We start from the raw sequence: 144,179 nt of genomic DNA on the forward strand, positions 1-144,179 counted from the left end.
GTTGTCTGGATAAAGAAAGCCTCATACCATGGGCACTTCATCTGTGACATGGGACCATGGTTTTTCAAAAATGTTAGGATTTAATTTTGCATTGTTCTTGCAGCAGAGCTTTTAAATGTGCAGCTCAAATCCTGTAACTATAAACATAAACAGTAAGAAGACAGACATTATCTTCTGAAGGAAAAACTTCCATAGTAATGGGAGTGGTGACACAAATATCCAGCTTTGCATTAGGTCTGGTGCTCAGACTTCAACTATATAGCTCTTACTTGTCAGAAAAGACAACTTCGGTATGAAAGTGTATGAAAATGGACACATTTGGTCTCTTAGCAAGCAAGGTGATCTTGCAAGCAAGGCAGGCATCTCTCCATTTTGGGTGGCAGAGTGTTTGGGCTGATGGGGTTTCTTTAACAGGTTTCCTCTCTTATCACACATACCTATATTTGAAAATTAAAACCAGCTTAGAGCAGCATCACATAAACCCATTTTCTTGCTCTTTATGGAAGACGAGTGCTTTCTTAACCCAGGACTACTGGACCTTTTCATAACTGAAACCTTTAAAGTTTATGAACTGTGAAATTGGGTGACTAATAGACAGGTGAATCATTAGGCAGAATGCCACAAAGGCTGCATTCAGAGATCTCCTTGTTCCCCTTTCTTGCATCTCCCTGTAGACAAACACATTTATTTCAGCAAAGAAAAATAGCATCAAAAACTCCGCATGGCACTGAGATCCCACCTAATTGCAAGGGAATGAGATTTTTCCCACATGGTGGATACCTACTGCACCTATCTATCCATTTACCTTCTCAGAGGGTCATGCCTTATGTCACGTTGAGGCTTGAAGGAGTTTTTACTGTTTTCTTCTTTTCTTTTTTTTTTTTTTAGTGGGAGAAAACCATTTTAGTCTCTGTCTTTATTCGCTGGTGATCTTTTTTGCTGTTCCAGGCTGTGTGCTGTACAAATGGGTCGAAAGAAGCAGGGGGCAAAGGAGCTGATTTATTGCACGTCCTTCTGCCACAGGACTATTCTGATAATAAAATCCTCCCAGATGTTTTGAACAGCTTCAGCATTCCCTTTGAGGAAGAAAAGTCTGACACAGTCCCAGGAACAAAATAAAACTCAAACCAGCCCAATCAATAGCACTTCATTTGCTTACTGGAATGAAAACTCCAAAAGTGATTTTTGAACACTCGGGAGAATTTACATTGCAATTTTGCATGTGTCCTCATTTTTATATTTTATTTAGCATGTGATTCAGGAGCATTGTAGTGGTCCTTATCTTAATCAGAACTCCCTTCCAACTTAGTTTCTCCAGTTATTTTTTGTCACATGTGGCACAGGAGCTATGGCCAGGCTATATATCTTGATTAATTAAAAGGAACATCTGCTTAATATATGCATAGTATAAATGGTATTTCCTTTGTATATCAGGCTGAATGAAATAATATATTAGCTATTGACCTAAGTTCCTGAGTGCCTATTGAATAACCATCAAAGAGCAGACTTCTTGACATCATGCACATCCCCTTGAGCAACATAAAAAATAAATATTTTAAGCTTACATGGAAACAGGTGAGTCCAAAAGAGCAGAAAGGGATCTATGCTTCCCAGAGTACAAACTCCAAGCATTAACAGATGAATCCAGACAGTGATTATAAAGCCCAGAGCTGGTTCATATACTCAGGCTGCAAACATTAGAGTCTGAGTGTAAAATTGTCTGATAGGATTGTTTTCTATCTTTATAACAAGAATAGTTTCAGTTCTTCGTATACTTAGGGAAGATGGATGAACAGATACTGATGTTGTCAAGTTGTCTAAATGCCTAATGGGAGTGAAATCAAAATAGAACGCTTGAATGCTGCAACTGTAAATTAATTAGGTAAATTTTCCTAGCTTCATGCAGCCAGAGCATTCTCATCAGACCTGTCATATTCTGTTAATCTTCTTTGCATAACAAATATTTTAGTGCTTGTTTTTTTTTCTTTACAGAACCTAAATTTCATGTGGGAATTGCAGGAGGAAAGGTTGGATCCATGGTCACTAACCTAAGGTATTCTTGGCTGTTCACTTGCCTGTTCTTGCCTGAGGTTACTGCTGGAGATACTGTATCGTTGGGTAGATAGCAGCAGGAGGTCTGTTGGATGTTTTCTGCTGTACCTTGGTACCTTTGTGCATAGCTTGCAAGCTGAGAAAAGGGCCCTCTGCGGTGCTCTGGCACCTCAATACCTGACTCCTGTGGTTTACGAGTGGAAACAGTGGTGGATACCACCTTGCTGATTCCTAATCCATCTTCACCGTGTCCCTTCCCTGTATTTTCCCAGTGGTTTGGCTGCCAAGATGTGCTAGGGAAAGGCATGGCTAGGGGCAGGGCATCAAGCAAGATTTGTTGACAGCATGGGAGCTTTTGGACTGAACAAGGGAGGTTGGGACTATAGAGGAGTTTATTTGCATGCCTCTCTGTCTAGATGGTTCATATAGTTATTTTCTGTTCTTATCTTGCTTTAGTTAACATGCAACTGAGAAGAATATCTGAGCTATTTTAGATGATTCGTTGCCTGAGATGTAGGAGTGCAGTGTTTGCTGTTCTGATGCTGGAAACAATCATCTCTGCTCTCGAAATAAAACATTTCCAACTGCCTGGCTTTGGGGTTCCACTTTAATTCTATGTGCTAATGTGCTGGTTTTCTGTATTAATGCAGATTAGCTGAAAATAACCTGGCACATTAGGATTTTCTGTTCTTCTTATGCATTATAATCTCTTTGCTTTGGATGATGTTTATTACATAGTGAGATAATAGGTTTAGTGCTTCTATGGCCTCTGTAACATGTTCTTTTTGTGCTCCCACTCAGAACTACTCTTGCTTAGCTAACCTTTCAAGCCAGTAATCAGTCCGGCACAATTACCCTGGGCACACTGGCAGCCATTTGGAGGACTCTCTTGGGTTGAGTCCCAATGCAGATCTGCTGCAAACAGAACAGGCATATGAGCTTATTAATTTTGGCTTATTAATTTCTTTCATTGCAGCTGCAACCAACTCAAGGGCCTTCTCCAGCCCTTACCCCTGGGCTCCTTCCCAGCTGCTTTGTTTAGGATGACATTTGGGAGCTCAGTAGACAAGATTAACAGAGACCCTTCTTGGCTACCAATGCATTTAAGGCCACCTTGAAGCGCTGTTGAAGGGATTCTACCAGCATGGGTGATGTGGGGAGGATGGCCTATATTCATCTTGGTTGCAAACAGACTAGTTCTGCTGCATCTATATGTGTTGCTGCTGAGTTTTGCGTAGCTCAGTAATGTCTCTAATCCTCTGGCCAGATGTCTGAGTGTGTTGTAAGGTCAGACGTGTTAAACTTCAGAAGTCCACATAGAGTCCGCTTGTTTAAATGCTGCATGTTCACAGATTCCTGGGGCCTACATAGCTTCAGATCCCCTGTGCTATAGTCTTCCAGCTCTTTGAATGTGTTCATTCTGCGGTGTGCATACGTATTTGTTTTTCCTCCTTTCTGTATCTTCCCAAGTATGTTTCTTACAGCCTGCCTTATCTCCTCCTCTTCTGCACAGGGGATCTGAAGTTACACAGTCACAGCCAGCACTTCTGTTATTTTTTGGCAGAGCTTTGCCTACCGTACTTTTTGGGTAGCAGATGCTCAGTAGGAGCCTTGCTAAGCAGTTGGGTGTGGTGAGTGGTGCTGTTGTGCCCTGCATTATGCCTGGCTGTGCTTTAGGCCCCTTTTCCTTAAAGACCTGCTGCTTGTGCTGGCCTAGCTAAGAGCAATTCCCTCATCTCTTTGCAAAAGCGCTTTCAGAGAAGAAAGCTTGAGATGTGTCTTTGATACAGAGCAGGAGCAAAGAGAAGGGAGTCAGTCTTACTAAGGCAATTAATTCTGCTGCTGACAGTGAGTTTATGTGCTCATTGTTCTAACTTTCTTTTCTCTGAAGACGACTTTTGCAAATGGATGGAGATTGTCAAAGTCTGTAGCTTCAGATAGTATGCCATCTTTAACATTGCAGTGAGAGGAGGCTCCACCATCTGTCATCGCTGGGAAAATGGCAACATTACCATTGCCTTTGTCTTCACAGGATTAAAACATGACATCAGAGGCAGTCTACATCTTCTCTCTGGTTTTTGTGCAAGGATTTTTTCTTTTCCCCTTTTTGCAGTTTGCTTCTATTTGGGAGATAATGAGGACTACTGTCTTCCATATGCCTTTTATCAGGGAACAGTGCTCTTCAGCAGACTCATTAAAATAGTGGATGGCCTCAGACAGTTAATAATGTCTTAAACCTTCTTGCTGTCCAGCAGCAGGAAAGCTTTCCAACATGGGATGTAACTAGAAGTATAGCCTCACAAATGACAGTCCTTCTACCATATCCTTTAAGACATCAGACAGAAAAATCTTGTATTGATACCACCAAACCAACATGAATGATTTGCTTCATTCAGGTGGGTGGCATAATCAGTTTGGCCATTGGAAATGGATGGCTTTTGGACTGGGGGGCAACAGCAACTCTTTGGGTGCACAGGATTTGTAGTGGAGTTAGCGAGGCGTGTTGTAAATGTGGCTGAGGGGAGAAAAACGAAATCTCCCATGGAGGCTATCATGATTGAGGGGAAAAGAACTTGGGCTCACCAAGTCCTTCAAGCTATGCTGTCAAAGAAATGCATGTCCTGGTTAATCCACCACTTCTGATGACAGGTTGCATATGGTGGACTGCTTGAAACGTGCTTTCTTTGTCCAAATTCTCATTCCTTAAAACCTGGCTTTGGAAACTGTATTAGTAATAAAAGAGGTGGCTTCTGCTGTAGAAAAAAATGTGTAAAGCACAAGTCTATGAAATACATGTGTTTAGCTTAATGGAGTTCAGCTTTCCTCATATAATCCGGGTCAGAATTCAAGATAAATTTGGTGGTCCTAACAGGGTCTGGCCATCTGGGAGCCCAGCTCTCATTTAGACACAGATCAGATCTTAGAAGCTGCTGCATTTTCAGTCCTTTGTTCTTCCCTGGAGGTAGTGGTACTACTGAGCAATTGCAAAAACTCAGCTATTTTGTTGCCTTACTGAATGAGTACTCATTCAGTCATGAAGCACACAGTGACTGGCACCCAGGTCTGTTATGTGATACCCAGTTTAATTGAAATCAGGAATTGTTTTCAAATAGTCATTAGTAATAGAGTACCACAGCCGGATGACACAGTAGGATGTGTGTGAACCAGGTTCTTTGGGAAATCATATACAGGGTCTCAAAGGTATTTTTAAGGCCTTTCAGTTTACTTGACTATTTCAAGTAACATTGGAGATGAGGTCCTCGGAACTTGTTTAGGGTGGGTGAGCCTGTGACGTATGAGACAAAGTCCATTTTGCTATGGGAACTGAAGGAAAAAACCTCTAGCTCAGATTTCTTGGAAGTCAGTCTGTTTTCCTGTGAGCATGCAAGTGCCTTATATGTACTTTAGCAGAGCTGAGCTCCAGTCCCTACCTGGCATCTCTATACGTTGATCTCATTCAAATAACAACAGGTGGTTGTTTATAGGTTGCATTATAAGTAACTGAGATTACTCACATGGGTAACATTAGAGATCAAAGCTGTAAGGAAGTGTATGTATGACCAGGGCCTTAGCGTTTGATGGGTGCTTATGAACTGTAAGGAACATCTGCTCTTGGTGGGTAGCAATTTCTTTTCTATATTGGATACTGAAGTGGGTTATCATACTGTGGAATGGGTTTTCTTCTTCCTTTCATCTCCATGGCATTTCTCCCTTCCTGTTCTGATTTCATATGGATTGAACAGTCATGATGAAAGAGAGGTAAGCAAATACGTACAGAAACAATTTAGCTTTGTACGGTGTCAGATGCTGTTATGAGAAATGAGGTTTTGCATAACTGAAGAATTTTGATGTGCCAAGTCTGGGGAGAGCTGCATAAGGTCTTCTGTCAGAAATGTCAATCAGCTGTCCTCCCAGATGCACATGGTCTGCTTGATGTGCTGATGTGGCCAGTGTGAAAAATTCCGATTTCTCAGAAATTAACCTTCAATGTTTGTTTATTCTGAAGAACAACAAGTTTCTGGGCCTTATGGATGCAAGGAGTGGCTTTCAGATATGGACCAAGAGTAAAGGATGTCTTTCAAAGCAAGGCTTCCCCTTTCCTACCCAAAGCCCCTGCCCCAGCTCCTTGGAGGGCCCAAAGCTGATGATTATACTTTAAGCTGAATTTTAAAAAACATCAAGATTTGTATGCCTGTCTCATTGCAGCATTAGTATTAATTCTGTATTTGTCGGTTGAGGAGCTTAGGAAGGCTGTGTGGGTGCTTTTGGGGCTTGCAGCCATGAATATGCAGTGGAGAGAGTTTATTGAGCCGTTTTCTCCTCTTTGTCTTTCATTTCTACATAGCTTCTTTGATTGAGCTGGAATTATTCTGGTGCATCACCATGGGGTGGTGAGAGGATCTGAGTCCATCTTCAGCCACGCATTTGGTAGCTGAAGGCAGCAATTCCCAATGAGGCTTCTTGGCCTCAGAGTGCATAAAATGTACCTCAAGGTCCCCAATGCCCTTGGTGGCCCTGGGACAGGCTTGTGCTCTCATTCCCATGCAATAGCCCCAGGGAAGCCAGACCCCCTCCTCCCCTCAGGACCTGCTAGACAATGCCTGTGCAGAAGACTAACCACCTCTGGAGACTTCAGGGCTAGGGATGGGGACAGTGTAGGTTTGGGAAGAATGACTCAAGTAACACTCGAAACTCCACTGTTCTTTTATTGATGTCTGGGGACATGTGCAGGCCTGCTGTGCACCTCCCTTGTGTGCCCTGGCACATTTGTTGGAGGTCAGTCAATCTCCATAGGTTCAAACTCTTCTTCAGGGTCAACCTCCAGCAGCTTCTTGTCATTTTTCACATGACAACTGCCACATCATTTAGCCCATTCTTCAGGCTTTGTGGCACACCACCTGATGTTTGAACACACCTGATGCACTATCCCTGCCTATGTTTACCTGCACCACGCCTGCTCCTGGTCTTCTTGGCACTCCAGGAGCAAGAGACTTGATGATCTGTAGGCCAGCCCGCAAAAAGAATTTCAAGGGAGTGAGGCAGAAAACATTGCTTTGGGTCAGTAGATTACATGCTCCTGTGTTTTGTGCAGCTAATTATTTCAGCATCTAGTAAATAAGAATTGAATATAGACAAAATCTGCCTTTGGTGTCCTGATGTTACCTCCAGCAAAACTAACTACAAGGCAGGAAATTATCTAGGTAGTTGCTGGAAGGATTTGGTGGGAAATACCCAACTGTTCTTCCACAAGAGAGGGCACATGGGGGACTGAGTAAAGCAAGGAGAATGAAGCACTTAGCTTGACAACTGCATTTAGTTCCCATCCTGCATGGTCCCAAGTGCAAAGATAAGAATCAACTATTTTTTAAGATACTGCAGACAGCTTTTGCCAGGAAGGGATAGATTGACTTTTTACTGGCTCCTTACCATTTTTGATCAATAGCTTCACAAATGGGAAGGAGTTAATACTCTGCCATCTTATTTCTTTTTAAGTGCTTTATTTTAATCTTTCTTTTTTTATTTTCTTCTTCTGTATTAAAAAAAAAAAAAAAAAGGTAGTATAAAATGCTCAAGGATTAAAGTAACTTTCCCAGCCCAACAATTTGGATTTCTGTCACTTCAAAAGCAGTTTCTTTTGAGGAACATGAACACTGGATTAAAGCTTTATTCCAGACTGGTAATTAAAAGGCTAAATCCCATATACAACATTACAACTTTAATGTGACTGGAAGAGGATTGTTCATTAGACCCTGTGGGGATTTCTATTATGGCTTTGGGGACTGATAGCCACGTATCTCACTGACAATCCTGTTATGGAAGACACCAAGCCACACAGCTCTCATGTTACCGCTCTCCATTGGTGTTATTTTGAGCAGCTGCCACCTTGCACAGAGGAGCTGTGGATTCACATTTTATCCCTGCCAGACAAATGCTTGTGCGGATGCACCTGTGTAAGCCCCAAAGACATCCCCATCTGCCACAGAGCCATTATTCCTGCCTGTAGATCAGGTTCATCACATACTTTTAGTGGAGGAAATCCACACTATGGTTCATGACAGCCCCTAGAGTGGGCTTGAATTACCCGACTCATTTCCTGGCACAGGCCACCAAGGAAAGCTAACTACAAATGGGCTTTTGCTGATGGCTAGTGCCTAGTGCCTAGGCGGTAAGGAAATGCTGCTCCTCTTCAATTGGCTTGCTTAAACACCTCAGGAGTTCACTGGGTGTGATTTAGGAGGCTAGGTCTCCTGCAGTTTGCAGAAATACAGTAGAAGAGACTCATCCATCTCTAGTTTGTAATATGCATATTAAAGCAATAGAAGCTTTAAGTATGTATTGAGCTAGCCTAGTTACTGATAATAGTCTACCAGCAATCACTCTTATGTCACACCAGGTCCAGTTTTGGGGCACAAATACCACTTGGCCCCAAAAGCTGGGGCCAGTTGGTATGCTTACTGTACCTTCACCTAAAGTAGTAGTGCTGTAGTTCTGAAAAGGTTTTTCTGGTGTATATTTCTCTGGTATAAGCCTGGATTTGTCAGCTTCATTGTTGAGAATTTTATGGTTTTGTCTGTCTGTAGGCTTTGGATTTTCAAGGCAGCTTGACTTTGGTGTTTATAGTTGACTGTATTTTCGAAGAATGTAAATAATTTTTTTTTTTTTCCCTTTTTTTTTCTTCTCCCCCCGAACAAGTACAGTTACGTTGCTGGAAAATCTGATTTGGAAACAATAAAAATGATAATTTGAGAAAATGTCACCATTTTCCTTATTTTCCACTTTTCTTAGAGCAATAAGGCACCCAGGCATTTCTGTAAGAGTTTTAGTCCCTCTTAAGCCAGGGTTTATCTCCCTGAAAGCTGCTCTGATTCAACTTGAACTGATTCAGATTAAACTCTTCCTTGCAAAAAGACACAGGGCTCTAGCCTGACAAGGCTGGGACAGGATGGCTGTCGCGATGGCACTCTGTGCTAGTATATCTGAAATAGATTTGTGCATGTTTTGGGGGCCAGGGGATGCAGCTATTTGGGACTATTGCTGCCCTTTACTTTTTGTGGTTTTACTGTGGCTAATCAGTGAGCTTGTAATAGATGTCAAATCTGAGAACTCTCAAGTTCTGTTCTCAATATAGAAATTCATTGTATATAAAAAAAAAAATCAAACAAAAGGCCCAGTCCCCTCTCTGTGTCTTAGTTATTGCTTCTTATGCCCTCAATTCCCTGAGATACCAAACATATCTCATACACAAAATGATAGCCTTCTGTGAACTTACCGAAATGGAAACGGATTGTGTTGTGAGCAGGTACGTTGCTGTGGCAGCTGAAGAGAAAGCTTAAGGAATGATGTCTTGGGGCATTGCTGTATTACCATACTGAGCTATTTGCTAATTTGAGATTTTAATGGAGTAAATTGCTGAAATTTTAAAGTCATAATGTTATAAAGAGTTTGAAATATTTGGAGCCATCAAAACTGCTTCTGTCCTGAAGAATTACAACAGAAAGTTCTAGTTATTGTGTCTGGCATCTATTGTGCAAAGTGGATGTCATAGGCACTAGGTCTGCATTTCAGCACACATGTTGCAGGGCAAAGGAGCTGTATTGCCTCCACTCAAGCCAGTAGGAGCCCTGCATCCCCCCATTTGGCTCTTGAACACAGAAAGTGATTTTTCAGTGCTGGTCATCTTGGGTCTAAAAAGTCCTTGAGAACTTGCCATGTTAAATGACTGTAGGAAAAGGTCATGTCAGACTGACCGAGTGACTCTCTTCCTCTTGTCTTCCTCCTGTATTTCTCATATAATTTGAAGCCATCCATCAATTTCATTGTCATTGCATTGACTCTTTGCTATTATGAGCCATTAATATTGTAAGAACCGTATACTGCCTATGTAGCCTGGCTAATTATAAAGGACAAAACAGGTACCTTGCAAAAGTCATGCACGTTTTGGGGAGTAAGCCCAAAAGTTCTCTGTCAATGCTGTAATTTAAAGTCAAGCAGTGGAAGCTGCAGTAGCAAAGCATTAATGTGACTGATGTGGGCATGATCTGCTAAATCACCCCAAAAAAGGCCTTTTAAAGTCAAAAGCAAAAATTCTGCACAGCCAGATTTGACTTAATTTCCCTAAAGCCTTTTTTGTACCCTTCTGGAAATATAGACGGCCCTGAAAATGAGGTCTGATTGCAGTTTTATACTCCTTTTTTCTGCTTCCTAAGAATTATGAAAGACTGGAGCCTTTTGAGTCTGGTGGGACCTGCTGGGCACCAGCTACTGCATGCTCCTGTTGGATAGGTATCCTGAGCCTGGCAGGCTGCTCTGATGCTCTCAGGGATGAAGAAGCTCTGCACTGTTCCAAAGGTGGGTGGCAGAGGTTGTCACCATCCATATGGCTTCCAAGAAGCCAGCTCTGCCCTTCAGGCGGGAAGTCAAGCACTGCAGGAAGTGTTGACTGTTTGGTCTGTAATTAAAAGAAAGGTACTTACAAGGACCTATTCATATCCTTTATGATCTCCCCCAGGATCGTTTAACTGACTAATTTGGACAGCCCAGACAACAAATGAGGACTTGGTCTCCTCTCTTTCTACAACTCTGTAAACATAATCCTTGATTGATTGGCCTCTAATACATCAGACCTAAATGAAAAATTAATTAGATTGGCTACAACCCTGAACTGAGCACTTTGCCGCTTTGTTGTTTTGTCCATTTGATCCTTTCTTCTTTGATTTATGGGCAAAGGAGAAAGGGGAGAGAAAAAAGAGGAGGAAAAAGAAGTTTGTACTGGATGTCATTTGAAGTCAGATGGGTTTATTGAAAACTGAGCTCTGCTCAGCCAAGAAACAAAATGAGCAGCAACCGCATCCCCCCAGCATATGCTGTAGAGGTGGGAAGGTCCAGAGGGAGCAGCTCCTTCCCCAAAACTTATGGCTTAAGCAAAGCTCCCCAGTTTTGGCAATCTGGATTTCCCCTGGTGGTATCTATGGCTCCAGTTTCCCGACTCGCATGCCCCTTCCCTTTGAATATTCTTTTTCTCCCTGAAATTACAGGGCTGGTGCTATGGATCTGCCTTTGAAAAGGTCAGTAAAAATATGTTATGTTGGAGGCGGCAAGGATCACCATTGCTGATAGTCACAAGAAATGCTGGAGGCTGTGAGAACTGGCCAATAGGATTTCAGTTTGTCTTGGAAGAATCTTCTGACTTTGTTGCATACTGCATCATCTAAACACATGACAGCCACCATGCTTTAATAATCTCAAAGGATAAAGTGTTCCTTGTGGTGAAAAATAAACCAACTGCTTCCTAGGTTTGTAAAGTCATGTATCATTTGGAGCAGAGTTAGATAACTTGCTAAATACATTAAAAAACCCCAAACAACCCCAAACAAAAAACAAACCAAACCAAAACCACAGTGAAGAGTGGAAAAAAAATATCTGAGCTTGACACATCTAAGTGTGGAGGGCAAGTGAACAGCATATTGTTAATCACAGCCAAATTTTGCCAAAGCCCAAGGCCCAGAAAGGCAGCTGAAAAGTAGCAGCATATTAAAAACAAACGAGTCGTATGGCCAGGAGGAAATAATGCGACTCTACTGTGAGGCACATTTGAAATGAGAAACTTCTGTTGTCTAAAGAGTTATTAAAAGTGAGGGCAGAAATTAATTTGAATTTCAGAGAGCAGTTATATGGGAAGATACATATGAATGGTTGCCTTAGCGTGGCTTTATTCTGAAACAGAAAACGTCTGAGCCAGGTTTGAAAAAAAAACTGTTGTTTTTTTTTTTTTTTTTGTAAAAAGCATAGGAAATCCAGAAGAAAAATCTCATTTGAAAGAAATTACTTTGATATAAGCTATGATGGCCTATTTCAAGAAAGCTTTTAAATGCAAAATTAAAGTTTTGCATGCATATGATGTCAAAGCTCTGCTGCTTCCAGAAAGCTTTTCAGCAGCTGCCCGGACACAGGAGACCAATAAACAACACATCCAGGCTGGAGTCTTGATTTCCTGCTCAGAAGACGCTTTCTTTACAAGCCATTCCTCCTCCCACTTTCTTCCTCTCCCTCTCATTCCTTGCTTAGTTTTACAGGATTCAGCCTCAAAGCACTATCCTGAAAACCAGTCTGTGTGGTTTTGAGGTAGAAACTACAGCGAGTGTGTGTGCACATGGTTTGTGTGCCACATTTATAAATAGACTTTTAAGAAGGCTTAGTTGTTCTGAGTTCACCTGACTGGAGGGGGAACCACAAAATTTAGATTTTTTCCATTTCCAGGTCAAAACCTCCTGTGGTAAGCCAGGCAGAGTGGATATTTCTGCCAGGATTTCTACAGTCCTTACACAGATTAATTAGGAGGCTGGTGCCAGCTCAGAGGGCTCTACCTCACATCTTGTAATGAAAGCTTTCAAAAGGACTCCTCTTTTTCTTTTTCCTACCATAAAAGCAAATTTCACAGCATGATATTTTTTCACTAAATGAAGGCACAGGTTTTTCTCCAGCTGGAGTGCAGTGCAAGCCAGCCTCACTCACAAGACAAGCTGGAAAATGCTCAAACTTCAAGCAGTGGTGACATGTATGAGGCAGGTCTGCACCTGCAGGAAGGGGGGCTACTTTAATGTTCACAGGTTGAGCGTGTGTAGTACCCAGCAGTTTGTTTCAAATATTTTTTCCTGATTTCCCAGTTTGATTGCTGAATATGAATTCAAAGGGCCCATGGTGTGTTTTGGAGGGTAAAGCCTGGGATTTCAGTCCTAAAAGGAATTTTCCTGACTTCAGGGCAGGCATGCGGTGCCGTGTTTCATGTGTAACATGTAGCCTTACCTATACTTCAGCCAGTTTAGTTGTCTTTGAAAAGGGTAATTTCTGTTCCCGTTACCCTGGTGAGATTCTGCCTTCCAATTCTGCTGAAAATTATATAGCACGTTCAGGCTCCTGGTCCGATTTTAGTGCACTTTTTTACTGGGGAATCTTTTCCCCTGCAATGCTGTGGTGAATTATACTGGGACTATTTCCAGGTTTTCTGTGGGCTTCCCCACTTTATTATCCTAATGGTTATCTTTGAGAGTTATAAATGAGACTAGAGTGGGACGAGAGGGCTGTTTTACCCAAAGCCATTTTCATGTTTGATGAAGATGGTGCCTTACCTAAAATGGTACTATATGAATGTATTTCATCTAGTAAAAGGAGAACAGGCATGGGCATTACCATATTTTTCTCATTACAGATTTCAGACTCACATCCCCTTGAATTTTCTCAAAAATTCTGCTATCTCCAGGGAAGAAGTGTCTGAACACCTCTGTGAAATAAATGATAGCAGCCCCTTCTTTGGACAGGAAAGGCCTGCCTTTGGTTAAGGATAAGAAATCCATACCACAGCTGGATCAGGGAGGCAAAATCTGTGCAGGGCATTGGGCACTGAAGGTTTGGTAGCAGTGTGCCTGCACTTACAGCCACTGTTCTGTCAGTTGGGATTTTCAAAGGAGTTTAGGAGTTGTATGTCTATGACATCTGGCTACTAAATGCAGTTAAGTTACACAGAAGAGCCCTCCATCCTCTCTATGGTTGCAGTAACACTTCAGAAATTTGGCTGTATCACAAGCAAGCATGGGCAACAACACTTCTTTCTGCTAAAGAGAGTGCACATAAACCGTTACATTTTCCTCCCTTTGCATTTCTAGTCAGCTTTCCTCCAAAGATCCTCGTTGGTTGCTGGTTCAACTATTCGAACATAATTTTATGTTTAATTCGCTATTTTGGGGGATTTTTTCCTTAGAAAATAGCATGGGAAATACTCTCAGGAGCAGTGTAGAGAGCTCAACTAGCAGTGGCTGTGATTCCTGCTCCCCTGTTGCAGACTGTTTTCACTTCATTGCTGGTGACACAGGCAAAGCTACTACTAAAAACTTGCTTAGTGACTAGTTTAACACTTTCAATTTTCAGTGAAAACCACCAACCTTTAATTTTTCTGCAAATTCTTATTTTCTATAAGCTTTTGTTTTCTGCAGATTGTCTCAGGGGAAAAATATTTCTTTTTCTGCTTTTTGGCTGCTTGGCCCTGTGTCTGGAGCCAAGTACAGGTAGAGAGGAGAAATTGTGATGTAACTTTTAAATAAATACATTTAAGAATCTACCACCGAGAGTTCTTTTATAACTTTTTGGACATTATCAGATGAAGCCATTAGTTTCTGAAAAGGATTAACATGAAAATCTTTGGAGTTAGAAAATTGTCTTTGCCAGTTAGCTCTGTGAGAATGGAATGGCTTGGGGTTTTTTTCTTTTACAATCAGGAAAATGACATGTTGAAACTTTAACCTGATCAGATCAGTGTCTGAGAACTCAGGGTGAAATATTATCCCTCTTAAAGGCAGTGTCAAAGTCCCCACTGATTTTAGTAGAGTTACAATAAATCCTTGTGGAAAATGACACATCGCATGGAAGTATTCTCAAGTTTTTCCTTTTTTTAGTAATATATCTCTTGAGCCATCTATCCTGTACTTCATCTCTTCTCAAAAAATACAGCTTTCCTAGAGAAAACTAGATCTGGTGATCCATTACGTGTTACATAGCTGTAAGCTTTTGCATTATTGCGAGAGCAATAGGCTGAATCAGATACTCTGAATGAAGTACATCCTTAACTTTTGGGGTGACTGGGATCACATACGCAGTTCTATGAACCCTCTGTCTTGTAAGTACTTCTATCATTTTTAGAATGACACTCAGTAGTGTGAGGTGTGGGAACAATTTCTTCACTGCCATCTCAGAAATATGTTAGTATCAGGAGTGTGTGTTCAAGCAATAATAATTAAATGGCTGGTTCTTCAGCTGGTGTTTCTGTTAGTGTTATTAAACCCATTTATGAGCTGGTTGCTTATTGCTTGCTGAATGGAGCAAATGAAGTTGCCGCTTCAGCCTTAGAAAGGGCAGATGGAATAGTCCATAGATTTGTGTTAGGGGCACAAATGAAGACAGGGTCGCATTAGTAGAGACAACCTCAATGGGAACATTATTCTTTCCTATTAGCTCCAACACAGGCAAATATGACTGCCTGCCTGCCATGCAGGGAGATACTGTGCTGGAAGGATGGAGGGGAAAAGATTAGTAGACTGCTATTTCAGACTCCTTTGGGTCGTCAGAAGTGCTCAGCCTTGAGTAGTTGCCCTGCTGAGCACCAGGAACTGTGATGACCCAGTATCAAGCTACATGAGGTTCAAATGAGAACTGAGCTTGTTTAGGAACTTCTCTCCAACTCCTGTGTTGAGCTGGTTTAGAAATCTGTGTCTTTAACTGCAAAACTTTGACTTGCACGTTGATCTCATTATTTCAAGCCTGTAAATAGTTTCTATGATACAGCTCAGTTACATTATGTATTCAAGGTTTCCATTTGCTTCTATCTTAGTTTATTTTATTACAGGCAATGATACAGCCCAGAGGATTTTTCTTCATATCAAAGCTGCCAATACTTTCCTCATAAAATGTAGTCTCTATGTGATGGAAATGGGCTCAGCCTACAAGGCAAATATTCTGAAGTCAATATCAACATTACAAATATCTCACTGGTCTGGAATTGGGTAGGACCCAATCCTGCAAACATCCTCATGAATAGTTTACCTCAAGTTACAGAATTCCTCTCAATTTCAATTAAGTTGCTTTAACGTAACATGCCTGAGTTTGTAGGATGGCATTTTAGGCTTTTATTCAGCACAGCACTTCAGTGGGCTTAAAATTAGGAATAGGCTTGTGTTCAAAGTGAAGCACATGCTTTGTGTTGCCAAATGAGGATGCTTTTCAGTCCCTTTGCTGAATCAGAGGCCTCATCCTTGTTTCAGCTGAGCTCTTCTGCTGCCCTAGACCCTGCCTAAATTTAATGAAGCTGTTGGTACATGGGGCTTTAAGCTCAAATTGTAAAAATCAGAATTGCAGCTCATCATTTGCAATTAACAACTGGTGACAGTTATGACAATGAAGCAAATAATAAGTGCATTAACTTATTAATAGTTCATTTCATGAGTTTCAGGTCACTTTGTGTGACAGTGCTGAAGGCTGGCTTTGGCAAGCTATGTTTCTGGTCAGTGCCCAATGTGCTGCTTAAAATGGATTAGATTTCTGTCCTGAATTTCCTCATCCTGTTAGCAGAGGAGGGCTGTTTGGGGCCTTATTGTTGAGGATAATTTATTGAAAGCTGAAGGAAAGGAAAAGTTGAAGTAGCAGCCTGACCTAGTCAGCCAGTCGGATGCCCTTGCAGACTGTGCTTCTTGCAGACTAGTCGTGCATATGTAGGCTTAATTCTCTTTGCCTTTACTTGCAAATAAGAAGTTGGAGGTGCCAGTTTAGCAAAATGAAGTAATTTTACCTTCTAAAGAAGCCAGTAATGAGGGGAGGGAAAGTAACCACTGAGGGTCTCCGAAGCCTTAATCTACAAAACATTCTGCTTCATTTTGATGCCTAACCAGTTTTTAAAATGCTTAAATAATACCCCAAGTCATTTTCACACAGAATTTTTTACGTTATAAAGTCAATTGCTTTGACCTACCATTGCTGTTGTTCATTGCCTGCAATTCTTACCAGAATCTCACCTGAAATTGTTGTGGAGATGCCAAGAAATTATTATGTTGCTGAGTTATTTCATACCCTGATCGCTTGCCCTGTTCCAGTAACTTCTATTCCTGGTTCAGAGCGACTATCCCATGTTACATTTGAAGAAATTTAACTTTCATTTCTAGGCAGGAAATGTTTTTTTGGTGTGTAAAATCTGTTGTCTAGCATTTGCAGTAGGAGGGGCACAGAAATGGGGAGTGCTTCCTTTTGAAGGATGGATAGCAGATGGTTTCTCTCTAGCAAGCTGCTTTGTGGCCTTTATGTTGGAAAATGATGCCATCAGTAAAACCAGCCTCGTCCTGTCACCTGTTCTGATTACAACATGTTGCAGGCTGTCATCAGGTAACACTTGGTGTCCCCCCACTCTTGATCCTGGTTTTTTTGAGCTTGGATTAAGTGTAGCCATTTAACTGGGTTTGGTTGTGGATCCTTGTCCCATGTGACAGCCAGAGACGATCTGGTGCATCTGGGAGAGGGGATGGAAATGCTGGGCTTGCCCCACACCCTGCTTGCTGCTTTTCTGTGGGTCTTTGCTGAAACCTGCTCTCAGACATGCTCAGCTCATGTGTGTGAGAAGACAGGGTGGGAGCACATGGCACCTAGCACTGACACAAGCCTGCTCAGATTAAGGCAGGAGCAGTGCCAGCAGGTTGGGGTGCCCAAAAATATGGGCAAGGGGAAAGCAGCCAGTGCAAGCTGGGTGCCAGCTTACTGATGGATGTAGAAGGACTAACAGATCGAAATAAATGCAAATCCTGAGTGTAATCACTGACCCAATAAGTCATGCTTGTTTAGTGGATAGGAAGAAGAGAATATAGCACTAAAGACAACTGTGATACAGTCATTGAGTACTTTAGCTTGAGATATTTTTCCAGGGGTAATTAACATATTTAACTTATTTCTGAAGATTTACAAACATTAAATGCCACTAAGTATTCCACGCCATGAATGTCAAAGAAGCTGATATAACTTTGGAAGCATATATTTCATCCATCATAACACTCTTGTCACTTAAATGGCACTCAATCCACTTAAAATTACAGCGATTATGGAAGAACATCAAATTTCATCAGCAGTGATTACACTGTGATTATCACACACGCACTTCTCAGGGCTCCTTTTGCTCTTATGCGACTGCCAGTTTGCAAATACATGTTGAGGAAGAGTGTTTGGGGCTTGGGAGATAAACCTGGTGTTTCCATCTATCAGTCAGTCTTTTCAGCATGTTAATTTGTGCTTTGGGGAGAGAAATTTAACTGTTAAGGGTGATTTGAAGCAGGAAGAAAGTTAAAGTCTCAGTGAAGACCTTCTCCATCTGCAGAGGACCACACTAGTAAACTGGTTAACTGTAGGGGATTTTGGTCAGCCGCTTTAGTGTCTTTTCCTGACCTTCCTTCATCAATGCACTGACACCTGTTCGAGCCTGGAATCACCTTTTCCAGGCAAGGGGATGGACATCTACGTAATCTTCTCTTAGTAGAAAAGTTGGGAGGAAGTCTTTTCATTCTCTTGTTTACATCCTTGCTTATATGCCTGCTTATATGTGGGTTTTCTGAGCAGGCTTTGCCACTCGGTCCAGCCTTGTGGACAGGACAGGAGTCCGTGTCAGCTATCAAATAAGAGAAGTTATAAGGCGGCAATCCATGTGCGATAAGCACTGACTGCTCTGCCCTGCTTTGATTGTTCTTGCTATCTGGTATCTCCAGCTGCTTGCAAACAATCTCTGCACCCAAACCAAACTAGCAAAACCTTTCAAAATTTAAATATATGTACATTTGCGTAATAAACTTAAGAAAAGTGGGCTAAATTTTCTAGAAAAGGTATTTTCTGGGAAAATATTTACTTGAAATAACACTTGATAATTTGGAGGAAGACAAAAATAGTTGTTTATTCTATAGTTTACGAATTCTACCTATCTTGAAAATATCCACTGGTTGTATTCACTCCTGTTTATGTTCACATGAAGATGCTGTGGTTCACATATGTTCACATCTAGGCTGTACCCTTGAAATGGATGCATTTCCTTTCCTTAATGGAAAGAAGAAAAACTCCGCTCAAAGTGCCAGATTTTCCAATACGAGCTTTGATCGTTGCAGATGTATGCACTGAGGCAGGTAGTAAATCCCTCTTAGTATTGATCCCAGGCTTAACTAGTGGGTGACTGAGCAGTTTTAACCTTGTGAAACAGCATACATGTAAATGATGTGTCACTATGACATGGAGAAAAGCAGATTTCTTCCAGCCATCTCCAGGACTTAGCAGCAGTAGGTACCTCTGCCCTGTATATACCAATGTAGTATATGTATGAGCCTTCAAGTGACCATGCTGAGTCACAGTGTTTCGAATTAAGCCAGGACAGGGGGAATGTGGTGTAGCTTAACATCCACATCTACTGCTGTGCTCGTAGATGAATCTTATTTAAATGTGTAGGAGTGTGTGTGCAGGAAGGGAACGAGAATTGTAGGGACTGGAGTTTTCCCTCTCTCCAGACATCATGTTCCTGTTATATTCTGTGTCTTTGCATTTTAGAGTTGGTCACCCTCTTCTTTTTCGCTGTTATTGAAATGAATGGGCATCCCTAAGTGTCTTTTGTTTTGCTGCTTACTTTTGTACATACCTTTTCAATACTTGGAAAATGGACAGCGTAATAAGTGAGATCTATTTAAATCTGTGCCTTCATAGTTTTAATGGAAATTTCAGAGCTGATAAGTCACTGAAAATTAATTTTCCTCCTCTAACTCCTGTCAAGAACAGCTTGAAACACAGTGTGAAAGAGGGAGAGTGTTGGTCTGTACTTCCCCTTCTCCTCTTGGCCTTCCTCGATCCTGTCCAGATATAAATGTGTAAAAGGGAAACAGCCCCAGTTTATATTGTTCAGGGCATGGTTTTAAAGACAGAAAATCTCAAGAATTTTTGTAAAGGTATTTTTTCATTAAACAACAGAAAATATGACTATCCCATCAAAAGTGACATTTTCTTGGGTGGCATTAGATTTATTTCTTTTAAAACTCCATTTTTCATGAGGATGATTTCTTGAGTCAGAACATTTTTACCAGCTCCTCTGGAGACTTGGTCATGAGGAAACCGTCAAAATGTATGGGGGGAAATTTCATAAATAACAAGAAATGAAGCAACTCCTCTGCGATGAAGCAGGAAATGAGTGCTGGCATCCGAAGCTTCTGCTGTGCCTTACATCTCCTAGGAGGATTATTACTGTGTTTTATTCCTGTAAGTTGGAAAACAACCCAAACCTCTCCCAAGAGATGAAGTTAAAAACACTAGATTTGAATTTTGGTGTTAGCTGTCTAACTTGTTATAGGTTTATTTTAAATTCTGTTTATGCAGGCAGCATTAGAGGTGATACTATGCTCTGTAATGACAAGAAGCAATTTTTTGCTATGAAAGCCTGCCCAATCTACTGGAAAACTGATTATTAGAACTTCAAAACTTCTTCACTGAGTAGTTGTGGGTTTTTTTGAGAAATGAGGAACTCCAATCATATTCTGCATCTTTGTCTGGTGAACTTACAACTTTTTCAATTTGCATACCCTAAGAGATCACCCTCTGCAGCCTGAAAGTCATCTTGGTGGTCCTGTCTGATGGTCAAAAGATGCTGGCAACAGAAGTACCATCTTTTGTTAAAACAGCTAATATAGTTGAAAAATAGTAGTATGTTTCTGGGTGCAAAAGCCCTTTGAAAAGTTGGATATAAGCTAAAAGCATTTGCTGAAATTTCACGTAGGTGTCTACCAGTTAAAGTATCTTTGAAAGAAAATATTATACTATAGGCTGGCAAAGGGATAGACAGGTGATAAACACCCCCTGGAGGAAAGCAAGGGGTTCTTTTCTTTTTAGCTTGTGAAATACAACAAGGTTAGAGAGGGCAGAGATTATATTGTTACATAAGATCTGTAGTGAGTTTTCCAGTTCTTTGTACACCTATCTGTCCTGTTATCATGTTTGTGGTTGGACAGTGTTTTGCAGGGCTCCCAAGTGGCTCAGGGCTGAGGCGTCAGTAAGAAAGCTGCTGTTGTGAGATGCTCTTGTGAGGATTTTCGTCTGTTAGCAGCAGGTACCTTGTCTTTGAGTGGTTGTTTAAAGCTATTCTTAGTGCAGGTTGCCTCAGACTTAATTGTATCAAAATGTAATTTTTTTTATAGAAGCATAAGAGAGTGTCTTCACACTGATACTTTTTTTCCTTGGCTTAAACATCCAAGTTTAGTTGTAGGAGAAAAGCTTTCTCAGTCTTCAAGAGCATGAGTTTTAAACAGGCAGTAATTTCTGTGTTTAAAAATATTTGGAGAAAATCATGTCACAATTTCACTGTATTTGAGAAATCTGAAGCAGTACTGCTGGTTCCACAGCTTAAGGAAAATTAGGTACTGCAGTGGGGATAAGAAGATGTAATTCTTGCTTTACTAATCTGCATCTGTTGTGTCCACGTTTATTTCTACTTCAAGGGTCTGCTACCTCTCTTGTTAGGAGCCATTACTCCTACAGGATAAATTTCTTTACAGTGGAGACAGATTTAGCCATGCTTATGTTAACATTGGTTTAAATTGCCACCTTTGGATTTTTCTGAGAGATGAGGAGAGGCTATGTGCCCTCTCAGCTTTCGTTTTGCAAAACACAGCAAGTTATTTTAGTTTCTAGGCTGGCCACTAGCCTTATTCAAGTAGCCCTAGTCCATAAACTTTTCTGTTTTGACCACAGGAGTCTGTGGTGGCACTTGAGCTCTCTTCTGCTTTCTAGTCTGTGGCCATCCCATGGGAGTCCTGTCCATCATTCACTGTCATCTCTGCAGGCTTGTCTTTTGCACAGCACCTTCACACAGGTGGTTCAAAACCATTTTATGGTCAGCCTGTCCTCCCAAGACATTTCCTGCCATCATTTCAAGCAGGGAACTCACAGAAAGTTTTTTCATCACTGATCCCAGCTTATGACCCAGGACCCTGCTCAGCTCCAGCCCTCAGGCCTCCCCCAGCTAATTTGGCTGCAAAATGTGCCAACTTTTCCATGGGATAGCAGTTCATTCCAATATCATAGCATCAGCAAATCACATCGCTACGCTCCAGAAGTCATGCAGAAGTTATTAATTTAAATAATACAGAAAATTATTCCCCAAACCAATTTTTACCTTCCAGACTAGTTCATCCCTCCCCAGTGCAATCTGTTGCCTCTTAGTTGGTTTGATAGCTGCTTTCAATCTGTCTGATAATCCCCATTTTCTCCATTTTGAGTATTTCCCGTGACATTATAACAAAAGCTTTATTGAAGTTTGAATAGTCTCCATTCTTGCATGTCCTTTATCTAGTAAATGAGTTACCTTTTTAGAGAAAGCCAACAGCAAAGTCTTGTATGATCTCTCTTTGGCAAGCTTATGCTACGCTTTTTCTTCTTTTTCTGTTTATCTGCCTTATATTGTTCTTTCCTTCAAAAATTGCACCTTTGCTGTCAAATTAACATTTTGTAATTGTCTCCAACTCATACTTCTTCCTCACTTCCATGCTCAGGAGATTGATACTTTTCACTCTTCTGACACTACTATAAGTTGCCAGATTTAATAAAAATCCTTTCTATTAGCTTAATGATCTCATGAAATTTGTTAAAGAAAAAGAAAAAGGCACTGAAGGTAGAGGCCAAGCTCGTAGCAGCAAAGGAGATGATAGAGCCAAAAGAGGTCAAGGAAGTGGATTTACACTCCTTGAGCTTAGAAACAAATCCCTCCTCCTGCACCTACTACTTGAAGATAACTTTTTTTCTCTTTAGCATTTGCAAGTCCTCAGGTGAGGCTCTTTTCCTTTTTGGGGATGGAGGAACATAAATTCACGCCAAGAATAGATGTAAAGTAAGATATAAGACCCAGTATGTCTCTCGGCAAAGACCAAGGTGTCTTTGCACTGTGGTGGGTGGGTTCTGCTCCACATCTGGGCAAAGCCAGCAGCCAGCCTGCCTCCAAGCCATCCCTGTGTTGCAGCTGGCCACATGCTGTGTTTCGCACATGGGCAAATACGTCCTTGCAGTGGGATTGGTAAGGCTTAAAGGGGGTGCAGACTTCTAAACTCTATGTATTTCCTGCCCTTAAGGAGTACTTTGTGCTGTAAATTATGTTTTTGCAAACAGTCCTTATGTCTTTTCCTTTGTGTTTTTGATGCTTTTGGGAGGAGCTGCAGGACATCACGTTGGGTTTTTTACCACTGTTTATAATTACATTTAGCTGTTGTCTAGACAGAGCGGGATGCTGTTGTGCTTGGTGCTCTACAGGCATGCCGAGATGATTGCTGCTCTGAGAGATTTTTAGTCTAAGGAGAGGTAGTGGGAGAAAGCATTTATGGATAGTGCTCAGAAATGGGAGCAGAAAGTATCTTGTCAAAGGTGGCCCTGCAACCCTGCATGGGGCACAAGTGGAAATAGAGCCCAGTAACCACGACTTCCAGTTTGGCACCTTGATTTATCTATAGTGAAGCTTGTACTTTAATTCTGCATCCCTATATCCCTTTTCCTTTTCAGATTCATGACTGAAAATCTCCATAAATTAACATATGTCAGGAAAAATTAATGTGACTTAATTTTCTTCCCTGCTTTTGCAAATTGAGTTTGGCCCCTGTGAGCATCTTTAAATGATCTCATATCGCCTTTCTGACTTGCTCTGTGAGGAAGTAAAGTCCAGTGGTGTTAAGTCACATCCAAAAATGATAATAGACTTCTAATACGGCGACAGGTTTTGAAAATTCATCCTACAGAAAATTAATGCTTGGGAAGCTGCAACATTCAAGTGTGTCTTGGTTAATGGCTTGCCTATTGCAGTATTGGTATGAAAGAGAAGAAAGTGTCAGAAGGTGAATTTGAGAAGAGATTGGGAAGACATTCCCAAACTGGATAGTATTTCTAGGGGGATCCTAGTGCCTGATTTCCTTGCAGGTTTTAGGAAACCTCAGTATTAGTATGTGCAAATACAGAAAAATTGCAGTAGTGCTGTTTATACTTGCTGCGAATAGGAAACAACATTTGCTTAAGATGTTGTGTGGCTGAGACCCTGAGAGCACACAGGGTATGGATGAGAGAGGACTGTGACAGATGATAATGCACAGAAGTGTCAGGTTTAGTGGCAGAGTCACTCATCAGCTCAATGTGATTTTTAAAAATTACTGTTTTCTTTAATTTCTATAGGATTACCAGAATGTGATTTGGATTTTATGGCCAACATCTGAAGAGCAGGTGAGTACCACTAAGCTTTCAAATCCATGTTTGGGCACCTAGATAGATGGCATCCTTCACCACCCTAAAATGTTTGACAACAATTGTAGACACCACTGCCCACTTGTTAAAGCCTTTGAGACAGGCAACTGCAGACTGAAAAGCACAGAAGTGCTTATTTCTCCAGGCTTTTTAATGTATTTGGTTTCTTTTCTCCTGGACTATGCATAGCACTCTCCGTCAGCTTTGTGGTGATCACTGGAAAACCACATTGCATCTCCCCTATCAGCTAATCAGCCATGCCTCTGAGACAACCCTGGAGTCAGCCTTATTTCAGAAACAAATACTTTCAGGATTATATTTTGCATTTTCTTCACCCTTCTCTCAAAAAGAACAGAACATTTTTTTGCCCTGACAAGTGTGGATTCTGTGCTAATATATGTAAAGGCATGTTTTAGCCAGCTTGGTTGGAAGAGAAAAAGTGTAACAGCAAACATTTTTTTTATCATTTTCAAGTCTTGAGCAGCAAGCTTTTGCTAACCATGCTTCAATCAGAGCTGTTCGGGAAACCTTTCTGAATGTTGGCATTTTTCCACTGTAAAGTAGTGATTTGTTGAAACAACTTTTTTTGCTAAAATGTATTGGTTTGATATAATGTTCTCTGCAATAGTACCTTCAGACATCAGATGAAATGAAAGCATGTGACCCTCATTACACACTAGAGCAGTCACCAGCTGTGCATTTGAGGCACGCAGTGTTCAGACTGCCTGGCTGCTTGTGCTAAATAACCAGTCTTTCCTAGATTTAGTTATGCCTCTCTATCTCCTCTCTACACTGCCACTTTCTGATTTTCTCTGTTGGGTTCTTTTTTCCCTTCCCCTAACTGTGTCTCCCACAGCCCATAGCTCAGGGTGGCCTAGGACTTTGGCCCAGACTGTACTCCCAAAAAATCCTTTTCCCAAATCCTCCAGTGACATCTTATCTATTAAGCAGAAACAAGACTTTGAGACAGGCCATCTCTCCTGGTGGAGAAAGAAGATAGCTAGTTTCGAGTAATTTTTACTGAGAAGTCCTACTCTTTGTGGAAGTCAGTAGGGCTCTTCATGAATACCCTTGGCTAAGGGACTCTGGGAGTTCTGGGAATTTAAACCAGTAAAAGGAAGGTAAAAGGCAGCATGATATCGGTGTGTATCTACTTAAGATCTACTTAAGTGACTTCACTGGAGGAGAAGTGACCCAATACTAAAAGGTTTTTTTAGTTGCCAGGAACTGTATAACAAGAGCCAGGAGCTGGAAACTGAAATTAGAAGAGTTCGTCCTGAACACAGAGTATACTAATTTATCTATTTTTAACACAGGCACATATTAATCATCAGAACAGTTTCCCAGAAAATGTAGTGGATCTTTATGGACTGCAAGTCTTCAAATTGAGACAACTTGTTACTTTGAAACTAACTAGTCCAGGTCTATACAGGTTTTATGGCAAGATGGGAGAACTGCTGTGTGACGTCTTCTGCTCATGATAGAGATGAAATGAAGAGTTCATTCCTAAGTACCGCTTTAGCCCCAAATTTGAGTTCCTCAATCTCCTCTAAGTGCTTTAGTACTACTAATGAAATTTCATTGATGCCTTTTATATTTGATCAAGTACATGTTTATTCTGTGTGCTGTGCTGAAGAGTCTAAACCTTTCTTAAAGTCTTTTGATATGTGTAAAAACCACAAAATGCAGTCCTGTGACTAAACATGTTTTGCATGGTCAGTTCGCCTTAATTTGTTTGATTTGTTTTTTGTTTGTTTTCTGCTTGGATCTGATTTAAATGCTTGGTGTTAGCCATGTAATTGAAACATTTTGTTCTCATGTTTTAGACAGTTGTATGCTTCAACACAGCCCATCTCTGCTGCTTTCTGCATCTCCTTGCTCACACAGACTTAGTGCTGCTTTCTCCTGTCATGCTGTGCAACACAAAACACACCTGTGCTGCGATAGCCCCCTGCTTTGGCTGCGGTCTGTGGAGGGGAGCACCCACAGGCTCTTCCAAAAATCAAGGAAAACAGGTGCCCCTGTCCTTGGGAATCAAGGCCATTGAGTCTCACCATAGCATCGGTGTCCTGATAGAAAATGCTGAGCTGGATGTGAGCAGGCGGGACAGGAGCCCTTGCCACCCAGTCAGAGGGTGCACAAATGAGCTTCCCTTGCTGTTTATGGAGCTGTGACTTGGCACAGTGATGCCACCAATGCACTCTCCTTGCTGTATGAAATGTGGCCCATCCGAAAATGTAGAAATCGGATCCCAAGCTCTCTTAAAGGGTGCCTTTATTTATTTTAATGTCCTGGAGATCGACTTCCGACAAAACATCTTTCCCGTGTGTCTACTGTTCCCTGTGAAACTACCTACCCCTGTTATCCACCCGAATTGGACAAGGGGGCTTTTTTTGATCAGTCTCTGCCTGGTCTCCCACCCTGCACATCCATCCTGACTGCTTAGTGTTTCTCACCAAAACTTTGCTTGGTTCATGATTAGTATTCTTGTTTCCATGCAGCTATCTGCAGCACATGAACCATCACACTAGGTCTCTGTTCATCCAGATGAAAGGCAGGCTTTAAAGATGAAGCTAAGCAGTAATAAGCTGTGTAATTACATAAAGGGGATGATGGCTTGCGAAGGGAGGAGTTGCATTTATCCTCCTTAAATGGGAGCTTTGTGTTAGCAGCAGGAGAAAAGAACTTACAGATCTACTTTGTTTGGGTCCTCTTTGTATCTAGCAAGGAGCCGTCCCTGCCACAACTGAGAAAAAGTAACTTGAAAAGATTGAATTAAAAATTGCATCTGTGAGCTGCTGCTTAAGGGAAAGCAAATTCGTGTGTCATGTATTTTTGTTATCTTCCTGTCGAAAATGCAAAGTGAAGTTAGCATAGTGATGCAGTCAGCTTCATAGAGGACTTGGAAGTTTCCCCCTCCACCTCCAGGGTTTGAAAGAGACTTTTATTGCCATCTGTGCTTAATGAGAAAAATAGCACCAAGGAGATGCAAAAAAACCCCAGCACTTCACCCATAAGTTACGCCATAACAGAAAGTAACATGATGTGCGCCTGGGCTTTTCCCCCTGAGTTTGGACTTTGTGCCTCATTAACTTGCAACATGCCTCCTAATCACTCTGGGCAACGTAGTCACTCAGGACAATGAGCTCCTTGGCCTGTTCATGGTTTGTGGATTGTAAATCTCAGAAGAAGAAGACACAGCTTGACTCAACCCCAGTGATGTTACAAAAGCCAGCCATGAATATCCCTCTCTTGTAGGATAATAAGCACCTTTGCTTCTTGGCACTTGTTCAGCCTCCCTCTCCATCTCCCTCCCACTTGCTCTCCTGGCATTTTACTGAATCCAACACAGGAACATTCCAAACTGCTCTTTAAGCTCCCATGACAGTTGTCCAGCAGGATGGGCCTGCAGGGAACCACCTTTGCTGGGGTGTTTCAGATGCACGGCTGAATTATGAGCCAGGTTGCTTTCCCACCTAGCAGCCACACAAGAAAAGGAGGACAGGAGCAGGCTCAGCACAAGCCCAGACCTAGCAGTAGTTGTAATGGGTGAGGAGATACGTTGGTGTGCAGTTTGCAGCTCTCTTGGTGCTCTGGAGACCCTCATGGGCATAGAAAATCTCAGCCGCAGGGCTTGGTTTTAATAGTGAAGGGCAGAGAATTGGAGCAGTAAGAGGAAGGGAATTCATACGTCTAAACAAGGAGGATCGGTGATGACTACGGAACAGGTTGCCCAAGGAAGCTGTGAATGCTCCATTCCTGGAAGTGTTCCAAGGCCAGGTTGGACAGAGCCTTGGGCAACATGGTCTACTGTGAGGAGTCCCTGCCCATGGCAGCGGTTTGGAACTAGACGATCTTAAGGTCCTTTCCAACCCAAACCATTCTATGATTCCATGAATTTGTGCGCAGCATTTTTTCATGAGTTTCTTGAAAGGTAGTATCTTTGAAAAAAAGGAGTTTTAACTAATTACTTTGTGATAGTTAAAGCCACCAACCACATAAGTTCCCTTCTACAGAGAGAAAATACTAGGTATTGTTTGTTTTTTCATTATTTCAATTTTTAGAGTTATCCAAAACTAGCTTAACACTCTACTGTGAGGATTACTAACAAATTCAATGAGAGCAAGCTGATAATCGGTGCCTTTAAATGTTAAATCAAACCACTGGGACAAGAGAAATTGGGGATTGCGTGTGTATATCAGTAAACTGACTTTGAAAAGTTTGTCCTGTCCATGTGATATATGGTTTGTTGTTTATTTTAATCAAGCAATTTATAAGAATTTATTATATGGTGCTACAGCATGACTTGATAACACAGTTCAGACGAAGTGTTTGGCTAAGCTATGTTAAATATGTAAGATACAGTAGAAACTAGGTTTTTCCTAGTGCATTTTTATTAATAACTTCTGATGGAAGGATAAATTCAGTTAAAAGGAGAAACAAAAGCAAGAACAGCATTATTTACACCAGCTGTTGCAATGGCAAGCCAGGATAGTGAAGAAGAGGTTGGAGAGAGGTTCAGTGGTACACTGGAGGGAGCTTTTCTCCATTGTGCTGAGCTAATGTTCCTTTGCTTTTACTTGTATGGATATTGGAAGTCTTTATTAGTTAAATATGAATAGAAGTTAAATTTCCTGTAGCTTGAACAAGCTTTTTGTATTGGTTTTGATGATATTGACAGTGTGCTGCTTTGAATAGAGTTAATATTTTTATTTATGTTTCATTTTGGTCTAAAAATACCCCACATTCTGAAGATGAGCCTACCTCTAGTGTTGCGAGGAACCCAGACTGCGAACTTCCCATTTATCCATTTTCTGCACTTTGTGTTTTTGCCATGCCACATATCCACATAGGTCTCAGTCAGCACTAGTCTGTGCTCAGCTCTGCTGAAGCCAAGCTTTGTTTCAGCCTGTCTGCTTACTATTGGCTTCCTTGAATTTTCTTCAGGATTTCTTTCAGAAGAAACCAAGTGTTTGGATGAGAGATTGCTTGGGGGTTACTGAATAGGCAGAAACATTAACTGGTTCTGATCTTTGGCTGAAAATTGAGGATCGGAAAGTACCTGGGAAAAGATTCTGAAATACGCATCATGTTCTTACAGTTTGCTGGGTTTTTGCTACTGTTGGAGACAGGCTGCAGAGTCAGAGGGACCCTTGATCTGTTTTATGTTCCTACAATAATATTTAAGCTTGAGTGCCGCAATGTTCAAGTTTACATAGGACTGTGCAGTAGGTTTATCTGGACTCCACTAGTCATAGCTGTTTGCTGCAGAAGAGTGATGTAGAGCTAAGTAAACTTGACCCGAGAAGGCTGCTGGATGCTGCTATTGGTGCCACTATGAAAACCTGGTTCCTCTGCCAGAGCATTGCTCAGGTCGGCCTGGCCCCAAGCTGCAGCACCAAGAGCAGCTTGTGCAGTGCTGGTGCTGTATGGGAAGGAGATGGATAGCCCCTGACTGTGAGGCATGTCATCCTCTGGGACCTCAGGGTAGCTCTGTGTGCTAGGTTGGAGTGGGACACGATTTGAGAGAGCAGCCATCAGATTAGACACTGGTGACTGGAAGTGCTGTTTTAATGAGCATCTCTTGGTTTCTGCTCAGAATGTTTTGGTCTGGAATTTTATTTTCTGCATACAGAGAAAAACAGGGATATTGAATATTCACATGGCTCGATTTGCTGTAGAAGACAGTTGGCAAGTGTACATGCCAAGCACATTTGGATTTGATTTTCCTTTTGATTTTAAAATGTCTGTTAAGTCACCGCTATTGTACATAAAAAGAGGACAGTTTTTTCTAACTATAAACCCTTCCTGTATTTTCTGTGCCTAGAGAGAGAGAAACAGTTACTATTTTCTCCAGAAAATCTGGATTTAGAGAATGCATTTGTCACTTCTGTGCTGCTAGATGTTACTATACTATTGCATTCTTTCCAATTATTCAAGAAGCCCTCAGGTCTTTTTAAAATAAATAAGACCTCAAAATTTGCTGACTCTATCGGGAAAATTTGGCCATATTTAGTTTTAACTGTCAAGCACTTTAAATAACGTTTAAGGTATCATCATCGTATTGGAGTCAATAGTAACGTCAAAATAATCTTTCCAGTAAGAAAATAGCTTAATTTTTCTCCTTGTTGTTTTGGTCTATACAGGCAGTCACACAAGTATGAGAAAACATCCTCCCTTGAGAAACATTTTCAATGTGCAGTAGAGCTAAAATGTTGGATGTTTATGGGAGCTCAGCCCCCACTAACAACACTTATCTCATTAAACACCTTGATGTAGTAAGAAACACTGTTCCATTTGATATTACAAATGTCTAGATGGCTGAAATCAGAAGAAATGATCCGCAATTTCACTATCTAGATTATAGTATTGCATTGTTCTAGTATTTATACTTGCATGTCTGGTGTGCACACCAGTTACCTAAGTTAACTTCTGCACAGGCTTCCACTGTGCTAATCCTGAAATCTTCCCAGTTAGAGCTATTTTGTTTCTTTCTTCTGAAATGTACTTGTTTTTTCTGTCTGTCTTTTCTTGTTATGTAAAAACGAACACGTTGTGAGGAGGTTTTAAATTAGGACTAGCCAATCCTAATTTTACCAGGAAATAGGAGAGAAATTAAATCAGAATGTCTGCCCATCGTGAACAGGTCCTGGACAGAAATGGCGTTGGCACATCTGCGCTAGTAGCATTGCTGAGGTGCTCTATGGGGGCTCTAAAATCAGCTGCACTTTTTCATGGTTATTCATTACAATTTTTTTTCCTGTGTCTGTATAATATCATCATTACTTTCCTCACTATAAATCTTAGACGGACTTTTGGATTTTGAGAGAGAGTGATATTTTCACAAGGTACCTGATTTCTTCCGATTATGAGAGCCCAGTGTCATACCATAAATTATCCTTCCCGATCTATCAATGGCAAACACTGATTCCAACTGCGAGGGCATGTGCTGCTTATACAAATGTCTGACACTGGATGCAAGCCACCTTTTTACCATGTTAATTGAAGATGGATAGTGAGGACTTGAGATCAACAAATGGGCCTGTTTGTCATGTTGTTAAAACTCAATCTGTCTGACACTGGAAATGTTTTTCAGCTCCTTAAAATGAAAGGGAAACTGTCAGCTTGAAAATCACATGTCTAACAGAGCTGTCATCTTTTCCTTTTCGCAGTCCTCCTCAAATTAAAGCTCAAACACTGTAGCTGAAAAAAACCCTAGAAAATGCAATCTTGCTTTTTATGGAGATGTAGAAAACATTGTCCAGGCCGGAGCTGCTGTGGGACAGATGCATAATGGCTGACCCTGCTCCAGAGTGCCGCTACGCAAAGGGTAGTTAAGTCCTGATGTCGTGGCAAGGGTAGTTAAGTCCTGATGTCGTGGCACTGCCAGCCACTGCAGTACCTTTGGGAAGGGCAAAGGCTGGATTTTGGTGAATCTTTGGACAAGAGAGACAAGTGTTGACAGAGCTGCTTTTCCCAGGTGTGAGCATTATCCCTCCAGAAGTCTCTGAAAAATGCCTCAATTTTCATTAGTGCTGATGGCGCAGCATCATTTCATGTGGGTCTTTTGTTAGCAATGGTCCCAGACACTGCCACTTCTCAACCTGAAAATTTTATTGTGTTACATGCTATGTAACTGTCTACGAACTGTGAATAGCTCCTTTCCTCCAAAGGGCATATGAAGCATTCAGTGCTGAATTAAGACTTGGTGTTCAGGTTGTTGGGCTCTTGTTTGTCAGCTACAGCAAATAGCCCACTTATTTGTGTGGCTGTGATTGTTAATAAGTCGTCCCTGGGTTGCTTTTCCTTGCAATGCTACAGAGAAAACTTTTGTTTTCAATTTATAAGGCCAGGAATGAAGTAGAAAAATCTCTACAATGAGTAGCTCAAGGGGATGCAAGCTAGTTGTTCACTAGTAGCTGCTGGTGAGCTACGAAAAGTCAGCAATTATTTAGAAAATAATATGTAAAACACTGACTTTTCCTCCCCACATCTCCATGGGTGCCCAAGATGAAAAATCCCCTGTGCTATAAATGCTAAGGAACAGATCTGTGCACAGTGTCTGTCCTCTCTTAGCTACATTTGCTTGGCTGTGCCTTCCTTGAGAGGGTATATAGCCCTTCACAGGCATGACTGTGTATGTTCTCTCTGCTTTCTTGAAGTATGGGTTTGTTTTTATCTAGATATGCAAAAATAGGATTATTTATCCTAAGCTTATTTATCCCTCTCCAGCAGAGTGTTTCTTTAAATCAAGTGAACACATTTAGGAGTATCTTAAACTGTGACATATTAATGTATGTATTCATTAATTTTAATGCCGTTCAGTAAAAGTTTCCAATTCACACCAGTACTACCCCTCATGCTGAGACATGAAGTGGAGGAAAAGATGCCAAGGGGTGTGTATGAGCCCTGTATATGTTGCTGTAGGTCTGGTGACTTTGAGAAGGTACACTGATTTACGCTGGTCACAGGTCTGCCCTCACTTCCCATTTACGTTAATGGGATTTGTGCATCCTGCTTCCCCAATGTACCAGGAGGAAAATTGGTCTCAAGAAGATTAACACTAGTGCGATCATAATATCCACTGGTTGTTACAATAGATCTGTTTACCAATACACTCTAGACACATTCAATATTGTTGCGTTTCATAAGGAATTACTGTAAGTTGTCATTCTGTTTTATTCCCTTATTGCATTTTCACAGCACATTATAGGAATGATAAAATTCCATGAGCCATAACTCCTAATGGCAGAGATGATCAATTTGACTTCTAATTTGGAAGAAAAAGCACACAGACAGTATACACTTTGCCCTAGTGCAGAATAATAGTCATGCTCATCTTTGTGGCAACATTGGGACATTAGTGGTAATCATTAGCAGTAATGGCTTTTAACAGTAATTTATTTCTAGGTATGTAAATGTATCTGATTTATTGGTCTCAGAGCTAATGCCAAAAATATCATATAAGCATGTAAGAATGTGCATCTTTCAACATGTCTTTAATTCAGAGCATCCTGACATCTTTATAAGGCATAGGAAGTAAGTTGTGCCCAAAGAGGTGAACTTGCCCACGATCTGGTGCAAGTGCCATATGAACCACAGCAGTCTGCTCTATGGCTACCTGCAAATCTCCTGCAGAAAAATGTAATGAATTACTGTTCAAAGTTGAGCCTCCCTTTTAGTGGGGCTGCTCGCACTGCTCATAGCATTGTCACAGTTCTGGATTGATAGGAGGGATTTTTTTCTTTTTATTCTTTCTTAAAATTTTCATTGAGAAGCTGTTTGAAGGCTGATTGGCCACTAGTTACCTGGAATCTCTCAGAAGCAAAGGTAGGAGGGGTTTGAATGGTTTCCTTTTTGCCAACACAGCAAGGCAGAGGCAGATGCTATGCTGAAGCCTTCCAGTGACTCCTTGATAGCACTTAAATCTACCATTTGCCATCTATTGTCTATTTAAACCTATTTAATTTACAATTAACAAGACACCTCTTACTCTCTCAACTTAATTAAAGAGCTACTGACTCTTAGAAGGATTGAAATGCAATAAAGAAGTTAACCTAGTTAGGGTATAATTAAGAGAATTTACGTAAGTAATAAACATGGTATTGCTGACTTCCAAAAAAAATACTGTGTCAATTTAAAAAAAAGTCTTATATTAAAGTGTTCAGACATTTAATTAGCATAAAGGAAGATATCTATTGCAAATTAATTATATGTAATTTCCTTTAAGTAACCATTGAAAGCGTGACATACCAAATGGCCTTTGTGTGATCTGTCAGCAAGCCAAGTTTTAACTTCTGCATCTTGGATTAACCCTGTCTGGGCTGCTGCTGATATCAACTAAATCCTATAGGTGCCTACATTAGGTCCTCCAGAGAGGCAAGTTGAAAGCTGATTAGAAGTATGAAATAAAATATTATCTCCTTCTTTAAACATACACTTGACCATGGGTTAAAAACAAAATGTTAATTTTCCAGGATTTTGGCTGCAGCAGGAAATAAGGGAAAAAGCATCATTGCTACACGCTGATGGCAGGTACTTATTTTGTCCTGAATGTTATAAGCCCAGTAACTGCTTGGGCTTATAATAAAACAGAAATATAGAAAATATTCCTATTCAATAACATGATTTTGATGCCAGTCCTAGCAGTGAACCTGTCATGTGTTTTAAGATGCAATTTACAGTTAACTTTGAAATAGTTTTGTTTTTTTTTTTTTGAGGGGAAAAAGAGTCCAAGCATTGACAAGGAAATACTTGGTGCAAAGGTGAGCTTGAAAAGTGCTTTTTCATGCCACAGGAGAGTGTGATGGCTCCTTATGGGCTTTTGGTCGAGGCTTGTGCTGCACAAATCCCTAAAGCACCACAACTGGGTTTCCTGTAGCTCAGCTTCTCTTCATGCCAGTGGATTTCCAGCTGGCTGCTTGGTCAGTGGTGTATGAAAGTGTGGTCCTGTAGTTGCTTCACCACCACAAATGGTAATTCACTCCTCAGTCATACATGTGCTTTGCTCGATGAAGAGTATGCACCATTTATTGTGCATAGGAACGACTGAGAGAAAGATATTTCAGAGTGAAGTAACAAGTGCTGCTGAAGGGCAAACTTTCCAGGTACATGGTTGGTGTGAAGGACAGGATCATATTGTCTGAGTGGAAAATGTGTCCTCCTTTCATGTACCCAAAAGAGATACCTTAGAGATGTTTTCTTTCCTGAAAGAAGAAATGAAATCACTGTTCATAAAAGTATTCCAAAGCTGTTTATACACAACATGAATGTCTAACTGTATTTTAGGTATGTTCAGTGCCCCATTAGCATACCAAAGTTTTTTGGGGCATGTGGGACTTGATATCGCCCAACTTGCAGTACTCTGACTGAATTTGTCAGGGCTTTCTCTTCAGATTTCTGTCTCCAACAAGAAACTTGTCCTTTCACATATTATTTTTCAAAGGGATGAGTTTCTACCTGCCTAGCTTAAGGTGAAGAGTTTGAAACAGCAGCAAGTACATCCAAACCCCAGTCTTTTGGTTCCCACACCATTAGATTGGGGATGAAGGTAGCACAGCTACATATTTAAATGACATAACCACAGCAGCTAGGGCCATTAGCACTGGTGACTGAATGGCAGATGCTTTCTGCTGAAAAACAAAAAACCTCCCCACAAATTACATTAAGCCTTTCTTTGCATTTTGAAAGGCAATATGTGCTTTTTCACCTGCCATGGCTGTCAGCTGGTGTGTGCTGTCTCTAACCAAGCTGACATGTGCAAATTCATGATCTGTGCTGCCGCTTCCACACAAAGTCACTGTTTTCCCTTCTCCAAAAATCCCTTGCCTTACTTGCTGGCCATGGTACATGTGGGTTCAGCCTACAGGGGAAATTAAGACATTCCCAGGAAGGTTCATACTCTGCATCTGCTATTAGGGACTGAAGAGGTGCCTGGTTTTAATTTTGAGGTTATTTCATTTTTTAAGGGATCTGTTATAGCTACTTACTTTTGAACTAAGTGCGTAATGTTTCTACTCTAAACTACAGTCAGATGGTAATTCATCTGTTTCTCTGCATCATCACCTAAAAAACCTGAAGAACAAAAACTGCATTGCAGTATTCAAACTAGCAATCTTGGCTGGCCGTCCCATTTTAATTGTAGGCTGAAGTGCCTTTGAACTGAAATGGATATTTAGAGACCATCAGGACCAAACCACCAAGGCTTCTGTCGGGGCGGTGACATTGTTTCATTAGATGTGGGACTTGGAATATATTTACATGCCTTGTAGCGATGTAACAAAAGATGACAGATTAATTAACTATTGGAGTTGGGCCAAGCATAGGACATGGTGGCCTAGCAAGTGCCCCGTTCCCCATGCGATAAATGATGTTTGTTCATGCACTCACAAACTCATTAGGCTCAACCTGAGTTACTGGGTATGAAGCATTATTTGGGTAATTGCCGTTGCATTGTTTGGGTGAGCTTGTGTGTAGAAGACATTTGCAGGGGTGCCACTGGGGTCTGGCAGGCTGGGGGGTGCTGCAAAAGTTGTTTGGTTGAAGAAGGTTAATCCAACCTGGAACATAATAGTGACAAAACCCAACGCGAGGATCCTTGGCTTGCGTTTCTCTTCACAGACATGCCTGTTCGGTACAAAGGTGCCTCTGGCAAGAAGACATGGGGACTTTTCTTCCATGCCACAGAATGGAGTGCAAATCTTTTTTTCAGTGGGATAAAAGGGTGGGAGGTGCTGCTTGGACCCTCTTCCCCTCTGCTGTGCTCTTGAAGGATTTCAGTATTTCTTACGTGGGCTTAGGTGTTTGGTCTGCTTTTCTACCTGCCCCAACTTTGTTATGGAGACTGTCCACTGCAATGGAAAGTGTCAATGGTTGGAAATATTTATGGAGAGCAGGAGAATATTTTATTTTATTTTTTATTTTTCAAAGAGAGAACATCATTGTTCTTCTAGTCAGATGTTTATTTAGTGGCTGCATATCAACTATCTGTTTGAACAGGTTTCATTACAGAAAGTGCAAAAGCCCTGAGCACGTTTTAAAATATGCTAATCCTTACTTAGGCAGGAAATGGAAAAGGCTCATTTACAGTTTAATTTCTAATCCATGTGGGTTGCCATGTTGTACACTGGGACATAAATAGAAAAGCTGAAGTGGAGAGGACAGCTTGCTCACAATAAACAGGTGCTGCTGCTTTGCTTTTTCTGCTTACCCACTCTGATCATATGTCAAAGCACAAGCCACAAAATGTTGAGCACAAACTCTGCCAAAACCATTTATTCTGTGCTTTTCCTTTTGAGGGAGAACATGCGGGCAAGAGCTTGTAAATCAACACTGATGAGGAGAGAATGAACAGGTTCTTTTCTGATGTGGCAAGCACCCACACAAAGAGCTATTACAGCCCTTTTCTTTGGCTGGCAATGTTAATCAAATAGGATCAGCATGCAGCCCCACAAAACACCCAAAAAAAGCAAAACCACATTCCCCACTTGGGTCTCTTCTGCTGCTGCAAATGCGCTGGCACAAAAACAGTTCTTCCTTTCTCTTTTTTCTTGGTTTTCTTTTTCCTTCTCTAAAAAAGTTGAGTTGCACAAATGAGCTCCCCCTCAAACTTTTCCCCATTAACGGAACCAACTAATCCCTCTGATTAAGTATTTATTTGGGCAAGACTACCAATTCTGCTGTCAGGCCTCCCATATCAGTGTTTAATCAGTTGCCTGATGCTGTTGTTTTCTGGATGAAACAAATACTATCCCCTACAGTTTCAGACATGGGTGCAGGCTTCTCCCATTTGTGATTGCTGGAAAGAAGGGTGGTAAAATACGGGAACGGGCTGCTCAGAGAGGTGGTGGATGCGCCATACCTGGAGACATTCAGCGCCAGGCTGGATGTGGTTCTGAGCACCCTGGTCTAGTTGAAGATGTCCCTGCTCATTGCAGGGGGGTTGGACTAGGTAACTTTTGAAGGTTCCTTACAACCCACGCTATTCTATGATTCTATGAAACTTTCAGTGCAAATCCTTCTTGAAATACTTCGCTCTGCATGTATTTGAAAATCAGGAGGGGAGGATGTGCTGGGAGCTTGGGAGGGAAAATCCAGCTATGGTAGGAGCTGGAGTGGCAGCCCTGGGCCCAAAGGGTGCCCAAAAAGGAGCATCCTTTTTGCACGACTGTTGCCAACACAACCCTAGCAGGGTGGTGACAGATACTCAAAGCGATGGGACAGGGTGTATTTGATATAGAGCAGCAGAGTGTAATTATGGACAAGAATCAAATTGATATTCATAGGGTGATAAATAAATAATGTGTATGCACTCACAGAGAAGGATAAGAACATTTTTTGTGAAGTGAAAGAAATAAAATCAGCAAAACAGAAATTAAAAATGTATCCATTTAGCAGAGCTTCTGGTTACATGACGAATGCATCAGTACATGGGCTTGATCCTTCTGCTTCTTGAGGAGTCATTCATGCCTGGACTAAAAGGCTATGAAATGAGCCAGGGTCACATTTCTCATGCTTCGTTCTCTGTTCTGGGAATTCCAGCTAACATTTTCTCTCCTCAGGAGGTGAACTGAGCATTGGGAGGCTCAGCAGCAGCCAAGAGCTAAGAGGACGAGAGGGAAACTGAGGAGTTGATTTGATGGTGAAGGAAATAGAAAGGAAAGTGGGGCAGTATTTTCCCTGGTGGGCTGAGCCAGGGGTACAAGCCAGCACACACCTATTCAGCAGGAGGCTCTTTAATTTTTAATTTAAATTTAATTTTAAAATTTTTTTTAGCTTTAGTTTGACCTTCTCAAAAAAAGCTGGGCATTTCAAGTCAGATCAATCCATCAGTACAATAGCTGCTTTTTTATTCTCCTAATTTCTTCAAATGTCTCCTTATTAGTTGGTGCTTCTGACAAACCTTGTCCCCAAAATGCGCATGTTTCTTCAAGATAAGTCTCAACTTGACATGTAACCTGATGTTTCCTGTACATGCAGCTACAGACATAAGCTTGAAAATGGGAAAGAAATTATCTGAAATGAGAAAATGAATGAGAAAACCAGCATGTTATGCTTTCAGTGAAATGCTTGCAGTTTTACTCTTGGATCTGGGGAGTAGATTTGGGGGCACGCCTTATGTATTTTTTAATACGTGGTCCTATCAATATTGTGTTAAAAACCTGAGAGAACTGGCAAAGGCTGGCAAAAAATGTAAGCTTAGATATATCGGGGACTTGGATGACTCCTGTTTGTTCACTGAGCACCTTTGCATGTCTCAAAATGGATTATTCTCAGCTGTGCTTGAGACAGTGCTTTGTAACGGACTGAGCAGCATGTATTTCTGAAGATAAGACAGAAGGGAGACACCCCCCCCCTCCAAAATGTGTGTGTGTGTATATGTATGTGTGTGTATATATATATATGTATATACGCATAAAACCCCCCAAACAGATACAAAGGGGGCCTTAGGTCATGCTTGGCGTAGCCTCAGCCCATTTTCTTCTGCTTTCCTTTGCCCCTGCGCTCAGCAGCCGGATGCCCAGCGTCTGGAAGGAGTCCTGAAAAATGCTGGCTTGGCAGAGGAGAGTTTGACAAGCATGGAAAAAATAATTTTTAATTAACTTTCTTCTTGTCTAAAGGAAACATGGAGAATGTAGCGTGGAAGAACAAGATTTGAAACAAATTGCTAACTGTAGTAATAATAATTTTTCTCTTAGTTGTATGCTTTTTTTAACCTTGGCTGCTGTACCTACAAAATGTCCTTCAGCAAGATTTAGAAGAACGGGCAAAAGTGTGACAGAGGCATCATTTTAGTTTCAAGTGATCTAGGAGATTTTTCAAAGTTTTCCAGGAGGTGTCAGCAGTACTTTAAAACTTTCATTCTCTGTGATGGAGATTTCTGCAGAAGTTATTCTTCTAAAATAAACAGAGCCCCATGCTAAGGAAATAGCAAATATCATCATCCAACAGTACCCCGAAGGAGCTGGGTCCTTGCGGCTGGCTCAGGCTGGGTTTGCAAGCCTTTGAGCACTGCACATTTTGTCAGGGTTTCTCACCACTGGACTCTTGGCTAGCAGGCTGTGTTGGTGGTGTTTCCTCTTCTGTGTTGTTGGTGTCAACCCTGCAGACTCTCAAGATCTTCTTGTAAGTTGAGCTACTTGGCAACTTCAAAATCCTGCAGAAACCCAGCTTTCATGACCATAACGCAGACTTTTGCCTGGATCCTCTGAGAAAAGCCTTGAAAATATGACTTAGTGTGAATAAATCAGAAGGCAATTTAAATAATTTGAAATACTTTCTTTTTTTTCTTTTTTTTCGCCTTTTTTTTTTTTAAAGAACCTCATGGTGATGTATTTTCAGGATTGAAAGTACTGCTTTATGGCTGAGGCGAGAAACAGCTCTGTTTATACTTCTCTTTCATTGTTCGTAGTTGGCTTTCATAGGACCTGTAAATATAATCTGGTCCAGGTCCTCAGCTGGTGTAAGCTGGCAGAGCTCAGCAGGCTTCATAAAGGCTGCGCCAAGTTGCACTGCTTTAGAAGCCAGGAAAATAATCATAATGACATAGAGAGCACTTTCCACCTGAGGATCAGAAAGCAGACAGAGAAGCCATGGAATCATCATGGCAGGTGTCTGTAAGAGAGAACATTACTGGACGTGGCAGTTAGTTCAGTGTAGTGCATCTTTTTGTGATAATAAAAAGAAGGCGGGAGGATGTGCAGCCCTAATAAGGCACAATTACAAACATAAAATGCTGTCCTTTAAATCCCGCTGTTGGTGAATGCAGCAATGTTAGGGGAAGACAAAGGCGGTAATATAGGTGATGTTGCCAGTCTCAGTGTTTTCAGTCTGTTTTTACATGGCTAATTAGTAGAGAAAAAGGATAATCAGTGGAATAAAAGCTTGGAAACATTTCATTTCATAGCTCACTGTGAGGAGGCCATAAAAGCAAGCATAGGCATTGCAAGGAGATGGGGTTTTTCTCTTTCAAAATCCAGCAGAGTCCAATAAAATCAAGTAGATTGACAGGCACAAAGAATTACAGTCAATTTACTTTTGAAAATGAGTACCATTGAGTGGATAGTGGGCGGATTCACTCACTAAGGTCTGCTTTAGGGCTATATGATCCAAGTCTTCTGTGTGTTCATAGATATCAACTTAAAGTATCATCATACTGTTGCATGATTTTTCACATTGCAATAATTAACTGCTGCAACACTCAGTAAGTGCTAGGCAGAGCTTGGGCTGATGCGCAGCTAGTACTGAGTTAAGAAAGCCACGCTGCTTTAATGTATGTTTTCTTAACCTCTTGTACCTGGTTCTGGCAGGGTACTTTATTAAATGATCTTTTAGAATAGGTCTGTTGGATGAATATAATCAAGAAGTCTGCTCATAAGTTAGATCGGCTTGAAAAGAAAGCACTGCACTGTTCAAACCATTAGTGGCTGGCAGGATTAGAGACGAAAAAGAAGATAAATCTGTTGTGTAGGATTGTGTGGGACGGAAAGACCTCTGCAGAGTCTCTGCCTGAGTCTTAGCCCATGCTAGCAGGTTATTCACCTATGGTTTAGAAGTCTGATCTTACTCTTTTCCCCCCCTTTTAATTTTAACCACTGTAGCACAGATGTTAATTGGATTGTATCTACTTAGACAGGAAGTTCCTCTGGTGAGGAAGTTGATCTCCTTGCTTGCCTGTGTTAACATCAGGCACCATCATTTGCTACACCATGTTGTACTACTACACTAAGAAACCTAGTGTTGGAGACCAAGTTGCGTGCTTAAAAATGGTAGAACTGGGGAAATAAGCACCAGGTTTGGAAAACCAAGTTGCATTAGCCCAGAACTAGTGGAGCCTGGTGAAGTCCAGCCCACTCTTAAGTGGATTTTGTCATGTCTAAGTAGGGGTGAGCACTTTTGACAGCTTTCCCTCAGTAGAAACAGTGATAAGGTGTTTCTTTCCTCTCAACACCAGTTTGCAGAAAACTTGCAGGAAGCCCGTAACAGAAAGGACAAACTGGTAGAAACTGGAAAGTAGGCTCAATACACCATCACTGCACATGCGTAAACTCTCTTTTCCTAAAGACTCAAATTCATTAGATGTCAACCTCTCAACTGAGGAAGAAAAGAAGAAAGTGAAGAAGGATAAAATCCAATGTTAAAATGTACATGAACAGGTTCATAAATGTTAACAGAGTAACTATGTGAGAGTAGGGGGTACCAGTGAGACTGGGGAGGTCTCAGGAAGGAGCTGGTCCAGGCTCCTTATAGGGGCTGATACCCATCCCTCATCCCTGGCCATGCTTCAGTCCTACTTCGCAACAGCACTCTGCCCCTTGGCTAGGGGATCAGAGAGGAGGGGGTTTTTTTTCTTCTTCTTTTTTTCTTTTTTTTCCCTTGCTGGATATCCTTTCTGGAGCATCTCCTCCCTGCCTGCCTCAGCCCCGCTCGGCTCCAATGCGCCTGCGTGCTGCAATGCCCTGAGCCGTGCTTAATGCGTCCCCAGGAAACCTGCCCCCCCATCCGCTGGGACCAAATTTCAAGGCATATCCCTATTAGCTTATTTTGATGTTTTTATCTTTCCGTGATCAGGAACCATTCTCTGCAGCCAAAACAGACACTTTCCCGGTGGCGTTGAGTGAATTTTTAGCTCTCCTCTGAGGAGAGGACTTCAATAAAAGATGAGGCCGCTCGTCATGCTGACTGGCTTGAGCACTGTAACGTCTCCGGCGACTCCTGCCTTTTGCTGTAAGTTTACACTTGTATGAACATTGGCTGAGCTGCCCTGTGTTGCTGTAAGTGAAGGTTTGCACGCAATCATGGCCTCCACAAAAGCTACTTCCCACACCAGTAAAATGCAGCGTTATGCGAGGTCTCTGGTGGGTAACTCTGCCAGTGGTTTGGCAGTGCCTCATGTTTTAGTCATGAGAGATGGGAGTCCCTTCACTCCCACCTCCCCACTGGCTAGGGAGTGTGGCAGGATTGCTCAAAGGCACTGAGATCAGATCACCTGTGATTTCTGGTGAGAAAAACAAAGTTTTACTCAGGTATGGGAGCATTTGTTGAAGGTTTGATACACAGAAGCCTTGCTCTCTGCTGGAACACAGTGGAGGTCCTGTTTCCCTCCTTTAACTTCCTGAGCTCCTACCTTCACTTGCTCCAGCTATGAAGAAATAAAATGCAAATAAAACTTACAGTTTTTCTTTTGGATTCTGGGAGGTGCAGATGGTTTGTGGGTCATTCAATCCCCTCTTTTCCCTCTGAAGCTGAAATGATTGAAAATCCATAGGAAATACTGAAATGGTGGGGTGAATAATAAATCAGGTTAGTTTTGGCACCTGCTGAAACCTCCTGGTTTTCTTTTATTCATGATGTTAATGCTTCCATCTTGCTGCCCTTAATTGCAGGTAGGGAAAATCCTTGTTGCTTCAGAGCTACCCCTGCTCTGTGGTAGCACACAGATTAAGTGCTGGAAATGTCCGTAGGGTGCTGCAGTTCCCACCAGCATATGGATCTTTGCCCAGAGTGAAATGATGGGGATCCTGCATACCATGAAAACACACCTTCTGGCTTCACCTAGGTTGTATGCTTTACAGAGCAAGTGTTTGCAGAGGTGAGAAAGCTCCACAACAGGCCTGGAGAAGAGATGTACATGAAAAGGGCATAGCAGAGAAAAAAAACCACTCTCATGGCAAAATCCTGTGAAATTAGTGGAAATACCTGCTAAGGTATTTCAGTACTGATGGATCTAAAACGGGGAGTGATTATATCTATGCGCCTCTTAGTAGTTCTTAGACTTTCTACACATGCTTTCTGGGAATTTAAAAAACCAGGCTGAGATTGTCCCACAAACCCAGGCAGACGTGAGCGTGGCTGGATAATCATTTCCATGGGCTGTCCTGCCTGTTTCCCCATGCCATGCAGCCATCTTCAGAGGAAAGCCTGGGGGAGGCAAATCTGGGAGACACATTTGAAGCTGATGCTGAAGCAGGTCACCAAAGGAGAAATGCTGGAAACTGTCAGGAGCTGAGACCTGGGTAGTTTTAGGAAGCTGCAGGGCAAGGAAGCCACAGGAAGGGAGAGGGACATTCATAGCAACGAGGCTGCAGCTATTTAGCTAAAGGGAAGGTGATTAGTTTTGCAATATGTTTGCAGGAGGACTGAATTTTACAGCATATTCTTGGCCAAATATTTAATTTTTCTTTATCCTTCTGCAGCTGTCTGCACTATAGCAAAGCACTTGGGAAAATGCTGTTGCTGGAAAGGGGAGTTGATAGAGGGGAAACTTTTCAAAAGCAGGTGGCTCCTTGGACACATTGAGTTTCAGGCAAGTTTATTCAGTCACTCAGAAGCTTTTGAAATATTATTGAAAGTCTCTCCTCTCTCATTATCGTGGACTCCCCAGCAGGTAGCTCAGGCTCCTGTAATCCTTAAATCAAAAATGACAGCTTCTCTTCTGTATTCGTTTTAATTTCCACACAGAGTTCAGGCTGGATATTTCTCTTCCTCCTTGTTAACAGGGGACTGACAACAACCATTTTAAAATAAATAGTAAATATTATCTGGGTTTGTATTTAGGCATGCCAGCTAATGCCATTTGCTGTGGCTTTGGGTAATACTGTAAATTAAAAAAACAGTGCTTTGAAAGGGAAAACCAGAGCTGTGCTAAATGCAGTAGTATTATTTATGGCTGTGTTTCCTTTCTGTTTTCCAAAATCTCCTTCATAAAGTCAACACTTGGCATTAAAAGCTATGTTAAGATATCAGACTGAAGTGTATAAGGAAAAACCCAATAACTTTCAGCAGCACATTTTCATTAACCTGGAACTAAAAAGTCCACTGCAAAATAGTGGAATGTTTCCTTAAAGCTTTTTTTTTTTCACCTTTCATGCACATTTTCTCAAGCAATTTAATCAGGCAAAAGCTTCCTTTATCATTTGACTTTTTTTTTGATTCCTACTGTGGTTCCTGACGTTTTGGGAAATCGTTCATTTAAAGTGTTGCAAAGAAAGTGCTGTCAGTTATTTATCAGGTTTTATGTCATGATTTGCAAAAACTGACCTTGATTTACTTGTGCCATTAGAGATTTCATCAAAGGAATGAGTGAGCATTTTTCTATAGCACCGTTAAGTAAAACCAGCAAAGTCTCTCAGTCACTTTTTCCAGTTAGCATACTTGAAAAAGTAGGCAAAAATATTAATTGGATTGTTGATTATATTGGTAGATCCAGAGCGATTTGAAATGCCTTGCCCTGGTTAGTTAATATTTACTCATTACTCCAGTATTTAAAAAGAGCTCCGTTGCACTACTTCTTTCCCATAAAGGACTGTCCAAACCGCATACCAGCAACAGGAACGGAGAGATACTCAGAGCCTGGTGCTGTGAGAAGAGGCATGGTGGCGGAACAAAATGAGAAGGCAATTATTTCGTTTTCAAACCTTTCTTTAAATAGACTATCCCAATGGGAAGCTCTGCAGGATGCGGTGAGAATCAACATTTGCGGTCTGGGAGGGCGAGCAATGCCGCCAAATATTTCTTTGCCCTGTTAATCCCTTTGGGAATTCTCATGTGTTTAAAATTAGGTGCCTGCTTGAGCACCTTCCCCAGGCAGAGCCACAGCCGACAAATAATAATGTTGATAGCAAATGCAGCGGGAAATAAGCTAAAGATCAGGAGTGTTCGGCACCCTGTGTCTACCTGCATTACTGGGCATTTGCACATAATTTTTAAGACTTTCTCCTGCTCCCCACGTCCCACCTTCACATTACAGCGTTGGGCAGAATCCTCCTTTCCTTTCCCCTAAATAAGCATTCCAACATAGGGGTGATTTTGAAAGGCACAAAAAAGAAAAACACATCTAGCATCCACTTCTCCATCGCGCTCACTGATTAGGAATTGGAGAGGCTCAAGCTTTGCTCACAAAGGGCTGATTACAAAGTCAGGGAAAACGAGAGATTCTCCAAATGGGGCTTCTTGTCTGCTGCTGTTTGTGCTGCTGTGCTTTTCCTGCAACTCTGGAGCATGCCCATAATAGCTTTGCACATTTTTTGTCTGAAGAACTCACTGAACTGGCTGCTTATTCTAGGAAGCTCCTTTGAGGGGCTGGAGGTATTTTTTAAGAGTCATTCCCTACATGCTTAACACGAGCAAATATTTTAGAGCTCCGTTTTCACAGCTGTGAGTAAATATAACTCTGGTGTCACAGCACAGAAAGAATCTGGATGTTTCACCAGTAGAATAAAAGGAGTGGGTTTCTTCTAGACATTTATAGCCACTATCCTCTGTAAGCAAAGCCTCTTTGCATTTTGTATTTTAAAAAGAGTTTACAAAAAGCATTTACATCTTACTGCATGCAGACTGAGGTAGAATGTGTGCTGACTGTATTTTATGGGCATGTTGTATGTAGCTTTTGACTAGAGTCTCAGCTGAAGACATTAAGTGAAGCAGAACAATAACAGCAAAAACTTCAAACTTACTTTCAACTTTCCTCTAACTTTTCACTTGAGAATGAAAAATCAGCAAAGAGGACTGTGTTTTGTGATAGCAAAAGATAATGTGGAATGTTCTCGTTTGGGCAAAAAGAGGTTAAAAAGTACCAGATTGTGGTGTAATTACCAAATTACGACATCTAATTTGTAGGTTTAACTTGCTAATTATGTGTGATACATGGGTGGTGAAGGGTGAATACCAAGCACTAGAAGCTTCCCTTTTGTCTTTGGAAATTTGTTTTGATTGGGGGAGGAAAAGGAAAAAATCTGGCTCTGCCACATGTAACTGTGCCTTATTCTCTTGTGCCAGGTGGAATAAAAAGCAACTAGACATAGTAGTGGGCGATGTGTTTGTTTTAATAGAAATAGTGGGTGTGATAGGCATTTTGCAAGGTTTAGCTGCCTCTAATGTACATACATATGCTTTTGGAGAAATATATTCTTAGAGTGAACACTAGCACCCTGAGGTTTTTATTGCCAGAGTGTGTTTCCAAGGATTGTCAGGAGTGCCGGTGTTGATATTTAAGATGAGCTCATGTGTAAGTGCCAGGCTTGTCTGCACAGAGAATCACTCTGCATTTTTTTTTTTCTCCCTTTTGTAAGTAACTGTCAGTATTTGCTACTCAATATTAAGCAGGGCTATTTATGTTGTCAAAAATGGATGCTTTTAAATTAATTCTCAAGTAGGAAATACACCGTTCTCCCTTGCACTTGATAGGCAGGGTTAATATTCTTGCAGCTGAAGATCTGGGGACTGGAGCAAAATACAAATGGCCACAGAGGAGATGGCTTGAGAAAACGGCTGCGTGTGAACTTGACAGTTAGAGAAGAAAGAAGGAACGAAATGACCTACATTTTGCTAGAACAAACCTGGTCATTAATGAAAGAGAAAAGCACACAGTAATTTGTATCTTTATGTGTGTGCATTTGTGATGTTAATGCTCACAGCAAAACTGCTGTCTGTCTTGAAATCATTCTGCAGTATTAAATAGCTTTCTAGAAAAGCTGCTTCACCCATAAAGCAGATACATTTGAGCTGAATCTTCTAGGATTGCAGCAATGGGCTTGAAAAACTCAGCCAATATTGGCAAAAATTGAAGCACTGTTTTTTCTGCTCGTGCACACGTAAACATTTAATATGTTACAGGAGATGTTTCTCTGCAGCTGCTATCTGTGTATTAGTTAAAAAACAAACCAACTCAAACCAAAAAAGCAACCCCACCCAAACCTGGTAACTGTTTTCATTTGAATCTCAATTTTAAGAATTTGCTGCCATTTGGGCAGGGGGCATGTTGCAGCACATGCTGATTAATCATTAGTAATAACACAATGCACTCAAACGAAACCCCCTTCAAATCAATAGCAATTCTCACGCAAGACATTTAAAGAGCTGCACATTCCACCTGAGAAATGTTTTACCTTGGAGATAAGGAAAACTGTTACACTAAGCTTAGTTGCGTTGATAATAATAACTACATATCAAATTAAATACATTCTACCTCACATAAGGCACACTGCAGCAGGAAACCTTCATTAATAAGAGATGCAGAAATATGTTGCATGGAAGAATGAAAACTGAACAGGGAGTACAAAGTCACTATTTTGTTTGCAGGCTAGCCTGATTCTGCTGTTATTTCCCCCCATAAATTCAAACTTTTAAAGGAAACCCATTATGACAGTATTTATTGTTCCTGCAAACAAGAGATACAGGCCATATTGTTGTACCTTGGAAATTAAATGAGCATGTAGATTACAGCACATGTGGGAGGACCAATACAGTAATTAAGGGACATTTCAGTCATTCACAGCAATCTATTTCAGGGTACTGCATCCATCCTCAAAACCCTAAGAAATAAATACATATAGTTTTAGAGAATAGGTGGCAAATGTGCATTCTGAAACAGAGGAAAGGCTCAAATTAAAATGTCATAACCAGACAGGCAAATGCAGGGTTTCTAGCATCCCTTGTAATTGCAGATGTGCTCTTGTGATAGCAGATCCACTTTCTCAGTGTTGCTTATTTTCTCTTTGGTGTTTAGAGTTAGAAATACCTCAGGTCAGTTATACCCTTACTGTCAGAAGACCCCTGGAACTGACTACACCTTGAAGGGCTGCCCTTTCACAACAGGAGGGTATTGAGCAAATATTTAAGGAAATGGGGGAATAGAGAGCCCAGGAAAGCTGCAGGCAAATAATCTGCTGCAATCTAAGGGAGCAAGTGAGGTGTCCTGTGTGATTCCTGCCTTTCCTGTTGTATTTATAGGCTATAAATTTCAGTGTTGTGAATTGCCCTGCCTAAACTTACTCATTTGTTCACTTATATGCAATATTCTCACAACAGGGAGAGTTAGTGGGTAGTAAATATTAATGATGCTGCTGTTATTATCATTGTTGTCGTTAATAATAATAATAACAATAATAATAATAATAATCAGCTGCAGAGACAAGTCCCAGCACTCCAGCCAGCTGACTGTAAGGGCGAGAGGCTATTGTGGAGCTGCTGCTCTTGGATGTGCCACTGTTCAGGCCATTTGTTGGTCACACATTGAGAAGCAGGGGGCTTGCCAGGTTTATTTTCTTTCCACCTCCACACACACGCACCCGACGCCTCTTAGCCTGTTCTGCCAAGTGCAAAGAACATATAGCATTTCAGTACAGATTTCATACAGAGCTTGAAACTCAAAAAGCTACTCAGATCTTTTATTTTCTCTACAATTTCCCACGTAGGTCCAGGAACAGAATCACAGATACTTTTCAGTGCTTGAGTTGCGTGTGTAGATACCTTCAGTGCTCTGGTTTCCCTGGCTAATATTGATTTCCCTGTGCAAGCCATGTTTGTGCAAGGAGGGTACGTCTTTCAAGGACATCCTTTATGTCCTACACAGAGAAAGGAGAACCACCTCCTGGGCACTGTTTCTTAAGTGACAGGAAAAGCTGCACTTCCAACATATGTCACAATATATAATCTTTTTTCTTCTGATTTTACCTTGCATGGCTCAGCCTGAGTGGAACATGTTTGATTTGAACCTAGGTATTTTTTTTTAATATATTTTAAATCTCAGATGTTGAGACAATTTACGTTAATTAAACTTTAGTTGGCTTTAAAATTGTCATGTATCAATTTCAGCAGCATTTATAGAGAACAAGATAGATGATTTAAATTACACACCATATGGGGCAATGCTAGGGACATTTGCTATTGTGTTAATTGCTTAAAGCTACATTTTCTATCCCCCTTTGGAGTGAAAGACATTTGCTCTCATGCTTGCTGAACTAGGAGGGTTTCCTGCTCAAATGGAGTACGTAGAGATTTCTCCCCCTCCTGCTGGTTTCTGCTCTGCTGCAAAGATCAGCTTTTCAGAGGGGCTCTGCTGCTCTTCACAGCAGCGGCACTGCTGCCTTTCGTGGGAGGCAGAGACAAAGGTGTCTGAGGGGTCCCCAGCTAACACACCAGGATCTGACCAAATCCTCTTGGGGATTAAACCTGGGGAATACAAGAGCCTGCTATCTATGAAAATAAGCAGCCTTGCCAAGGTGGAAGAGGCATGGTTTTTTGAGTCCCAAAATGAGTCTGAATTTTCCAGCCCCAGCCCTGAAAGCTCTCACTGTCATCATGGTTGTGTTCTGAGTTTGTTGGCAGAACAAGTACCTGCCCCACAACTTATGCCCAACCTGCTTCTGCTGCAGGTGAATTACCATTTGCAAGCTGCAGATACTAATTTGCAGACGGAATCAGATTCAAATGCCTTAACAGCTCAAAGAAAATAGACTAGTGAGTAGCATCCTCTTGAGAAATTTGGGATTATGGATCCTTTTGCTGGTGAAAAATCACACTTTTCCCTGTCACTTTTAAAAGGTGCCCATCGATCTCAAAATAAGAGAAGGGGTGGTTAGATGGATAGAGGGCAGATATTTAATATGCTCAGCAAAGCTTTCCTCCTTAGAGACCTCTCCAGGTAAGCACTCAAAACTTGAAGAGGCTGAAACCAAAGTTCTTGTCCCATTCTGAATCCCTGCCAGACAGAAACCTTTGCAAAACCCCTTCCAAATATCAGCAGAAATCAATTTGCCTTGCAAGACCAGAAAGCACTTGAAGTTTCCCCACAGCTGGCTTCAAAGAAGTGGGGAAATAAAACCCAGAAAGATGTCAGGGAGGTGTATGTACAGCCGCATCTACTGGTTTGCAGTACATTTCTGCTTCTGTCTCGTGCTCCTGCTTGTCAATATTGTAATGGGATTCTCCCATATTAATATTTTAAATGAATAAATAAATATCTGATGAGATACTGTGGATCTCTCCAATCTTTTCATAAATTCTGTGGAAGGTAAAAAGAGAATTAAAGATGAGATTAAAACAGCCTGGGTGATGTATTTCTCTGGCATGTGGTAAAGTCTCCAGGTATTTATGCTGTGCTGTCTATGTTACCAGTTACATCTATATTAAAAAGCATGTATGTGTCTATATATATATCTCTATATCTATCTCTCCATAAAGGCCACATAGGTTGTCTGTTGTCAGGGAGGGTCTTGGTTTCTGCTAGAACTGTTGTAATAATAGTAATGATAGGCAATGGAAGCATGCTGTTTTTTAAGTGTCTGCATTTCATATGAGTATGTCTTCATTTCATTTTGGTCTAAATTTGCTTTAGGAAATAAGCCAGCTGTATGGGGATTGGAAGGGTTTTTTTCCTTAGATTTGGGGGGAATGTAATGCATTTTTTCTCTCTGGCTCTGTCTGCATTGCAGAGTCCAGTTCTTGCACAAAAGGATGCTGAGCCTTTATTCACAGTTAGCGAGAAGTGCTGGGCGAGAAAAGATGATGAGAAGAAACCGCTGATCTCCATTAATAGAAGTGGAATCCCCAAGAGCCTGTCAGAAATGCTGCCGTACTCCAGGACAAATACTAATGTTATTCCCAGCATTATAACTACATCATTCTGCTGTTAACGTAGATTTTGCCTGCTACAATGAGTTTATTCATAGAATAGTCCCTGGTTTCTGCAGGACCATGCAGAGTACCCTGCATTGGTGCTACTCTTCCTAAATCAGGAATACAACTTGCATAGACCTTGACAGCCCCTTCCCCTCCCATCTGGGCATGCTGGAGATGGAGGGTTTGGGCTTAAATTCTGTTCTGTCCCAGCTGTGTACATCTCTGGAGGTCCACAGCCCTCCCATTCCGAGTTCACCTCAGTGTTAGTGTGAAGAGGATTAGGCCTTTTGGGGACAACCTATGCATCTTGAGTTTTCCCAAATGAAGTCAGCTGTGAACTAGAAAATCTTGTTTCATCTGGGAATGAAATGCATGCTTTTTTTGTTTTCTCTGCTGGAGAAAAATACATCCATCTTTCCCTGTTGTAGAGTACCCCATGATTTTGTAGAGGACTGGGGGAGAAGGATGGGTAATGCCCTCAACTTGTATATTTATTTATAGGTATTTCTGTCATGTCAGCTGCGAACACAACATGACTGAGATTTCTTTGAGTAAATTCCGTATTTAGATGCATTATTTGTTACCTGTATCTAGCATGGAGCTTTGTTCGATATTTCTAAATGGCAAACATTTTTCTTGGTGGGAAATGCAAAATTGACAAATTGCTGTTGGGAAAAGCAGCAATATTTTCACTAGGGAAACCCTTAATAGGAATAGACTATGATACTTACTCATTTTTCAAAGCATTTCTCTCTGAAACTTTAATAACTTCCTGCTACCTATCCCAAGTAATTCTGCAGCGTGAACTATGAAGCTTCCCACCAAGCAGCTGTGTTTTGCAAGCAGGTGGAAAAGCCTCATCATATTTTGGCCAAGTTTTGCCTTTGACATTTCTCTGCGTGCAAACAGAAGGCTCTCAGCTAAGCGCTGGAGCCCCACAGCTCCCAGATCCAGCAGCTCCCCTGCGGCCAGAGAGAGGACCCATGGGAGGAGATAATTGCTGTGTAGTTTCCAAAACATTTTTCTGCTATCTGCTTCCGTGTTTGTGCACTGCATTTCTGGCCACCTATATTCATCAACTTCATGCCTGGAATAGGCTATTGACTGCACGCTAATAACCCCCTGTTCTTTAATGTTCTCTTTCTAGTTAATTAATCTATTTATGATAATAGTATGTCTCATTTTGTGCTTTCACTCCAGAGGGTGTGTTTGTATTATCATGCTGTATAGCGTTGACTGGTCCTATTATCATTTATCATTAAAGGCAGTGGCAATGCTCTGGCCTGGCCTGCCAATAATTTTTCAATTAATTGCTTAGTGGTTGCTTTTTCTTTGCTTTTGGTCTTTGCCGGTGAATATGAGGTCTTTAAGCTTTCCGTCTGACTTTTTCTAAACTTGGCAACTGTGCTTTTTTTATGCTGAGGGAGCTGAAGCCTGTGCTGTTGGGCTACGGGAAAGCATCCGGGAGGGCAGGCAGGCCAGGCCACATAAAGGCTATGAATCATGGTGCTTTGGGGTATGCTCCCAGGTTTACTCCTCATGGGAACCAGAGCCTGCAAGAGGCAATGCAGTATCAGGGCCATGTTGAAAGCGCCAAGTCTGAGTCTGGTAGGTGGCACACTCAGGCCTGGGGGCTGGGATAAATCATGAAGTCTCAGGGGATGGCTGTAGCCTTGGATGTTATCAAGGAATGTTAAGGAATGGGGCTGCTGAATGCAAGCCCATGGACTTAGTTTATAGTCAATTCCCAGTGCAACATGATTGCAGCAACAAGCTGCAGCAATAGGTTTGTGTGTCTGAAGCTTTGCTTTAGCGCAACTGTGGGTCCTCCTTGCCACGGGGCAGCTGTTTGAACATTGGGTTTTCACTGATGTTGGAGCCACAGAGGTCATTTCAAGTGTCTGCAGCCGTCTTGGATTACTGCAGCATGTTAAACGAGGGCACACACATGGTAACAGCAGCATACTGCTCCCAACTTTTACTCTGCCACCATGGCACATGCGCTGTAAAGGACAACAGCTGTCACCCATGCATCTGTGCCTTGGCTGGTCAGGCTGCTAAAGTAACGCTTGTGTTTGTCTACAATGCAGCCCTCTGGAGCCATGTGCTTTCTTGAAATAAGATGACAGCAGATGTGTTTAGAAAGCAAAATAGACACAAACCACTAAGTATATATATATTGAGGGTGTGCTTGTGAAACAAACAGAGCTGATGATTAGTAGAAATGTTTGGATTTTCTTTGTTTACAAGCTCTTCATTATAGGCTTCCTGCTCACCTTAAATTTATTTTTGTTTCCAGCCACATGGCTACTTATTTCCTTCCACATTCTCCCCTGTGTTTTATTTTTAAGCAGATGCTCCTCTGGACTACTTTCATGCCAAGTTTTGTCTTATGTTTTTTATCAGTACAACAATATGAAATATTTAGTAAGAAGTTATCACTGTGGCCAATATAAAAGATTAAATAGGTCTCTTGGCCTCAGTTCCTGAGGAGGAAACCTGGTACGCAGAAAAAGTCAGAAGAAACAGCATCAAATATACGGATGTAGAGTTGGATCAAAACATGGGAAGCTCTGCTTTGTGCTTAGCAGCTTCTCCCTTCATCATGCCAAAGGCAAGGGAGGAGTAACAGAGCTGTATTTGAATCTAAGTTTGCTGTGTTTGGAAATAAACTGGCGTTCCCCTGCAGAAGAGCTGGGCTAGCAAGCCATTGAGCACAGAAGCCCTGAAAACAGGTTGTCTGTCACCTAGTTGGCACTTCTGTGCTTTCATCCTGGCTCCTTGCATACCCTCAGCTTTTGTTTCTGCCTGGGAAATCACTTGGCTTTTACCCCACGCTCCCCCAGGACCCTGCACAAGTGATTTAAGTCTCTCTTTACTTTTTTTCTGTTATGCAAGGAGCTGTTAAGCTCCCTCCTCTGACGGGCGCTGTCAGAAGCAGCGTGTGTGTGTGGGGCAGCTTCCTGGCACATCTGGCAGAGGCCTCTCGGGGGATTGATGGGCAGGAGATGGCTCAGGCAGCTTTGCACAGGCAAAATGATGGTATGTCTAGACAGAAGAAATGCTGAAGCAATATTCCTGGCAACAGTGGTGATTCCAGATAACAGAGTGTGCCCAACCCCACCAGGTATCAAAGTCAAGTCCCTTGCTGTGAGTCTGTACTTCTGGTGCAGACATCTCCCTTTCCCAGCAGCTTGTTTTGGCCAGGAAGGAGCTTCTGTGCTGGCTGCCCTGCTGGGGAAAGCTCTTTATTCCCAACATGGCTAATGCTGATACGCTTGGTGTGTGCTGGCAACAGTGCTCATTCTCATGTGAAAGAGGCAGGTTAGGAAGCGGACAGCTTCCTAAGAAGTTAAGAAACTACAAAACAGTATCAATACCATGTGGCTACAGTAATGTTTTCATTCTTGTAAAATAGCGTATATTGACAGGCAGAGGTGGCCTCAGAGAGAACTGATAATACCTGCGGTGTGATAGGGCACATATTTTTTTTCTCATTTTGCTATCCATATGATTCATAGAAAGACCATAAAAACTGTGAAATCTTCAGGAACAACCTGCAGCAGTGAGCTGGTTCTTAAAGCTATTTTGGTTGCACAAAGGTGAGCTCCAGCAGAAGCTGGTGGCATCCTCAGAGCATCACACCAATCTATGTGAGGAGTATTAAGGCAGGGACCACACCAGGGTAGGCCCATGGCTGCACATCTGTAGCTCTGCCTTGGGCACTGTCACATCATTTGGTGCTCCCTGTGACCAGCTCCACTATGGTCCCATCACATAGAGCACACCCGGCTCCATGCAGCCAGTGCTAAGCCTGCCCAGCTGCTATGCCAGGAGCAGCAGCGCCCTGCAAGTGACACCACGCCATAGCAGCTCCTGTTCCTCCAGCCAGGACCCTGCTCCCAGCCAGGGGCTCCCTCCTTACACTGTCCTCCTGCAAGTACCCTGCACTAGGCCCACTGCACCCATTTGTGAGGCAAAGGAAAGGGCACAGACACAGCAGTAAAGAAGGTCACCTCCAGTGAAGGGAAGCCATAGCTCAGGTCACATCACCACCCGCTCTCAATACACCACTGAGAGCAGGGGGCTGAGCCCAGCCTTTATAGGACCAGCAGCATGGGCTGCCCCCTCCCACAGTTAATTTTCTCCATGTTGAAGATATTTTGCCTGCAATTGGGAACTGCCTGCAGGAAGCTAGGCACCAGATTTGGCTGGAGCAAGGCCCTGACCCACAGGTGCACCAGAGCAGCACTTGGGGCCTGAGTCTCCATTGATGAAGCCCTCCTCACACTTGCTGAAGGTCATCTCTCTGCCTCTCACCCCATGCTGAGCCTGCAGGAAATCAGGTAAGTCCTGTCCCTGGGGGCAGGTGAAACTGATGTCCTGCTGCCTTGCGACCTCTACCCCATCATGGGCTCCTTGCTGGGGAGGTGAGCTCGTTTTTGAGTCCCCAAAGCACAGACACACACACCAGTCTGTGTTTGAGACCTGCACCCACCAAATGACCCTGGCTTTGAACCTAAAAACATGACTCAGTTTCTGCCTCTCAAACCCTGCTTCTAGCCCCTGTGCACACCCCTCCTGCCCATGTCTGCTGTTGGGGATGGGTTGGGAGCACTGGGTAGTGCTTGGGACCTGGCCACGGGGACCCTGTACAGCCACGAGGGGGTAAAACTGATGGCCAGTTCCGTGTCCCCACTACCCCACTCCAGAGGTGGGGCGGTGGCACCATCCCTACAGAGAGTGCCCCCCACATCCCATCAGTGACCCCAAGCCCTGCAGACTATGGCAAGGGTGGCTCTGTGCCTTCCCTGTGGAGCCCTGGTGACACTGGGCTGCAGCACTGCGGCATTCTGCTCCCACGGCCTGGGGGGACAGCTGCCCCCAGCACTGCCACTGCCCTGGGCTCCCGGGGGTCTGATGCAAGAGTCTGGGCTTCCTTGGGAGGGAAAGGTGCAAGCGCACACCCTATCCTTTGCCTCACGCTGCAGAGGCCCTCGAGCTGTTGCAGTAAAAGGTCCCATGCCCCTCACACTGGTGGTAATAGAGACCTCTTGGACTAAAACTTGGAAGAGGAAACTGAAATGTCTTTTGGAGTCAGTCTCAACTTTTTCCTCCTTGCAATGTGTGCCTTGGGTCAGTGGGAGCTGGATAAGCCAAATACCACTTCTACTGCAGTCTTAAAGATGACGGTGTATGCAACTTACTAAGGCTTGAAGTACTATGAATAACATCAGAGACTTGAAGATGAGTGGCAGATAGAGAAACATTATTCATTATTTACCAACACTTTCTTTGTTGCTTGGTACTGTTCCTTCTAGCCAGTGGCATTATGGACTGGTTCAGGATTTGGTTTCTGGTGTTCTCAAGTTTGGGTCCATTACTGCAGGAAGCAGTGTGAGCCATTGTTTGCAATGAACACATACAGTCACGCAGGTTCAGAAATAGCTTTTGACATCTGCATACCCATCAGGATGTTGTGCCTCCTGGACCTGGCAGCCATGGGGCTTTTAAGCCACAACGTCATTCCTGTGTAGCTGCCTGTGCTTTGTACAGAACTGTTCTCCTACCAGGCTTGCTTTTCCTGTAGCTCTTTTTCCTGAAATAAAGTTGTGGGGTTTTTTTATCTGCCTTTCTTTAGCACACACAGCTGCAGTATTTAGTATTTGTATAGACTGTGTAGGCTGCAGTCACGCCATGAAATCCCACTCTAGACCCAGACCCTGAGCATCTGTTAATCCTCTTACCAAAGTTAATATCCCATTGGCTTCCATGATAAGCAAGTGTGAATAGAAATTCTCAGTCTGTTCTATATCTTAAAGTTCAGAAGAGAAATTAACATACATGTATAATGAGCTATATTTAAATAGTAACAACATTGTTTTTAACTGTAAAAATGTTCATTCTTTTTTCCTTCTATAATGGTATCTCCATTTACCTCTGCTTTTCAAACTTTCCCTGGAGTCAGACATTCTTTGATGCTAATTCACAAATGCTCAGTGAATTCCCATCACTCCTAATCCTTCAGCCTCTCATTCTTTATAAAATGTCTTAATGCCTTCAACTAGACCCATTAGCACTGGAAACATGGGGCTCCATGGCCCCTGGCTGTAGGAAAAGGAAGCAAAGTGAAGGCCTGTTTATAGGATAATCTTGCCTGCCATCTAATCCTTTTTCATTTGGGTTTATTTCCTGTTGGTTTTGTTTTACCTCTTACATCAGTGCATTCTGGCAGCAGCCCTTCAGAGCTGCCTTTCTGTGACTTGGCCCAACACCTGCAAAGCTGCCCCTTTGCACACAGCTCAGGCTTTCTGATCCTGTGCCTGTTGTTTCTGCTCTCCCCAGCATGAGTCGGTAGAAGCAGCACCTCTCCTGTATGGGAGGGAAAGCTGCTCATCTGCTGAATTAAGTTTACCTCTGACCCAAATGCCTCCTTTCTTTCCATTTCTTCCTGTACTTTCTGATTGATTGGTTTAGGCTCATACAAGGGGTTTTTGATCATTAAGGGTTCAAATAATGTACACTTTATAGGAAGCTTTTGTGTTACAAGTAGCAATAAAATGATGCAGTGTTAGTGTTTTTCATTTGAACAAATGAAAAATCACCTTTAGTGCCAATTTAGATGCCACTGGTTTAAAATAAGTGTTTTCAAATTAACTTTAGAACTCAGAGCCAGTGCGTAAAAATCAGCCTTCCCTTCCAGATGTAAAGCAAACAAAACCCAGACAGACTATCACACTAAGTACTATGTACATAGGTTTTATTCTGTAAATCATCATTATGCTAAGTCAAGACAGCTATTCTTAAGTAAGTGCTTACAGATTGCAGTTGTGGACCCTCTTAAATACCTAGTCTGGTGCTGGTTAGTCAACACAGATTGCTTTTACTTTTAAGCAAAAAGACATTATCTCCTACCTGCGGAGAGTTTGGATAATTCGTTGATTTCAGGGGCAGAAGGGACAATTGACTTGCTTTTCCTATTCCATTAATCATGGACCATTGTATTTTTCTTATTTGGTGCATCTCTTCATGGTTTTGCTAAGGGGTTAATTATCCTTAGTTTAAAATAAATAAATAAATAGATAAAATCTTTATTTTCTAAATAGATATTCTGTGGCTTTGGCTTTCAGATGTTGTTTCATATTACATCTTTCTTTGCTGGTACCCAGTCCTCTTGGTGGAGATTCTTATGAAGTAGAGACATGAGCACATTCTGTGTAGAAGACTTCCACTGTACAGCAGCCATTGTATATACTACAAGCTGACAGTCATTATACAGCTGGGATAATGTCATTTTGATTAGGTTTCTCCTTTGTCAGAAAACCTTTGTTTTAGCACAGGGTGGTCAGATACAGAGTCTCCTTGCTGCAAGACAGAACTGGGCGCCTCCAAAGTGGATTATCCAGCACCAGCAGTAACCCTGTTGAGATAGCTGTCTCTCTTCACGCCCTTCATCAAAAACCTTGGCCTCTAAAGTGGTGGAATAAATCCTGGTCCTGAGGCTATGGCTTTTGGCAGAGGGATCCAACTGGATCTTTAATCCATGCACTAAATGATGGGCTTTTTAGTTGATCACACAGTCTGAAGGTTGCCAGACTTGCTGAAGCAGCAGTAATGCTCAGTTTTGGTGTGTTTGGATGGAATTTGGTCTTGAAATTCTTCTTACATTTCAGTGGGTTTGTGTACTGAATTATCTCTGCATCATTTGGAACACACCAGCTTCTTGCAAATGAATATACCTGCATCATATACATATTGCAGTTAGGGAATTAGCAACTGCTGTGATGGGAGTGTTTAAACATCTGATAAATCAGGCGAGTTTTAAACTTCAAACCAGCACTTTTCTAGATTGACATTCATTAGCAAATGCACATTGCCAATGGTTAGCTCTTAATCACTATCAATCATTAACACAACTTATTCAAACAATTAGTCTTCAACAGTCTTATTCTAAATTAGCCGCCAGTGTGAATGAGGCTAGTACAGTTTATACTGGTGGCTACAGCACTTGATGGTTTCAGTGGCCGAGGTCTTTGTGATCAGACTTAAGAGCTCGTCCAGGGGTAAGCTGGAACAGAAGTGCATGACATTTTTCTTCCCTGTTTTGCCTCATTTCCCCTTCACGTGGGCTCCCCAGTCCTCTCCAAAAAGAGCAGGGAAGGGAACTTCATCTCCCAGCATTGTTCAGCTTATTTTTAGGAGCCAAGTCTTCCCCTCATCCCTTTGCAGTTCCAGGTAATTTAGGCACTTCTGAACTGTATTACAAAGTCTTACTATGTTATGGGTTATTACTAGCAGTGTTACTGTGGTAATGAAACACTTGTACACTGTGCCGGTCAGACTGTTTTAGTGTGTTTATGTTTGGGTTGAAGGCAAACAGATACTCATTATGCTTTGCATGCTTATACTTTACACGTCAAACAGGCGTTGTCTTTGCTGCAAGCTCTTCTGGTGGAACTTGAATGATCAAATTTTAGTTATCTAAAATGTCAGAGTGCATGCTGGAATAGATCTCCTTTAATAACCAAGGTGGGGGAGGTCGACACCTCCAGAAGGGCAATTTAGCCCATTCATGTAAGAAGGATTGGTTAGGGTGAGATGTATCTTGCACTGAATTCCTTTGAAAATCTAGAGATCCTGTTGGTAGTGGTGGATTTCACATATAAATACAGCTCAGCAAGACTGGGATTCTGCACCGCTCTTTCCAGAGCTCATGCTGCCTGAAGGCTGAAATGGAGCTGTCACTGAAGGAGCCCACCCAGGTTAGTTGACTGCATATCCTTGCTCCTGAAGTATGACACAATTTAAAATCAAAGCTGATACTTTTGAAGGGCCCAGGATTTTGCCAACTCTGTGTCAGGCTGCAAAGAGCTAACATTTTCAGCTTTGTCAAACTAGACTTAATGTATCTGGGAAAATACGCAATCTGAAAATGCATGGCTACTATTGATTTAAAGAAAGGAGCAGGAGGCGTGCTCTTCTCACATAGATCTCCCAGGGAACTCAATATTCGACTACAAAAGCTGTGAGTTCTTTCATCCAGGCACGCTTGATTTTAGAGGTGATACGCAGAGCACTAGCCTTGATGTACAGCTTGACTTCAGTGAATTTTATATGGTTGCTGTTCCATGCTTCACTTGACCAAGGAAGACTGGTCGCTGCCTGAAGCAAGGCATCAGTAGCTGTGGACTAAATAATCCAAATGCCAAATTTCTGTGCCCTCCATGGAAGTGGCCCCTCTGCAGCATCACAAAGGTGCACATGTTCACGCTAGGGCCTTGGATAGTAGCTCTCAGGCTTCCTTGGTGCTACAGCCACTTTGATACCAAGGGGATGGCAATGTCTTTTGCCTCCTCTGCAGCTCAGGTTTCACCCAAAAGATTCAGAAAATAAATAATGTCCTGGCATGAAATTTAATGACAAAAAGTATTAGTGTAAAACTGAAGTGATCTGAGCCTGCAAGCATTCTCTGGGTATTTATTTTTAATGGAATACAATGCTGTTGCTCCTAGTGATGGAACAGTAACATGCAGCAAGGGTTGTGTCAGTGTGGAAGGCCTTTGTAAGTGTTTCCCTGAGAGCTGTTATCTGAGGAAAAACTCTGAGCCAGCATGAATAAATAATGTGCTGATAAGTTTGTCCAGCAATACCTACTCTGCAGTAAAGCAACCTTAGGTGATCAGCTGGAAACCAGTGGTGCTTCAAGAGCGTGTTGATGCCCAGAGCAAAGTCTTAATTGTTTCTTCTGCTTTGCTACTGTAAGTACACAATGTTACAAGCAACAACAGTAAATGAGAAAGAATGAAATGCAGCATAAACAGCTGTGTGTCAGACAGGTCAGACAGGTGTGTGCATCCCTCTTTCTGATGCTAAAACCATGTGTATCGTGGTGCTGCTCATGTGAAAAGCAACCATGGAGAGATGAGTCTGGCTGTAAGAGAGAGACCTATACCAGTGCTAATGGCATCCAGCGCAGAGCCGTGAACTGTAACATCTGAATTTCTTTCCTAAAAACTGCTAGTGAGCTTTTCAAAGAGTCTTCCGCTTTTTGCGGCATGTGGGCATTTTTAGGCAAAGTTTGGACAAGTCTTGTGCTAGGATCTCTACCGGATAAGGGGAAATACACAGAGAAAAAGGTGATGTGAAGTTTTTAGGAACTTTCATTAGTGAGTACATTAGCTAGTAGCAGCCTGGTTCTCTGGGTGGGGGCACACTGGCAGCCAAGGGCTATTGCTACCACTACTGACTGAGCTGGTGATAGTGGGAGAGCAAGATGGATCCCCTGCCTGATGTTCTTCTTGTTTCTTGAGCTTTTTTTCCACCAAATAATTTCAGAACCATTCAGTGCTGATTCCTGGAAGCCAGCAGTCACTTGCTGTGTGTTTGTGTCTAGCATGATAGGCTGTAGTTGCCTTAAGGCTCATAGCAAAGCTATTAATGAAACTCAAGTTCATCAGACTGCTTTGGACATCAGTTTTGTCACTAGCATTTCTGAACTAGCAGTCAGGGGATCCCATTGGCTGATTCTTCCAAATTATTTGCTAATGCAATCCAGTAGTTGAGCACATTTCCAATTAAACAAAGCTATTTTATAAGAAGACAATGTTTAAGTTGCTGGCCTAAATTACTCCTTAATTAGGTCATTTTTTTCCTAATTGATTAAAAATAGGATTTCAAATTAAAACGGAGAGATTGAGTAACATCACACAAATGATATTATTCAAATCTGAAAGAAAAAAATCATCAGAAAGGAAAGAACCATTATATTGAATTGCAGATCAGCTGTAGATATGACATTTGGGATTGTTCTCTAGAAATCTATTATTTTCCATGTTTGAAATTAGGGCAAGAATGCAATCAAATAAAAAATTTTAAAGCCCAGAAGAAAAAAGCCATTACAAGGCAGCTGATCAAATACAAAATTATCATTATATATCATTTGTAGTATGGTATTACCTAGACACCCAGACTAAGACTGCAGGCAGTGTACAGAGAGAGACAAATGAGCCCTGCCCCGGAGGACTCACAATTGAAGTCAACAAGCCAGATGATGGGACAATAATTAGAGTGCAAGAGTTCAGCTTCCAAAATTCATGAGAAAGGTAGGAGGGCCAACAGGTCCACTGGCCTCTTCTGTCTCTGAGATGTCAAAGCTTCATACTGTCATGGCTCTCAAAGAGAGCTCCAGCACAGAAATTTGATGATGGGAACGCTCTAAAATACTCACTCTAAACTACACTCTGCACTCAAAAATAGAACAGTATAGCCTGATCTTCAGTAACTTTAGGTCCTGTCAATGTCATAACCAACTAGAGCAACAAACAAATCTCAAATTTCTGATGAGGCTATTTAGAGACAATTTGCAGGGTGTTTTGCATTTTTCTGGTGAAAGAAAACAGACCTAGGCAGACTGACCAGGATAAGTAAAAGCTAACACAGCTACACCAATTTGTGTAACAGTAGGCAATTTAGGTATATCAGTGTTAAAGGGTATCGACTTCAGTGAAGATTTGCCAGACAGCTAATTTTCTGGCTTCGCTACTGCTACCCTGATTTCTTTGAGATGAGAGACTAGTCCTTGATTTAAAAACAGTTATACCAGTTTAGACAGTGTTTCACTGCATCATTTCCTTACCAGAGCAGAAATGCGGACTGCATGCTCCTGTTTTAATTCTCTTCCAAAGAGCTCTCTCCTGGCTCTGTCTTCAGTTAGTATCCAACACAGCACCCATGCAGGCTGGTTGTTTTCATGTCTGGATTAACACTCCATCTCTGCTGTTCTCATGATTTGGCTGCAGTCTCAAACTGTGTGTCAAAAATGGATGTCCATCTGTTCCTGTTCCCTTAAACTTACCATCTTCTCTTAGATCTGGATTCTTCATTGCCTTTTTCAACCTAAATGGTGTATGGCACCACTCTGGAGAACTTTCATTTTTAGCTGGTCATGCTATGACCATGAATGCAGTCAGTAATGCTCCAAGAGGTATAGTATTAAACATGTACGGCAGAAGCACTTCCATTCATCTTGGGTAGACATACCCAAATACCTCATCTGCTGAGACAACAGCTGTGCTGGGTCAGACCAGAGCTCCCTTTCACACAAGCAGTCAATGCCCAGGCAAAGAAGAGAGCAGGGGTAGGGCAGATGTACAGCAATATCCTTGCAGCTTCTAGTTATCCACATCTTCGAGGTTTCCTGAGGTGCCTGTGGCACCTTTCTTTCATAGCCCTTGATCTACTGTCCTGTATGAGTTTTGTATAATCACCCTTTGCACCCATGTGAACTGTTGGTGTTGTATGGAACATGCTTGGGTTTTTGAACATCCTGTGGCAAGTAGTTCTTTGGTTTAATTATGCAGCATGTGTAGAAGTACTGGTCTGTTCATTTCAAATCTGCATGCTGAACACTGAGTATGATAGCCTCTGGTTGTTGTATTCTGAGAGACATCAATAGTAACCATTTTATTCCCCTACTCTGCCAGCTGAGATCTTTTTCTTCATAACCCCTCAGTCATCTCTTAAGTACAGTACTGAAGCCTAGTCTATCATCTCTCCTGGGTAGGAAGCTGCCAATTCCTTTGATTGATCTTGTAATCCATCTCCAAACCTTTTGCAGTTATTCTTGGATCCTTGCTGAGACCAGGACCAGAACTGCAGCTGTTATTTAGGGTGCCGGTACGTTTGGTTTATGCAACAGCACAGTGATGTCTCCAGTTCTTTTTTTAATTTCCTTCACTTTATTGACTTCTTAGACTGACACTGAAGGAAGTTGAACTGATTTAGAGCATGCCACTGAGCATGTATGGTCACTACTACTTTTTTTTCTATATGCTTTACTTTGCATTTATTGACCCTGACCTTAAGTTGTGGTTTTTATCTGATGGTTTCTGACAGATGTTTCTACAACTATTTACAGTTATTTTTTTGTTTTAAAACCTTAAATAATTTAGGAACATATGCAAACTCTGTTGCGTTGTGTGCAACCTCATACCAATAAGCTGAACCAGGTCTCCTCAAATCAGCTCTGAAGAAACTCCAGCACTAACCTGCCTCTATTCATTCCTGCTTCTTTATTACTTTAATCAACTATCTATGAGAGGACCTTTTGTTTATTACAACCAAACATGGATCAGAAAGAGTGGGTACAATGTCCTCCAGGCTCTTTAAGTTGTCCCATAGTCCTTAAACAATAACGTTAATGTCTTAATCTTTGGTTATTGTAGGTGTCTCTCTCAATTTAGATATGCTCATGATTTTAACTCTGGGTGCACAGCCAGTGCAGCTTGAAAGTATGTGCAGAAAGGTGGCCAATTCCCATGCAGAAGTTTGCTAAGAATATAACTCAGTGAATGTGGGTATCTAGGAAGGAGAAAAGCACACCTCTCAGGCTGCAGTTTTGAAGAGGAACTCCCATTTGTTGAGCATTTTCTGCAAAGTTTGTTACGTATTTACAGTGTTATCTTCTATGTGCTTGTTGTAGAGCTGTTATGAAAACTGTTTTGTAGCAAGATGATACCCTCTTCATAGTCATTAACGTACTGTATGGATCATGCTCTCATAGCAGCAACAGCTTCTCATTTTTTTCCTGTTGCTGCCCAGGCTGTTCTTTCATTGACACCTTTTATTTGCAGCTCTTCATTTTATTGTAAATATGTATCATTGCTTTTTCTAACGCATATGGGCTTTCTCTTTCGGTAGGTGGATATCATGCACAACAGCATTGACCATTTCCCCAGCAAAATTGTTTCTGTTATCTTGCCCCACCTGGCTAATCCCACAATAGACTGAAAAAATCTGAGCACATTTGTTGGAATGGATCTTGTCTGCCTTTTTCCAGAGATAAAATTAATTCCACAGAACATTTTGAATGGCCAAAAACCATGCAGTTGAGAAAAGTGTTTGAATAAGACTGTCTGTCATGATTTAATTTTTCAAGCCACTCCAAAAATAATTGATTTATTTTTATAGAATTCCTTTCATCACAAAGGATTTCATGTGCTTTCCAGGGAGATATTTCCATTCAAGCCACTGCTGAAATGCAACCTATGCTTAGCAGCAATGTTAGTTTATGGAGGCAGAGGGAAAAAGACAAGCTTACCTAAAATACAGCCATTTTCATTCAAAATTATCCCTTTTAGGAATAAAAACCCCATAAAGATATTATTTTGGTGAATGAAATTGGGCCAATTATATGACATTGAGGGGGAATATTAACATTTCTCATCCCGAGAGCTATAAGTAGTTTTCAAATGTTTCCTGTGGCATCTTTAATTCATCCTCACATTCTGAGATTTCTGTCACCTAAAATGTAGCTATTCAGGAAGTTTTCCAGTGACTTAAAAGAAAGCTTGCTACTTCCATAACATTAGAAGCCTGGGCTGTGGGGAAACATGAATACAGATTAGGCTTTGTTAAATTCTGTAGCGATGAATATAGTACTGGTGTGATCCACATATGCATCCTAGAAACAACAGCTGAATTTCAGTAGTAGGTGAAGTATTTCCCTCTGTATGTCTTTTTTTAAGTGTGCATTAGGAATATAATTATTAGTAATTATTAGTTAGAATTGTATTATATTGTATTTATAGCTATTTATTTACACTTATGCTCAAAGTAAGCTCAACACACACAATTGTTGTTGTCAGTGGGAAATATTGTCATGAGAGAATTTCTGACAGTGACTCTGACTTACACGACGTCCTCAATCTCTACTTTAACAACCTGATGGGGAGGCAAATGAGGGCAGAATCCAGCCTACTGAATCACGCACATTTGCTTTTATTTAGCTCTGGTTATTCCTTCAAATCTTTTCCTACTTGCTTGATAATTGGATTTAAATGATTTTTAATTACATTGTCTGAAGCTTTGTTAATATCGGCCCCTAAGTATTTGTACTATATTTTTGGGTGCCCACTTAAGATTCCGTGCGTTGAGCAGGGCTGAAGGGCAAACTCCAGAAAGCTTCATCGCTGCAGTCTCAGAGTCATTAATTTTGTGCAATGATAACTTTGTACTCAGAGAGCAATATTCATTATAAGCAGGAGGGGAAGCATGTGAGTCCTTAATTAACAGTAGGATATCATCAGCATAAAGTAAGAGTTTAATGTTCTACAGAATCAGTGTTATAGCCTTTTACACTGTTGGTTTTTCCATTTTAGATGATGCCAACTTAAGACTGTAATTGTCTGGATGCCATTACCTGGCTCTCATTACTCTCTAGATACTACGCACAGCACCCCATTTCCTATGAGTGACCCACAACTTCCATTTAATGATCTTGATAAGTGCCCCAGTTTCCAAGAGACCTCTGTTTCCATTGTGCACATGAACAGTAGCTGACTTTTTTCCCAAAACCCAACCCGACCTGCTGCCTGGCCCCTTTGTTATTGGCACATGCTGGGGGCAGATTTCCACACCCATGGGCAGATTTCTGATATTAACATGTGTGTTTTGTTGTATTTGTAGGACATGCTGCACCACAGAAGCATTAGTAGAAAGTCATGGAGAGGGCCTGGACTTGCACACAGCCTCAACCTTATCCCCAGGAACCTGAGCACGCAGTGGCTGGAGAAGAGCCACCTTCTCTCCACTGCGTGGGTGAGAAGCTGAATTTCTGTCGCCTTGTCAGCACCACCCTGAAAATAGGTAAAAGAGACACTTTTGGGGACCAGCGATTGCTCATAAACTCAGTTCCAGCACTAAAGCACTTGAAAGAATGGCAAGCCTTAGAGCTTGTGTGAGCCTTAAAGTCTCTAAGACATGGCCTTTAAGAGCAGCAGCGCGTGTTGGGGGCAGGCACTGCCCTGAGTTGCTCCCTCAGGGGACGCTGGGCAGGCCCAACCAGCCAGAGCTGCCCAGACCCTGCTCACACTGTAGGCTGTGAATTGTATGGGAACAAAAAAGCCCTGTGGACGTTTTTGTCCCCACACAATTTGAGTAGTTTACATCAGTCCAAATTGCAGACGAGCTTCGTCACCAAACCCATTTTTTCCATATTCTGGACACTTAATGAATATACCTGGTTTTTTTAGAATTCAAATATTGGCAGAGATGGAATCTAGATTTACAGCTGCAAGAGAACCAATTTTAGGAAACACTGAAACTGCTTTGTGTGATTCTTGCAATATGCACCCAAACATACACTGCTTACTTGAACAATGGCAATACCCAAATGCAAATTGAATGAATTGCACTACCTCTCTTAATAAAGTGAATGTATTGTTATTCTCTGTATGAAATAGAGCTTTCTGTCTGCCTGTTCATGAAACATCCATTTATATGCATACGATACATCCTGACATTCAAATATTTACATACACAGCTTTACAGGTCTTTCAGATATGTGTATCATTTGAATAAATGTGTCCCCTTGCTGACATGACTATTTGTGTGTTCCAGTGTAGGCTAGAGGATCCAAGTTAAAAATGCTGCTGAAGAAAAGCAGTAGACACAGCAGAAGCTGCAGCGCTGGGCAACTATAGTCCCAAGCTGGGAATCTGACTACTCTTACAAGCAAAGCTCAGGCTGAGTCACGTGAGGGATGACAGACCACTTATGCTCTTGCAGTTATTTTGTCAGCTTAGAAGAAAGATCATTCTTCCAAAAACTCATTGGGAAACAAAGAGTCCAAACTTTGTGACCCCGTCCTACAAACAGACCTGGATTACAGCGGCATCCCTACACTAACAAAAACATGGTCTTTATAACATGCCTCCTCACAGGTGTGCCAGGCCAGTGCTCAGCCCTTGCTGCTAAAACATGATGAACTCATGCAGTGGGTAGTAACTGAAAAAGTTACTCTGCAAAGGACTACATTTGCAGCTCACAGCTACCTAGCTTCTCTAAATCAATAGCACATTTTCATGTTTAAAAGACACTAGGCGAATGAATGAATCAAGATATTCTCAGAAAAAGAAGTAATTACACTTGCACAGCCGCAATGGAAATTTGATCCTGCCCAATACAGCAATGTGTCTGAATCAATTCCATTAAACTGATATTTTCATTTTGGATTATCTCAATTTTTTAATCAAGCAACAATATCTCAGGCATTTTGTGAATATCATGATTAATATGTACCGCTGGATGCTGGTGGGACAATAGACTAGAAATCCCCCTCCTACCTGGGTTCCTCTGACAAGGTCTGGAGACATACAGGATTTTCCAGAGCAACTAAGTCTGATTAGACATCTTCTAAAATAGTCCATGATCCTCAGTTCTGAAAGGAATAGAGAACAGCTCTGTGTAAGATGAGACACCAAACCGCGCGTACCCCAGACCACCAAATTTAGCATACTTTCTCTTCATCAGCTTACAACCTTATCTCCTAAACAGTAACAATGGTAATGGACTCTGAGACTGAAACACAACAATAGCTATGAAAAAGACCATTTTTGTTTTGACTGTCATTTTCTATTTCTGTTGTTCTGGTATTTGATTACATTTGAGACATGGGAATATAGCAAAGCACACCCTTATAGCTGTGCATTGTTCACAAGGTTACTCTCATGCATGCACTCGCTTGCTCCCACATAAAGCCATGCTCCTACTATTGTTAACATTTCTGAGGCAAGGAGATGTGCCAATTTATGGACCATCTGTCAGGCAGCGCTGGGGCACTGTATATTGATACCATGTTTGTAGCTATCTCTTATTTAGAACAAAGTTCAGTTCAAAGCACTCTTTAGTACAGAAAGGGGAGAAAAAAGATGTTAATGTGTTTAGATTACATTAAAGTTTTAAGATTAACTAAAAGAAAAGGAGAAAAAAGTCTGCTAATGGGTAGACCTCAGTGGAAAGGCATTATTATATTCTAATGCACATAAAGCATCTCCTATTAAAAAGGGATGGCAGTTTTACATCCTATTAAATATATCAAAGCTGTAGTTCAATTACACATCCTTTCATATGCATGTTTTAACAAATATGTCTTTGATAATAGAGTGCAGCAGTAGCTTTTTAAATGCTAAACAAGATCCGTACAATACAGCATAAAGATAGAAAAGGAAAAGTACCAGAAGAAGGTAGGTCTATTTGGCAGGGGAGGAAGGGATTTATTTCAATATTTTCCTTCCCTTTGTAGCTCACATGACAGGGTTTACAAACCATTCCAGTATGCATAGCAGGACACTGATAAAATAGCACAACCTGCAACCAGTATACTGAAGGAGTTTGGCAAGATGCTATTGTTTTTCCACATCGTTATCTTTGGAAACAAGCTGTGTGCTAATAATGCTAGAAACAACAAAACTTAAAGCAAGCCCTGCTTGGCCGAGACCTGCTTTGGAAAACACAAAATCTCAGCCAGGCCTGAATCAAAACATCTTCCCCAAGAAAAGGAGAATGTTCCTGCCCAGAGGAGGCGATGAGGTGACAATGCACTTGATCCTGGCTCCATAGACTTACCCAACAAACATCACTTCCACAAGTCACCAAAGGCCTGATGCTGCCCTAGAAATCCTAGAATGTGAAACGGTGCTCTGCAGTGGACAGTCTGGCACTGTCTGGCTGAGGAGGAACAATGGCATTAGGAGGATCAAAGAAAACCAAAGAGGGACCCAGTGTAATCCTGAGTTCAAGTTCTTAAGCCCCTTCTGCCTCTGCAAACAGTTGCTAGGGCTGGCCAGTGCACTGCAGATTCTCCTGGGCTCTCTTCTGTGTAAAGAGTCAGCCTCTCATGTGGCTTTCCTTTATCTGGGCCCCTGGGAGTGGAAGGATGGCATTTCAGATTTCAACCTTCGAGACGCTGGACTTCAGATCCCTGTTTCTAATAAGCCTGACCCTTGTCTTTCTTACACTTATGCAAAACCCAAACCCCATTCCTACTCAGGATCAACTGGAGTCATCACAATGTTAATTAGATTGGGCAGTAGACTGCCACAAGCCCAGCCTCATTTGCAGAGATCGGGTATTATTGATATCCAGTATAGGAATGAGCCCATGCCTATGGAAATATATGCATTCTACATTAGCTTTTTCAGGCTTCTGATGAATTAATTGAATAGCAATTTCATAAATTTTAAAAAGAAAGCAAAAGGTGTGATAATAAGAAAGAGCAATAATAAATTCTGCTTAGCCTTTTGTCCTTCTGGTTACTTGGTTATGAAGATAACGGAAAGCTGTAGAGATTTAGTGAAATGAAGTCACTTAGCTAGAAAATAATGATGAGCAACAGCACTGTAGTTTTAAAATTCTAATGTCCACAGTACTGAGCACCAGGGCTGTCACAGCACTCACAGACCTAGGCTTTGCCTTGCCTGTGGTCTGCTGCTGTTCATGGTTACATGTCATACTGCTTGGCTCTGCTGGGCCTCTCTGTGGAGTAAGGGAGGCATTATGCCTAGTCCATCTCCTCGTTAGTGGAGGAAGGGAAGGGAAAACCAGAGCCAGCTTAAGCCTCCTCCCTTCTCCCAGAATAATGCTACACAGCAGCAAAAGCACCCACCACAAACTGCCCAACGGGAGTCAGAACACTCAGAATCCCAGAACTGCTGTAAGATGATACCAGCTGCAAAGTAGAAGGATAGAGCCAGGAGAAAGGGGCTGTTGTCCCTGATTGTCAACCCCTGTCCAAAAGATCCACAGTATGACAAATTCTTGTGGTACTGCCTGAGCAATACACACCACTTCTAGGATGACCAGGCTGCACAAGACAGATGCTGTCCATCTTGGCTTGCAGAAAAGATGTCACCCAAAGGAAACACTACCTCCCTTTGTCTCTAGGCCAAATCCTTCGGGTGACACAGATCAGCATCACAACATTGAAATCAATATTACAGATTCCAGCTGGTTAAATTGGCTTCAGTCCACTCAGTCAATGAATCAGATACTCAGCAGGTGATATACAGTGTTTGACTTGCCTAAGCAATCATTACATTCAGAGACTGAGAGATCTATTCTGGAGTCTAAGCAAACATGGTAAAATGTGTTCCTCTTTGGCCTCATATATATCATCTCACATTAAAAAGATTTCTTGCATTGGAGGCATCAGCATTACATCCAGCAGCTCCTGAGGCTGAAAAGTGACAGTACTTGTGGCTGGCTTATTTGTGCTGATTTGGTTTTTTTTTTTTCTTTTTCCAGCTGCCTCTATTAGCACAATGGCTAAATGCAAATTCAAATCACTGTGGTGATTAGCTGCAAATATTGCTTTTTGCAATGGGTCTAGTGTCCCAAGCAAACAAAGGACCGTTCTCCAGTACAATGCAGACGGCACGATTGTGTACTTCACAGATGTCTTTGTGCAATCAGCTTTTCATTACTGGCCTAAACATAACTTTTGATAGCGCTGAGAGAAAAGAGTGTCCTGCAGTGGGAAGCAAAAGTTTCCTTACCTGGCACACAGTATTTCCTCCCCTGCAGACATATTGATTACTGAGGGGCTGCTGGCTGAATGAGGTGCTACTCAGCATGAGCGTGGCTGGAACAAGTCCTATATAATTAAAGAAAGAAACAAATGACCTGTCCAGAAACTTATGGTGACTATCCCATAGCATTGTAATTCATAGCCAATTGCCAATTGCTTTAGTTTTCCTTTGATGTAGGAAAGAAAAAAAAACAAACCCACAGCTGAAGGCTAACAAATTCTACACAAAAGGAAGAAATTGTTTTTAGAGCTAGGGAGGAGATACTGGGAAAAAATCTACTGTCTCCTGAAGCAGGAGCTCAGGCATCTTTCTTCAAAGATGTGAAACCTGCCTCTAAGAGCATTACCAGTGGGCTAAGCACAAGCTCCTCAAGAACTGAAACAAGTCTGCAGAAGAGAAGACACAGAGCTGACCAAATAACAATTTTTAAGCTGTAAAAGGCAGAAACAAAAAGTAGACTCTATTCCCTATACGCAAGGTGAACAGATTAAGTAGTCATGGCTGAGGGAGATTTAGATTAGACATGTTTTGAACATCATAGAATAATTGTTGCATTTCTACTATGGCTCATTTGTCAAGGCTAGACAAACATGTTGGACAAGAAAAGGGTAGAGCTGATCCTGCCTTGAAAAACAAGATGACACTAGATGATCTCTCGAAGTGCCTTCCCATCCTTTTTTTCTATGATTATAATCTAGTATTGCATTGGTAAAGCCTTGGCCTCAGGAAATCACAAATCTCATGTCCCATGAAAATGGGAATCACTATGTTGAGAAAGAAGCAGTGGGTGTGCATCTGCACCGCTGCTCTGTTGGCTTTCTCAGGAAGAAAGATGTTTGCTCAAAATAAATAGGAAGAAAGGGACAAAGAGCAAGTTTATGCTTGGTTAATTGCATCAGCCAAAATCTGTGGTGCTTAAGCACATCCTCACGTGTTCTGCTGGGCTGGAGATGCATTTTTTAAGGCATTAAGCTGGAGTACTGGAATAAGAAAGGCAGCCCTGCACAGAGAACAGGAGCATTGCAGGGTGTCAAGACAACCTAATCAATGTGAATGACTGAGCAAATTAAAAGCAAGGAAGTATTTTTAAAAGCAAATGCAATAGTAAAGAGAATTTTAAATGCATAGCCCTGGACTGAAACACTGTAGGAGAAGAAGTAAGGCTGAAAATTAATTTCTTCTCCAACATGCCACTATTCTGCTCAGTCAGCTTTTTGTTTTTTCAGTGAGCAGTGATAGCTAGACAGAGAATAAGGTGGTAGAGAAGAATAGAGGTATGGCCAGACAAATATACCCAGTCACACCACAGTACCTGGTAGTAATACACTGTGCCACTGAAACTGTAACCAAAACACACAGAAGCAGGAAAGACAAAAAACATTTCAAAGGGATTCCTAATTGCTCCCAAAGAAAGGACTAGGAGCAGTTCTCTGCTCCCAGGGAAATAATCAAGAAAGATAAAGTCTATTTCCAATTTTGCCAGTAGGTTGCTGTGTGGCTGTGCAAATCATTGCCTCTTCTTTTTTGCCTCAGTTTCCCCACTATCTGTCTATATTCACTGTGAATCAATAAATGAAGTATCTGAACAACCTCAGAGGGCACAGTAAGGGGAAGCAGGCCAGTATCTGCCTGACACTTGCTCCAGAGAAGTCCCACTCTTATTATTAATAAAATTTTTTAATATTGATAAAATTCTGTTAATGAAATTGATGCTTCATTATCAGAGAGAAAATGGCGGTTGCAGTAAAGACTTTCTCAATGCTTCATGGTCTAAGCAGTCTCCTAAACACCTTTTTTTAGCTCCCTCCCTTGCCTTATAGCCTGAAACAGTAAGAAAGAAAAAAGTAAAAGACATGATCAATAATTAAAGAGCTGGAAATGAACAAATGGAATTAATTGTTCCAAGAAGGGTGAGGAAAGGAACCTGAGAAATATCATCTATCTTTATCTCTCAATCTGGCAGCAAATTTAACAAAGCATCTTTAAAAAGAGAGATTCTGAGGTTATATATTCACTGGTTCAGATTTCTGAGTGATGCAAATTTAAGGGCTTTTTTGTTTGGATTTTTTTTTTTTTTTTCTCTTTTTACATGATGCTTTCTTATTTTATAACACTTCTCAGACTTGAATCATTCACAGCAGATGGCTCTATGAATGCTGGATATTTCCATAAATAATGACAGATTTCCCTCCAGTCTCCCTACCCTCCTCCACTCCACATGCCCAAGTCTTTTGTGTGCTATCTGCAGATACACATTCAAATTCTGGTCAGCAAACAAGCCTATCTAGTACCATTGTCATTCCTGCAAACCCAGTAGAATCAGTAAAACAATGAACTCATCATCCCATCTGATTCAAGAGCATTTTCCCCAAGCAATTCTGAGAGAGAATGGAAAATCTACAAGTTATTTAATGCAATTGAATACCTCCATGGGTAACAGTAGAGAACTGCTGCAGAAAGCATCCTAATGCTCTGCAGCACTGGTGAGGCAGATTTCCTGTGCACTGACTTGCAGTTCAGTGGTGGCAAGGCAGTGTGCTGAGGTCCTCTGAATACCTTGACCACCAAGAAAGCTCCAAGCCTTATAGCCCTGAATTTAGCTATGGAAACTTTGTTTTCTAACAAAATAAAGAACCTCAAGAGCCAAAAAAAGTGCCAAAAAGAGGCATCAGAATCCTTGATGTTGGGGCATAGTATTTCTGTTTGATCTACATATGATAAATGATGTGTGATGCTACTGTCTTACAGAGATAAAAGCAAGGTGGCTTTTAATTCAGGACATTAAGAGGAAAATATTAAAAGATTCTTATCAGAGCAATAATTTATGGTTAACTTATTTCTTCCAGTGCTCATAATATGCCATCTATATACATTTCTATCAAATGACCCTGTAAATAATTAATAGATCTAATTCTGTCAGTGTTGCCAGGGCAGGTTTCCCTGTAGAAGGTTAATGCTATGATTTAATACTTTATTTATGTGATTAGAAGCCCCAATCAGGCTGTTTTAATGAGGTCACAGGCAGCGGATTATCACAACCGACTTGCCTGGCAGGACCCCTTCAGCACTTTGCGTCTAAATGATGCTCAGTTCTGCTGCACTGTCCAGGTACCCATGGGAAACTGCCAGCAGGTTTTTGGGAATAGAGCCAGGCTCCCTAGCCTGGCACCAAACACCGTCTAACCCTTTCCAGGTAGCCTGATCTGTATTAGATAGCCGCAGTATTCCAGGTGGAACATGGGAACATGGGAATTGCTGAAGCACGTCAGCCCTGAGGTTCATCTGCACCACTTTCTTGTTTCAGAAAAGGAAAAATGTGTCCACAAAAGGAAATACAAGAATATCAGTATAAAGGATACACAGAATAATTTGTCAGTGTAGCAATGCCTTAGGCTCATCTGTAATAGTTAGCGTTTGGATTAAATCCAAATGGTGATCCTCCCCATGTCAAGAGTACCTGGCAGTTATTAGATTCTTCACGCTCAACACTAAGGAAGGAATTGATAGAAGTGCAGCATTTTTAAGATCTCATAAATCTGTATTTTTATGTACAGAAAAGATTTAAGCACACAAAGAAAGCAGAACCTTTCTTTAATTTCCTTGCTCTATTTTTTTCTCCATCACAATCCAGGCTGCTTAAGGTATTAAGGGCCAAATGCCAATATTCGTTTTCATAAAAACACCCAAGCCCAGAGCATTCACCTCACACAGGAACCTCCCACCTAGGTGGTGTCCTTGCTCCTCGTGAGAAGGGCTATCAAGTGACCTTCTGCTGTCAGCTATTCTGACTTTAACGAAGATGATAGTAATAAGGGAGCACTGAAAAAGCACATCCTGCCTGAGTACGAATTAGTGAGATCTCTATATTTTGTCATTCACAACCTCCATTCAGGCTTGTTGAGAAGGGCAGGAGAATCAGCTCAGATCTTTCTCTTCCTTCTTCTACTTTCCCTCTTCCTTTGTCAACAAAGGTGTCATTCTATCTCTTTACAACCAGCTTGTTTTGTTTTGTTTTGTTTTTTTTCTGCGGGGTTGTTTTTTTTTTTTAATTATTGAATCTTGTTTCCCCAGCCAGACTGCCTTCAGCTCCTGTTCTGTTTATTATACTCAGCACAAAAAGGGATGAAAAGGAATGAATCTTGGAAGAGAAACAAAAGCCTGCAATAAGCTGTATTCTCAATTACCCTGTAGCACGCTGACTGGGAACAAGAAGACTTGCCACACTGACATATACAGATGAAAATTGGGTTTGCCATGTACAGTGGTCTTTTACTGCGTCCCTCACAAACTGCCACTGTGCTGTGCCCTTCGTGAGCACTCCACTACTTATTGGCACAGGTATAAAAATGTCGTTTGGACAAGAGACAGCTCAGGTAAGCTCTAGGGAAATCAAAGCAGGAAAGTAGATAAAAGGCTAGCAATATTTCTATCACTAACTCATGGACAGGTGTTTTCTCTCTAACAATTTCCACCTTGGCAAGCTCTGGGTTACTAAAACAACATATAGAACAATGGATTAAAGATAGTGAAAAAGATCACGCAAAACTCAGTGTTCTCACAGAAATGCAGAAAAACTTCCCTGTGTTGATTAACCCCAGGCCTCCATCAGGCTGAGCACTTTTCTGCCTCACTCACACACTTGCTCTGTTTCTTGTGCTAAATCCCACTGAAAATAACAGAAACGCAGTGTATAAGGTAAAGTGCATGAATTTTATCACCAGATGGTACCATCCCAATCCTCTGATCAGATTTCCAGGAGGCTACAAACCAAAGAGTCACATTTGGGAACTTCCATGCTACACATAGGGAAAAAGATCCAGTCTCCTGTGTTCAGAGACATCACGATTCCTGCTGGTTTAACTTATTATTAAGGCTGCAAGTGCAATGGCTGAGACACCACCATCCAAATCCCTCTATACAGTCTGCAGCAGAGGGACAGGGATGACAGCTATGGTCACATTTTAAACTGTCTCACCAGGAACTGAGAGCACATGCAGATCACTCCCAATGATTTGGCTGCTGGGCTGGCAATATTCCCACCAGGAATCCTCTGCGGGGCACAATCCAGCACAATCCAGTGATGTACTTTGGATTTGGTATAATTAAGCAGGACTGGGTGATGTAAAGCTACTCTCCCTGCATAACTGCCCTGCTTATCCTGGCAGGGAACATTAGCAGCTTGTTTTGATACGTTATTGCTTCCCATCATTTTAAAAGGAACCATGAAGGTAATGGCAATATTTTCCCTCAACAGGCAAATAAAAGAGAGGAAAGTGCTGAGCCCACCAGCACTGCCTGCTCAGGCTGCAGATTATTGCAGGACTCTGGAGAACAGCTGTAGAAAGCTTTCCTAAAGACCCTACTGAGGCGGTGTCACATACAGAGCAATGTCCTCGTTATTCTCATGCAGCAGCAAGCAGCTGCAGCATACCCAGGAGACCTGGAGGGAGGGAGCAGGGCATCCAGGCAGCCTCTCATATATCTTCACCTGCAGCAGCTCCAGCAGCGGGCAGCAAACTAGCCTGCGCTTGCAGGAGAGAGGCAAACACTGCCCATTCGGTTTGTGCTGGATGGTTTTCTGGCGTTTGATTTACATTTCTTTTATAAGGAGGTGTTTCTCTTCTGACAGTTTTCTATTTACAAACAAAACCTCTGCTGAAGATCTCTTACTCCCACAGATCTTCTTGGGGTTTTTGCTATGGGAAGAATTAATCCAGAAAGTGGAGACTGATGAAACTTTTCCCACATCTGCCACTAATTCAGAGGGCACATTCCCCTTGTTCCTTCACATCTTTAAGAGTTGTTTACCAAGTGCTGTTCTCTCTGATAATATATTTTTTAATGTCTGATTTTATCCCCTGAAGTTTTCCTCTTCTATTTCACATTCTGATACTCTTAAAAACATATCCTAATCTCCAGGCAGCTCCAACTGCAGTTATTTAGATTTCTGGGTCTTTTTTTTCAGTAAGATACTCACTTACGTAACTGTCTTTAGACTGGGGGGCATATCTATGCAGTGCAGGACAGTTTGGAGACCAAAACAAGCACAACTCCTGGATCTGCGCCTAGGCTAACCTGAGAAAAGGGGTAGAAGAGCTGTCCCATCAACACACTGACTCCTCCAGTGCCACTCTGCAGATTAATAAATCATTATTTTCATCACAAAACCCTGGCTGGCTCTTTGTCACTATGATATTTATTGATGCTCCCACTCATTCAATTATTATTCTGTTATTATTATGGCTTGTATCAGAGTATTCATTATAAATGATCAGGTTTACTACTATGAAGCTCTGGGATTCTCTCAGGAAATAGTTACAAAAAAAGGTGTTACACTGGTCCTTGTCTTCTGGTACAGAACACAAGCTAAGGAATGCTATAGTTATTACTTGATCTATTTGATTCCTACTCTGCCGTATGAGTCATTCCACTGTGGGAAACTCCCCCGTGATCCTCCACAACAAAATCACAAAACATTTAATTTTTCTGAACACTTCTGCTGCATATTTATTGTTTACTGTCCTACAGGCTCCAACAAGCTTCCTGCTTGATGTGGTTGACACAGGACTTACTAAGGATTTTTCTGTGCTTTCTCTAAGTTTCTCCAACTGGCCCTCCTTATCAAATTTTTCTTTATAACGTGTCGGGTTTTATGAGCTTTTCTACTTTTCTTATTTGCCAGGCCCAAGCTATTTGAAAGATGCCTTCTTGCTTTTAGTAATATGCTTTACTTGCTGTTTAGCTATCTCAGCTTCCTTCTGTTTTTTTCTCAAGATGATTTATTTATTTTTTTGTATATATAAATGGGATGCTTTTGCCTTGGGATTCCATTACTGTGTCTTTAAATAGTCTTTATGTTACTTGCTATGATTTAACTCTTTTAGCCTCTTCTAGGTTCTCCTTTTTGAAATTAAGTATGACAGCAGAGGATGTTTTAGCTTTTGTTGCTTCTGCAAGAATGCTTAATACAATGCATTGTGCCCCCCACGGCAGAGTGGGCCTTTGACACTAATATTATGAATGACATGCAGCCCACACGCCTGGCTTTCAGGAGTTGCTTCTGCTCTTGTGGCTTCCTTGACTGGCCTCTCCATAAAGCGGTCATCGATGGCGTCTCAAAGAGTAGACTCAACACTATACCCTGGTATGACATTTAGCCAAGCTACAAAGGGGTCACAGAAATTGTTCATCTTTATTGTGTTTGCTGCCCTCAAAAGCAGTCTGATCTCTTGCAGAATGTCACAGTTACTGTCACCGTCCTGGTCAGTCAATGGATAATTTAGTCCTGATGTAACATTTTTCCTATTGAGTCCTAAAACTGATATCTGAGTTGCTGTAATGACTATTTTACTGATCTGATTTTATTCCAAACCTTCACTCACACAAAGTCCCACTCCTCCACCAGTACTTGACTCTTTCATGTACACTGTGCTCCTCAGTGTTACAGTGCTCCTTGACTCTTACTCTTCCCTCTGTGAAGCTTACAGTAGGCCTGCTATATCAATACTGTGACCTATAGTGATTTCTTAAGCATTTTACAGAAATTCACTACCTTTTGCTCTCGTTTCCTACTTCTCTTCAGCCTGCTTAAATGACACTCTTGGCATGAACTGTTGATTTCCTTTCTTGATTGATTGCTGCTAATTTCTACCCTGACGTTTAATTTAAGGACACAGAATTGTTACAATTTCAACTCTCAGAGAATGCATCATCTCAGAGCACACCTGGTTTCTAGAAGGAACTAGTTTTGACTTAGATCCTTAGGATACCAAGGATCTAAGGATACTAAGGATTCCGTGTCCTTTAGGCTCAGTCCAGTTTTGACAAAGTTTGTGTCAACACTCCTGGGGACATCAGGGATAGCTGCATCTTATCCTGCGTGCATTGCTTGTACAGATCACATCTTAAAATCTTCCCTCATCTCCTCTTTAAATGGGAAAGGGGCAAAAAGCAAAGCTCTTACGAAACTGCTTTGTTTTTATCAAAGACCAGTACATATGCTCATATTCTCATGTACTCACTGATAATAAACTTGTATCACACAGCCAGATATAAAAGAACACTATGAAGTGACATTTAGGCTGTAAGGCCTTAATTTAGGCACCGTGATGATTAGAGTGTTTTAATATCATAATAACTGATAAATAGACTATGTGTCAGACATTTCATTCCCTTTTAATCAAAACTCCTAGTCTGCTAAATTAATCACCCCCTTGGGGTACAGTAGCAGATTTCCAATTTAGTCATAGAGCATCATTAATAATGAAAAGTTCTGGAGGCACATTCTTTTACTCATGTTCCTTTGTATGATCCAGCAGGTTTAAAGAGACAAGAAAGAGAAGGTAGAAGACATCAACACCTTCCAGCAATCCAAATAAACAATCGTTTTCTTATGTCAATCTTCTAATGACTCTCCTCCTTGAATATTAAGAATATCACAAAACACAGAAGGCTAACCAGAAGAGTTTTGCTTTTACCCAAATGGTATTAATAAAATCAAAGCTAAAATGCATGAGAATGGAGAGGAATGCTGCATTTTTAACAGCTCCTCTACTGTCACACCATAAATTTGGTCTCTTTATATTGGTTATTTTCAGAATAAAGCTGTTTCTGAGCAAGCATTCTTTATGTGGTATGTCTTGATTTTTCTCACACACACAAAAAAAAAATCACTAAAAATATTTTTTACTTAAGATTAAGAAGAAAAGCAGAAAATTTCTGCACAGAGGAGAAATTTATGCCCTACCCACTAATGTATGTGCTTCATTTTCTGAAGTGTTGTCTAACTACATATATAAATTTTTTACTTATTTTATGGTAATGGTATCTGGGGAGGATGAGTGGCATTGACTATGCACAGAGCTAATGGCAACACTAATTTTGCTGGGTTTTAGGGAAGCATTTTTCCTTGCCATCATGCACATTTGCATCTTCCAATCCATGCAGAATGGCAGGCTGACTCTGAGCCGGTGAAACCTTCTCAGGACACAGGTCAAACTACATCTTAAAGTGACTGTTAATTTCTTCCTGTCTACTCTGTTGTGTGCAGCAGTGGCAGAAGTACTTGGGAGTAAGATTACGTAGCCATCCTTTGCCATTCCTACACAGGCATACCTTTATCTTTTGGCACTTCTTCCAGAATCAACATAGGGAGAGAAGAGCTTTAGGTAGCCTGGATCCAGCTACCCTGGATTTACAGCTTGACAGTCTCCAAGCACTATGTTGTCTGCCACATGTACTGGGCTATCACATACAGTACCAAAAATGTAAGGCACATTAACCTTGCTTGTGCTTGGATGTCAACCAAAGTGAATATATTGCTGATTCAACCAGACATAGCCACAATTGTTAACACAGCAAGTATCTCCATATATCTATGTCTGTATCTCAGTTGTCTGTGTTAAGAGCTCATCTAATCCTGATGCGCTGCTTAACTTTGTGCCCCATGAGTAACAGGCAGGCCTATGCTACGTAAGTGGGAGAGCCCTAGCTATAGGAACACAGAGCTGATTAGAAGATTTCTTTCTGTTCCTGGGGCTTGGAGGAGTTTCTCTAGGTGCATGAAGCTTTCAAATAAAACTCTTCTGTAAATCACTCTGGTGTGCTGACAGTGATACCACTCCTGTCCCTCCTCCACTGAGAGAGCCATAAAAGTCCAAGGCCAGAGACTGCTGCTGAACCAACAAGCAGGAAGGATTTACAGCAGACAGTAACACTTGACCTCATCAAACTCCACTCTGGAACATTTATCACTCTTCTATAGGAATGCAAAAGCATTAGGATTAGGGAGTGATCAGGGGAGAAGGAAGGAAGGGAGACGGAATCACAGTCACTTTAGCTCCAGTAAAAGACAGAAAAAAACCACAAGCAATACAGGAAAGTACCTAAATGCCCTTGAAAGCCAGTGTCTCAGGAAAAAGAAAACCAACCATAGGCGTTAAGTTAAATGGATTTAAAACAAATGTTGAAATTTATCAAATAGCTAAGTAACCCCTTCTCTCTAAAGTTATACAGTAAAGAAGGATCTGCCTAGGATAAAAAGTGAGAATATCTGCCATAGCAGGCAAGACCATGCAAAAGAGATGGTCAGAAAGTTCTCTCTGTTGAGTGGCAGTCACAGAGAAATTAACTAATGGGCCTTGGTCCTTGGGGACAGAACAGGCACAGTCTTGCAGGTGGACTCAGTACAGGAAAGCCTGCACCCTGGCTTAGCCCATTGACATCATGGTGGTAACAACCCAGCAGAGATATGAGTGAGAAGCTGTTTCAGCATCTGACCTGCTAGCCTGCACTGGACTGATGCAGACTCCCTTACTGGTGTAAGAAATAAATTACGATGTGGGAGAGTTGGACTGTTCCTGCAAAGCCACAGAACAGAAAGACTTTGAAGCAATAGCTTGGAGGAAGTCGAGCGGTCTGGCCACCTGAACCTTTTACTCAAATAAGTGTTGTCCCATAGGAAAATTTCTTAACATTTGGCCCGCCAGTGATGCACATACTCTGGGTTCTCTTCTTTTGCTCTGTCTTTTTGAAAGCATACATTAAGAGAGCTAATGAAAGGTTCTTCAAGGACGGGAAAAGATCTCTCCATACAGGGAGTAATGAAGGAGAACAAAGACTTCATTAAAAAAACTTTCACGATTTCTTTTTTCAGTCTCTCCTTCCAGATTTCAGTTCCTCCCAATGATTCATTTAGACAGGTGCCTAAGAGGAGAGGCACTCCAAACCACTACTGGATCCTAAAAATCTCAGCTTTATGTTTTGTCAGAACAACGTGAAGCTGAGATGCACCTTCATTTTGCCTGAAGGTAACTGCTGAGAAGAGGATTGCGGGAGTACTTACCGGCCCTCTGAACCACATATATCGGCTTAATTAGGACAGCTGGTGCTCCAGTGGCCATTTACACTATCAGGAGATAGAGCTGTTCTGCATCGTAGCCACCCTGTTCTCTTCCTATCAGCAGTTTCTGGTCAACCAATGTCAAATTTTAAGGTGCGAAACCCCTGACATTAACAGTGAAATCACAGGTTCTCAAAGAATCCCAAAAGGCCAAAATCAGACAACACAATTTTAATTTCACAGCTGATTCACTCAATGAATCAGTAAATAAAGCAAATAAGTAAAGACCAATGCAATATTGACATAACACAGAGAATTCATGTCTGGCAGTAGTAGGCAAGAAATATGTGAAGATTATGATTTAATAGATACAGCATGAAAATAAAAAAACAATATAAAAGAAAGGCAAATGTAAGCAATCAAGAGCAAGGAGCATTCCCCAAAAAACACTCACAGAAAATTACTGATTAGGTGAGAAACACACGTTATGTAAGCACAATAATTAAATGTCAAGGAGAATTTCAACATCTGCAGATGGAAATCTCTACTAAACTCAGGCTTAAGGATGAAAGATTGCACTCAAACTACCGGATACCTCTTCTATGGCCTTAAATTTTACATTGTTAGCCGATGTTTTTCTAAATAAACAACCTTATTTTATCTTAATAAGGTATAAAATATATGGGGCACCCAGGCACTGGAGCTAGTTCTATTGACTTTCTGCCCACAGAAAACCTAACAAGTTTCTTGCACCCCCTATATTTTCTGTATCTGTTACTTCTGTGTAACTTAAACTTAGTTGACTTTAGCTTTGGCACCAAACTACTATTTATGATTTTTACCTATTCCGTCACTGGCCTACAACAGTAAATGCTTTTCATGAGGTTCTTTGAAGTCAAAGAGCATTTATGACTGAAAAAGGGTTTTCTTTTTCTTTAAGAAAAGTTTATTTGGAGTATGAAAAGCAAATACAAAAGAAATCATCCCTAAAACTCAAAGCTGTCGAGTTGGAAACAGCAGATGATGAGAGATGCAGTTTGCATTTCTCATATGCTGATTCTCCTCCATGGATCTGGTGAGACCGTGTCCTCAATTACCTCCTCACAGCTCTGTTTCTGAGGGAACCCAGAACCCACTGTACCCATTGCAGTGCAGGGTCTGAAGAGGGTGCAGCACAGCAAGCACAGCCTGGCTTCTTGGGACCAATTGAGATTATAAAGAAGAATGAGACTAAGGCTTCAGAACTGCAGCTTCCCAAAAGCACCATCATAAAAAAAAAAAAAAAAAAAAAAAAAAAAGACCGAAATTGGGAAAAAACCCCAAATCCACAACCCAAACCCAAAACACTCTTTTCCTGAAGTATGTTACTTATTTAAAAAAGAAAAAAAAAAAATAAAAATATATATTTTCTATCAAAAGTCAGCATTGGCTGACTTTTCAGTAGTCCTAGCACCAGACAAATTATGACATTCCTCAATACAGCTTTCCAACCCAGTAATCCTACAAAGAACAGTGCAATCAGAATTTTAAATGCCCTGGGAACTGAGCTAATACCAGATGGTATCCAGCTATATTCATCATTATAATTTCCTAATAGTATATTAACATTTACTAGTTTAGCACTTGAATTATCTAGCGCTACACTGCTAAAATGTATGTTCTGAACTCAGTTTCATGCAGAACAGTTTTGCCTCTCTCTCCTTGGCTGTAATTTCTTGAAGTTTTTAATAATCTTGATCTTTTAAAATTTTATGGTCATATGAAAAGTGCAGGCTTCCACATATAATATTATTTTGTCTTTTCAGTTACAATCACATATTTAGATCAATCTATAGGGGGCTTCTGTCTTTTCAACTTTTCCCAGGCTTTTAATAGTATCAAGATGGAAGTGTTACTTTCTTTCAGATTAAGCAAAATATGCTTCATGAATGGTGTGTGCATTTTCTGCATGGGGGAATGATCTGAGCTGCCAGTTGGCTTATGTTGTTCTCTTTCTCAATACTGCATTAGAAAATATGCTGGAAATCTCTGATTGTACCACTTTGTCTCTCCCTAAGAAGGTAAATACTTCTTATCAAACTTCACATCAACAGTAATGCATTAAGTTATGCTTAGTTGCAAAGAGTTACAGTGATAAATTATTTTACAGTGGGTTGGTTTTTGGGGGGTTTTTTTGTTTGTTTGTTTTTTGTTTGGGTTTTTTTTTATCACCTATGTTCTCAAACTTCTTTGGTGCACATTTTCCTTGGAGGAGTTCTATATTTTGTTTAGTTTTCAGCTCTGTTTGGCAAGAAAAAGCACTTTCGTCTCCTACCCTTCCCACCTTATTCCTCCAGTGTGTGGATATAATCAATTCAAAGCTTGAAGAGCTGACCTAATACCTGCTCTCCCAAGAAATGAGCCTCTTTCTAAAGCAGAAAAAGAATAAGCTCACCAAGCAGCACTTTCTTGACTTTCAAACAACTAGCACAGTATTTTGAACAGTTAAACTGTTTCCTTTTCACTGTGGTATGAAATAAATAGCTATGGCACATGTTCACTTAAACCATGAGAGAGTACCCAACATCTACAGTGCAAGGCATACCCATTTCCCTGTACATACTGTAAATTTTCCATATATTCTCTTCAAAAAATGTCCACTCATTGTCACTAGCAGAGCAGGAATACTTAGCATTCCCTTCTTGAAATTATGTTCTTTAGAAAGGGGCCCTCTGAACACACAATGCTTGGTGGCCCATCATTGCCCTCACACTTTATTTATTCTAGGCATGCTAGCAACCTACACAGGCAGTAGAATTACATTGAATGTATATCATGTTAAGTCTTTTCTTCATGTGATTAATCATAAGATTAGGTGTTTATCTGCATACCAAGACTATCCAAATACAACATCAACAACAGAAAACACTTGGAAACAACTATTAAACCTTGTGCTCCAGGACATAAGTGGTTCCAATTACAGGTCAGCAGAAGAGTTGTGTGGGAGTAGATGACCATTGTTAGCATCTGTTTACAGGACGGGCCATAACCCTTCTACTGGTATTGCTGGTTCTGTGCACTGCTGGAAACCAGCTCAGCTTTGGGTTTCATCCAGTCTGGCAGTTCCTGGGAGTCTGTGTATTTGGATAAGCTATGAACCAGCCCAGTTAGCCCAGTTAGAGCATAAAGGGATTTGTATTCTCATTAGCAAAGTCATTGCTCCTCCTTCAGTTATCTGTCTGCCCTTCTTTGTCTTTATTCATCCCAGGCATGAAACTAAGATAAGAGGTACATGAGTAGTACTGCTGTGCATAAGACTGGCATATGAAGAAAATGTGGTCTCTGCCAGCCTGATAACCCACAGGTCGGATCCTTTGCTGGGCTACATTGCTGAACTGTTTGGGATGTCAATTTATTTAGTGGATGATGTGCCTCCATAATGCTGTCTCTAAAAGATGATGCATAATTTAGCCCCAAAAAGATGACATCAAGGCTGGAAGGTATTTCTGTGATCACCCGGTCAGATAATTTCACTTGGTGACTCTTAGATCACAGGGAAGCAGCGTATAGAAGATGGCTTTGCAAGCATGCAGCAGTTTCTCAAATACCATTCTCAAAAACACCATTAATTAACAAGAAAATTGACAAAAGAGCATGACTTCAATTTTTTCTCTGAAATGGGGTTATCAATAATTCATTATCTGTTTTAAGGGAATGGATGCAAAAGTACACAGGTAAATGGCTACAGTAATTTACTGTGGCTCCTTATTGCAAGGCAGGCTAAACACACTTTTTGAGATTATTTTTTCCCCTGCAAGTAAGCATCTTTGCTATTGTGCTTACTATACATTAACTTGGGGAGTTTGGCTCAATCCCCCATGATGCAAGGAAATGATCAGCCTACAGTACATAGCCCTACATACTAAGGAGAATTTTTGTCAGTTCTGTGTGGACATCATGAGATAAGAATGGCAGCATTTTCAGCATGTCCATGCAACTTAGGAGCCTAACTAGCATTTTCAAAATTGAAGTAGGTAGATCAGTGCTTTGGGATCAAAACAATTAAACTGCAAGAGTGCCATCTAGCTCAATTCTCACCCAAAAGAGCAACAACACCTGGACATTCAATAAATTCCATAGGAACCCACAGCCTCAGTGTGCCTCGAGATCCATGCAAGTAAGAGGTCTATGAGGATCTAAACCCATGATAGCTCTGCAACTGGCACATTTAGGGTCCAAAATTCCTCAGTAATTGCAGAAAATATATTCCAGAAACCACTGGAATACAGGAATTAAGACATTTCATGTACAGCAGTGGCAACAGCTGGGGTCTGATCACTATCTTACTGCCTTTTTGCATGCAATGTATTTTTGGTCTGGTAAAATGAACAAAGAATTTATTACAGCAAAAGGCAGCATTGTGAAGACAGACCTTTCTGCATCTTCAATTTCACCTCCAAAAGACTCCTGAGATTCTCTGCCTCTGTATCAGGCATCCTGTGTATCACAGCGAAAGATGGCCACCTCTCCTCATTCAAACCCACAGAGGTTCTCTCTTGGACAGCAGTTAGCCCTGCTCACCATTGTTCTAGGTCCCCAAATTCTAACTGGTCAAACATAAAATGTCACAGTTTGCTAAAAGATAAAAGAAGAAAAGAAAACATGGTGGAAGCTGGTGGCAGACTTGCCCTGACAAGGGTAACAAATTCTGAAGCAAGTTCCTGCACTGTGAGTCTGTCCTGGGCTTCCACTGTGTGACAGGTACCTGTGTCTACAGACCAAGTTTCTTTCTATTTCTTTTGCAGTCTTCTACTAGCATACAAAAATAAAACCAACCAACCAAAAAAAACCAAACAAACCAACAAACCCAAAAAATCCCCGTATCAAAACCCCAAGCGCCAATTTGGCTGGAGGACAACAGAAAAAGCAGCTGGATAACCCACTCTTGATGACATTCATTGATACAAAAGACCAATGTTTTGGTCCCTATTGTCTTGCAAACCTGGTAAGTTGAAGGGATCAGATAAGAGTAGAGAGGTTAATTAAGAAGCAGCAATTTGTACTATATGCCAGTGTGATCGACAGTCCACTGAAATCAGTGGAAAGGATCCCTGTAGTTCATTCAAATTAATTAACCCATTTATGATTGACTCTTGAGTGCAGTATGTGGCAAGGTGGAAATCAGAAATAGAGTTATATTTTCTATAACTTTATGTAAGAGATTAAAAGCCAATGTGGTCAGGACATATGAAATAGTATTTTCTACATGTTTTTAGAGTCACATATCCCTTTACATTTGTAAAATTTCAGCTGAAATACTCCAAGCAATTAATATAAGCCACTGTGTTTTGCAAATCAGTTAAAATATAAACATGCCTCCTTTCTTTTAGATATGAGCAAAAGCACACATCACCGAATATTCACAATCCTCATGAAAGAAAATCTGTAGCAACAGGAATGGGGAAACAGAACTTAAACTTGCCTTTTTGAAAACACTTTTTTCAATGCACAGTTTAAAATTAGCGCAGGCACAAGCAGGAATACTGTGGCTACAAATGTGCCTTTCCTGCTAACCCAAGAATCCCAATCTGCACACTAAATTGTTGGAATGACGCTTGTAATTCATAATTGAGTGATGAGAACTAATAGCATCATGCTGAGCCTTGCTCACAGCAAGAGCTCTCAGGCTGCTCCCATTCCACAGCACAGTGTGTCTGATTACAGTTACTTCCACTGCCCATCCTTTCCTTTTAAAACCATTAGGTCCTACCATTAGGTCCTTCCATCTTCAGCGATCAAAACTTTATTCTCCGCCAAAAAATCGCTACTTAAGAGAACACAAACTATACTGTTCATCCTCTGAAATGGCATATGAAATAAAGATTTCTAGTTCAGAACAGCCCAGAAGACTTCCTTAAGCGTGGGCACCGTTCAGGTTTATCCACCAATTTTCCAACTGGTGAGAGGCACGATGTGTACTAGGCTAGAGACAAGCCATGCATGCCCTAATTGTCAAAGCCAACAGTCCTGCATCCCCTTTTAACTCTATGTTAATATCTGTGAATTGGTAAATAGATTTTCCAAAGTGTCAAGTAACTAATAACTTAAAGAGATTTATCTTCAAGCATCCAGAACTTGCAGGTGAAATTAAGTCTCAAGAGGAGGACAGATACAATCCAAAGGATCTGGATATTTGCTAAAACCAAAATAAATTGTTGAAAAGACACAGTTTTCTTGAACTCACCCTAGTAAACAAAATTTCATCAAAACTGGCTCAGCACCCTGCACTTCGTCAGGCTGGCTACTACAGAAACCAGGATTTTATGGGTGCGTAGCTCTTGAATGCCCCTCTCCCACGCAGTTCCCAAAACCAGGAAATTTAAAGTCTCTGGGAGTTTACAGTGGGCTGTGCAGCTAATAAACATTCTGAATACCTATAATCTCTCCCTCCCTGCTCCACCCCATCTATGCTTTTTAAAGGAGATTGTGGAAACAAGCTTCATTGTTGTATTTGTTTCCTTTAACAGATATCACACAGAGGGAAAAGCACTATAGAAGCTTTAAATCCAAATCAACAAGCAGTTATTACCTCTCCAAGGTCATTCTGACAGTTTTATTATCAGTGACACAGGAGCAAAAGCAATGTGGCAAAAGCATCTACCTACCCTATGTATTATGCTTCTGTGTATGGTCTGAAGCTAAATTACTTTGGATACTGTGCCAGTGATGGTTTGGATAACAGCTTTTAAGACCACACATAGGTCATGTCACATCCATGGGTTATGTATGGAACTGTCAAAATTTCCAGAAAACCTTGTGCTGTTTTTTGTGTGCATCTGTGTGCTGGTAGCCAAGCCTGCAATATTATTTGTAATTATAAAGTGCCAACAAGTGTAAGCATGGGAAAGCATTTAGGAGTTAGTCTTGCACATACTGAATAACAACATACATTGACTTCTAGCTGATCAAAAGACAGACCTTAAAAATATATACACTTTACATCTTCAAAAGCATAAAAAACAGAAGGCAAAACCAGAAGAAAGTATCATTCAACACACAGTGAAATGCTGCCACATTGCTGCTATCTAACAATATATTTCCAGTGAACAATATCATGAGGGCTTGATAAACTTTTCTCACTGCAGATCACATAACACTGCACTAGTCAGAGGGAAACAGACAGCCCTTTCAGCCACAGCCTCGTATTCCTTCTGTGGATGATACATGTTTCGCTGTCTCACTTGCACATATATACACATGTACATACAGAGGCACCTGGTCTTGCAAACACACCAACTCCAAGAAAATATGCCTTACGCAGGTTTCTTTGAGAGGCATGCCCAAACCAGATGGAAATAGAATCATAGAATCATAGAATCATAGAATCGTAAGGGTTGGAAAGGACCTTAAGATCATCTAGTTCCAACCCCCCTGCCATGGGCAGGGACACCTTGCCCTAAACCATGTGGCTCAAGGCTCTGTCCAACCTGGCCTTGAACACCGCCAGGGATGGAGCATCCACAACCTCCCTGGGCAACCCATTCCAGTGCTTCACCACCCTCACTGTAAAGAACTTCTTCCTTATATCTAATCTAAACTTCCTCTGTTTAAGTTTGAACCCATTACCCCTTGTCCTACCACTACAGTCCCTAAGGAAGAGTCCCTCCCCAGCATCCTTGTAGACCCCCTTCAGATACTGGAAGGCTGCTATGAGGTCACCACGCAGCCTTCTCTTCTCCTTCTCTACATCCAAGAGCACTAGAAGCAGCTTTGTGGAAATACGCTGCTGGAGTTGACCTGGGTTTATCTGTACTGTTAAAGGCAGTAGGGGCTGTATTTCTCCTCTCAGCAAGTACATGGAAGGCCTGAGCTACAGAGGGGAAATCCTGCTCTGGGAACAACTGAAAATCACCAAGGCTTTCCCCCAGCTCTTGCCTGCATAAAACTTTCTCTGCTCACCACTTTGTCTAAAGAACATTGTTGTGTTTCTCCAGCTATTCTCTAATGCCAGTAAGGGCAGTAAGCAACTGGGAAGGTGCTTTCAGCATAAAGGAAAACACAAGCTTTGACAACTGTTGTCTTGAAAAACAATAGCGTCCTTCCCTTGCAAATGAATTTTAATAACTGTGGCTAGTTTGCTGTGAGTTGAGTAGTTTTGCATGAACACACACAATTAAATTAATATGCAAATGTTGCCATCCCTCTGAGAATACTGAGGCATTCTTTACAGGGTATGAGACAAGGAGAAGGAAAAGAAAAAAATGGCAGCCCCCAAAAGAGTCTTGCTTAGGAGGGTGAGACATCTTTTCTTTGGCTAAGCCACAGAAAGGGGATTCAAGCCTGACTGAAACAATGCCTGTTGATGAAGCAGAAATAAAGGAGGAAGAGAAGCCTTTGGAGATAAAGAAATGAGGAAAAGACTGGAGCATCCCAAGTTGTTAAAAACTGACCTCAGCAATACTAAATCTTCACAAAGGAGGCATTTACTGTGTCAGACCTCACAAAGGTACCCATTCTTCCCTTGCCTGTGGGGACCCCCTCTTTCTCCATCCATGTTTGAGCAAGGGCCTCAGACAATTAGCGTAAACTCTGGCCCTTCACCCTTTGGCTGTCAATCACTTTCCCAAGCAGATGGGCAGCAGAACAGGAAAAGATGGTTTCCAAGCAGCTTTGCCGTTCGACTCGTATCTATGTGATGGGGACCCCTGGGAATGGCAGCCTGGCTTGGGAGGGTGTTGGACTCCCTGACAGCAGGCTCCTCTGCTACCCAGGGCATCGCTGCACACAGGGCTTTTAGTACAGCTGGAACACGAGAGCAGGAGCATGGATGGGCTTCCCAGGAGCCTCCATCCTCAGACACAAAAGACCCTCTGGAGACTGAGAGGCCAGAATGACTCAACAGTCTCTAAAAGTTATTATGGAAAAAGCAACCCTTTCACTTGGTCCCTTGCTTGCTGGCTTTGTAGACTTGGACAAAAACAACTGCTACCCAGATAGCAGATATATCACAGGACATGTGTGACAAAGATAGATTAGAAAAGACTAGGAACATGGAGGCAAATAGTTATAGATGTGGATCTCCAGGGTGGAGAGGGAAAGAGATGAGATACAAAGACGTGCCTGTACTGCTGCTATTCTCAGCACAGTGCTTTTCTCTAACTCCCTGTACTGGATTTAAGGGAAGCAAGATCACTGGTGTCACTGCGGTGATAACCGACGTGAAGCAAGGCCAGGGGACCAGAAGGAAGGACACAACTCCTGATTCCTCTCTCACCAGCCTGCCCCAGCCTGGAAGCAAAAGAGATGGGAATATCATGGGATGAGCAAAAATGCGTGGGCATTTTGAGCTAGAATGAGCCAGTACAAAGGAAGGGCATGGTTCTGACCTGAAACAATAAACCCTCTACAGATGACTGGTCAGCAAGTCCCAAAGGATAATTTGAATACTTCTGCTCACCCTCCTTGGCCAGGGAAGGAAACAAAGAGGCTGGAAAGCACCCATCTTCGGATGCCTGGCATATTCACCTTACGTCCTTGATTTGCACAAGTTTTGGAAGACCGGTGGTCTGCAACAAGCACATGCAAGTAACGAGAGAGAGAAAGGGGGGCTGCATGCCTTCATCCACCCAGCACTGCTCAGGCAGCATGATATAGCGAGGATGTAACGCAGTAACTGGGACTCCTGAGGAGCCGTGACATCTAGCACGTTGTCACTTTCTGTGTTTACTTTTTACACTGTCCTCCTTTCGGGCATGAGAGTGCTCTGAAGGAAGGGAACTAAAAAGTCCATGAGAGTCTAGAGCACCAGTTACACAAAAAAGTGTTTTTCTAGAAACTGTAGCCATTTCTTAATATCTCATAAACATTACTGCAGGGAGAGGATGCAGTTTATTAATGCCCTCTTCTTTTGTCGACATGAGCCTGCCATCCCCCATTCTGAGGAGTCCAGCACGTCTGAGAACGAAAATAAACAGCTTCCCTCTCCCCCTAAAATCCTATGACTGGTTAAAATCTACATGAGATTTAATAAAAAGGATTCAGTTTGGGGTTTTGTTTACTTTCTGCTTTTAGGTCTTTAAGAAACAAATTGCTATGCAGCTTTGCCGGCTAAAATAAATTATGATTACATAAATCAATCAACAAATAAAGTGAACAAAAAATATATAAATAATTTCTAAAATATTCAGAAAAGCCTGACACTTCCACAGTCCCCAGCTCCCAGGAGCTGGCATAGTGAGGAGTACACCAGATTGTGCCATGCTCTGAGAAACAACAGCAAAATTTGTTAAGACTTTATGCGTTATTGTTGCCTTTCTGCTAGTATTACTGAGCCTATTCTACCTTTTTCCTTCCTTGCCCTGCACACACCATCTGTTAGTAAATACCAGCAAAACAGGGAAAGGGTATTATTATTTGTAGCCGCAGACTAAGGCTGCAGCATGTGAGTCACTGTACAAATTGAAAAGGTAAAGACAATCTATGCACTAGAAGGATCAGACGTCAGAGAAGAAGTGGGCGAGAGAGCAGGCAGAAGCAGCAAAACCATCACTTGGCCTCGGGGGTCTAGGCCTCGATGGCAGAGGTGATGCCCTTAATTTTAATCTCCTTGAGGAGCGCAAAGGGAAGAAGGATTTATGACACAAATAAAGAAATTACTATGAATAAAACGTCTGTCTGAACTACAATGAAAAATGCCTGGCCCCGAGTTTTATTGTGTTTTTGTTTAACCTCCTCACACAAGGTAACGGGAAAGAACAGGAGAAGCCTGAGCCAACACCTCTGTACAGACAGCATCAGGCAAATACAGGCCACAAACATAAGCTCAGTTCTCATTCTGAGTGAGCTCTGGAGTCCCAAAGGGGTCTGCAGACACAGACACAAGGTTTTTAATATGAATGCGCAGGTATTAACAGTATTACTTCATGGGGCTGAGGTCCCTTCTTCCCAAAACCAAATATTCCACCAAACTGCTGAGACTGAAGTAAATTGCTAAGAAATACATTATTTCCTTCCTCTTCTCAAAGTCTAGTTTCTGGGGAGCTTCAGCCAAGAGCTGAAAACCAAGAGTCTAGTTTAAGTATAACTCCCTTTTCCTGAGGAGGAACTGCCTGGAGATGCAACAGAGGTACAGCTCTCAGAGGTGCTCTGTCTTCTCGCACAAATAGGTAAAAGACAAGCTGTGATCTAGGCTCTGCTACCCAGTTGTATACCAGAGATAGTATTTCTCTACTATATGTGTTTACAGTTAGGCACAAACCTAAGTGCTCAATGAACCAAGGCAGGAACTCCTGCTATTATTTAAATGTGTTTTAAATACATTTCAACCTGTTTGCTTCCTTTTATGATTATTGCCTGTTTTTCACCGGATAGCCTCTAATTTTAGATAGCTGTGTCTATACATCGATCACCTGCTGAGGAGCAGTTAATCAATTTTAAGAAGCTTTAGACTTTTGTAGTTCAGCCTGTTACTGAGCAGCATTTATTTTTCAGCTCTGAAAATGTGAATAACTTAGAAATTAAGAGCTGTGACCTAAGCCAGGTGAATTGACCAAGAAATAAAACCTGTAATAACAGACAAACTGATATATTCCTGGAATGGTTTTCTTAAAACAAATGTTTCCTGTGAGGGCACTGGTAACAGTGAATAAAACCATATTGTCATTACACAAAGCTATGGCTACTTATAACAAATCACAAAGAATAGGTGAGGATGAAGTCAATTGATTCAGAACTGTTTGCATCTATACAACCTCCAGGTACTGACATCTTAATTCTCACTGGCCTGGAGAGGCTGCTCATTCACTTTTATGAATGAATGAACAGTTAGACAGTGATACAATGAGAGAGGAGAGAGGAGTAAAGCATTCTTATGACCATGTGGCACAGGAAAGAATGTATTAAAAATAGTACACAGGGAATAATCAAGGTAAATTAATTCAGCAATGTAGGGGATTTAGACTTGAATTTTCAGCAGCCTAGGGGATTTAAACACAAAGCCTCCTCTGTGCCTGAAGGGGAGCTGGGATCTGCTTCATATCCCAGTCTTCTGGGTTTCTTACAAAATCATATATTTTTGCAACAGGTAGAGGTACCAAAAAGAGAGCTACGTTCCACATCTGTCCAGAGCTCTATATTCTCATTGCCTGACATTCAGAAAATGGAAACCGCCAAAATCCGCATAGTGCTTGAGCTAGCATACTCCGTGAGAGAAGTTGGAGTCACTGTGCTTGGGAGCTTAAACAGCAAAGGGTACAAATACAAGAGGGTACAGAAATGTGGTAAGCATTGTATGGTCTTGGCCAACACACAAGACAGGTGCCTGGAGAGAGGAAGAACAGTTTTCCTTTTCCTCACCAATGCTGGTCACAGCTGCACCAAAGCAGGTATCAGTCTGCTTCCAGGTCTCTCACTCCTACCCCAATGGCTTGGCCAGCCCTCTCCCTGCATGGTTTCTTACCCAAGGAGCAAGCATATCTGGGCAGAGATAGCACAGAATGGGGCCAGGCAAGAAAGCAGTAGGACTGCAGCCAGTGGTAGCAAACCTGGCTCAACATCAGTTCCTCAAGCAGCAGCATCAAGGAGGGTGATGCTGGAGATCGGCTCTACCACAGCTTCACCTCTCATCTGGATGAAGATGCAAATCCTCATGCAAGCCTCAAGATGCATATTACTGCCTGTAATCACCACTCAAGTTTCAAGGCGGAGGTAATATTGCCTGCATTATCTCTCCTGCCATGTGCATCTTGCTTCGTTTGTATTTTCCCCAGCTCTCTATCATCACCTCTAATAATCATTCAATCATTCCTAAATTAAACTGCACCTAGAGCCTTCCTTGAGAGGAGGACACGCTGCGTAAGTCCTGAACAAACCTTCCTGAGCAACCTGATTTCATGCCAGGAGGAAAGACAAAGGCAGTCTCAGTCTGCACCCGCAGTGAGCAACAAGGAAGAGTGCATCTGTAGCAAAAGATTTCAACCCAGTTTGAAGAGCAATGTTGTTTTAATGCATGAAAGGAAAGTTGTGTTGGCCCCAAGGTCAGCACAGGGAAGATGAGAGCAGTGACATCACTGTGACTCGTCTGGGAAAGGCGTATTTGGATTGTTATAATAAGGGAATCTTGTTCTTTTGTTAACCAGCAATCAAGGACAACCAGCACTAACATTTCAGGTTGTTCTTTTCTTCACAGTATACAAAATTAAAAACAATTGTTGGAATTAAAAACATTCTGTGCTGTGTAAATCTTTAGTACTCTTTTAAGCTTCAAGAGTAACTCATAGCTGTAGAAATTCTCAGCTCCTCCCTAGAGCCTGAGACCATCAGAACCTCTCCATGCACCCCTGAATACGTTCAGCCAAGGCTACAGCATATGACTGCTGCCAGAGAAGAACAGGTGCAGTAGAGGACCAGGAAATTTTGATGGGAGATTAAGTCATTATTGCGTTATTACCATAGGATATCACACATACCAAAGTAAAACAGAACACAAGCCAAAAGGAGGAAGACTGATCTATAGTCTAAGCAAAAAACCCTGGCTGGTTTTTAACCAAGTCAATGCTCTCAACTCTTCTCACGGTGGAGGTTAGAGATTATCCATAACAGGAGGTTGTTGGGGTGCTGCTCAACCAGATCTCCTGAAAGCAACATGAGCCCTAGGTAATCACAGGGGCTACAAATACATCTTTGTGATTGTCCATTCTCACTCATTTGGGAACAATTTAATCCTACGGTAAGACCTGGCAGAGAGGAAACACTCAAAGCAGAAAATGCGTTAACCCCTTCACCCTGAGCAGAGATCCATAGCAATGTTTGAAGGGAACACATCCTTGCTCTTGTTAGGTGATGCCGTGCCCAATACAATCTTAAGCTCACTCTGTATCAAGCAGTCCAGCTGGTCCATTTCAACAACAGAACAACTCTTCTGGAAATGGCAGATTACCTTGATTTAAACACTACTGTTTCCAGATGCAATAAGCTTTACTTTGAAAGAGTTTAATGCTAAAGTTACAGTGAATATTCAGGGCAATACTGTGAATTATGGCAAAATAACAATTGATACATCACAAAAATTAATCCATGCATGCATGATTTACTTCTAAATCTCTAAACAAGTTTAAGATTTACATGTTTAAAATATTACATATATAACATATGTGCATATGTCTAAACCATACCTTTATGTATACGGTCATATGTACATACATCAACTGCACATGTATAAAGACATATGGGGCTGTATACTTAGAATCGTAGAATCATAGAACAGTAAGGGTTAGAAAGGACCTTAAGATCATCTAGTTCCAAGCCCCCTGCCATGGGCAGGGACACTTCGCACTAAAGCATGTCGCCCAACGCTCTGTCCAACCTGGCCTTGAACACCACCAGGGATGGAGCATCCACAACCTCCCTGGGCAACCCATTCCAGTGCCTCACCCTCACTGTAAAGAACTTCTTCCTTATATCTAACCTAAACTTCCCCTGTTTAAGTTTGAACCCATTACCCTTTGTCCTACCACTACAGTCCCTAATGAAGAGTCCCTCCCCAGCATCCTTATAGGCCCCCTTCAGATACTGGAAGGCTGCTATGAGGCCTCCACACAGCCTTCTCTTCTCCAGGCTGAACAGCCCCAACTTTCTCAGCCTGTCTTCATACGGGAGGTGCTCCAGCCCTCTTATCATCCTCGTGGCCCTCCTCTGGACTCACTCCAACAGCTCCACATCCTTTTTATGTTGAGGACACCAGAACTGTACACAATACTCCAAGTGAGGTCTCACAAGAGCAGAGTAGAGGGGCAGGATCACCTCCTTTGACCTGCTGGTCACACTTCTTTTGATGCAGCCCCGGATACGGTTGGCTTTCTGGGCTGCAAGCGCACACTGCTGGCTCATGTTGAGCTTCTCGTCAACCAGCACCCCCAAGTCCTTCTCTACAGGGCTGCTTTGAACCTCTTCTCTGCCCAACCTGTAGCAGTGCCTGGGATTGCCCTGACCCAGGTGCAGGACCTTACACTTGGCTTGGTTAAACTTCATAAGGTTGGCATCGGCCCACCTCACAAGTGTGTCCAGGTCCCTCTGGATGGCATCCCTTCCCTCCAGTGTATCAACCGAACCACACAGCTTGGTGTCGTCGGCAAACTTGCTAAGGGTGCACTCAATCCCACTGTCCATGTCGCCGACAAAGATGTTGAACAGGATCGGTCCCAACACCGATCCCTGAGGGACACCACTCGTTACAGGTTTCCAACTGGACATCGAGCCATTTACCACAACTCTTTGCGTGCAGCCATCCAGCCAGTTTTTTATCCACCGAGTGGTCCATCCATCAAATTGATGTCTCTCCAATTTAGAGACGAGGATGTCGTGCTGGACAGTGTCAAACGCTTTGCACAAGTCCAGGTAGATGACGTCAACTGCTCTGCCCCTGTCCATCAGTTCCGTGGCTCCATCATAGAAGGCCACCAAATTGGTCAGGCAGGATTTCCCCTTAGTGAAGCCATGTTGGCTGTCACTAACCATTCCGTTGTTTTTCATGTGCCTTCGCATGTTTTCCAGGAGAAACTGCTCCTACTTACTTAGGTAGATGCAGCAGACGTGGCATTTATTTATATCTGCATGGAATTTCTACCTATAATTCAACTAAATTTACACACCTATTTGTACAGAAGCAAATGGAAACAAGCAACACAAATAGTCACTGTAAATCATAGAATCATAGAATAGTTAGGGTTGGAAAGGACCTTAAGATTATCTAGTTCCAATCCCCCTGCAGAAGCAGGAATAGTTATCTTTCAAGCAATATAAACAGGGCTGGTCTAAAACCAGGTGTTTATATAATAGCAAAATATATTTTTTCCAAAGTGAGTTTCAATTACAAGTACCTCTTATTAGATTTGACTGGCTGTTACATAAGAAATCACCATGATCAATCTTTCAATTAATCTCCATCGTCCTTCAAGCATCACAGTGACATGGCTGGGACATGCCAGCAGTTGCAGATGCTTCATTAAGTAGTTAATTGGCAATAGCTGTAGGGGTAATTCAACATTTTCCAAAGAGTTCAAATAGCACTTTAGGGTGAAACATGCCCCTCCACTGATATCTTTCTGGGTTGTTGTGATTAAGCATAATTAGGGTTCACCATCTCTCTTCTAAATATTAATAATAACACATCAGAGGCTTGTGAATGTCAGACAGTATCTGGCACATCAAAGCCGTGTTTTAAACAGTAGATGTATGGGGTTTGTAGCCTGGACCAGTGGAATTTAGCAAGAGTGCTCTGATCGTGTGTTAGAGAGAATTTTCTGTACTGAAAGCTCCTCAGTGAATACGGTTTGTGTAAATAGTTCAGTGGTAGGATGTAAAAGCAAACACTGATTTACTGAGCAAACTAAAAGTAGGATGCCGTAATGTTCTTGGCTCCAATCAAATGCTTGTCTAGGGGAGAATCCCTTTATTAACAGCAGCATAAACCTTTTGTGGCTAGAGAATATTTGGACAATTATGTTTGCAAAAAGCATAGCTACCAGCTACCACAGACAGTGCAATCTTCCAGCAAGCCATGTACGTACAATGGTCTGAGTAGTGCCAACAGCTCCACCGGTTACCCTGTTATCTCCTCTCGCTCAAGCTGTCAGTGAGGCTGGTCAACCATCTATCACACATTCGGCCGTGAAACAACACATAGTTTGCAAAACAACCCTGATTTCTTGGAACATACTCATCTGGGTACAAGCCCTCATTTCAGAAACAAGTTTCAGAGCATAACATGTATTCCCACTATTTGCTGTCCACTAAACAAAGTCCTGAGTCCCAGTAGTCACAGATAGTCACTACTTAATGACATGATTAGTATTAGAGGAATGGTGTCTAACAGCTCTGTTCTTGCACCACTTTGTGGTTAGTGCACAGGTGACCTGAGCCCCCAAAAGACTCATCAGTCTCACACGCTTGTTTCCAAAGCTCATGTAGATGGCTGGAAGGACTTAGGGAAGGGGACACTGAGTTTCTACTAGTGTGAAGGATAGGAGTGATACTTGGCACTCTAAATCCAAGCAGCTTTTGGCATTGACAAGTGTTTTCATTAAATTTGTGCCCACCTGACTCTCAGAACATTAAAAAATGAGAGCTTTCTGAAGAGACAGCCAAACAAATCCAGTGTTTCTATTTGTCAAAGCTTTCAGTCAAAATTAATTACATGTCAAAGATGTCATGCTGGACAAGTTGAGTGGCACCCAAGGGCTAGTGGAGATACCAGCACTGGTGTATGCATTAGCAGCCACACAGAAAGAGGACAGCGTTCAGCCCTCTTGGAACATGCAGCTAGTGGAAAATACAGTGCTGTTCAGTCACTCCTGTGCTTTCCTGCTAAATCAACCTGCTGGCATTGCTAGCAGTGCTCTCTTTGCCCCTTTCCTTCCATGGAAAGAACAGCCTGGTACATGGTTTCATTAAATAAATAACAAATGCTGGTCAGGGCACTGGGGTGCATTGCTGAGGTGGAGGAAGAGCACAACCCATAACATACTGATCAATGAGGCTGGAGGCTGGTGAGAGAAACACACATGCAATGAAATAATTATGACCGAAGTGTGAAAGGGAGTATGATCTTGTGCTGTAAATCTTCCAAAAATGTAAACTGTAAAGGAAAAAAACCCCTATAAAGTCAAAACTTCTGGCTTTGAAATATATATATGTTCTTCTTCAAAGTGAAAATACATTTCACCATTCTTATAGCCATGTCCACATTACAAATACACACCAGGATTCTCTTTAAAGTGTGTATTATAGAAGTGCACTGCAAAAAATGCTCAGCTGTGACAATATTCAGAACTATTAGGGCCTCATACCTGATACAGGACTGAGCCATATGTGTAAATATATATTCACACCACGAATTTTGTTAATCCATGCAAGGGTTGACAAGGGCAGTACAGCAGACGGGCTACAGAGCCCTGAGTGTTTATATTCAAGTGAAATATAGTCACTTTGTATGTAGTATGTATGTGTATATGCTCAGATATGTTTGAATGCTTGTTTGTATATAGGCCATCCTGCTTTCTAGAAGGCTTTTTTCTCATTACTACCATCAGATCCTGCACAGCTTCTTTTTCCAAAGAAAGAGGGAGTATCTTTGGGGTTTTGTGCTGTAACAACTCAAGTACAAGCACAGATTTGCTATCAGCAGCGTAACGTTCATGATTTTGTACCAACATTCCATTTCTAGGCATTAAAGCAGAGGTGCAAACAAGAGTGCTTGCAAAAGGGAAGGATCAGACCTACCACGCTTTTGCTTCAGAATGAGCTGCTCACAATTTGCAATTGGATTCTATTACAAAATTTCCTCCTGTACTTACAAAGCAGCTGTGCAGGGATGAGCAACCTATGCTTTTGAGAAGTGATTCTATGAGGGGATATGTTCAATGAATCTTTCAGAAAAGTAATCTAGAATGGTTGGCCTGGACTTGGTCTGGACTCCCAAAGTGCTTTCTCAAGTAGCTAGTCATTTGAAAGTGTAATTTCAAATCAATATAAAAAACATTAAATTATCTTAAACAAACAAACAAAACAAAACAAGCTAAACCACCAACCAACAGACAATAGAAGATAACAAAGCCAACTCAGAAAATGGCTAGGTTTTATTGGAAAGGCCTTTAGGAGAACAGAGTGCTATGGAAGAACATGCCCTTGTTCTCAACCTTTCTGCATTTTCTTAGGTGGCTTTTTCAGCCCAGTTATAGGATTGTGGTACGCAGTAAAATGAGATTGCTCACAAAAGAGCTGACTTCTGTTCATGTATACTGCTCTATCCCCTTTGAAAGTAGAGGCCATCAGTTTCAGTGGGACTTTCTGGCTGCTTAAAACTAAGCATGCGCGTGTTTGGAGATTCTGATTCTTAGCACACGATTGCCTATTCTCTGCATGTAAAAAGATCATAAATCTGTTAATGGAGGTCTTAAAACAACACTCTTGCTCAGTAATTGAATATGGTAAGCATCTTGACCATAATAAAATTTGTTGTTTTGAGTGATTTTTGAACATACACATCACCTTGACTGCTGATTTAACCAAGTTGTTCCAACTTTGTGTGCTGTTTTCAGAGTACAGACCCCTCTTTCCTCCAAGATATTTGACAGGCCTTTAACTTGAGCACTGAACACATCCTTTACATTTAGTTAAAGCTTGAAGGGTTCTCTATTATCCAAAGACTAGATTGTGAAAGAGTTTTCATGTTTTCTCTTTGCATGCACTTTAAGCAGTCTTTAAAGCTTCTCATATTTTTTTCCAAGCACAGGTGCTCTCCCTTTTGACAGAATTACGGAGAATATATTTTTCCTTATCTTCTTTTACAACTTTTTCCCCTCCTACCATTTTGAGAATATACTCCAAGCTTGCTGATGTATAATTCTTATTTCACTTCACATGAACATTATTTTCTATGTTGCAGAAAATATACATAACTTTACTTACAGAGAAATGCTAGTGGAATCCAATTAAATTAAGACTAGATGGAAATTGCAGTGAAATGATCTTGCCCATTCACAGTACTGTAAAACTATTATCTCTGGAAAGATCTTGCTGTCTCCACAAGAAGTAGCATCTTTTTCCATAAGCAACTCTACCATTGGCTTCATCTTCACCATTATGTTTTAGTTCAACATAAGATTCATTTTATGACACTCAAGTGCAGAAAACACCTTAGAATTCGATTCAGATGTTTTAACTAATGCCTAAGTGTTTTGCACCACACAGGGTAATTAGTAGAGGCATTACTCAGAAAAATAAAGGCTCTCACGCTTTAAAATCTGGTAACCGGCATTTAAGTTGATGCATTCTCACAGGTGTGGGCCCTTCCCACTCTGACACTGTGAGACACCCAAAAAGATTAAGTAAATCAAGTATATCCCAACTGCCCACCCACTAAACACTGCTAGAGGCATGCAAATGACATTAAATATTTATAAGACAGGTAAGTTTCAATGAGATTTATTACTATAAAAGCTGCACTATAATATTCTTCCCCATGGCAAATAGGTTTTTGCTCCTTATGGAGTCACATCCACATTGATTGGGCAGATCACCATCTTGGTCACCTGGAGGGACACTGGCAGTATCAGAGCGACCAAAACGGGTACAGAAAGTGAAGCTTTCATATGCTAGCTTTGCAACCAGGCATACCTGCATAGTCTGTTGCAACTGGAAGGTCTTCCATAAGCAAATGGACTGCAAAATGAGTAAAACGGAACTGAAAATGTTAAAATAACACGTTCTGTGCTGTAAACCCACTGCAATTATGCTGGTACATCCAGACACTCTGGTACAGTGCAGGTGCAGTTTTACTGGTGTCTTATACTGCCAAAGCATACTCTCAGGCTGCCCAATTAACAGGCTTGCACTGATCAAACCATCTTCAGCTTTTGTTTCACTCTCCCCAGCCTCTGATTTTGTCCGTAACACTCTGTCTTGTCTGCACAAAGCCCATGGGAAAGAAAAGCAATACAGAAGATGTTTCAGATGACTGGTGGATTGAACATGCTGCCTCTAAGGGGAGGCTTTGAAAACAAGTTTACTTCTGAAGCTAGGTGAGAAAAGCATAAAACCTGATGCAATAATCACAGGGTGAAATTCAACAGTTGTATCACCCAAGAGATCAGGCCCGATGATCACAAGGCTTTAAAACTATGAAAATTGAGATCCGCTTTAAGATTCGTGGACAGGTCAATAAAATTTACACTGCTTATGAAGTGCTCCTGATAGACATAAAATTAAGTCTCTGTAGCTTCTTGCTCATTTCTGCCTTTTGTCATTTCTTTTCCAATCCACTATCCTTCTGTTTGTGTGTCTGTTGCCATGTCTGCCAATCATGCTTCTGTCTGTGTTCAGGATGTCCTTCACCCTGCTCTGCTCTCTTACCCATTTGTTTACTCCCCCATCACCCTGCATAACATCAGACATGTATCTTGCTCTACCATTCAGCTGTTCCATACGTACACACTCCTTACATTTCATCACTGTCAGCCTCCTCTATTTTCTGCCTTGACGGAGACGCCTCTGAACAGAGATCTGCAGAGGACTGGCAAAGAGGGATTAACATGCAGCCACTGGATGCCAATGCATTCAAAACGTGGGTTAAATAGCTTCTGAATCTTTGCTCCATGATTGCTTTCTTGGCTCTTTTTATATTGGCAAAGATAGGCAAAAACCAGGTGTATCCTTATCAGATCTTGAAGGTAAAATGACTCAGTTGAGTAGCCTTCATTTGAATTGCAGCTTCTGAAACTAATTTGTCAAAAAAAGTTTGATATATTAGCAATTTTGGAAGGAAACCAGAATTCTGGGATCACTAAACTGGAGGGACTTCCAAGACCATCAAACTGCCATCCAGAAGTGGAAGAAACCATGAAAAGATGCTAAATCCAAAACACTTCATGCTACCTTTGCTACCCATACATGCCAGTGGCCACAAAAGACTCCACTAATCTACAGCAAAGTGAATACTTAGAGCATAGGTGACCAAAATCTGCAACAGTACACACAAAATGAAAGTGAGCACAGCACTAGAGTTTCTTACTCCAGCTGACGAATACATCAGGTGAAAACCTGTCATGCAGACTGTCCTCAGACACACATTATTTCAGCATGGAAATGAATGGGGTTATTTTCATGAGGGTTCAAGAGATGTATTTCACAACCACAGGATTCCATCCTAGGAGCAGTCAGGATTCCTACAGCCTCACAGAGACACAGAGGAGAGGCACTCCCATGGGGAACTTGCTGGCGGGGGCACAGTTCTCAGCATTATGGTAAGTAAAGCCAGGACTCCTCAGGATCTGACCATATAGACAAAAGAACACCTTGCCATGCTACACCTCTGACTGAAGAAAAGCTAGGTCAAGAGGAGTTTAATTTCAAGGGGGATCATATCAGACCCCAGGCTCACATTTGCCATGCTTGTGAACTGGATACTCCACTGTCCTCTGTGACACTGAAAATTTCCCCCAGTGCATTTTGGCTTAGAGAGGACCTGAACAGGAACTGGAACAAGCCAGCAGACTGCTCTGATCAATCCTGAGTACCAGATTTTAGTTGGAAGCCATCACTTAATTATTTTTTAACTGCTTGCTTGTGATAAGATTTTTCAAGGCTACAGACAGAAACTGCATCAAATTACTGTATAATTTAGTGTTTCAAATACTTTTTCCATGGCTGTATATGTTTGGCCCACTCCTGTAGCAAGTATTGAAGAGAGAGAATTAGTACTCTGGCTGACAAAACCAAAACTGTAACATTTGTATTTAACAGACAACAATTCCCTTTTTCTCTGATTCCCCTCCCCTTATTTTGGAAGAAAGTATAATTGATTTTATTTTTCAAAATACTTCACTCAGGTGCAAATATAGAAACGTCTTCTTTATGAGAGGAGGTCTTTCTTTCCCTTTAAAAATTGGAAATAAGCTTAAGTGAAATGTCATTCAGATAAGAGAACCTGAAATATTTCAAGGTTTTCCCAAATTCTTATCAATGTTATCCACCCTTGGCCAAATCCATAAATGCTTTTGGCTACCATGAACAGGGTATTACTGTCAGGGGAAAGAAAAAAAAAAAAAAAAACCCATAAAGAAAATAGGTTTTGTTTGAATATTTCCTTATTCTAGCCAGAGGCAAAGCTGCCATAGTGTTCACTGGGACAAAAGCTGGATTCCTGTGTCCTCTAACTCTCCCCCAAGGTTACCAATTCACACTCATTTTTCCTTTCATGATGGGGAATAAAGTGATAAATTTCACTGTGGGCTTTTTGTTTGTTTTTCCCCATGCAAATTGCAGTGGTGGAAGATTTAAAAGGTACATGCTTGAAATCCGTAAGAAGCTTTCCTACTACAAGCATATTGGGCAGGGAACACTGAGAATTCACAAACTAGCTAACAGATAGATACATGGACAGCACCAGGCACTTTCACGCATTGCTTTAGGACTAAGAAAAGGGTTACAGAGAGAAAGGAAGGGAATAAACCTGCTGAAAGTAGCACTTGCATTAATTATATTTAGGGAGTAAGCTGCTGCAAGCAGTATCAGCGTGCTCAGAGCAACAAAGACATTGAAAGAAGGTGGCAAAAATAGATAAGAAGCTTCTTCAACTTTTCACTTGGAAAAGTGAAAGATTACATTTTTTGGATCAGATTCTTCATTTCAGCACTGCTGCTTTATGGAACTTGAGCATGGAAAGACAGGAACCTAAATCACATAAATTTCCAAGGGACAGTATAAATGGGGCAAGAAAGTCCTACAGTAAGGGGAGCAGTCAAGCTCCAACTGATCAGGGCAAGACCTTTACCTTCAAGTTCGATAGGCAGAGAAGGGCCAGAAGGGAGAATAACCCTTATCTGGGTAAGAACTCCTGTTAGAAATGGCTGGTAAGCTTCTGCAAGCTAGTCCCTTTGGGGGATGCTAGAAGGAGGGATCAGTTGCTAAAGACAATTGTCCTGATTTTGGCTGGGATAATTTCCTTCCCAGTAACTGGTGCAGTGCTGTGTTTTGGCTTTAGTCTGAGAACAATGCTGATAACACACCGATGTTTTAGTTGTTGCTAAGTATTGCTTACCCTGATCAAGGACTTTTCAGTCTCATGCTCTGCCAGCAAGGAGGGGCACAAGAAGCCAGGAGGAAGCAGAGACAGGACTCCTGACCCAAACTAGCCAAAGGGGTATTCCATACCACAGCACGTCATGTCCAGTATACAAACTGGGGGGAGTTACCCGGAAGGCCCAGATCACTGCTTGGGTTGGACTGGGTATTGGTTGGTGGGTGGTGAGCAACTCTGCTGTGCGTCATTGCTGTTTATTGTTTGTTTTCCCTTTCCCCTTTTAGTTTTATATTCTCTCCCCTTGTTATTTCCCTTATTAGCAGTAGTAGTTTTGTATTATACTTCATTTATTGGACTGTTCTTATCTCAACCCATGGGGTTTACATTCTTTCGATTTTGCTCCCCATCCTGCCCAGGAGGGGATGTGGGAAGAGAGTGAGCAAGTGGCTGCATAGTACTTAGTTGCTATCTGGGTTTAAACCAGAACAAACATGTATGTCCAAACATGTATGTCCAGGTTCTTCCAAGAGCCATTTACCTCTAATAAGAATATAAGGGTTGCAGTTTACCTCCAACAAATCTTGACTGCCTGAAACTCCCACGTGTTCCATAACTACAAATCCAAAAGTGATTAAAATTTCCTGTGGGAAATTACAAATGCCTTTCTTTAAGGAAATTCATAACTTTTGTTTAGAAATTATCATTTTGATTTGTACATTTAATAGAATGAAATACTGTAGATGGATTTACATATTAGATTATAATTATGAAAGTAAAATTAATTACATTTAATACCATCTGTGTAGGCACTTAATGAGGAACTAGAAATTCAAATTTGTCATTTGGAACTCAGTAATTTTTTTTAAATATGAGCTGTACCTGGAAGTGTTGAGTTGGGTGCAAATGTATTTTGATCATCCGGCTCGTTGATTTCTATACCATCACATTTGATTTTTGACAAACTGCAATGTGGAAAGTCAGGGGGTCCTAACTCTGCCATGACCATCTTCCTCCTCTATTTAACTGCCACACACTCCATCTAACTGCCAGATTTTCATCCCTCCAAAAGGCTAGTCCTAGTAACCTCAGATGCATAATACTTTATACATTTCTGACAAAAGGAAACGATCTTCACAGCACAAAGGGCTTTGAACTCTATCTCCATCTGAAGAAGGAATGGGAGCTCAGTTCCATTAACAATCCACCCACATAAATCTTGGCTAGCGCACATACTGGATTTAGCTTTTGTTTTACTGTTGTAACTGAAAAACTGCAATACAATTCCCTATGGGATGTTAAAACCCGGGCAGTATAGGTCCTTTGGAAAATTCAAATGCCTAATTCTCACCCAGGAGCAAACTTTTATGACAGTTTTTAAAGCTTCTGAAAAACAGTTGGTTGCAGTGATTGAAGCTGAAGTGAGATTCGCATCCATTTTCTAATGCCTTAAAAAATAACAACAGGAATAATGGCCCTTACACAATAGAGTTGTAAATAATTAGAGGTTTCACCAGAAGAGTTATTTAGTTGAGAAAATTATAGCTGCACGTTTGCACATCTGCACCTTGACAATCATATCCATAAGAATGTTGTAATTGCCATGAATTATGCAAAATGCTAATTAAGAACTCTAATTCACTAATCATCTCACAGGGTCATAACTAGAGCTGAATTTTATTAAGGACATACAATTCTGTGGAATGAATTTCTGCACTATACATCTCTTTCCAGAGGAAAGAAGGGAGGACATGTGGTCTTCGCAGTTTAGTTGAAAGGAAGAGATTCAAGAGGAAGCTGTCTGGGCAGCCGAGCCACTGGCATCCTTTATGCCTTCTGATTGATGTCTTTGTTCCTCAGTTTCCCTCTGTATAAGAGCAGAAGGTTACCTTCCTACCCTCCCTAGAGATGTGGAAAGCTCATGTTTATAACATATCACCTGTGTAATGCTGCATAACTCTTCAAAAAGCTACACAAAATTTTCTGAGCTTGCTGGTGTCTCTGTTAAAACCAATGAATTTGCTGCTGATATACAACTGGTATCTCTTACAAAAGTTTGAGGCAGAGGGGAGAAAAAAAAAAAAGGCAGTGACTATCCTGCAGCCGGGAAAGAAGGAAGAAACACGCTGTAGTTCAGGTTACTATTTTGTTAACAAACAGGGATCATTGCATGAAAAGACTACTCTAATTTGATATGGTATATTTGCAAAATGTTACTGACCCAGAGATGACAGAGCTAACCTTCAGAGATTATCCTGAGGCAATGTTTAACAGTATAAAATTACAAGACTGCATCAGCTTAAGGAAATTGCACCTATGTGGATGGTCACAGATGAATCCTCAGAGGAAAATGCAATAATTCTAAAAAAAGAATTCAATGCCCCATTCCCATTAAAGTTGCTGGGGGTGGAAGCTTTTGCATCCATGAGCTGGTGCTAAAGATCTCAGTTACAGAGGTTGGATATAACATCTTGGAAACACTGCAGGCAGGCAGGCAGGCAACTGGCAGATGATAGATGCAGACAGGGACAATAAAATCAACTACCCTCTCCATTCCTTGTGCTATTGAGTTTCTCAGTTGTCCTGTAGTTACACATTGTGCACACGTGCTGAGAAGCATGGGACTGCTAATACAATTATATCAGTCAGCACCAATCTTCCTAGTGGAGACAAATCTTTCTCTGCAGCGCTGATCAAGGCTTCCAAACATACATTTGACCTAACAAGAAATTCACACCGAAGTGTTTTGGCAGACTACAGAAATGCACTTCAGATTAAAGGTGGCATAAAGTATTAACTGTAAGGCAAGCTGCTTTATGCCATCCATCTAGTGAATAAAGCAGATGTGGAGATCTACATTTGCTGAGAGAAGACATCAGCCCTGTTGTACCAACAACAGAAACTGACACCAACTTCACAGCTACCAAGGGAGACCTCCAAATTGGTGACAGTCAAACATTCATTTCCCTTTTTTCAAGGTCTGCCTGCTTTCATACTTTATGTTCTAAATTATGGCAAATTTACAGCCAGAACACAAGAGGAGGAAAATTTCTCAGGACTGGTCAGGGTTTTATCATCCAAGAGTATGTTGGCAGCAAGGGAGACCCAGATGGATGGAGCACCTCTCATATTGGGGCTAGGCAAGGGTCCAGGAGACAACAAGAAGGTAAGCACAGCACGGAGGGCTGCCTCTCACCTGCTCAGCATCCTCTTCCCACTAACCAAGGGAAAGCAAAAGGAGAAGAAGGGAGATCTCAGGAAGGAAAATCAGGACACCAGGAGAAAACATAAATGCATATAGGCCACTGTTGCCATTTTCTACATGTAGCCAGAAGTGGGAGCAGAAAGCTGCAAGACAAGTTGAGGTAACACTAGGGTTTCCTGCCACACATCCCTCCCAAGTGCTTCAACCCCGCCTGCAGAGTGCCTGCTGGGGAACTGTCAGGGCAAGAGCCAGAAATCCTTGAGGGGAAATGTTTCCTCACCAGAACTCAGCTAGCAGCTTTCATGAGCTACAACTTGGAAAAGCATTAATGAGAATTAGAAGCTTACTGAATCACACTGCTATTTGCTAATACAAAGTGGGTTACAAGGTTATAGACCAAATCCTGTCCTGATGTAAAGCAAACTCCACTAATAAGAGAGGATCTAGCTTGATATTTTCTGGGATGAATGTATCTACTTCTCAGCAGTGGGCAAAGAGAATGGAAATACTTAATTAAGCACAAAAATAAATCCAATTAGAAAAAAATAGCTAATGTTTTATTTTAATATTTTCTAATTTATATCTCTTCATTAAATAAATTAAATTAAATTCAAAATATAATCAAATCCAAAGATCAGTCTTGCAGCATCTACCAACAAAGCAGACAGAGCATGCTTCACAAAGAAGGCAGAACAAATAATTTTTTGTCCAACTAACTGCTCTGAAATTACTGTCAATTAAGAGGAAGAAAATCAGGGAACTCAAAACTTGCAGCATTGCAAATGCAACCCATAATGTTTCTTGATTCTGCTAACTTGACTAAAACTGTTAGTCTTCATTCCAACTCCTGTGCTGACAGGTGTGGCCAGGTGAGCTTGTGGGTCACAATATGGGACTGACAACCAAGAAATGTAAATTCATTATAAGGATCTGCCATGGACCTGCTGCAGTAGCCAACAAAAAGTCATTTAATGAGGTTGCGAATCTAGGATATCACCCGTGTTTTTTCCACCCCTGCTCTCTAGTTTGTTGAGCTGCAAGTAGCATGAATGACAAGCTCCCAGTGTGTGGGTGTGTGTATTCCACCTAACACAAGGAGTCTCCAACCTATGAAAAAGCCTCTAGGACAGCAGTAGCCCCTCAAATGATAAAACCTCATTATCCTTTTGGTTTTACATCCAAAATATGAGCATTTGGAATTCTCAGTAAGATGTAGTGACTGTCAATTACTACATACTTCTACTGTGTATTCAGTTTAGTGTTATGATTGTTGTCAGTTGTATAAGGAGTGTGGATATATGATACCACATAACAGAGAGAAGCTGCAGAGATGTAAACTGGAAAATAAGCAGCTCAGGTTAGAGACAGGGTATGACCCAAAATGTTCTTCAAGCTATGTCACCAACATTGGTATGGCAATAGCAGAAAAGGGCTCTCCAGCTGCTGGAAGATGGGGCTGGATTACTTGTCTTGCTTTAAAGCAAATACCCACTCAAAATCTCTTCCCCTCTGGCAGGAGCTCCCCAGGCAGCCCTAACCCAGTGTTCTGCACACACCAACAATCCTGTGATGAGAGTCAAACACAAAATCTACCAGATAAAGCACAGGGATTCTCCTCATTCTAATTGGATCAACATGGAATGGCTTAATATGTTAGAAGTGATGAACAGCACAAAAAAAGGGCTGGGAAAAGGAGCTCTCTCTAGGCAGGAGACATGCCTGCTGAGCCTTAGGGTGACCACAAGTATCTTCAGGTGCCCATCAGCTAGAGAAACAGTGGCCTGATCTTTAAAGCATGGAAGGACAGTGCTGAGCCAAGTCTTCCCCTGGTGGGAAAATGCAATATTAAAAGCATTCTATTCCTGCACCATTTGCAGTGGGGCTGAATGAAGGAAGCAATCAGTTTGTTCTTTAGGAGGAATAATCACAAAACAGCAAATGGCTAGAAGTCAATATTTATTAAACTGCAAGCCAGTTGCATTTTACGAATGCCAAAAGTGAGAACATTATTATAAGATCTGATAAATCAAAGCACTGAGAGTAAACACACTGTGTAAGCTACAATTATATGCCTCTGCAAGATCAATAATTCAAGAGGTTTCATCCACATTATGCATGATGGCCTATGGGAAGTGGGCCCCTTGAGAGTGCTTGCTTGGACTGAGAACAGATGCAGGGGCTTTTGAAGAATTCCTGTCTCCAAATTTCAAGTGGTTAACTATCATATTTTCAGAGACGCAGGAGCAATGCAATTATCTATAGTGGGTGGGAGGGCAGCTTTTTCTCCTGTGCTAATACCAGGCACAGAAGGCTCTACAGGGACTGTTCACAAGCGCACACCCACAAGCTTTGCAATGAGCGCTTACCTCCTCAGGGAATGCTGTGCTTTTAGGACCTGCTTGGTGCTAATTAAAAGCCAACAGAGCGTGTTAAGGATGACCATTCTGTACTGAAGTACCCACTCCAGCAAAAAGAGCTTAGAAGAAGTGCTCCGTTCACTCTTCTATGGACTACTCTCAGCACAGCATTTGGTCAACGTAAACTTTAAGCAAACGAGCATGCTGGTTTCTCTGTCACTGAATACGTGCAGACTCAGAGTATTAACATGGAGAAGAGGAACAAGGGGAAGAACTGCCCTGCTTTCTCTTCCAGGTAACATCGCCTACAGAGGTAAAGACACTCCAAGACATCTCTAGCCAGCCAGCCCCACAGAGGACCACACTTAGTGGTAGAAGAGAACTGATACTGTGATGAACTCTCAGAGAGATTGCTCTCCAGCTCTCAGTGAAAATGTTTCCCTTCTCATGTCAGCAGCAAAACTGCCAGGATTTTAAGTAGGTTACTCTGGTTTCCTGTTTTTTTGTTAGTGTAAATTCCCCTAAAAAGCACTACGAATTGCTCTCCTGCATTGAGCATAATGTCATTCCTTCTTGCCCTCCCAGAGGCAGCACTTGTATTTTTATGAAGAATGCTCTCAAACACGACAGTTTGACCTTTACTGCATATCCAGGGCCTGTTTATTTCTTAGCATTGTTGTTTAGGAGGGTACCTGCCTTTCTGTGACTCACAGCCTGCTGGAGTAGCCACCATGCTGAGTCTACTGATTAGCCAAAGATTCATTTATCAGCAGATGAGGTTATGAGGTTGTCTTAGCTACACTCCCCAGCAACCTGCTTGATACTGATTTCATTTGCAGTAATAGTACCATAAAGTAAACAGCCTTGCCTTTGTTATTTGCTTTAAAATAATCAATGCAGTGTGCAACTCATTCAGTCTGTGGCTTAATCAAATTAACTGTATTTGTTCCCCACTTACTGCTATGGATTTCAGTGCTAATTAAGCTCCTAATCCATGAAGTTGTTTTCTTCCTGGGATACTATGGGAAAGGCTGTTCCCACCTCCTCCCCTCTCCCTCACACAAGGTTATGTCAATTGGAAAGCTGTTTCCTTAAAGAAGATGCAGTTACTTCTGCTACCAAGTTGCCAAAACTCAATGCCATAAAGCTTCTAATTAAGAATATAAATAATTTGAAAAGGGCTAGATAAATAACTCCAGAAGGGTAGTCAGTTAGCTGAGCTCATCAGAAATATGTTGGCATATGCCAATGCAGCATGTCATTTTCTAAGGATGGCTTAGTTTTTAGGCAAACTTCAACAATGTGTTTATAAAACCAGATTGCTTTAAGAAGAATTCTTCTAGTTTTGGAATACCATGCTTTCCTAAAGAAACTGGAGACATGCTTTCTTTGTTTTTGTCTGTTAATCCTCCATCAAACTTAAGAAATTTTGATCCAACTTAATCACATTTGGCAGAAAGATGGACTTCTCAAAGCCATTGCTTTCTTGCAGTTGTTGGAAACAGCTAGACAGGGAGGTGAGAGACCCAAGTTAGTGCATCAAAGAGGAAAAAGCCGTACATGTGTGAGTTTAACCACATGCTTAGTAGGCAATGAAAAAGCTACAGGGGTCAGAGCTGTGAAGAGTCACTCCCCACAAGGATTCACCACTCTCTGCCATACTTGTTCCTGCTAGTAACACAAAAGCATTTGGCTTCTTGCAGATCGCTCCGAGTCTACCCTTGCAATGGTATGACCTGCAGCCGCAGCCCTACAAGGAATGGGGCTCCTCTACCACGGGTTGAAAGCTTTTAATTCTTGCTTAATTTTCACTTAAAATTTTGTTCCCAAACTGTCAAAACAGAGTTCTAAATCTTAAAAACACAGTATTTTTTTCTGTGGTTTCATTGGATAAAATTGATTCACCATGACTTAATGTGTAATTTTGGTCATCTGATATGAGCCTGTTTTCTGCTGGAAGAGTTTTCTCTGAAAGAAACCGTCTGTAATAGGTAAATTCAAGTTTGTGCTTAAGAGCAGTAAGTAATGTTTGAGGCAATGACAACTAACTCCTATTAATACAGTAATGAAAAAACTCAGTGACATCAACAGCCATTGTAAATTTTTGTGAATAACTGCCTCTTTTGGGAAACCCTAGCCCTCAACACCTCACAAAACCATGTCATTCCAAACCTGCACAAGCAAAAACGAATGTCCATAGTTTTCAGGTTAATTTCTCAGGATTGTTCAGGGAAATGTAACAGTTATTAATCATGTCTTGGAATTTAACCTAGGGAAAGTATACTAAGATGTTTTAAATAAAATCCTGCAAAATTAGAGGAATACCAACTGAGGATTACTTTTTCTTTAGATCAGATGTTATTTTTTTGCCTAGCTGTGGTTTTGGAAGGCAGGATAACATCACTGCAAGGACATTATTCAGTGTCAGTTATGAAAATTCCTCTTGAAAATATTTAGATACTATGTCCCTATCCAGGAAGTCCCAGTTAACATATATCATGCATTTCTGTATTAGTCAAAATTATTGATAGCCAATTGCAAATGCTACAGAAGGAGATCCGAGTGCATCGACAGTCACTAAAGCATCAAAAGTGCAAGTAAGAACTTAGGTAGCAATGCTGTTTGGAGGCTTTTCTGCTCACAATTAAGGTAGGATTAGAATACAATGGACTGTTGCTCTCAAAACTCAAGCATACAAATACATATCTACATGCTTTCATTTTCATGAGAACTGTGAAGTTGATGAAAGGAACTCCAGCGTGCACCCACTGGAGATATCTGGTTAAGCATACATCTAAAGTATTTTCTATATAGTGATCACAATGCATAAAGCTGGCCAAGTGGAGAAGATTAGGACAAGGATTATGCGATTCAACAACCTCATTTGTCATAAACATAACTGCAGGTGTTTCCCCAGAGGTAGCAGCATTTCAGAGAGGCATCCATGATTTCTGTATACAAACATACCTGTCAAAAGCATCAGCCAGAACTACATCACTGTCAAAGTTCAGCTATCACTGTTACTTTCTATTCTGATTACAGGTGAATGCCACATGCAGTATTTGCATATGGACAATGCTATGTTCTACCTAGCAACCACCATTCTGCCTGCAGAGCAAAAGGACGGATCCTGATTGATTTTAAGCACTTCTGACTATTCATACAAAACATTACTACCCCAAGTCTAATGTTTTAAAACTTGAATGCTTAAATTAAGCCTTTAAATCCATACTTCCTCAGTGCATAAGTGTCCTGAATAGCTCTCTAAATCAAATCTTGCCCAGATCAAATCAATCATATTAAGACATTTCTTTAAAGCCTTAGCAGATGACTTTCCAGGGAAACCTGTGGAGCCATTGTGAGGAGAGACGACAACAGGCTCTACACAATTCAATGTGAATCAAGCAGAAGCCGTTTTATTGTTCTTGGCTATCCCTTTATATACAAAGTTTTCTATCCCTACATGCGGTTATGTGCTAGTCACACGCCTTTTGATTGGTAAAAGCCCTCTTGTACAAGGCAATCACGCGGCTCGGTAAGTGTCCTTATTGGTTCATCTAGTTCCTGGTGTTCCTCCCATGTATCCGACTGCAGATGTTTTCTTCCTCTTATCTCCTTCTTGGTATGTGGCTGCGTGCTTAGAAGAGGCCCTCATATGGCTGGATCATCATATGTCCATTGTCCTCTAAATACAACCCCACACCATTGAGTTTGGATTTCCATTGGAAGACCTGATCTGTTCTCAAAACTGTCAAGTTTAATGGCAATCCCTCCTCAGTGAGCCCAGGGATGCTCTTGCATCCCTGCTGCAGGGCCACTCTACCCCAGGTAGCAGAGCACTCCCCAGGTAACCCATACAACCTTCACTTCATGGCAGTCACAGAATCTCACCTACTTTGAAATGAACTTCCTAGAGAGTTATGATATTTTCCTCTTCTTTGCCCTAGTCACACATGGCCTGACAGTATTTCACAGTGGTGCAAGAATGAAATGGAGCATATTTCTGTGAAGTGCTCCATTAAGCAACAGCAGAAAATTAACAGGTGTCACAAAGCGATCAGAAGTGACTCGCTGTTTCTCATTGACTAGAAAAAAAACAAGGTTTGGAAGGAAGGAGAGGAATCATGAAGCAGGAACAAGAACTGTGGAAGGCATGAGACAAAGAAGAGACTGCGATTAATTCCTCAGACTCCGTACAAAACCAAGTGATGACATTGCAAATCACGTTAGAAAAGACAAGAAATAGATTTTATATGAAGCAAAAAATCTGAACCCCTCACTCATTTACCCCAACCTATGTTTATCTTCCAAAGGCCTGACTTTGGTCTCTTGCACCTTGTTCTCCTTCTCTGCCTCATTGATAGAGGTGACATTTTGACTCCAGTGAAGCCATCTCCATTTAACAGATTCCCACACTCCCTGTTGCAAAGACCCACAGTTACATTCCCTCAGATGAAGGTATTCAGAGGGTTACTGACAGAGTAGTGCGGCATCAGTGTAGCCAGAATTCCACTTACAAATGGACAACTCTGGACATAATAGGCATGCTGGAAATGAAAAAGCATATTAATACACAGCATATCATCCGAATAACAAAAAATAATCAACAAACCACTGCAGTACTTCACAAACCTGAAGAAGGTAAATATGGATCAGAAACTATTTCCCACGCTAAGGAGAGAGACAAACATTGACTGTAAAACCAAGCCAGAGAAGAGCTTTCAGATACAAGTGACCCTCAAAGCCAACCCTGCTTTGAGGTTTACCACACTACTACTAATGCTAGGCTACTCATACAGTCCCAACACCACTACACAGACATCACACCAGCTGAGCACAGCAATCAGAAAGCTGTTGACTAAAGTGGCAATCAGCTTATCTGCAAAGCACATACAAAGCACCTGGTCTGTGTCACCATTGCCCAAAACACTCTGCATAAAGATTTGATAACACCTGTCTGAGAACTACTAATTTCTACTTAGGAAATATTCCCCATAATACCAGATCAGTGTATTTTTGGGCACTGCAGGCATAAACATCAAAAGCTGCATTTTTAGGCAATTACAAGTACTGACAGACATCACTGTGAGAAGGTAGCACAGTAGCTTTCCTGCACACTTACCTACTGAAATAGGCCTGTTATCATTTAACTTACCCTTTGTCCTGTTACAACAGGCCCTGGCAAAATGTTTGTTCCCATCTTTCTTGCCAGCCCCTTTAGGTACAGGAAGGCTGCAATTAAGGTCTCCCCTGAGCCTTCTCTTCTCCAGGATGAACAAGCCCAGCATTCTCAGCCTGTCTCCATAGGAGAGGTGCTCCAGCCCACGCATCATCTTTATGGCCTCCTTTGGACACATTCTAACAGGTCCATGTCCGTCTTATGCTGGGGAACCCAGAGCTGGACACAGTACTGCAGGTGGGGTATCACAAGAGCAGAGTAGAGGGGCAGAATCATCTCTTTTGACCTGCTAGCCAAGCTCCTTTTGATACGCTCAAGGCTACAGTTGGCTTTCTGGGCTGCAAGCACACACGCACACTCATGTCCAGCTTTTCATCCACCAGTGCCCCCAAGTCCTTCTACACAGGGCTGCTCTTAATCCCTTCATCCCTCAGCCTGTACTGATACTAGGGTTTGCCTTGATCCAGGTGCAGGACAGTGCAATTGGCTTTATTGAACCTCATGAGGTTCACATGTGCCCATTTCTTGAGCTCATCCAGGCCTGCCTGGATAGCATTCTAGTGTGTGAAGATCCATAAAGTCACTCTGTTAGCCTGCTCCAGTGCAAGAGACTTGTTGTGCCAACACTCACCTACTGCAATAGGCCTGCTATCATTAGTCATGCCAATTTCTGCCAGCTCCTGAAGCCCACCCCTGCCCCTCGTAGTTATTAAGGCATCAGAGAGAATGGAGAGCAAGAGCACAATGAGATTGGTCTGAAATGAAATTGCTGCTATCACTGCTCAGCATCTGTACCAGCACAATCACATGGACTCTCTGCCTTCCTGCACTTTTTTCTTCCTTTCTCATATCTGTCAGCTAAACCAGAGATCCAAATGCGAAATGTAGCACTTGGGAAAATTATGTGGGTTTGTGGCACTCCCTGGAGGGCTTTGGGTCCATGAAGCAATGAATGGATTATAATGAGTCATAAATATAGTACTTTCATCTGTGACAGGATCCTATTTTGCTATTCATATAATGTAAAGGCAAACTGCCCATTTTCTCCAGACCAGTAATCTGAAATCTCAAAGAGGGAAAGAAAAATAAAGAGAAAGCATCTCTAGGCACAAATTAAGCAGACAAATATGCAAGACAACATATTTAGTAGCAGCTTTGGGAACTTTGAATAAGAAAAATAGGTGCGATTGTCTTTTAATTATTCTGAAACATAATACTAGAACAGCTAGATCAGAACAGAAGCACCATATTCAGGAGAGGAAATGAGGATACAGTTGTACTTATGATTACTCTTCATTTTTGTGACCCCTTTGAATCTCTTTTGCTGTAGGGCACATCCTCAAACTCTACTGCAGGTTTTACAAATTAGAGTTATTAACAGAAATCACTGTCCATCTAGGAGAGGTGAGCCGCCTTCTTCCATTTATGTGAGTCACCTCACGTTACAAACAGTTTGCTGAGCCCTGGCTTACCTGCTCAGCAACAATGTTCCCCCTGCCTACTTGGCTGTTTCTACTAATACAATCAGCTACTATTACTTTGACAGCATGCTTAATATAGGGATCTTCGGTATCCAAGCTGGTAAGTAACCAGCTTCCAGGCAGTCTGCTGCACTCTGGGTCTGAAAAAAACTGTCAATCATCCTCCTGTAAAGCAACATTTGGATAAACCAGATGGACTACTCCTTCTCTGAGATCACAGACACTGAGTGGATTCGTTGCACATGGCAAGTTTGCATGGGTTAAATTGAATGACAGCAGGCAGATTGCTGATTTCCAGTAATTACAAGGGCCATCTTCACAGGCTTTTCTGCTTAAAAGAGGAACACACTTTTCATATTTCAGGCTGAAAAATATCCTGCATGGCTGTCTTCAGTGCTGTCCGATCGTAGTGATGACCCCCTCAATATCCCTGCACCATTCTGAAGTCAAAAGCAAATACAGAATAGGATATCCCATGCCTGCATGTCACTCCATTTGCAAACTTTTGCTTGCAACAGATCCTCAAAAAGGCCACAGGACTTCTTCCCTGTCCAGACCACACACAGGTAGCAAACATTTGAAATATGAGCACGAAAATACTCTAGATCAGTTCAATCCTGTGTAAGAGGGACACAGCTCAGGAATTTAGGGACTTTGAGGGAAGAGAGCATAAGTAAAAACATGAAGACTTCAGCAAGGACTAGCTTTCCTGAGCTTAGGATCAGTACTGTATCATGCACCTATGGAGGCTTTTGTCTTAAAATAACAAAAAAACGATGTGAGACAAGCATAAATATTGAACCAGTGCAGTGTGTGTGGACTCTAAGAGCACTAACAAGTACACAGCTCAAGCAGAGTGCTGAGCAGAGCTGTGCATGCCAACATGTTTCCAAGGCTGAGAAAAAAAGATTCCTGCTTGATGTTCTTCCCAGCTGTTGCTAAGAAGTTCTGCTGGGGTTTTTTTGCTCCCGCATTTGCCAAGAGACCTTTCTAGAAAATTTGCATATGGATATCACCCACTTAAAATGGAAGAGAAATCGTGGCTCAAGTGAGATGATTCTCTGGCGCTGACATAATTAAAAGAAAGAAAGTGGCATCAATGAAAAATGTTGGCTGAGGTTTTCAAAAGTAGGTGGCTATAGTCACTTGTTTTCTGTTTAATGGAGACTGCTCAGAGCAGTGTTGAAAATCAGGCTACTTATTTTAGTATTTCAGTCCATCCAAACAGGAATTTAAGACAGACCTAATTAAGAAAAACAGAACCATGTGCTTTGTACTTGAGAATTCCCTCCACCCAGCAGTGTCCTTTTTCCTATAAAATGTTTAAACTCACATAGAATAGCAAACCCAGAATTTCTTTTCAACTGTAATTGTTTTCTTCAGTTTTCATTTTTATTTCCCAGTAAAGTCTCACTTTCCAAACTTCAGATCCTTTCCTCTCCTACAATTTCCACTTCATTATTAGGGTGGTTTTTTTTTTTGCACGTGCTTGTTTGTAATTTTAGATTGCCATTCCAACAGCAACCCCCTGCTTTCTTGTGAGGACTTTCAAAAGAGCCTGAAGGGCTTAGGCATCCAACTCCCAGGCATATAAGTTTTTAAAGCATCACTGAAGGTCCCCGCCCATACAGAAAGCAAAAACAGCTCTCCAGAAGCAGACATGTGATCCATCAGAAAGCCAGTTTTCCATGATTTGCAGCCATCAATGTCTCCCAGTACTGTAACTAATCCCACATGTGAGCAATGACATTGGCTTCAAGAGAATTGCTCATAGCTTGAAGTTAAGTTAACAATAATTATGCAGCTTTTTCTGTTCTCTCTCCATCTCCAAGAGATATTATGAAGAAGCTTAATACTTTTATTCCCATTGTACAGATGAGGAAATGGAGGTGATACGACTGAACCAACATGAATGGCAGAGTCAGGATAAATACCATGATGAATAAAGGTTACCGGTTATTACCCTGCTTGCAAAGTGTTTAATTACTAGAGTCTCATAGGAAAAATTATGATATAGAATGAATTTCCGTGTTCTCCCTGATTCCCGAGCACTGATTCCAGCTGATCATCATTCATCCTCCATGCCATCACATGGAAGTTAACTACAGAGATAATAAAAAGAGTATTAATACAGCTAAAGAAGGATTTACACAGCTGGTTCCTTAGGAGCTTTTACCATGTACTGGATCAAAAATCAATTTTTCAAAAATTGCCTAAATAAATACATATGGACTTTATAGACTCTAATAGCTTATTCAGAGCCCTGATGGTGCAGTGAGGAAACAAACCTCACTCTTGGGTGTTACTACAAGAAGTTCCTACTCATCTGCAGGTGTGCAGGAGCACTCACCTAAACCACCATTGCACTACAGTTCCCACTGCAGAGTCTTTGCTTCTTGTGCAGACTTACCCTTGGCAGGAGGAGATGCCGTACCTTACAGCAATCTCAGACCTACCTGGGATGCCCTGTCCTTTGCTATGCCTTCCCCAGACCTTGGCAAGCCAAAAATCACTAGTTTTCAGTTTAAACAACTGCTGTGCACTGAAGCTTTAGCACTGTTACATGCAGTTTGCTCCCTGCTTTATCTATTCTTATTTGGGACAATTAAGCATCAGACCCATAAGAATATGCTAAGGATCAGACTTTTTATGAGGAGCATGGTTTTCTTGCTGGCTACCCTACAAGTGTGTTTGATCTATAGAATCCAAATTTCTTGCAGCAGAAGGGCTGTATTTACCTTAGATCTAGCTCATCTTCCACTTCTACATGACAAGTGTTAGTTTAATGTTAAAAACGATGTTGTTTTAGGCCTTCATGCTTCTGGGCACTGAGAACAGAGTAGGCAGAGCTGTGAATATGTAATCTTGGCATGACTTTCACTTTCCATTTCCTTTACTGGCCACTAGTGGGATATTACAACAAATAAATTTCTGGCAGAACCAATTCTGTAAGAGATTTCTATCTCTTTTTGCTTAATTAGTTTTTGGCTTGGGCTTTTTGCCAATTATCTTTAAATTAATTGTGAGAGGAGGGGGAGTTTTCTTTAGGTCTTTTGGTCTTCAAAGTATTTGAAAAGTACTTTTTTCATTTCTGTCCCCTACAGACTCATCCAGAGTGTCCATGAGACAATTTACGAAGTCCTCAAGTTAAAAAAGTCCTTTGACATTTTATGAACCTCCAGGTCTTCATTCTCCTCTCATTTCCATGCCAAAGTTATGTTTTTGTTGCTTTAAGCAAAGCATTGGCTTTCTTTTGAAGCCCTCATCAGGTATGTATGCCACATCAGAAAGACAATAACCTGTGCTCACCTTCTGCTGGCTCAGGTACTGACATGACATTCAGTACGCTGAAGTAATACTTGTCAGGGTTATTAATTCATGTAACTCAGTTTTCAGGTTTTAAGTAAACTACCCACAACCCTGGGCTATTCTGTATAGCAATTACCCCATGATTTTCATTTAAAACAAACCAGAAACTGAGTAAATTTCAACTTCTAGCCTTTATTTTCTTGCTTGGGGAACTGAAAGTGTTTCTTGCTGTTGGTTTGTTTTGTTTAATACCTTTTTCATGGACAACTTTTTCCATGGACAAATACCTGATATACCTGATAGCTCCCAATGGTCCACAACTATCTATTGGTAAATGCTGCTGGCAGAGCATCTGGCACCTAATTTTATGCACCTATGTAATGTGTGTGTAAAAATTACACCAAAAACTGATTCAGCTATGACAGTAGCCAGCGCCTCTCCTATCCTCTTTTTGTAGTCTGTTGACTACAGATGGTGCTGGATAACCCAAATTAAGGGCTCATGCAATCTGAAACATTTACAGCAAGAAATGCAATTACCAAATGTAAATAAATAGGGTTTCCCACAGGTCCCTTCTCTTTTGTTGCCCAGTGAGTATTTTTCAACTAAAATGTTATTTTTAGTATTGTATCTGTGTGATACAATAAGCCTTATACAAATTGTCACAGAAAGTCTGTAGGAATGCACTTTCAGGTTATATGCAGTTACAGAACTGGTGTTTGGGGAACCATCTCATAAAAATTTAGTTTGCACCCTTGGGGTTTATTTTACAGGGGAATTCAAGCAGCATTTTATCTGGTTAGGATCAAGTTTCTGCAATGATCCTTAAGCTTACTATCTTGGCTACGGTTTCTCTGACTAGACATTTTCCATTTCCTGCACTGAGGAATATTTGTAGGGCAGCTTTCTTTGTGTGAAACAGTTGCACATCCAAATAGTTTGGAAAGTCTTAAGAAGCAATTAATAGATTACAACATTTTATGACCACTAACAATCTCTTATACAAGAAAAACATGATCTAGGAAACAAAAACTATTCTAAAAAATCCTAGAAAATAAGATCTTGTTTTCATGTTTTACCACACATCCTTCCCAATGTCTAATTTCATTTATTGGATACTACCTTTCTCCCTCAGGAATTTCTTTCCTATGTTTTTTTCCCAAAGGCATAACATTTTCACAGCAGATGACTTATGACAATGTGGTGATTTTACATTAAAAAAAAAAAAAAAAATTCCTTTCTTACAGGGGCCTCAATAGTTCTGAATCAAAACACTTATCATGTTAGAAAGGCTTTTAATTCATCATTCTCCTGGAATATAGGGAAGGATTGACAGCCTCAGTACACAGGCATGAAGTCTGGTCTGGCTAAGAGGCATGGGTGCAGTCATTCAGGCAGACACAAGCCACTGCTTCAACCTCCACAGAATTTCTGTAATTGGATAAGCACATGAAGGACTTTGATACCAGCCAGCCACAACCCAAAATTCAAGAGGAAATTTAAGAGCAACATCAGACACTTACTTAAAGCAATTTATTCTGTCACCTCATGTACACAGTTCTTTGTTCAAGTTGAACCATTTGTAATAATTTAAAAGGGGACATGGAAGAGCAGACTCCTTTGGGAATTATGGGTACATAAAACACGGTGATGTGTTTGTCTTTGTTCTTCTCTCTTTGTCATGCTCTTCTCTCACCACAAGCCTGGTCCAAAAACTCACTGACAGCCACACTGCCCGGTTGCTTGAGGCTTTCATCCTAGGGACACCCTCCACTGGTCTATGCTATTTGTGCAGTTAGCATGCATTTGCTCATATAGAGAGCAAATGAGAGCGCATAGAGAGAAGGAAATAAACTAAGAGTAGTGAGTTAGGCTTTTTATTTATTGAGTTAGCATTAATTCATGGAAAATGCTTGCATAAAGTTCATTACTTAGCCTCTCTGACAAAGATTTGTCTATTAAAGTGTTGCAGGTCCAGGAATGCTGCAGTAAATGCAGATTATCAAAAGACCTTCTCAGTTCACTGACACCACTCCTGCAGTCCAAGAAATGACCCCTGGAGGAGAGCAATCCTCAAAAGTACTAATTCTCCTGTCAGGAGTAAGACAGAACAGATTGGCTAGAACAAGTGACCGTCTCAAGCAGACAGAAGAACACTAAAGAAAACTAACCTTCACCTAACTTTCATAAGGTTTATGTTTTGTTTAAAAATTTAAACAAATTTAAGGTGTTCTCCAGGTATCCGTGGATTCTTTACACTCTGCTTAATTTAATTTTCACCTGTGCTAGAGACATGGTGCCAACATCAGCTGCATAGTAGTCCTGCAATCTGGGACAATGCTGTACTGATTATATTAAAACTCAGGACCAGTAGATAAGTATCACATAGCCGACTCTTTGCATGGCCATCATTCAGTTATCTCTTAAAAGCGTTCATACCATAGGTATCTACTGACTGGGAAAGAAAGGTGGGATGCATATCCAGCTAGTTTGCTTGGAATTATACTGAAGGCACATATTCACACAATTTCATTTTTAGCGCTTAATTTAGGTGCCAAAAATTATTCAACTGATCAGAATGCTAGAGGGTGCCCCAGAACACATCAGTCAGGCTGCCAGTACATGTCAGTGTCTGGCAGAAGTGTCCTTTCTGCCAGCTACGAAGGAGGTGTGAATTATCTCTACAACGTACCTCATCTCAGTCTTTCAACTAATTCTGCTACTACAGACCTTGCACTTTGCTCCCCAAGTAGCTCAGTGAAATTAAGGGAGTTGGAAATATTGTTGAATCTGATCCTGCCCCTTGAAGTCCACAGGACTGCATCCACTTCCATGCAGTCAAGAGGCAGGGCACAGAGGTCTCTCCATCCCATTGCCCTGCCTCCTGCAGCTTTACTTGATGAGGGAGAGTTCCTGTTTGTGAAGGCTTTGCAATCTGCATAATCAGAGAAACTACAAAAAACCAAACAGAAATAAACTCCCAGAGGTGCTGCCACACAATGCAACATTTTTGAGCAACAAGGTCCCAAACTGAGCTTGTCCCAGCTACATGAGTTGGATGTAGTTGGGATGGGCTAGGGGTGAGGGAGAAGAGAGAATCAGTAAAAAAAATTATCGCCCTCATTTGAGTAATTGAAGAGTGAGATTTTTGCAAGCATAAAAAGACTTAATTCCCTGAATAAATTATTCATTGCAAATTATTCACTCAACTCCAATAAAGTCTCCCTTTGCTTTTTCAGCGAAAAAAGTAACCCACAATATCCCAGAAAAGACAAAAAGGAAATATTAGAGATATTATTTACACTCAAACAGAATGGATTATTCACAGGGTGCTGAAAGCAATCTTTTCAACCAAGCGATGCATCGTACTGTCAAGAAACCAAATTTTCAGAAGACGTCAGCACCCAGCAGCTCCTGCTGAGAGCAGTAGCCTATTGAAAATCCAGCCACTTACGGGCATGCCTAAATAAGAGCTGGTAATTTTGAAAACCTGCCCTTGGCTTCCCCTACTCACAGGCTAGGCACTCTACCTTACATAGGCCAACTATACGTTCTCTCTTGAATGTCATTGCGGCAGAGTGACAACAACCACCTACAACATCTTCAGATGCAATGGGGGGAAAGTGTAAAGATAAATCCCTGCATCCTCCCCCCCTTCCATTTTTTTCCAAACTCTCCAAAAGGGGCAATGAAGCCATCTCCCTACAGGATGAATGCTGGCAAGGAGAAAGTAGCAAGACCAGAACAACAGACTCTCTGGTTTTAATAAAGCTGTCAGGGTTGACATATATTATCCACCGCTTTTCCGTTCTCCTCCATCTCAAGCAGGATGGAGGGATTATGTAGATGAGACTCCATATTGTGCTGGGCTCAGAAACATTCTCCTGTTTGCTTGGCAAAGCCTGAATTTGTTTCTATACTCCTGAATGTCCACAGCTATAAACTGTCTTGGTGGGATAAACACCTTAACAAAGCTGTTTAGCACATTCACTAAATGGTTCTGGCAGGCAAAAACATTTCTAGTGAATGGGAGAATGTGCTTTCATCCCTCTTCCTCATTCTCAAACCTTTGAAGTTTTATTTACAATGTATGTAAAAAACAAGACATTTAATCAGGGTTCATGGACTCTCAAAGCTACACTGCTTCTTTCATGCAAGCACAGAAATGTCATCTCAGCTGCACAAACCCTCAACCTCCTAAAGAGGGGTAGAGTCCAGAAGCCAAGGAGTTTGTATGGATTCTGCAGACTGAGTCCTAACATTATCACAGCTGCTGGGAGCAAGTCCCATCACTTTTGCTGCTTCCCCTTCTGCAAATATTCAGGCCCAAGAAAGCATTTTTCTTGTATACATTTGTAAGCAGTCCTGGTCACTGAAAGCCACTGCGTCTTTCTTACACAGCTTTTACATATAGATTTCACTTCCAGTATCACAACACACAACAGTGTCAGGACAAACACTGAATGTATGGTCTGACCTTACCCAAGGCTCCTCCACAGACACACACAATCAACAATAACATGGAAGACCATAATTATGTTAGAATCATAGAATGGTTTGGGTTGGAAGGGACCTTCCAGATAATCTAGTTCCAACTCCCCTGCCACAGGCAGGGGCACTTTCCACTAGACCGGGTTGCTCAAAGCCCCATTCAGCCTGGCCTTGAACACTGCCAGGGATGGGCCCTCCTTTAGGTATTGGAAGACTGTTATAAACTCTCCCCTGAGCCTTCTCTTCTCCAGGCTAAACAAGCCCAACTCTCTTGGCCTGTCTCCATAGGAGAGGTGCTCCAGCCCCCTGATCATCTTTGTGGCCCTCCACCGGACCCACTCAAGCAGGTCAACATCCCCCTTGTGTGTCTGACTTTCTCTTTGTTGGGATGCATTGCTCTTGAGCTTGGCTGTAATCCTTGAATATTATACAGTTTTCCTGGACTCCTCTTCCCTCCAGGGCTTTACCCCATGGCACTCCACCAAGCAGATCCCCCAAGAGGCCGAAGTCTGCTCTCCTGAAGTCCAGGGTATCAACTTGCTGCTCACCCTCCTCACTGCCCTAAGGGTCTTGAACTCCACATTTTCGTGGTCATAGCAGCCAAGGCTGTCCTTGAGCTTCACATTCCCAACCAGCCCCTCCCTGTTGGTGAGAAGAAGGTCAAGCATAGCCCCCCTCCTTGTTGGTTTCTATATCACTTGGAGAAGGATATAATGTTCTTTAACTTTGTTTCTCTGCTAATTATGCTCTTTCAAAGTCAGATAAGTTATATATTCTTCCCAAGAAGAATGAAAAATAACAGATCCTTAACTTGAAGTCTCTCTGTGGAACAGCTGTATCAAAGAAATAATAAACATATTAACCCACTCCACTACTATCACAAAGCTGCAGCCATGAGAATTTATCCCCAACTGCTGTCTTTTAAGAAGGCTACATCCTAGCGAAACCTGAAGTATTAATGAAGCAAAATCTTGGGCCAGAAGGAGCCTAGGTACAGGAGAGGTACTTTATCAAATATTATCAAGGAATTATCTTAATTCCTTTCCTGCACCGGGTGTATCAGTGCAGTCAATTACGGTATATCATGGCAGCACGGACTGCTAAAAAGTAGTCATTGTAATCTGATTGTTGATCTGGTATCTATTCTTTCTCTTTTGTGTCTTTCACAGGGAGGAAAATAAGGAGTAATAGCACATCAAAACAAAGAAAGTTTTAAATACCAGGCAAGATACATTACCTTGTCTTCTGAGTTTTGTTAGTGTTTTAAGAATGAATTGACAGATTTGACAGAATGGGTATTGAAAGAATTGGAAAAAAAAAAAGCTATAATATCTAATCAAGACAGACTGTACAGCCAGCTTCTGCAGAGGAAAGGGCTTATGTGTTGATGGGCTGCATACTAAAACATGGAAAAGCAGGCAATCACCAGAGGGCTTTTCCCTCATTTTAGAGAAAGAGAGATCAATGTTGTGAATCTCTATAAACAACCTGGAAAAAAGCTCCCGCTCCCATCTTACCTTTCCTTGTTAGGCAACTCACCCACTATTTGCCCTCCCCCACACCCTGATTAGCTCCATTAACCTTGCATATAGGCAAGTCAAAGTTGTGACTGATAGCAGGTTTTTGTCATGCGAAGCATGAGGGCAAAGATGGATTGTTGCAATGCATCTGAAAAATGGCAGGCTTCTTTACAGCACATTGCCTCAAGAGGCTATGTCCAGTTAGAATGTCATCCAAGATCTGTTTTAATTTAGCTTCTATTTATGACTACTTGGCTTAATAAATTAATTTAGTTTACTATGCAAACCAAACCACAAGTCTGGGAATGTGAACAGATTTGTAAGATGATTTTTGGAGAGGATGCCTTCAACCATACGCTGGACAAGAAACTCTAATGATTTGGCCTATGACAATCTCAAATAATGTCTCCTTGATTCTACTGAAGTCTGGGCTTATTTTTTACACACTGATGAGTGAGGGAAAGGTGACAAAAACGCGACTGATAGTAAATAGTGACAAATCTAGTTGTGTTATTCTTTCACAGCAGCAGGACCCTGATTCAAGGCAGCAGTTGGGCATATGATGGTGTAAGCACACAATAAAGTGCTCTTTTCTCATATTTCTGTGTTGTATTAGCTGTTTTCCTTACAGACTCTTTGTCACAGCCACATTTCCCATCTAACAAAGAGGAGGTCTTCTCAGGCTATTTTACTCATTTGTTCAGCACCTATTCTCTTCCCTGGGATCCTTTCATTACAATGGCCACTCAGCACACACCCAGATCCACATATTCCTCCTTAGTCTCTGTCCAAACCACCCTTCCCAAGGAGTCCCTGCTCTGCACCAACCTTCCTAGCCAGAAAACCTTCTCATAGCTTTCTCCCCAGGCTCTGCATCTGCTGGCTGTTTTCTAGAGCCCTGTGCCTGCTATGCAGGATAAGAATTTACAGTAACCCCCCTCGCTGGATGCTTAATGAGCAGAGGAGGCACAAGAGCTGAAGAGGAGCTTGGTGAGACATTCAGGGTTCTCAGATGAAACCAGTAGGAGAAGAAAACTGAGCCATAGCTGGGTCATATGCATAGCATTCAATCCCCCTCAGTAACCATGCCTGAGCAAATACTAAGATTGAAACACCTACTTTATTGTGCTCCAGATGGAGCCCAGCCAATGACCTGGGTGCCCACGGTGTGCAGAGCAGAGACACACAAGTAGAAAAACTAAGCAAGGTAGCAAAACTTCTCCAGGCACTACTGTACCTGTAGCATGGGAGTTAAAACTGAAGTCAGTGGCATATGTCAAAGAGTTGCCACTGCTATCTGCCAGTTATTTCCCTGATCTCCATGCAAATGCTGCATCCCTCCTTTTGTTTTATTAAAAACACTGGGAGCCTTTCTCTGAGCAATCACTTGCTCAACAGACACTCTAAGTTCACATCATCCGTGAAACAGTCCAAACACCAGAGGCTGAAGAAAGCTGCACCCCTTTTGTTTATAGGCAATGGTGTTTAAACAGTTCTTAAGCACTCTCAACAATTTGCATTCCTTTTTGCAAAACAGAATAAATCCATCTGCCACAGATTCAGAAGAGCAGTGAGTTTTTCAGAATCAAAAGGAAAAAGAAGGAAGAGGTTTCGGTAAGGAGAAGAAAACATTTCAAAACCTCTATAGACAGGAATTTATAGTAGCAAGTAAGGATTTTCACCTCAATTCTCATTTGAAGGATTGATAAATGTCTCTATTTATCGTAAAGGTTTACATCACTTTAGCACCCTTAGCACTGCTTAGCAGGGACATGTCTATAAATTAATTGCAAGAGGGTTATACATTAGAGGTGCAAGCTATGGCTGATGAAATTCTGCTCACAGTACAGCAGTGGAGTTTCTCAGGCTTGATACTACCACAATTAAAACCTGGTGTGAGAACAACCTCTTACTGTATCCCCCACATTCAGCTGCAGTATTTTTTACTGCAGTGTTCACTTTCCGTATAGAAATCCAGATTTCTAATCCTCACTTTGCTGTTTCACACTTGACATTCTAATTTATGTTAGTGCAAAACAGGTTTACAGCACTAACAAATCAAAGTAGTTATTTTACCCTAGTTTAAATGAACTGAGGAAGCTCCCAGTAATGAAATATTGGGCCTTCTGCATTTCCGTGTGTCTAAATTGTATCCTCCAAATTCAACCTTATAGCAGCTGAGATGATTAGCATAGCTCACTCCATAAATATTCCAAAGTCATCATTCTTCTGAACCAACATAAGAAATTAGGATTGCAGATGCAACTCGGAAGTGTTATTTGCAAGAACAAATTTGTGTATTTTATTACTTGTATTACCTGCATAGTTTCTATTTGTATATTTTAATTGATTGTAAAATGTTTGTTTAAACACTACCACTGACACCTGTGTGAGATGCACACATAGAATCATAGAATAGTTAGGATTGTAAAGGACCTTAAGATCATCTAGTTCCAACCCCCCTGCCATAGGCAGGGACACCTCACACTAAAGCATGTTGCCCAAGGCTCTGTCCAACCTGGCCTTGAACACCACCAGGGATGGAGCATTCACAACTTCCTTGGGCAAACCATTCCAGTGCCTCACCACCCTCATTGTAAAGAACTTCTTCATTATGTCTAATCCAAACTTCCCCCGTTTAAGTTTGAAGCCATTACGCCTTGTCCTACCACTACAGTCCCTAAGGAAGAGTCCCTCCCCAGCATCCTTATAGGCCCCCTTCAGATACTGGAAGGCTGCTATGAGGTCTCCACACAGCCTTCTCTTCTCCAGGCTGAACAGCCCCAACTCCCTCAGCCTGTCTTCATACAGGAGGTGCTCCAGCCCTCTTATCATCCTCGTGGCCCTCCTCTGGACTCACTCCAACAGCTCCATGTCCTTTTTATGTTGAGGACACCAGAACTGTACGCAGTACTCCAAGTGAGGTCTCACAAGAGCAGAGTAGAGGGGCAGGATCACCTCCTTCGACCTGCTGGTCACGCTTCTTTTGATGCAGCCCCGGATACGGTTGGCTTTCTGGGCTGCAAGCGCACACTGCTGGCTCATGTTGAGCTTCTCGTCAACCAACACCCCCAAGTCCTTCTCTGCAGGGCTGCTCTGAATCTCTTTTCCTCCCAACCTGTAGCAGTGCCTGGGATTGCCCTGACCCAGGTGTAGGACCTTACACTTGGCTTGGTTAAACTTCATAAGATTGGCATCGGCCCACCTCACAAGTGTGTCCAGGTCCCTCTGGATGGCACCCCTTCCCTCCAGCGTATCAACCGAACCACACAGCTTGGTGTCGTCGGCAAACTTGCTGAGGGTGCACTCAATCCCACTGTCCATGTCGCCGACAAAGATGTTGAACAGGACCGGTTCCAACACCGATCCCTGAGGGACACCACTCGTTACAGGTTTCCAACTGGACATCGAGCCATTTACCACAACTCTTTGCACACGGCCATCGAGCCAGTTTTTTATCCACCGAGTGATCCATCTATCAAATTGATGTCTCTCCAATTTAGAGATGAGGATGTCGTGTGGGACAGTGCCGAACGCTTTGCACAAGTCCAGGTAGATGACATCAACATCACAACTTCTATTCCCTGCCCATGGCAGGGGGGTTGGAACTAGATGATCTTAAGGTCCTTTCCAACCCAAACCATTCTGTCATTCTGCGATTCTATGAAACAATTTCAAGATGTGCCCTTAGACACAATGTTGTCAAGGCAAATAGTTTTCCAGAAGCCGTTTTCAAAAATCATATCATATTCAAGATGTCTCCACATTTTTTTTCCCTTTTTACAAACAAAGGCTGTCTTGTCTCTTCTTATTAGAAAGACCAGTAGTTGTAGGCACAGCTATTGACACTATGTTGTATCATGAAAGCATTCAGAAGTACCTGAAAGCTGTTGTGAAAACAGTCTGCTCTACTGCAGGGATCCTTTCAAAATCTTGAACAAGCCTTCTCTTTTCCTGTACACCCACAATTGTACAGGGGATGTACAACTGCATCTCAATATTCTCCTACCCAAAGGTAAAAACCAAACCTTAAGTTAGTTCTGAATTTTTCTACTAAAAAATTGAAATACCACCCCTACTGCCCCTCAGAGCATTTCTGGCAAACCTATGTTCTTGAGAATTTATTTAAAACTATCACTGATGTATAAAGGACTTATCCAATATGAAGTGCTAAATACATTAGAGGATCTGATTGTATGTTCCAGGAATATCTCTGAATTCAATAAATTAATACAATACTTACTGTCTGTGAACCTTGATGGTCCCTTTGGGGTGAATTACAGAAACTTTTGGCCTTCACTGATAAAGCAAATGCCAAAAATTGGATTTCAGTTGATATTTGCTCTGTCCCTCGATATATTCTTTTACTGGCAGAGATACTAGAAACTGTGGTACTTGAAATCCACCTTTTTATTTTCCACATTAAATCGTAAGTGGTCTGAGGTTAGTCCAGAAATCTGCCAAATGAATTTGTTCACCGTTTGCAGAATATAAAGCAAATCTGGCAAATAAAGCTGGCAGAGTGAAAGCACAGACCCACTGAAAGCATGTGGCGAAGCTCCCACTGGTGAGAGCAGAGGCAGAACACACCCACACTACCTGCAGGATGGATGCAAAACAGAAAGCACCATCTTAGGATGGGATTTCTTGTGGGATCTAGGGTGTCAGGCACCCTGATCCCACTTTAATTCAGCTTGTCAGAACATTCCAGCTGTTCCCCAACAGCTGGGTCCCAAAATTGCCATTACTGCTTTATGATTTCTTCCATCAGAGCTCTACTTTCTCTAACACTGTCTGGAGCTCACATTGCACTGTATAACAGCGGTACTAACGAATATTTGCTAATGCTTCCCAATATTTGCTCCTACTGCTTTGCTAGCCTCCTTACTCTAAGCATACAGTTTTTATTATTGCTGCCACGCTTCCCTGATCCCTGTGGGCTGATGACTGAAATTAAAAATCTGCCCATCACCACCAGGCTTCACACAGATTTTCCAGAAAGTGCAGAGGCAAAGGCAAAGTTGTTCCAAGCTTGGCTGGAAAAAAACCGGGGGCATTATCAACAAGTTTAAAGAGACCTGTCACTGCAAAATGCCAGCTGCAAACTGCCACCTCTAATTTCCATGTCCTCCCCTCCTGATGAACAAGCAGTGATTTGGCTTTCTTCCACTTGCTTGTCCCTCAAACCGGCAAGTAGCGTTTCTCCTTGCCAGTCAGTGTCCTTTTTCCCACTTGGCAAACACTGGTTTTCTTCCCACTGCATTGCCTCCTGCACAACTGTTTGGTTTTGATTACTTTCTTATTTTTATTAGCATAGTCTATAGCAGCTCAGCTCTGGGAGCCTGGCTAAAGTCCCTCCAATAGCCTAGTCTTCCTGACAGTTCACTTGTCCAGCAGCAGTATAAAAGCTGTCTTGTGCACAGGCAAGTTTTAAATACCCGTTGATTGGAAGGTGGGTGTAGCTGTGCACAGCCAAGGGTCCTGGTGTTAGTCCAAGGCAGCAACATTTTGGTAAAGAGGAAGGAACATAGCAATTCAGAAGTCCATTTCTGGCTACCATGCTACAGCACTTCTCTGCAACACAAGTGTGATCTTTTAAGATCAATTCCAACCATTAACCTGGCACTGCCAAGTCCACCACTAAACCATGTCCCTAAGCACCACATTTATACATCTTTTAAATACATCCAGGGATGGTGACTCAACCAGTTCCCTGGGCAGCCTCTTGCAGTGCCTGACACCATTTCAGTGAAGAAAGCTTTCCTAATACCCAATCTAATCTTCAAATCCCAAAGGATTATGTCAGAAACAGCAGGTGATCTCCCCCAGTTCTGCTGTGCTCTCTGCACAGATAGGAAAGTACTTAAAAAAACTGAAATCTCCTCCCTATGCATTTTTTTTACCCTCCACTGCTTTTCAGTTTTACAAAATGTGAATTAAAATAAGGTAGAAAAGGGGATCTGAAATCATTCATGTCACAAAAACATACTAAAATAGGGAGACTGGTTTTGAAAACAAACAAACAAAAACCAACACAAATCCAACAAAATTTTGAAACAAAACCAATATTTGTGCCTCTTGGCTATTTTCTGGTTTCATTTGGGAGATAATAAAGCACTGGAACAGCTTGGCCAGAGCAGTCAGGAGTCTGTCCTTATGCTGAAAAAACCCCTGAGCAACCTGGTCTGAATTTGCTGTTGGCCCTGCTCAGAATTGGTGGCTGGACTATGTGACCTTCTAAGTACATCTGGTATATATGTAATATTGCTACTGCTGTTGCGCATTCTAGCATGTATTTCTGCAAGGTACTTACAACAGCTATTACTTCTGCTCAGCCCTTTTTAAGCAGGCATATCACTAATAAAATCAGAACCTCAGAGCATATCCTGAATCTCTCCTGGTTTGACCTCTACCTCATTCAGAGCTGATGAGAAATCACTGTAGAAAACTGCATTACAGATATACCTATACCACCTTAGCCACAGCCTCTTGTGTGGGCTAGACAACTCTCTTAATTCCTCCAAGTGTAAATCACTCTCCAAACTAATGGACTAGAGAAATTACAGCCGCAGAATGCTATTACCTTGCAGTTCTATACCCTTTAAGATATCTAAGCAACTGAAGCCACTGATCCATCTATTCAGAAACTGCCTGCACAAATGCTTAGCTTAAAGAAGTGAGTATTCATCTGAATTTCAGACTTCACATTTGCACTAGGGAGGAAAAAACACTGAAATAGCCTGTGAGGAAGTCAATATACCACTGCAGATGATAAGTAAACATTGACCGCATATCTCCATCTCTCTGCCTTGCACTAAGTCAAGGCGTAGGATGACCAGACACTGCAGACAGACCATGACAGTAAAGGAGCTGACAAGTCTGCCAAAAAAACATACAAAACTCATTTGTTAAGTGAATACATTATTTATGGCTACCAAACTCAACACCAGAGAGGGTGTTCTGCCCCCATTACATCCATATAGGTCTCAGCATGCTTGGACTTGGAGAAGCATCATTCTTTCCTCTGGTTACGTTCTCAGGTCTATGTCCATCCCACTTCAGATGAGGGCCAATTTCCTTTCTATCTTTTCCTGAACTCCTTCTTCCTTTAAAGGATGTCCCCATCCATCGACTTCCCATCTACAGTCTCCTTTCCCTTTTTTTATGTGCAGACGGAAGAGCTCTGAGAACTACCTGTCTGGCCACCTCCAGGTCTCAGCTCTGCTCCCAGGCTTACAAACCATGCCAGCTGACAAAGCATTAATTCAGTGAGTTGCTCTTTGCTCTGCATGACTCATTCAGCTCCCTTTTATCTTACCCTTTACCGTCATTTGTTCCCTCCACTGTTACATCCTTTCCCAAGTCAAATTTAAGCTTCTTGAACCTTTTTAGTCCAAGCCTCTGAAAAGCTCTCAGCACCCATTCCCCCAACCAGTACTTCAAAAACCTGTAATTCTCCTTTAACTATATGTAGGAAAAGATGGAGTTTTCAGACATACCCAGAACAGCAAACAGATCTCAGTAGAAGATATTAGAAGCAGAAATATATTTCAGCAACAGTAGATAACTAGGAACTGCAGGAGCAGACCTCTGGAGCAAAAATTTCTTTTCACCACCATCCATGTTGAAATGGAAATATTGACACAAGTGTCTGGCTCTCCACCATAATTAAGTGTTCAATTTCTGGTCCTTTATTACCAGTTTCAAGAATAATCTTCCGCCTCATGGGACAGGGGGAAGAGGGCAGGCAGAAATCAACATTTCTATTGAATGGGAAATTCTAGTAATTCAATCTTTTCTGTGTAGGAGAAAATAGAAGTGCTTACAAGAAAGCATTAACTTTTTTTTTTTTTTTTCAGAATGAAAGAGTTCAGAAAAAAGCTGTTTCATTTTTAATAAACAGTTTCTCAATTTAAATTATTTATTTTACCTTCCTGCCTGAAGAAGTCGCACTCCATTTTGTTGAGCCAAACGAAGACTAGCCATGTTAATCCTGTTCCCTGCTCCACCTGGCCTGTCTGACACACAGCAGTCTCACTGTTCCCTCTTCAGCAGAAATGCCACATGCCATTTCAGATTCCACAGCTGAGATGATGCATCATACCCTCATATGCCACTCAGTTCTTGCTACAGAAACTTCCAAAAGACCAGGGAAAGTGGCAGCACAGGAAACAGCTCCACAGCTGCATTAACCTTCTTAACCAGTACAAAACCCACTTCAATTTAAACAAAAATAAATATTGTCATTTCCGTTTTACTCGGTCTCACAATTTATTTATGTCTATGATTAGTACATCACAACATTCACTGTTGTAAAAATTACTTGCATCTTGGATTTGTTGCAAAAGCAGGTACAGTATCAAACTTACATCCATATCTCCAAACCAGTTAAATGGCACTCCCTGCTACCGAGCCTCAGCTGAGCTGAACTTCAGCTGACATGTCCCTTCTGAGTCCACATTTCCGAATTCATCTGCCCTACTACACTTGTCAAGTCACTCAGGTCCTTGCAAAGCAGTTCATCACACAGCTCCCAGCATCCTGAATTTGATTTCCCCACCTTCTTGAGGACCTTAGTCTCTTTACCCCACCATTTGTAGTGGAAACATCTCCCACTGCAAAGTAAAACTTCCATTTCTGTGGTAAACTGTGTCTTGAGTAAGCGGGTGAAAAGAGAATCCAGAATATCTGTCTTTTCTTAATGCATAATTTCCTGTCATCCAACATTTTAGACAAAACATAAAAGTGTGCTGCTTTTTCAGCTGTTCAACAAAAACCAATCTTTTTTTGCTACCAGAATATCCAGCAGTCATGGCATTGTCTTGCTTTTTGTTGAGAAATTAGTTTTGCCTTGAAAGAAACTATGCATTTGCTTGCTTTATTTATCCTGCTATGCCATGGAGGAGCTCCCAGCATCATCAACCTGCATGCCTGTGGAGTAGCCATTCCCCTGTTGACACAGACCCGGGGGAAGGTTTTGTTACTTGTCTTCCCACCACGGGGACTGCTGAGCTAATTGCAGTCTCGAAGTCTGGAGAGACCCTTGAGCTCTTTAGAGTGGAGACAGAAAATATGGATGAAAGGAAGAATTTGTTCTCCTCAGAGTTCTAGTACCTGCTCAATACTTCTCTGTTTAGGGTTAGAGATAACAGAATGAATAAAGGTCCTGCAAGAAGAGTGTTCTCCTATTTTGTGTTCCTGACCATCAGCTTCTCTATCTTTAGATACATGGCAAGAAATCCAGGCAGCTTTTTATCTTTCCTGAGGTGCACATTTTTTGGCATAGCATTCCAGATCTTCAATTGTTTTTCAAGATCCATCTCCTGCCTGATTTTGCAGTTAGTGGTGTTTGTACAATAAAGTTGCCAAAATACAAAATTTGGAGCATTTTAATCATAAAGATATTATATTTTCGATCATGTTACAACTTCTATTCAATCCTTCACAGGATTCATTTTCCTGATTCAGGGTAGCCACAAACTACAGTATTTAAGTTGTAAATTACAGCCTTTTACAGTATTTGAAAGTCCAAATCCCGCACATACTACATTATTTCCACCTAATTCTGAAGAGATTAAGTATTTTTAAGATAAATTTTCTTCAGAACCTTTCCTATCAGGATTAGTTAGAAATGAACTAGTATCAAGTGAACAGGTTTTCTCTATCATTAAAATGTGAGATAAATACAATGAAGATATTTAATCACTAGTGTTGAATCACCTTTTTTGTGTTTCCCTGCTCCAGGCACAAAATACAAACATTTCCATTGCTTGCTACATACATGCTGTATGCAAAATTCACTTGAATACTGTATTGCTTCCTGCCTGCGTAAGATAGAGTGACCCATGAAAGGTGAACAAAATCAGGCATAACAAAAGTAAGTTTAACAGTACATAAGGACATGTTTAAGGGTAGGGAAATAACACTCATTTTCCTCCTCCCATTTTTGGACAATTAAGAATTATTAATACATTTTTAAAATTAGGAAAATTTTAATGAGAGTAAGAGTCTCATGCTCTACCAACTGAGCTAGCTGGGCAGATAGGGTCAGGAGGTAAAAATACTTCTGAAGAGCCTTTATAAGCTACTTCACAGTGACCTTCTAGAGACTGATTTTGACTGGTAATCACATACTGATATCCAACACAGAACCTACGCTGGTCCTTCCTTACAAATATTTTTTCTTCCAAGTCCCACTCCTGTGCCAGGATAAACCTTAGCTCCTGGTCTACAGTGAAGGTGGTGAGGGATCCATTCACCCGCTGACATGCCAATAGTACAGGAGGCAAGAAAGAAAACCATGAAAAATCAAAATAAGTAACACGTACTTTTCACATTTCACAGTTTAAAGTTTGGGGGAGGAAAAAAAGGTTAATTTTTTTTTCCAGCTCTTGCTTGTTAGAAATTGTCTTCTGGCTTCAGTCATATCTGCACATGCTCTCTAACAAACATAGCAAGAAGAAATTGTTGAACTTGTAAAGCATTACCTCAAAAAGCAGGTTAGCAGAGCCTTTTCTTTAGCAAGGCAGGCTCCTCTTTATACAAATTTCACTCTGTTAAAACCACAAAAAGCATAGGAATGGTCGTATTTGGTCAAAGCCAGGGCATAGCCGCATAGACAGAAACCATCGACTTTAGGCACCCATTAAGAAGAGGTTAACTACAAGCAGGTATGATATCTTTGTGGACTCCAGGACTTTGAGCCAAATGTTGGCTTTATTTATTTAGCATGTTTCATTCAATTTATTTTCAACAAAGCTCAAGACTCCCGCTGAAACAGTGAGAGCTTTTATCAACAATAAACAGCAACCACTATCTTATGTGGCAAGTGGCTCCACAGACAAACTTCAATGAAGAGTCATCTCCTCTCACTTCTTTTATGCTTGCAACCTGCTGGCCTCCTTCAATGCCACCTAGTTCTTTTTGCGAACATTTTAGACAGATCTGTCAATTCAGAGAGATAATTTTGTGAGCTGCTACACATATTGCCACAGGTGAATTTCAGACTGGCATATTTCTTTCATGGAGGATGCATTTTTAAAAGAGACTATAGGGAACAAAATGGAGCTAAATTTCTCCATACAGACTCAGAGAAACATGTAAAGACCTATTTGCTGCAGTACAACTTCAGTGTAGAAATTTAGCTGAAACCACACTGATTACACAAACAAGAAAGAGACACGATCCCATGAAAGACCCAACAAGACATGGTCAAAGGCTCAATTGCACGGCCTTTGCATATACTAGACATCCAAGCTTGATATGAGCTGGTGCAAGAAAAGGAGTTACTTGGTTTTGTTTCACATAGCAGGAAGTATTTTACTATTGGGAGCAAGCATGTGATTACCTCACAGGCCCTGGAGCAGCCTGGCTCTGCCTCTCCCTTGAGATTGACAGCAGGGGACTACATGAAACACAGCTAATCACTGTACAGGATATCTCTACCACTGCATACAGAGAGAGTTAAAAACTTGAGATATTCTGCCAAAACGCCACCTGCCCTGCGGCAAACACAAGTCTTTGATCTCTCTTCCCATTTTGAAGTCACTCATTACCAGAATGGCATGGAAAAAGTCAGTAGTTCACCAAATAAAATAGCTGATTGCTTTGCTTTTTGGTGTTTTGAGGTTAGTTCTTAAAAGTTAAACCCTGGGAGGCAAGGAAGAAGAAAACAGTTTCTTCTATAAAGGGGGCTTATTAAAAATAGGGAACATGTAAAGAAAATTCACTCTCTAAACATCACCTGTGCATGTCCAAATTGATTTCATGAATCTATCACCTTTTCTCACTTTCTCCCCCCTCTGATGAGTTCATAACTAATAAGTTTCCTGCCGGGATCCCAACACATGGTGAAAAATCTATGGGAAACCCATTCAAGTAGCTGCAGTTTTGTATAAAGGCCTTCTATTAATGAATTGACACTAGAAACAGCTTTCATCTCCTGCAGAGTCACTGCTATAAGGAAGTGCTTACGTGATCTCTAAATGCTAAAATCATTCTTTTGTTCAGAAACACAGTCTTGACTGAGCTGCCAGGCCCCTGGGAAATTACATTTCTGTTGAGCTCAAATGTAATGAGCAACAAGCAAATCCTGCCAGCTCGAAAGCCAGGTTGGTGTATTCCTGCTGCACCACCACCACCCCCAAGTCAGCTGCATTCAAGCAGCACCTCATATGCTCACCTCTGTTTAGATAATTGATACATCTCAGCAGCTTATTCCATGGTGTGGTGTGTTGACCCTGGCTGGATGCCAGGTGCCCACCAAAGCTCCCCTATCACTCCTCTCCTCAAATGGTTAGGGTAGAGAAAATATAGTGAAAGGCTTGTGGGTCAAGGTAAGGACAGGGAGAAAACATTCACTATCTACCATCATAGGCAAAAGCGATTTGACTTGGTGAAAAATTAATTTATTACTAATCAAATCAGAGTAGCGTAATGAGAAATAAAACTATGTCTTAAAAACACCTTCCCCCCACCCCTCCCTTTCTTTCATGAGCCCAACTTCACTCCTGATTTTCCCTGTCTTCTCACCTCCAGTGGTGAGGAGGGATGGGGAATGAGGGCTGTGGTCAATTCATCACACATTTTTTCTGCCACTCCTTCCTGCTCAGGGGGAGGACTCCTCACACTCTTTCTCTGCTGCAGTGTGGGGTCCCTCGCACAGGACACAGTCCTCCACGAACTTCTCCAACGTAAGTCCTTCCCACAGGCTGCAGTCCTTCATGAACTGCTCCAATTTGGGTCCCTTCCATGGGGTGCAGTCCTGCCAGCAAACCTGCTCCAGCGTGGGCTCCTCTCTCCATGGGGACACAGGTCCTGCGAGAAGCCTGCTCCAGTGCAGGCTTCCCATGGGGTCACAGCAGCCTTCGGGCATCCTCCTCTCCTGTGTGGGATGCTCCATGGCCTGCAGGTGGGTATCTGCTCCACCGTGGACCTCCATGGGCTGCAGGGCACAGCCTGCCTCACCACGGTCTGCACCATGGGCTGCAGCGGAATCTGCTCTGGCACATGGAACACCTCCTCCCCTCCTTCTTCACTGATGTTGGTGTCTGCAGAGCATTTCTCTCACATGTTCTCACTCCTCTATTTAACCGAGGTTGCCCAGTTGTGCAGCAACTTTTCCCCTTCTTAAATATGTTATCCCAGAAGTGATACCACTGCCACTGATGGGCTCTGCCTTGGCCAGTGGTGGGTCCATCTTGGAGCCATCTGATATTGGCTCTATTGGACAATGTTCCTATTGGTCATAAGGGAAGCTTCTAGCAGCTTCTTACAGAAAGCCACCCCTGTAGCCATTCCCTGCTACGAAAACCTTGCCACACAAACCCAATACACATGGATATATTACAATACCTCGTGCTTATACAATCCTTTTAATCAGGAAGATCAGCTTTATTTTCAGAACCAATCCCACACAAGGAAGTATGGCTAGCAACAAGGAACCTAAGGCACAACAGCAGATGTATGTTATTCATGGTAGGCTTGTATCAGTGAAGAGAAAACATGAGGGGGTCCCCTCTCACTTCAAATGTTAAGAAGAACAGAGTATATCCTCTCACAATGTCTTGCTGTTGGTCTGATCTTCAGGTCTAATCTATTCAGACCCAAAACAGGAAGTGCCAACAGAGGTTTCTCCAGAGGTTTTTGCATTGATGTTTGCTGCTGAGTTGTAACTACCTGTGGTGAACACCTACTTTCCTGTGTTGTACTACTGCAAGGTGGAATCCCACATACTTTGCTAAAATGAGTCAGGCCGTCTTTCATAGCAGCAGAAGGTGCAGGTATACAGCCTTCAACCAGGGCTGAAGCAATTGATCACACTTCTTTTGTCTAGTCATGCTTGAGAGGCTCAGGCTGTGGCAGTCCTAATATTTGGACCATTATCTCTTATACCTTGTAAATTAAATTCCTTGCTGCTGCCATTGGTTAAGAGATCAAATTAGAGCACTGTCTGCATCCCTGCCCCCCATGTTAAAAATGTATGTCACCACTCAACTTTTACTACCAGTGTGGTGTGTGTCTCAGTGTTTTTACACTTGCAGAAGTCGTGTAGTAACATGCTGATGTTGAAGATAAAGTGCTGGCCCCACCCCAATTTCTCTGCAATGCCTCACCCCGGCTCCCCACTATTCTAGCTCTAACTGCTTAATCACAACACAGGCAGCATCTCTACGGAAACCAGAGAGACCTCGGCAGAAAATGAATCCCAGTAGCACCCACAGCAATGGCTGGTCATCATAGCCCAAGGAACTAAGTGCTCCTAGCTCCAAATCTTCCTCTTAATAATAGCCCTTAGGGTTTTTTTTTTCTTCTTGCTTCCGTGTATGGTGGGTGGGGATAGGGAAGTTGGTGCCTTTTTTAAGTGCAGGCAATTGCAACAACATGAACTTCTAGTCACATGCTTTTTATGAAGTAACACTGTGCTATGAAATTCAGAGCGATGCGATCCATAATCAAAGTGAACCGAGTATAATGTATTTTATTCACACAGGGGACTGCTTTTCATCTCTCTCCCACTGCCATCTGCCCCAATGTTCTAACTAGGTTTTTCAAAAATATCGTGTTTTCCTTTTTCATAACATCTCAGATTTCAGCGATTGCGCTACCATTTTAAAAGCACCCACCCTGGGAGAAGCACTAACTGCTGAGGTTCAGGAGACTTGATTTCTAATTCCAGCCTTACCATTGCTTTACAAATACAAGCAAGTCACTGAGATATGCTTGAAAAATTGTCTCCCCACTGCACACAGATAAAAACTTACTGAAAAAGTTTCTCTCTTCAGTTGGAGGTCTTCAAAAGAGGTTTGTTTTTTTTTCAACTGGCACACTGGTTTGAGATTTATAAACTGAGGGAGTGGAGGAAAGAGAGAAAAATAGGTGCCTTATGAAATAAAGCAAGACTACAATTTTAATACAAAGTTTAAAAATGGAGAAGTGTCAGAATTGTATCCAAACTAGTTTTTGAGGGGAAAAATAAGGTTTTACTTCTAAAACTTTTATTTTCACCTGAAAAAATGCCTTCAAACTGTTTTCATACCCCATATATCAGCAGTTGAAAATATATGGCCCGAAAGCTGCTTCTGTCCTGCAATAAGTACTGTATTTACACTGTTGCAGGCTTCCATTTGTTGAGCTTGTTGATAAATGAAGAAGAGGAGGTAGGACTGTGGTTGAGGACTTCCCGCTGAGTACTTGATATTAATCTGATAGATTATTATGATCTAAATATATTAAAGTTCCATTACTTAATACTAATGACAATGCAAGGGCGTATTTGCTAAACAGCCTTTCTGTCTTCTCAGGCATCAGTACTCAGCAGATTACAGGAATGGAATTTCAACAATCACTCATATTTTTCTGCTAGGCACCAACAACACGCTATGCTTGCAAAACACAAAATGCAATACAGTTTGATCCCACTAGGTCTCAGTACTCTCCTAGCAGCTGTGCAGTAGGCTTATCAGGGCTTACAAAGTGGGCCTTATCCATGTCTGTTCAATTAGAGATAATAATTGAAGGCATTAGTCACACATTTACAACAAAATTTTCCATGGTTAGAGACACCCTGACAATTATGTTGTCCGATGTACATCCACCTATTTATGCTCCTGTGGCTATGCTGTTCTTGGTCTTAAGTATATAACCAAAACTTCAACAATGAGTGGATTTTCACATTTAATGGGCTGGGCTTTCAGCCTGGCACAACAACTCAGTGACAGCAACCCTCTCCTGACTTCTGTTTTTCCAGCTGTTCCCAGTTGGAAGGACTGGAAGAAATCATCCCCAGAAAGCTTAGGAGCATGCTTACTGCTAAAATAAAACGTGGTGGAGTTGTTCTCAGCCACACCATACATCACTAAGCGTAGTAAAGCAATTTTAAGTGATGTGGTATCCTCTCATTCTATCAAGTTAACCCCAATACTGGGAACATACGATTTTGTCCTCAAATCAGATGAATTAAAAACTAAAGTTTGAGGTGGTCAGCAGCACCCAGGTGACTGCCCAACGCTGCTGACTGAAGGTCAAGGGAAGTTTTAATTTGCAGATGTAGCCCTGAGCACCAGAACCGAGGCACAAGAACCTCAAACATCAGTTTATAAGAAGTATAAGAAGATGGGATAACAGAATTAGGTGAGATAACAGAAAAGGTTGCAAACCAAATATCCAACTCCCTTTAAATATCCTGCAAATAAGGATTGGGACACAAGACTAGGCATACGATTCCAGTGGTGTAACAATGGAAGACCTTGCAAGAACAACATTTTCAGGAATATTCTCTAACTCTTAATAATCTTTTTTTTAGTGCTCAGTTTTTTACAACTACCTTTGTCGAAAAAATCCCCAAGTGTTTTCCACATTGCAGAGCCTTCTGCTAAGAGTAGATCAATTTATATCTAAGGTTTTCAACTGCTTCCATTTACCCATTGTACAAGTGACACCAGTGTGACACCACTTTACTGTTTAGCCTTCTAAAACAGCAAGTTATAGGTGCAGGGCAGAAGGCCAAGACAGAGCCACTGCAACTAAAGTTGAACAGACTTTTGGATTTCAATAAGTCTTTGTTCTCTGCATTTATCCACAGAGGAAATAGCAAACATTGTGCTCTTAAACACTGCCATTGTCACGGGACTGCTGTTAGGATTTGTACTTCTCTTTATGAACAACAAAATACCTCCAGCTACAGCAGGTGGGAAAGCATCTGATGGAAGCAAAGGGAGGGCCATTCGTCAAATTCAGAGCATTTCATAGAAATTACTCGTGTTAGGATAGCTGAAATACTGTCAGAGTTTACATGGGGCTTTATTGATATTCAGCAGCCTGTCTGCTAAGACACCAGGGAGCCTTAAAAGACATATAGAGAGCCACACAAGTGGCAACACTGAGCTTACTTGGGTCCTTGTCTATAGGATACTGGCCTCTTGGAACGGCTGCAGAGGATTGGGATGAAGGGCACTTACCACTATTTGAGGTGGAGGGGAAGCAGAAGCCCTAATGGCCCTGTGTTACTCGCCATATATCTGGGAGTTTCCATGCCCACAGTCTGCGGCACATACATGTACCCTGACCCTGATGCTCTATGTTCCTTTCTCCATATTTTAGAAAATCAAAAGTGA

General features: G+C 41.6%; 1 long non-coding RNA gene across 1 annotated transcript; it reads left to right on the plus strand.

Annotated features, from left to right (window-relative positions):
- The first annotated feature begins 2,000 nt into the window (after positions 1-2,000).
- LOC115610546 lies at positions 2,001-66,405 on the plus strand. The gene is made up of 3 exons (XR_003992275.1): positions 2,001-2,053; positions 23,800-23,847; positions 66,232-66,405. It is a non-coding gene; the product is annotated as an uncharacterized LOC115610546 (long non-coding RNA).
- The last annotated feature ends 77,774 nt before the right edge of the window (positions 66,406-144,179 follow it).

This window comes from Strigops habroptila, chromosome 7, assembly GCF_004027225.2.
Source record: "Strigops habroptila isolate Jane chromosome 7, bStrHab1.2.pri, whole genome shotgun sequence".
Lineage (NCBI taxonomy): Eukaryota > Metazoa > Chordata > Aves > Psittaciformes > Psittacidae > Strigops > Strigops habroptila.